Genomic DNA, 144,179 nt, shown 5'->3' with positions numbered 1-144,179 from the left:
GATTGTAATCTATCTCGCGAGATTATAAACTGTCGAAAGATTGTGAACCTCAGCTTACTGCTTACAATTTAACGTATTATTATTCGGTAGATTGTACTACACTAACTTAGTTATCATTCAAACTTCTTTGGTCAATTACAGATTAATTTTACTTTCCAACAATTTCATATAACTACCGAATAATAATACGTTAAATTGTAAGCAGTTTGTTGAGGTTCACAATCTTTCAACAGTTTATAATCTCGCGAGATAGATTACAATCTAACGGTGTTTACAATTTTGCGGTGACATATAGACTAAATATACGTGTTTGGAAATCTGCTGAACTTTTTAAAACTAATTAATATTCTAATTTATCGGTATTCCACCCGTATCGACATCCGTCGTTCCACAACTGAGCGTGTTTTAAGGCAGTTTTTGCCACGCACCACCACTATGTGGAACTACCTGCCCACCAATGTATTTCCGAATCAATTCGACTTACTATCTTTTAAGAAAAGAGCATACTAGTTCATAAAAGGCTGGCAACGCACTTGCGAGTTCTCTGGCAATGTGAGTCGATGGGCGACGGTGTCAATTTGACGGTGAAAATTTCCTGCCCGTTTGCCTCTGTTGCATAAAAATAATGCAATTATAAATAACACACAGTTTTTCCATTTATCAAATATGACGCAAAAATAAAACAACAGTAACAATACAACAACTAACAACTAAGTGATTTGCATAACAATACACGAAATACATTATTAAAAAAAGACAATTGTTTTCCCTTTAAAAATTGTGAAAACAATTGAAAGCGTACCGTTCGCGTTAAATAAGAAAACTGGTACGGCGTGTTAGGGAAAAGTCCGGGTATCAATCCAAAGTATCCATTCGTTGATAATAATGAAAGCATTTTCTTTTCACCACTGAAATGTACAAAAGGTCAAAGCAAGACTTATAGGATATTATATTATAGGAATAATAAGGCCGGCAACGCACTTGCGGGCTCTCTGGCAATGTTTTTTTTTTTTTTATAGAATAGGGGGCAAACGGGCAGGAGGCTCCATAGGCGGCGGTATCACTTAACATCAGGTGAGCCTCCTACCGTTTGCCTCCTATTACATAAAAAAGGCAGAGCTACTGAGTTCAATCTATACGATATATCACAAAGGTAGATTGTTAATATTAACATAATATATGGAGGCTATTAAGCACTTGTTTAATGTTGCGGTCTATAACCAAACATATAGTATAATCCGACCACACGTCATCTACACAAAGGTATTTACTATTTGCTGAATTTTCTATGGCGTATTAGTTTGCGACTACGGTGTTGGGCTTATTCGCTACAACGAATAACTTTATAATATCCTTGACGTGGCCAATATCGTCCAATTCATAAAATGCAATAAGCGGTTGGGACATGGGACAGAACCCCAAGGTCCTTGCTGAACTCACAACCTGGTGTCAAGAGAAAACCCGGTAGACCGAAACTGCGTTGATGGATGGAAATGTCAATGATCTCGAAACAATAGGTGTTCGAAGTTCGACGCAAGAAGCACGAAATAGATTGCGATGGCGAAATATATTTGAGGAGGCTAAGGCCTACAAGGGGCTATGTACCCATTGATGATGATGATGATGATGCGGGTTGTTCCCACGAGAATGTAAGTGCGTGCTCCTATTTCACCATGCCTACTGCTGATAGAGAACAAATCTTTGTTAATTTTTTTTATTATTAATTAACTATTCATTACTTAAGATATCGAACATGGTGAAATTTTGCGGCTCCTTACAAACATTTTATAAAACAAAAAACTTGGCGATTTAAAAGAGTGGCGGAGTGTTTATTGCCAGTTCTACTCGTCCATTCTACGCCCTTGATTTGAGAACTGGCAGTAAATGTAAAATTAGAAGCATTTAATATGTATTTCGTTTTTGACGTTCATAAGTGTACATTGTGTTACCTAAATGAATAAATGATTTAGATTTTTTGAATTAGTTTATTAGCGTATTATTAATAATATAGAATGGGTCTTATTTCGATCATAGTAAGTCACCCTCTTTAGAAGAAGAAGATTAAATTAACGGGAATATTTTTTGTATGTGTTGTAGTAGTGAGGAAGGAAAGTGTTGCGCTTCCTCAGACTTAGACTATCTTGAAGGTCACAGTAGCTAAAATCGAGAAGTTGTCCAAAGAGATCGGAATAACTTTGTAAACGCGTTTGTTAGCAAAAATTATACAAAGATTGCTTCGCAAAGGTGCTACCAGAGTAATGAAACTGATTCTATAATCTTACCAAATTCTGAATAAAGGGACAACTTTGAAATTCAATTATATTAATGCTGAATGATTACCTCTTATCGGTGTACCATTTCTCAACCTCTCCCTCGTGGATAAAGTACATGCAGGCAAATATATCACCTTCCTTAACAATGAATTTTCCTTTAAATAAGTAATAAAAGTAAGTTAATTTATTTTGTATTTCACTTGATTTTGTATACATTAAACGAAGGTATTAGACAATAAAAGCAACAAGAACCTTGGTCACAGATTACTTCATCTGTTTTATTATCGACAAGTAGCCGTGGTGTACTCTGCACCAATGGACATGATTTTCTTTCTATGTGCGCATTTAACATTCGCTAGAACGGTGAAGGAAAACCTCGCGAGAAAACCGGCTTGCTTTAGACCCAAAAAGTCGATAACACACGCCGTTAGGCACGGGAGGCTGATCACCTACTTGCCTATCAAATTGTAGCCCCACTGATTTTTTTAAATTTTTATGTAAAGAAATATACAACTGTAATAGAACAAGTGCACAACAACATTTTAATAAATTAAACTAGTTCCCAAATCTACGTAGTACTGAAATTATTAAATACTAACCTAAAAAGGCTTAGGGTAGAAAACAATTATGATACATTATTTCAATACATTACAAAACCTTACCAGGAAATATAACCACTCTCTGTAGCTTTGTTACGAGTTGCCGTCGAAAATATTCAGGGAGGTCACGGAAAAGGGGCGGAGCTTCGAGGTGATGCATGTAGAGGGCGCTTAACAGGTCTTCTCGAAGGCATTGCGGCGCCTGATGCGCTAATTCCGGCAGCCAATTACCTTGTAAAAAGATCAAATTGTATATTTTAATACTTTATTTTATGAGAGTAAAATCTACATCCTGTATATTTTTCATAATATCCACTAGATTGGCACTGATGAGTTCTTGCGTTAGACATACTATTTAAAGTTGTTTATTGAGTGTATTGAAGATAACATTAAGTTATACGATAAAAAAAAAAATTCCAAACCATAACTTTTTGTTTACTTCGGCCCCCACTGTGAAAAAGAATTACGCTACCGAAAAGTGACTCTATATTACAAGTTTTGGCGCAAATAGGGATTCTGAAAAGGTATTACACATGGCCATGAGTCGCTCTAATATCTACCTGTTATCTACCTGGACTATTCATAATATCTGTTTGTTGTGTTCAATGTTTTGTAAAATTTTTAGCTATTCACAAAAGCTTGAGTTTTAAATATGCATATCCTTGATGAAGGAGAAAAAACAGAATGCTTAATCTGGACTTCGAAGAGTTTTGGCCAAAAATATCTCAATGCCTAACTTCAAGCACAATTGTGTGATTCAAATTAAATATAAATTGTTACTAGTAATTGTGTATTTAGTTCGCGATGTCTATAATAATATTAAATCTCCATAGGTACATTCAAGAAGGAATGTTACAGTCGAGACTTCAAAAGCATTATTTTCCTTCCTTGTTTTATTTATACATAATATTCATTCCTTTGTAGTTCGTTTTATAAGCATATAATAATAATAACAGTTTGTGTAAATATGTACATTACAATCACACAAAACAGGAGAGACAGATAATGTACTTCTTTACAAAGGTAAAATTAAATAAATTTATCGATAGAATAATGTTGTTTATTAATATTATATTTACTCAGACAGGTCTGCACGGAAACAGACAGATCATTCCACAATCGAATGGCAGTATTGTTGAAGGGAGGAATTGAAAAAGTTGTTCCTATGTGAAGGTAACTGGAGTGACTCCTTAGCAGAGGAACGTAGTTATGGATTGCGACCAAGAACATTGAAGTTATCCTATATATAGGGGGGAAAAGTATGAAATACAGGAGGGTAAGGGCTTTATCCCAGTAATAACTATATTATATTTGTTAATATATTCAGTTTAAGAGATATATTTCATTTCAATAAAAATATACAATATATATGTACCCAGTATTTGTATGTCATACGATTAAGTTTACAGCGGGTACTAAAAATTTGTTCTAACCTTCAAAAAGCAGCGTTCATAACACAAATGATTGTATTCAGAATTTTAAGTAATTTTCACTGGAAATAGTTTTGATTAATACAATTAATGAATATTGTATGATTATACATACCTCTCTGTCTTTGCCATAACTGCTTGGTATACTTCTTCACGGAGTCAAGTAGTACTGGACATAATCCGCTATGTTCCAGATATAATATTAAACTTTGCACGTCATAATCATAGGTGTACAGTTCACGTAATTTCGTAAACACAGCGCTTATGGCACAACTCAGTATCCAAATCTCCATCGGGTGAATTATAAAGTATAAAAAGATTTTGTAATATGTTTCATTCAGTGTTAAAGGTACCACCTACAATTGAGATTATGTTAAGTCATATAACAGAGGCAGTGTTGGTTTTGTGGTACTTTTTCGTCATTGTTCAGAGAACGCGCGCATTACTATTTATTCTATACTTCAATTTATAAGGCGTATGATTATATATAATACTAGCAGACCGGCCAAGCGTTGCTGTGGCTAAGGTTTTTGTTATATCACATAGTGGTAAACTATTCAAAATAAACGGCAGGAGAACACCAGTCATGGGGACCACCACGCTTTATTGGTGGTTATGCCATTAAATTGTAGCTTATGTGAAACGTTGGTACTTTCAACACAGCGCCATCTGAGAGAATTGTGACTATCAAATAATAAACGAATATTTTGCAATAAAATAATATTGCGGGTATAAATTGAGATGTACGCTATCCTATCTTATAAGTTAGATCAAACCGCACACGGTGTGCAAAATTGATTGAAATCGGTTCGGTAGTTTAGGAGTCCATAGCGGACAACAACGTGACACGTAATTTATATATATTAAGATTAGAGATATATTGTGATAAGCAGGGTTGGTTTTGTAGTACTTTTTCCTCTTTGTATAGTTTAAAGAATGCTCGCATTCCTATTTATTCTATACTTCAATATTTAAAATCAAAATTTCTAATCGATAAATTAAGGCAGTTTCTGCCGCGCACCACTACTATGTGAAACCACCTCAGGTGCCTACTGAAGTATTTTGACATAGGGTCCTTCTAGAAAAGAGCGTACCAATTCTTAAAAGGCCGGCAATGCCCTCTGGCGGTGAGTGTCCATTTATAATAAAAAATAAAGCCAAATAATCTTGCCTATTCAATACTATATTTAGGTGTTTCTTTTCTGATTTTCTGTTATGTGATGGCTCGCGAGTAAATACTCACAAGATCGATTTCCGTATGTGAATAAATCACAAGAATATATGTTATAGCAACAATATAGTCATCCATCCAACTTTTGGGTACAATTAAACCAAATTTCAGTTTGCCATCGACAAGGAAGTTCTTCGTAAGACGAGGGCAACCTAAATGATTTTCGTTAATTATTAAAAAAAAATAACGAAAATAAAAAAAAACTAACTAATTCTTAAAACGCCGGCCACGCACTTGCGAGCCTTTTGATACTGTGTCCATGGGGGCGTTGTCATGGGTGTCACCTGATTTTAAGTTATCACTAGCCTCCTACCCGTTTGCCTCCAGTTATATTAAAAAGGTAACCTCTTTGAACATCTTTCCGGGTTTCAGAATGATGAGTTTTACAACATTTTAATTAGTTAGCACATTTATGCTATTAACATTATAGTCTAGCTTTAATGGGCTAAAGCATCTTTGCTTAATATCAAAGTCAAATAATTTATTTTAATTAGGCCTATTTAAAAGGCATTTTTGAGAGTCAACATTCCAAGTTAAAAATATAAAAAAAGATGACCTTCCAAAATATAGTTTCATATGGAGAAGAATGGGCAAGAAACTCCATACTTACACTTAATAGTTTTTACAATATTTTGTATACATTGATTTGATAATTATATGTGAAGACCTACCTAGGATAAAAAAAAACTACTATTCTAAAAATTCATAAATTATTATGTGCAACAATAGATTTTCTTTTAAAAAAAATAACACAACTCAAACGTCAAACCTAAATTCTTAAAAAAAAATGAAAGCAAATATAAACCTTTATGACTAGATTAGCAACCCGTTTATTTTGTCTAGTAGATCAGAAGCATGTGCTGGTGGTTTATATTGCTTCTTCAAAATGCCTTTTGTACTGCGCGATCCCTAGGCGATATTAGCGCAACGAATTGCTTACAAAAGTGTCGAATTACTAATATAAAATACATAGTATAACCAGCTTTCTCGGAATTATTATTACTGTTAGTAAATAACAGCCGAGGGGAATTCAAAGGTACTAGCTACAACCCGTTGGTTAAAACTCTATCCAAAACTGCAATAGACATTTTCCACTGAAATATGATTACACATAACTCTTATTTAACAAAAGAACGTGACAAATATTCTTTTGTACTGTCTAACCTCCTTTTCTATCCTGTGGATTTACCCATTCATCATAATCTATGGTTGCCTTTATGTATCGAGGAAGTTTCTCTACGCGTAGGGGAAACTTTTCATCTGGAAGATTTTTAGAAATATAAATTGTTTGTTGGCTTCACAATGTATGTAGTGATAAACGCAGATGGAGATTATGGCTTAAAATTCTGGCGAAACAGTGTTTCTAGTTGGTATTAATTAAAAGTTTAACTTGGGATATCTAAATGACCCACATATAACACACAATAATTCGTATTAATGAAGATGAGTTTCATCATCGAATGTCAGAATCAAATGGCAGAATACGAAATTCCATCCGTACCACCGCGACGTCCTTCGCTCTAAAACTGAGCGTTTTTTATGGCATCTTTTGCCGTGCACCACCAATATGTGGAACCTGCTGCCCACTGGCGATTTCCATATCTGACTTAGAGTGTCCATGGGCGGTATTCCTTAACATCAGGTGTTGTCCAGCCCGTTTGCCACTTGTGCTATATAAAATATCAGTTCATAGATCTAAATGGTATGAAACAATTCAGTCTTAGTATATTAATTTTAAAGAAATATATGAAAGCAACATGAAAACATACGTTGACAAGCCACGTAAATCCAACCACAAGTCATGCCGTGAATGGTTAAAAAAACGATCGCAAACTTTAATAAAACTGGCGCTATTTGACTCTGAAATATGAATTTCATTTTAAACGAGAAATTTCACAAAGATCTAGTATTAAACAAGATTCCCGTACCATATAATGAAAATATGACTTAGGGTCCTTCAACAAAAGAGCGTTTCAATTCTTAAAAGGCCGGCAACGCACTCGCGAGTGCTGTGGAATTAAAATGGGCGGCGGTATCATTTAACTGGTGTAAAAGCTTAAATCGTATACATCATGTTAAAAACCGTTAAAAAAAGTAAAAACTCATAAATTAATTGAATTAAATTTTCGATTTATCATAACATAATATATTATCTAAGTTGTAATGCTTTTTGGACAGTAAAAGGTATAATAGTAATTTTGTTCAATAACACTTCAATTACAAATCACAATTTTCAAGGCATCTTACGTAAATAGTTTTTGTTCTGCCATTATAATATATTACTTTAGTTGTTTATTTAATTAATAGTGCAAAACATGTTTTAGCAACGGAACTATTTAAAATCCTGGGCGATACGTAGTAAACGGGATATTACGTACAGAATTTAACTTTTTTTTTAACTTAAAAATTACAACAAATTATGTTTATCATAGTCTATAGGCGACAGTAAACACTTCTTAGTGACCGATAAAACAGTGAAACATAATAATAACAGCGACCTCAGACCTCAATAGCCAATTAGTATCGAATAATTGTATGACCGAATAAAATTCTATCGAAAAAAATTTTTTTATGTTAGGCTACGATTTTTTCAGCCCGCCTGATATTACCTTAAATCCTTTACAGAAATGATGATGGTAGTAATAAAACAATCTGAGCCTCAATAATCTTGCAAGGCGGTAGTTCCATTGTCCAGTTAAGTGGGTTAATATAGGTATGGTTAAGGACAGAATATCCAGGTAATATCCACAGTGTTTAAACATATGCCATTTTTGGATTCTCTCAACGCATTTATTGTTTAGGACGAGTAGTTCAAACTAAAACAAATTTTATTATGAACGCAACAAATATTTGGTTAAATTCAAACTCAAAATAACTTTATTCATATAGATAACCAAGTACACTTCGAACGTCAGCAGAAAAGATGTTAAATTGATTCTAAATTTACATTTACTACCAGTTCGCAAGTCAAGGGCGTAGAGCGGGCAAGAAGAACTGGCAAGATGGTGTATTTGTCACCGTAAAATTGTAAACACCGTTAGATTGTAATCTATCTCGCGAGATTATAAACTGTCGAAAGATTGTGAACCTCAACGAACTGCTTACAATTTAACGTATTATTATTCGGTAGTTATATGAAATTGTTGGAAAATAAATTAATCTGTAATTGACCAAAGAAGTTTGAATGATAACTAAGTTAGTGTAGTACAATCTACCGAATAATAATACGTTAAATTGTAAGCAGTAAGCTGAGGTTCACAATCTTTCGACAGTTTATAATCTCGCGAGATAGATTACAATCTAACGGTGTTTACAATTTTACGTTAACATATTCATTATAAACGTGACGTTTATGACCAGAGACAATTTATTCTTCCAACGAAATCATTAATCCAAGTATTAGCCAGTCAATAGCTGTTAATAGTCAATATTCTTATGTATAATACAAAAGGCATTTTCTAATTTAAAATGCCTTCCAATGAATCTGAGTACACGCAAATGTATACATTTAATGCGTATCTATATTATTCTAACAAGAGAAATTAATAAGTTAAATATTGATACACTTATTTGACCCTGTGTGGAAGATTCTCCTCCTAAGATGCTTAAAATTAAATGTTGTTTCTATGAGACTACTATACAGTGGGGTGACTATTACCAATTCGTCATGATCGGCTAAGAAACAAAACATACATATACATTGAACTATCGTAATCATCTTTCCTTTTTCATCACAGTGTAAACACAATATGACAGAAAGAGACGGTACAATACTTTAGCCAAGACTACGAGAAGAGAGATTAGGTTGACTGAAGTTAGATACGCATTACTTACCGTATAAAATTCAGTAATCAAATACGCTATGTGAAGTAAATCCAAAATAAATAGAACCCAATATATATTTAGTTCGTATTCGTCTGGTACAGCTTTCGCTAGTAATACTATAAAAACTGTGATGAAAGGGCAAAAAAACCAGCACAGGTAAAGCCAGCGTGCGTACCATGTTCCTGCTTTTGCTCGAATGGGAGTATTCATCCACTAAAAAAAGATTTATGAATAAATATGCCTATAATTATAAAAATAATCTGTCTAATCACGTGTGTGAAAAGTGCCATCTTAACACCCTACTTAATGCGATGGGAGAGATATAATTTATTTTCTGTATATTAGAACATTATATTGTATATGTCGCTTCAAACATATTGATGGTGAGTACTTAGCGCCTATCCACCAACACCGCTTACGGCTGTAGCTACGGACCAGCCTCGCGATTTTGTAACTCACTTTTCGAACTCGCACAACTTTTTTCGCAGCGGCGGTCGCGCTCAAATCAGTCGTGAAGCAGTCATTTTACGATTTGGCATTCTGATAAGGAGGGAGCTTGTAGTTTATTGCTTGGCGCCGCCGAAATCCGCTGTGCGAGTTCGAAAAGTGAGTTACAGAATCGCAAGGCAGTATATATATACATCTGCAGTATCTAGGGCAGACGCAAAAGCTTTACTCGTGCGAGGTGTGGGAGTATTTAATCCCGAAATACTGTATTATAGTATATGATCCCACAAAAAGTGAACATAATATAATAACGGTTTATACATATGTTGCATTAAAGGTTGAGAAATTTAATGTGATATTAAATAAAGTCAGAAGTGGACAGCGTATAAAGATAAGCTATGATCAAATGATTAAATAAAAAAAAATCAGTGGCGCTACAACCTCTTAAGGCCTCAGATTTCTGAATCTTTTTCATAATCATTTTTAAATCTAATAGGCAAGTAGGTGATCAGCTTCCAGTGCCTGACACACGCCGTCGACTTTTTGGGTCTAAGACATGTCGGTTTCCTCACGATGTTTTCCTTCACCGTTCGAGCAAATGTTAAATGTTAAATGCGCACATAGTATGCGCAGCCGGGGATCGAACCTACGACCTCAGGTATGAGAGTCGCATGCTGAAGCCACTAGACCAACACTGCTCTCAAGATCAAACGTTTAGAGGTAGTAATAACAACTTTACTGGCATTTTTATAGTTTTGCGCCCGCGGAGTATAAACGATAGAGTATTGTAAGGATTTTCTGGTACTGTATTCTTCAATGGCATGAAATCGTGCTTCATCGAAGGGTTGTGTTTCATCCGCTCCCTTGTCTAAAATGTAAAAAAGTCTTAAACAATTTTCTTTAAATTCTAAAACTGAGTTTTAAGAAATTAAAATGTTTCCATTTTAACATTTTTCTAACCTCGTCTTAAAGTGGCTCTTAGCCATGACCTGTAAAGCTTATTAAATAAAAGTTATTTCAGTACAACTTAGAGATTCTATTTCAAGTAAGAGTATTCTCTATAAAAAGGGGTTCATTCATGAATCTTTTAGCTAGTAGAGATCTATTTGGTGCTGATTACGTCAAAAGTCAAAGCCAAAAATCATTTATTCATACAATGTACACTTATGAACGTCAAAAAAGAAAAAAATGCTTCTAATTTTACATTTACTGCCAGTTTTCAAATCAAGGGTGTAGAACGGAATAGAAAAACTGGCAATAAACTCTCCGCCACTCTTTTTAATCGCCAAGTTTTTTTTACACAACGTTTGTAAGGATCAACCATTACACCATGTTCCACATGACATCTTAAGTAATAAATAATAATAGGTAATAGACGATTGCTAGCCTAATTACCTCGTCTTCAACAACATCCTGGAAATCCTTTATAGAGATTTGCAACAGGTCCGCGTAGCCATCAGCATACGCTGTTATACGGACGGGCCTTGGTTTAGTACCATCCAATTGGCCAAATATGGATCCCTAAAGCAAATTAAAGTTGTGTTATTTATCTATTAAAGTTCACCATATCATAATATATAATCTTTCTAAAATACCTGAAAATTATAGTTAACATAAATGTTACAACACAACAAATGGTACAAGTCAAATTGGTTAGAAAATACTTCAGTGAGCAGATGTTTCCACATAGAAGTGGTGCGCGGCAAAAACTGCCTTAAGAAACGCTCAGTTGTGGAACGACGGAGGTCGGAGATGCATATGACCCTATGGTATTTTATATTCTGCCTTAACGTCCGATGACGAAACTCAGCTAAAATTAATTCCAACAACTCTTCTGAACACTCTCCGTGGTTACAGTATAGTAAAAATCGAAATTTATGCAAATCAAAGAAGTGCTAAGTTAAAGCAAAGTAAGATACCTTGGTTAACTTGGCCAATTCCTCATCATTCTGCTTAATAAGAATACTTCCTCTGTGCACTATGTATATCCAGGGACTTAAATCCATCTCCCGCACTATTATTTCCCCAGGTAGGAAGAACCACTGAGCTGCTGCACTCACAAGTTGTCTTTGAAGACTCTCGCCGCCATGCAGCAAAGTGTCGGTGGCTTCAATTGTTCTAATAATAAATAAATAAAAAAACTTGAGAGGTGTCAAGGGACACCCGGATGGAACGAAGTTCCTTTCGATTAATTTATATTTTAAATGGTATCATAACAGTATGATAGATTTTCTCGACATCAATATTATATTTCATCGTCTATTAAAGTTTTAAGAGACCAGGAATCTAGAAGAGGAAGAAGTATGATGTCCTTGTGCTACGCTAGGATTAAATAGTAAAATAACCTAAATATAAAATTAAGTGGCACAATTAATAAGCATATTTCGTATTTCGTGGTTCAGATATTTTAATTCAGTCTCATCTGGTTCATCTCCTTGTATAAGGTGTTCTCGTTGTTATATTAGTTCACTAAGTTTTGAATTCGCAGAATTACAATGAATATTTTTTAAAGGTATTGTATTTTGCAAGGAAACTAAGGACCCCGCATTTATTGTACAGGGATTCTGGTGTACGTTCACTACGACTAATTTAGTTAAGAGATTCCAAAAATAATTTAAATTTCTTGTCCCTACGAAAAGAAGAAAAAAAAGCCAACATCACGAGGTGTTGGTCACCCATCCAAGTACTGACATCGCCCGGCGTTGCTTAACTTTGGTGATCGGACGAGAACCGGTGTATTACAATTGCAAATAGCAAAAAAGTGTCGTGACAACTTTTCGTAAGATTTTTTTCCGTCTAGCCCCCTTTCACTACGCGCGATATGGAACTTCGTTCCAATAATGCAGTGACGGTTACTCCAATATTATTGGCGTCAGATTTCATCAATCTTGCCTTTCACCCCGTATTATCTTTCTTATGACACTATCTGGTCAATATATCCTTGAAGTCTTGTTGTATGTACAAAAAATATAACCAATTTTAAAACAAATGGTGACTTTCACCAGTATAATACTCGAAATAGAACTAATCTTAGCGCACGACCAACCAGGTTCCAGAAGATAAACCACTCCTTATATGGAAATTGTATTGGTTTTTACAACAAACTCCCAAGCGAAATTAGAGAAATATCACTGAATAAATTCAAAACTCTTGTTAAATGTAAATTAATCAATAAAGCTTTTTTCAAATTTGACGATTATTAAAATCGTCCTAATGACAGAATCAATTTAACATCTTTTCTGTTGACGTTCATAAGTGTACTTGGTTACCTATGGTAGGGGAGCCCACGATGCTAAATGGGGATTTACTCGAGCGTCGTAGAGACCTATTGGGATGCAAAGCTTAGATAAAAAGAAGAAAAAAATGTTATATGATAAATTCCTTTTCATCGGTGGGGGAAGCGGCTATAGATAGTTAAATATGTAAAAAAAAACTGTTGCATGGACATCCTCGAGCGCGTCAGATATTGATAGCATCAATGCCCGACGTATTTTTAATAATGTACGTATGTTAATCTGATCGTTTGCATGAGGCGGGTGGTTGTATTTAAGGGTTGAAAATTAAAAAAAAAAAAAATTTATCGAGCGCGTCAGATTTTCTAAGGGAGTGTTAAGTGCACCAAAAAAAAGCTCTCATTCACTAATCTGACGATTTCGATGGGACGCAAACCCACAGCCATTTTCTTAATTTGCAAAAAAAAATCGCAATTTTGAAATACTCAAGCGCGTCAGATTAAGATATATGTGGTTCATCTTTATGTTCTAAACGTACTGTTTCATAATCTGACGATTATCTAGAGGGATTCGCCTGATCTGACAAAAAAAAAATAGAAAAACGGTTCACCTAAAGGGCCATCCCTGCAACTTCCCGCTAATTCCATTCCTGGGCGCTTAAAATTGATATTTTGAGCTCGCTGAGTTCAAAGAAATAACATTTCTATGCATTTGAGCTCTCCCAGCTCGAAAGTCTGATAGAAGTTTCATAGAACACTATTTTTGAAATTTTCAAACCGCAATAACTTTTGAATGGATCAAGCAATTTTCACGCGGTTGGCGGCATTCGACGCAGTTTTATCATCCTCATAAGTAATTTTGCAATTTTAATTGATCGAACCACAAATTTCGGAGTAATCCCGAAAAAATACTTTTTCGGGTTTCTTTCGTGTACGATATCTCTCGAACGAATCAACCGCTTTTGACCAGCTTGGTGGCGATCGACGTGGTTTTTCAAGCTCAAAGGCGGATTAGTTTTTGAAGTTGATCGATAAAGAAACCACTTTAAAAAAAAATATTTCTTATTTTTTTAAGATTTTTCAAAATTTCTCAAAATCTATCGGTCCGAATCGGTTCAAATTCACAGGAAATGTAATTTTGAGGGAAATATTTAGAACGCCGTTTAGTAGATTCCGATTGGTTTAAGGAAATGTAGGCATCACGCAGCTGCACGCATTTAACTTTATCGACGAATTTTTGTTATTTCGGCTTGCGGAAATCGTCAGATTATATATTTTTCATTATTCTTGAATTATTTCCTTCAAAATAAAAAAAAAATTAGCTACGCTCGAGAATGTCGAGATGACGTTTTTTTTTTACAACTTTGTTGCCCTCCCCTTTTTTTCCGTCACTCTCAAATTGTCAGATTAGTGGAATATACACTTTTTAGGATGTAATTAACTCACCCTACCTTAATCTGACGCGCTCGGGAATTTCTGATGGTCAATTTTTTTTTACTAAACTGATCCTGTCTCCTTCACGTGCGGCCTTATATATGGGCCTCATATTTTGTGGAGGTACTTAACCGGGTACAAGGTATCCCCCTATATATTAATCTGCCGCGCTTTAGTAAATCCCGAAATCCCCTCTTGGGCTCCCCTACCACTATATGAATAAAATTATTTTGACTTTGAGTTGAGTTATCCGGAATCAAACTCATGAAAGATATGCGTCGAGTGTGTAGTAAAAACTGTTGTTCTATATTAGTATTAATAATGGTGTATTTAAATTTATTATATACCTTTTAAAAAAATAATAGTTCAGTTCTTGTCTAAAAACAACACCAATGCGTTCATTCATAAGACTTTGCATATTCATTCCTTTTGTTCTGAAACAAATAATAAATATGTATACAAAAATAATTAAGTAAAATTTAAGACGTATTCACTGACTCACTCAATACACGTCCTAAGCGAGAAAGCGTTTTCCAATTTTCTTTATATATTACTTTTATTTTCTACTATTTTGCTAACTATATGTATAAATTTTCATGTATAAAATATTCCAACGTCAAATCTTTGCTGCTCTATGGCTGCGAAACGTGGAAGGTCACCAAAGACATCTCGCACCGACTCCAAGTCTTCCTCAACCGCTGTCTACACCGTATCCTGGGCATCTATTGGCCCGAAAAGATCTCTAACGAGCAATATTGGGAGCGCTGTCAAGCAGCAGCAGATCAAGTAAGGCAAATGGAAATGAATAGGCTATACACTCCGAAGGGATCCTAATCATATTCCCAAGCGTGGCCATCCCAGGCAAACGAGGAGCCGTACAGTTGCAGATGAGGCAAAGAGAGCTGGAAAGACTTGGAGCGAGGTGAAATAAGGGGCTCAAGAACGCGATGGACTCACTATGGACGCCCTCTGCCCCATTTAGGGGTTTCAGGATATTAAGTCAAGTAAGTTATTGCGACATATATTATTATTATTATTTCATTACTATTCTAGTTTACTAATCTATTATTACCTAAACCACCAATATCGAAAGTGAGTGAGCGCTTTTTCGATTAACTTCTTGTCTACACGCTCTGCCTGCAAGAATCTTCTCAACTGACTCACTCCATGTTGGAAAATTGTATTACCACGGAAGTTTAACACCAACAATGTAAGCGAATAACACATTACATACCTGAAATAATTATGATATACTTTATACATTTTTACAAGCCGCAGCCCACGAAGTTTCATATATGCGTTTGATTTTTTTTATTGATATAAGCTTGCCAACGGCACACTGATACATTGGTAAAAGAAGCAAAATATAGAATTTTTAATGTGTCAAACACTTATAGGCAAACATGAAATACACAAAAAAATATGGATGGACCTAGCTCGTTTATCAGAAAGCTCAATCTGGACATCGGTGAGCTTTGACCAAAACTCGTTGTTCGGAAAGACGGGACAAATGGAATGATGGGATGCCTGGCGTCTCTACACGAAATTTAAATTTTGATAAAAAATTTGGGGCAATCAACTTGATTGTTTAATATCTAAAGCCCCCAGTCACAATGGCCTGTGATGGGCCACGCTTTGCAATGCACAATTGTAGGCCACGATCACTTGGTGTTCACACAATGGCGCATGGCTCATTGCTGCCTGGCAAACCATATTAATCGGTCGGCTTACGAGCTTAAAAAAGTAGGTGGGGAAGATTGACAGACAAATGCTCAAGAAAGAGAGAGATAGTGTCAGTTGGAGGAGGCTTATAACAATTTTATGTGTGTATCTTTTGTAAATATGGAATTTTTCGAGGAATAAATGAGGCTTAATTATTAATACACGCAAATTCTAAGTCGCGCTACAAGTAAATGGGTTTTATACAGAACTTCATAGTGCCTTATTATAAAATTCTTAGAAACTATGGAGAGAACCGACCCTATTCTTTGGATCCAACTATCGACAAAGAGATAATTATGTATTCATATACTGCAGAACTATTTAATTTTAAGCACTAGATGGTGCAACTTCGTGTAAATGAGTAAAGAATGTTTTAATTTAGCGTCAGCTTACAACATTTAGGGTCTGTTTCACAATGTATGGATAGAGTACCAAATAGCTATGCAACACATAAATTATTTGCAAGTTAAATAATTGTGCTATTTGACATTTCATCGTACTTATAACTTATGGACTTTATGTGACGAATAGCGCTATCTGACAGTCGTGAAACGCAACAATAGTGTTTATCCTACCAATAAGTAATAAATAGCTAATTTGCAACTTATGTAGAACTTATCCGTACATTGTCAAACAGACCCTTATTCTAGATAACATAGAATATAGTTAATATTTCACATATAACACACATGAGATTAAAAATAACATACTATAAACCTTAAACAATATTGAATATTGTTTTATTACCCTCGTCTCTTGATAGAACCTTTTTTATCGAATTTAGGCTGGTATTATGGTTCGTTTATAAATAAGACCAACAATCGATTACTCAACACAAACTATACAAACAATTGATTTGTTATCACAAACTATACGAATAATCGAATGTCTACACAAACTATACGAACAATCAAATATCTACACCAACAATAGGAACAAACGAATGTCTACGCAAACTATACGAACAATCGAACAGTTAACTCTAAATTAGCTACTAATAATTATAAATGATGTTTTGATGGTCTTAGCTCATTTAATTTTTATTGTGTCAGAATTAAAGAACTTTTCGTCTATGATGACGGATACGTCGAAATGATACTAAACTTAAGTTACAAGTTTACCTTAAGAAGGGATAGAGTTCCACAATAATTTGGTGCTTTAGTATGCAATTAAATGGTGGACATATACAATTATACATATATCGTAATCTTAATGTGGAAAATATGTTTTATAATACATATAATCCTAATTTTGCTTCAAAGACACTACTAACATCTAGTAAAATACAAGATTACTTAGAAAGCAGAGCAAACATTTTCTTAGAAATTAAGCTATTTAAGCAATTACCAGAACATTATTCCAAGAATACATAAAGTAATTCCCACACCGAGATATTCGCGGTCTATATGAAACTTTCCAAGGTTAAATCTCATGAGACCACTCTGTGCCAGATTAAAGCTCTGCGCAAGCACCTTTAAAATAAATTTTAACTTCGTTTAATTTAGGAATATGTAGTCTATTTAAGCAGTGTGTGAAGCCACAAGCTTCAGCGTTTGACTCTCATCCCTGAGGTCGTAGGTTCGATCCCTGACTGTACACCAGTGAATTATTGTCTATGTGCGCATCTAACGCTCGCTCGTATGCGGAAGCATCGCGAGTAAACCGGCAAATCTCAAACGTGTCTCTTGAAGCCTGAAGGCCTCCCACAGAGACCTAGTGGTCTATGAATTAAAAATGGCCAAAGATTGCATCCGTTCAATCTGAGATCTGCCTTGCGATTCTGTAACTCACTTTTCGAATTCGCACAGCGGTTTTCGCAGCGGCGGTCGCGCTCAGTCGTGAAGCAGTCATTTTACGATTTGGCATTCTGATAAGGAAGGAGCTTGTAGTTTTTTGTTTGAAAAAGTGAGTTACAGAATCGCAAGGCAGGTTATGGGCTTGCAGCGCCACCGGATTATTATTAAATTAGGACTTTTGTTATCTTCCTCGATTTTTGAGGCTATTGTAATTTGATCTAAGCTATATTGTTTTTTTACTAGTTTAATGTATTTTCCCATATATAACCATGGTAAATGCGGTAGTTTCACGCCACATTTATAACATATTCTATTACGAGTCAAAGCTCTTTACGATTCCTCAATAGTGACCCGCGATTTCACTCACGTAAGTTCAGTTGCCTTTGATAAATTGACTATTGAACACAAAAAAAAAAATTTAAGTAAGACCAACGCTATATTGCTGTCAAAAAAACAAAGAGATCATCAATAAAACAGAAAAACTAAAAATGTATCAGTCAAAACATCAATCTCGCCATTCATTTGTTAAAATGGTAAAGACGCAGGTGACAGCTAAACGTAATGTTATCGATGGTTAAGTATGATTGAAAATTTGACAGTTAGAAGTTTTGAAGTTGATGTGTTTATTTAGAGTTCCTATTAGCTTATCGTGCCGATATTCACAATGCCAACCAAGACGATCGAATCTTTCCCGACAAAGCCGTAATGCAATCAATGGCTGGACCGATTTTGAGGAGTGTTTAAGTGGGTTCGTGAATAGTTCAGATTGTTTACAATTAGATATTTTGTTTGTTTTTTTAAGTTTGAAATTTTATATTTAAGACGTCTCGTTCAGCTGATAAATACCCTTTATTCAGAATGTTCGTCAATAGCTCACAAAGCTTGCTCCTATTTTTTTTTATGGCTCTGGCACGGTTTGTGCATTAGCCAGCGTCAAGTATATAAGATTTTTATAATTCGTGCTTGTCTTAAAAATTCGGCCGTGTCCTCCATGTACGGTTTAAGCACTCGCCCGGTACCACACAAACCTCCCAAAGGCCGAGAACAAATTTAAATTAAATTAAAACTTGCCCTCGAACCGGGAATCGAACCCGGTACCCCTCACCTAGCTGCCACTTAATAAGACCGCTAGGCTATGAGCCCCCTTGCTCCTATTATGTTCTCATCTGTGCACATGCTGAATAATATATAAAAATAAGTCTTACAATTTTTAACTGATGCATAGTTGGATACTTGTCCAATGACAGATAGTTAGGAAGCCAACAGTGGTCACGGCGAGTCATATTCAATATATATCCTGTATCATCCCATTCGAAACATATACATCTACTTACAAAGTAATTACTGGTACCAAGTATCACCAGTACTGTCATTATCTGCATCTTTAAAATCTGAAATATGAATGAGTCTTTTATTTAAAAAAGATATATTTTCAAATTGTCCACACTCCTTCATTAAACCATTACAATGGTTGAAAACTGTGAAGTAGATTTGATCCCAAGTTGCAACCAATGGACTTTCTGCTTAAGGTATGCTTTAGACCCAAGAAAGTCGACAGTATGTTGCCGGCACAGAAGGTTGACCACCTACTTGTCTATGAGAAAAAAACATATGATGACAAAACAGATACACAAATCCGATTCTTAGACCCAAAAGGTGGTAGCGCCCCTGGGTTATGTTCATTAATGAATTTAAGGTTCTATGAAAAAGTTCAAGCTAAAGTATAAAACGTGAAATCATTTTGCAACTTTTATTTATACTAGAAAACTTATGCACGCGATCCTATATTAAAAAAACATCCCTATACAACAATAAAATGATTATTAAAAAAATCAGTGACATTACAACATTTTTATGTCTGGGCCTCAGATTTCTGTAACTGTTTCATGATCATTTGTCAATCTAATAGCCAAGTAGGTGATCAGCCTTCTGTGCCTGATACACGCCGTCGACTTTTTGGGTCAAGGCAAGCCGGTTTCCTCACCATGTTTTCCTTCACCGTTCGAGCGAATGTTAAATGCGCACATAGAAAGAAAGTCCATTGGTGCACAACCGGGGATCGAACCTACGACCTCATGGATGAGAGTCGCACACTGAAGCCCCTTGGCCAACACTGCTCATTTGTGTTTACAAAAGTGAAAAAATATTCATTTTTAATTGCACATAATTGTAAAATGATTATTAAATTGATTTCAAATACTGACCATATAAAAAGTGATGTTTCTATTAGGCAAGTCCGCCAAATAGTTAAAATAGCCCATGATAATGTAAGAATGGGCAAACTTCGATACTGTATTAATTAAAACCGCGTCATTTTTCCCAATATTTGCAGAAATGATTGTTTTGACAGGCACACAGCCGACAACGTCAAGAAGGAATCCCCTACTTAAGTAATGCTTCCAACGTTCTTTAGGATCGGTAATTAATAAGCCCTTTTGGTTATAAAATGCTAGCTGGAAGGAGAAAATTCAGTAATTTCTTTTCATATAAGATTATTCGGTACGTCGCAAAGATTCGTATCGGGTCTCATAGCAAAGACACTCTTTACAATCTTTTCTATGGAGTTTATGAGCACGTTTAATTTAGCTTTAAGATAGGTACGATAGGACGATATCTCAGCTTAAAATGATGTGCTATTGCGGTCAAACGCTAGTCCAATTCTCGTTAAAAAGGCGGCGGCTCTAATTAGTCGGAGACCTATAGACGAAAAGACGTTGCATGAAAACTGTTTAATCTTAATCAAACTATTTTTGGACTATTAATAAGTACAAAAATATTTTTTGTGGAAACTCCTTTAGTATCGTTGTGACCTACAAGTCGATGAAACGAAAAAGCGACAGTAAAAAGAGACAGACACAGAAATTCATAAGATTTAACGTGGGAGAAAATGAGATAGGAAGCATTATACAGTGTATAAACGTTATATAAGTGTGTATTTGATCATTTTCTGAATTAAAAACAAACATAGATGTGTAAAAAATTAAATAAAAGATTAATTTAATTCTATTATAAATTCAGATGAAATTTATCAATTTTATATACATATTATAAAACTTTTTAATCATTTAGTTTAAATCCAAATTAATAATTGATATTAAACATAAAAAAAATCTTTCGTTCATTATCATGAAACCAAATTTTTTTCACTTCTACCACGTGTGAATTACACATATGTTTTTTAAAATTATTATTTATTAGCGATAAAGCCACCCGTTGCACCATGATTTTCGTTACTTTAAAATATATGGTTAATATTATTGTTTATTCGTGTGCAAAAAGTATTTAATTATAATATAAATCATAAATATAAATATATATGAATAAATAAACGTAATACAAAAAATGCAAAGTAACTCACAAATAACTTAATCAAAATATCTGCATAGCCAATACAATCGCAAACATGACCTATTATAATCAATGGAGGCCTTGTACAAGCACCAACTCCTCCTAAAAATTGAAATAAATAGCCCTATTAATTTTCAATCATGACAAAACAAAAAATAAATAAATATACAACTTAGATTTTATACATTATTTCTTTATTGTTATCCTTTATACTAGCTACCTGCAGTACGGTCGATCGGAACCCAGACCAGAGATAAATCATGGTCCTAAAAATGTACGTAATAAAATTGCATGTTGCTTGAATTACACGTAATTCATATCTTTATAAATACCTTCTTGAAACATATGAAGTACGGGTTAATTTTTCGTCAAACTATCACATTAAGAAATTTCGTAGAAGAGGCTGGGCGTTAATGTCTTTAAATATTTTTGTAATATTGGCGATAAATTAATACTCATTTGAAGTTTAAAATTCGTGTAACACTTACATAAAGTGGTGAACACTTTGTTTGAATAAATAAAAAAAAAAAATAATGGATCATCTATCAAGGAATAAAATAAAAATATAGATTTTTTGGCTTGGTGAGACTTCCGAATAGAACTAAAGGATCGATGAAACAGATATATTACAGAACTTACGTCTCACTATATTATAGGCTGATTTATAAATAAATAAAAATTATACACCTTGTAATGAGGCAGAAACAATTGAAATCACAGCAACAATGACACGAAATACCATCCAAGTTTGTATAAATCTGTAAAAAGTTTATGAATATTTAAATTCCTTATTAATAAATATTCAGCGTGCGACTCTCATACCGGAGGTCGTAGGTTCGATCCCCGGCTGTGCACCAATGGACTTTCTATGTGCGCATTTAACATTTGCTCGAACGGTGAAGGAAAACATCGTGAGGAACCCGACATGTCTTAGACTCAAAAAGTCGACGGCGTGTGTCAGGCACTGGAGGCTGATCTACTTGCCTATTAGATTTAAAAATGATCATGAAACAAATTCAGAAATCTAAGGCCAAGACCTAAAGAGGTTGTAGCGCCACTAATTTGATTATTATTAATAAAGATTATATTAACAAATAGCTATAGCTAATAGATAAAAATATTATCAACAAATAGAACTTTTTATATATACGTAAATTAACAATAGTCTTCATTCTTTATGCCACATTTACACTCAGATAGGTAACTGTCGGGCTGCCTCGGGCACGGAAGTGTGCAGCGTGAGCATGTAAATAAGTTACCAGCCCTGCCACTGAGAGCAGAGATAGCAGAGACATTGCAGCAAGGAGTATTTAGGAACACTTCTGGCAGTAACAGGAGCAGTAGCTAGTGATGTATTAAACTTAATAAATAAATGTTGTATTTATTGCGCAAAATTCGCTTCCACGAATCGATAAATCATTCTTACATTTCGTATAATGAATTATTTAAAATAGTTCCTGTCAATGTCAAAATATAAAAATGTAATTTCAAAATACCTCGATTCCGGATCAAACCAAATGTGTGTATTCTTTAATTTTATCTTCCATAGAGAACATCGTTTTAATGAAGTGACAGAACATTGATCTAGCAATTTCTTGCGATACTATAAAAAAATTAAAAACTTTATGATTTGAAAAAAATTTTTTTTGCTAATACAATATTTAGGAAATATTACGTGTCTCTCCAGTAATTCGTGAAAACCATAAAATCGGCCTTTTAGATTTTATGGTATTCACTCGATTTCAATTTCGATGAAACTAGGACTGTAAGTTGGAAGACGATCTTTTAATTTTATAGAAATTCGTTGACAGACAAACAAATATACTCAAATGTATCCAATATCTTACATGCTGGTCAATCTCAATCAAATTGTTTGAAGTCGTTTAAAGTTTACAAATAGCGCCGATACTAGGATATCAACAAAATTCTGTCCAATTTAACGAATGTTCTGTGCATTAAACATTGTTGAAACTAATATGTATTTATTAGATATTATATAATGTGTTTATTCGAATTTTAAGTCTGTTTTATTGGTATACCAGGGTCGTATCAGTCTTAGTTCTGTTCGAATTGGAATCGTTCTTAGTTTAACATTAAATAAAATTATTACTTCTTTGTACTTCTTGACATAATCTTCAACCATTTGATCATACTTCGACATATATCTATCAATACAAAACTCAAAATGATCGTGCTCATTAGGATAGTTTTTCAAAATGTGAAAAAAGTCGATCACTTTTAAGTAGAGAATCTGAAAACGAGAATTATGAATTATTAATATTTTTGTATACAAAAACCTACGGCAGTTTACAAAAAGCGCTACAACCTATAAGATCTGAGCTTCAGATTTATGTATCTGTTCTGTGATCATTTATATTAATACAAGTAGGTGATCAGCCGTCTGCCACACACTGTCGACTTTTTGGGACTATGTTTCAGAAATAATTCTAAAGCGGTAAATCGGACTCGTAAGTCAAGAGTGCATTGAATTTTGGCATACAAGAGTCATAGTTCAAGGTAAGTGCCATACAGCACCGGGACGCCATGGCGACGTGGCCAGTAACGTTACCATGGCTACGTTTGGTGTCTCTGCATCGCCAGACTGAGTCGCCAAATCGCGTCGCCAATGCATTCAGTTCTGTCTCGACTCAAAAATCAAAAATAAATTATAAAAAAAATATCAATAAAATAATAATTCCCGATGTTTTCCTTCACTGAAAAGCGTGTGTAAACACAAATATTAATTAAACATAGTACTTCGCATTCTGTAGTTGTTCTCAATGTCCTAAGCGATGGTTTCCCCAAAAATACCGCACAAGACGACACAAAATCGCCGGGACTGTATTCTTTCTTGAACACTTCCCCTTGAAGATCGTGATATTCCGACGTCATGTAACCCTAGTATTTATATATTAAACGTAAATAAATAAATTAATATACAGTCAAAACCGATTACAACGACATCTTTTAGAACAACATACCGGTTATATACCAAAATCTTACTTAACAACAACGTCATCGGCTGTTACGACTATCGGTTTTTACGACCAAATATGAGTAGTCCCTTCGATGTCGTTATAACAGATTTACACTGTAATACCTTAAACATATAAAAACTAGGCAACAGGCCTAATCCCTAACAAGCGATGTCTACCAGGCAACTAAATGGAGAAAATTAAACACCTACAAAAGGTAAAGTACAAGAAGTGAATAAATAATTAGCAAAAAAATTAATTATTTGACTGATTTATGACTGTATTTTATTATTGATTAGATAAAAAATACACATACAATCATAGATATAGTTGTTAAAGATTGATTTCTCAACTGAATATATCTTATTATACTATAATCAATGTTAAAGTAATTTACCTGAACAAGCCATGTAACAGTTTTAGTTTGTACGCCAAATACGGAAATGGTGCAATTCTTTGGGAGTAAAAGAAATTTTGCTTTATAAGCCAGCTCCTTTATAAACGCTGGCTCAGCATACGCAAATGCAGGTGCCGCCTTAATTAACTTCTCAGCAACCTCACCGTGTAATTTCCAATAAATATCGTACGGTTCATTCTTCAACAAATTAGGATGCAACACGTCCATGCCATTAAAATACTTCCAATGGCATATCAAATACTGATTCAGTCGTATGAGCAAGCCCGGGTGTATTTTATAATGTCGGTAATGATTCTTAATACTACTAACGAAGTATTGATAGTTCACTAACTCCCGATATCTCAAATAGAACATCGCTACCGTATTAGTTTTGCTATAAATAACAATCAAAAATACCAAGTAACTAATAATTACTATAACGTATATATCTATCAAAGATCCAGGGAGATACTCGTAAAATATGAACTCCAATAACCAAGCCAAAAATATAATAAAGGCATTCGGCAACTCAATATCGCATTCAAGTTTGGGGACAGTTGTGTTGCACTTCAAAAATAATTCTCCGAAAAAATATGCCGTGTTCAATTTTGGATTCTTCCGATCGAAAACGTATAAAATATAACTCGTTATATATGCGAAGGAGCTCACAATTAGGGCCATTTTATAATTCACATCGAATAATGGGTCCTTCTTTAAATCCCATTTAGAAAATAGAACATATATCTTAATTAGTCGATTAAACTGCAGAGGGTTATATAGCTGGTGAAATCCGCTTACAGACGCAAATGTTTCAATCCAAATAGTAGAAAGCACATCAAGCATAAACTTTATTGTTTTGCATCGAGAAAATATAATAATTGTGTAATCGTCCCCGATATTCTCTTGTCCATCTATCGCAGTTAACAACATCACGCAAATATCGCAAATGTAAACAACATCAGTCCAGAACTGAAATAAACCGAACCACACAGGAGGGTTCTTCGTCGATAGATAAGGGGGATAGAGAATTAAAACCATGAAAACCGTGCCAACAACAATGCGATGCCACAATAAAACGAAGTCCGATTGGGGAACAAAAATCCACGGAAATTTTGTGGAAACGAATGAAGACTTTGTTTGAATTTGCTCGTCACTCGACAGAACAAGCTGGCCGATGTATTTCGGACAATGATAAACTGTTTCTTCGGCTGTAAGCTGGCACCGAAAACCTTCTTTATCGTATAATATTTTGCAGTTACGGTAAGCTTCGGAAATTTCGCTCCAGCGTTTTTTCACCCACGCTATACCCTCGTCTTCTGATCTGTCTAAGCCTCTAACATGTTGTTTACAAGTGTACAAGGTTCGCGCATGTTTTATTCTATCTTTAGCCAGTTGCAAAATGAGACGCCGATCGAGGGGATGTTTGTGGAGGGAATTCAAAATGTCAGCCCGTGTGATATATAATACATCGCAATATGTTACGCATTGTACAATTACTTTCCTTTTCGGTGGGACCAAATAAAAACTTATATCACCCAACAAAGTACCGCTAGTCAATGTTATTAAAGGCGTCACGCCATCATCCAAAGAAATAAGTTGTATCTTTCCAGATTTAAGGTAGTAAAGATGGTTGTAACAATTAGGGCCTGCAAAAAACTTTTCTCCCGGCAACTTGTAGTCCATACGGATTACCTCACAAAGCCAGCGTTTATAGGAATCCGACGTCCTTCGCAATGTAGGACTATGGTGGAACACCGGCCAAACTAAATCTTGGCGTATTTCGAGTCGTAAATATCTTGGTAATTCAGATATTACTTCAGGCACGCTGGTAATGCCACTCCTCTTCTTCCACATTAAGGAATAGAAATCCTTGACGTCCTGGTGAGCCTTCGGGGATATATTTCGCCTTCTGGTCTCGTCAATAATTCTTTCTACTTTGGGATAATATGAGCCCATACGTCGAAGGCTTAACATAGACTCTGATACCATTTTCGGGATAACGATAAATGTTAATAAAAAATAGCCTAGTAACATCAAGACATCCATAAAAATATACTCCTTGATGGTTGAGGGTTTGGTCTCATCCAGTTGGTTGTTGATGAAGAAACTGTATATAAATGATCCTCCGTATATGTATGTGGAATATGATTCATCCGTTTCATTCAACTGTAACAAAATAGTTAAAGGGAAAACGTCCATAACTTATTTTTTTTGCTTTGGCAAAAAATTACTTGTACAATCTTTAAATGGCAGTGTTATATTTTTGTATACCATAATTGTCAGGTAATTTAAAATAAATAGCTTGTAACATATGTAGATATAGTGTATGTGAACTTTAATAACTAAACTTTTTCATTAAGTGTAGTTTGCTTTGTGCTATTCTAACCGTAGTTCGTGGGTTGAATACCCCGCTACACACCAGTAATTTTTTTTTAACATACAATGAATTAAGCTATAAGTGTTACGAGTCGTATTTGTAATGTTAAAAAATTTACAATGAATTTAACTTCTTTTTTCACGTTCGTAAGTGTACTTGTTTACCTATATGAGTAAGATATTTTGAGTTTGAGTTTAAAAGTAATACTTCTAAATTAAATACTGTACGATAATTTTCGTGTCTTTTGTGCTCGCACTTTACCCACGTGACTAAATCCGCTAAATGACGATGTCCATATCAATGAAGTGACGATATTTCTCAGACATATATAGGTATTTTATATAAGTTATTCGTTCGTTTAGTATGAAACGTACCCACGCTTCGCGATGTTATTCATGATAAAATGTCGCGTTATCGATTACAATGGCTATTGGAATTTACATATTGCATACTAAAGCTTGAGTTGGCTGTATTTTGAATGAAATTGGCAAACATTAACATAAAAATATATGACTTGCGTCCAGTATAGAAGGTCAACCAGTAGTTGTTTTAAAACTATGATTATATAGTGGGCTCATTGCAGGGATACGGATTTTTATCTTAAATAGTGTGTGACAAAGATTGCATATGTGTAGGGATCCTTAATTCATTCTCTCATTCTAAACTCAACAAATACGTTGGTAGAAAGTTTCATACTGTATAATTATTTGATTTTAATTGTACCTTTTTATATACAAACTTCCTCCAATCATAGAGAAATTCATTACATCTTGGGCAATTTCCAACCATAGTCAATAGAATAAAAAAACACGTTATGCAGTTAACACTTATACCGAACATTAACGTGTAACCAATAATAATCTGCCAGAGTTCATGAGAACTTAATAAAGAAAACGATTCCGCTATTCTGTATATTCTGCAAATTCAATTTCAAAAGTTATAAAATTTAAATTAGAAGCATGACTATCTCTTATGTAAGTTATAATTATAAAATCTAGATAGACATTTAAAAAAAAAATAGGATTTGAACGTAATACAAGTTTAAAGATATCATATGAAAGTTGTCTTTACACGAAGCTTTTAACTGTATTCGAAATGTTTGAAAGGGTTTTGTATATTGTAGAGCAGTGTTGGCCTCATCCAGGGCCGCGCCGCCCATGTGTGCGAAGTGTGCGGTGCACACAGGCGCTAAGACAATAAGGGCGCCGCCACCGAAATTATTTATGTTACACTACAATATTCTTACGTACGTTTGAAGTGTCATTTTACGCTTTGGGTTTTAGTTTACGTTAATTACTCAGAGCTTATTAGCGAATCAAAAGAAAGGCCGCTGCGCCGTGTTTTTTGAGTGTGTTTGTCTTATGATTTCAATTATATGCCGACATACCTTAATAAAATCCAAAATGAACTAATACTCGGGAACCAAATTCAACATTTTATTTTAAATTTATGTCGAATTAATAAATATTTTTCAATAATACTGGATTGTACTCCTGACGTTTCACACGAAGAGCAAATTAGTATGATAATAAGGTTTGTCAATTTTAACATGGAAACTATAAAGTTGGAAATAAGAGAGTATTTCCTTGCTTTCTGTCCAATTATAGATGCAACTGGCGCTGGAGTAACGTCATTTATAATAGAAAACCTAAATTAATTTGGACATAAACAATTTAAGGGGACAAGGCTATGATAGTGGCTCAAATTTGCGCGGTAAGAATATTGCTGGATTTAAATCCCAGCGTTTTTTACCTACTGTGCGCTAGCCATAGTTTAATTTAGGGTCGATTCGACCAAACAAGAGTAAATCTTAATCTTAGAATAAATCGTCAGTTAATCGAGAGTAAATCAATTTTACGTTTTACCATCTACAAATTTTAGGAATAGTGGGCCTATTCGAGAATAGCTACTATACCGCCGTTTCGCACGGAATAACAGCTATTCCTAGAATAATTTAATGGCGTCAGTCAGTCCAATCAGCTGATTTCTGTCATTTCCCAAATATGTATTCTGTGTTTTAATTTCAAGTCAACGCAACGCACTTAATTAATAGTCTGGCATTGTATAATGAAACGTTTAAACAATTTATTATTTATTTATTTATTTTTAGATTTTTTTATTTTCTATAATATTAGAATGAAATTCAACTAGGCTCAACAGAAGTTCCTTTTTAGACGAAAGCCTCAAACAAACAACAAATAAAAACTTTTTGTTGTCGTTTGACACCTGTTAAAAGCTACTTTTTCACACTATAATACGGCAAAAGCGAGTTGACATGATGTATGCTCTTACACTGTCCCGTTGTAGAACAACATTTATTTGCCTAGTTTTATTTTCGTTCACCATTCTCTTGCTATTCGCGTATTGTTATTCCTAGCGCAATTATACTATGGATTACGTGGACAAACGACTATGGATTTACTCGAGATTAAAATCATGGAATAGCTTATTCTTGGTATAGTTACTCGTGTATAAATTGAAGTTTGGTCGAATCGACCCTTAATAGTAAACGACGCTGCCAACCTCAATCATCACACGATTTTTTAATATTGTGCAAGAATTATATAATTAGTTTTCGTATGTACTAAAAGATGGGATTTATTAAAAATATCTCATAAATTTGACCTTAAAAACAGTTACATATAACATCATAAATAAAGTATGTAACAATTTAATTCGCGTTTTTGGTATTTTTCACGACATTTAGCAAGCGGACGGACCTACTTAAGAAAATATTATTTAAGTAATTATATTAAACTAAAGAACATGTTTCTTTCGGTCAAAATAACAAAAAATAAAAAATACATTGAAACTTGAAGATTCGTAAAAATAGGCCGAAAACCTTAAACTAGGCTCAAAGGCCGGCAACACACCCATTAAAAATGTCTATGGGCTGCGATGACTGCCCGTTTTGGCAGTCCCGCAGGCTTGTTTGTTCCCCTATAAAAAAATAGGAGGCGCTTCATGGGTTTCGCACACAGGCGCTGCCGGGGGTCGGCGCGGCTCTGGCCTCATCTTGACCATGCACCAATGGACTTTCTTTCTATATACACATTTAACATTCGCTCGAACGGTGAAGGAGAACATCGTGAGGAAACCGGCTTGCCTTAGATCCAATAAGTCGACGGCGTGTGTCAGGCACAGGAGGCTGATCACCTACTTGCCTATTAGATTAACAAATGATCAAGAAACAGATAAATAAATCTGAGGCCCAAACCTAAAAAAAGTAGTAGCGCCACTGTGTATTTTAAGCCAATCCAAAATAAGTGCATAATTAAAACACTTAAGGAATGTATTAAAATTGCATTTGCTGACAAGCCAAAAGTTTGCCTACATTTGGAATATATCATTTGTATTTTATGCTAAGCTAACACTATTAAAAGTCGGCGTCCACATTATAGCATAAATATCGGAGGCAACAAACGGATTGCTAAAGCCATTTTCGTCGTGCTAAATCATCTAAAAGAAGAAATAATAGAAGATAAATGACGGACGATGCGGGTCGAGTCCATTCCATTTGGCGTCACCGGCACGAATCGCGAATATTCTCATAAAAAATGCCCATAATTTGCTCGTTTTTAAAGTCATGTAAAAATTATTAACATTAAACTTAATTAATAGTTTCTCTCTCGACATAAGCCTCATGTCATCTCCGAAGGTTTGGTTCCAAAGCCAAAAAGCAATTGAAAAGTTCTTACATGACAAATTCCGAAAAGGAATAAACATTAGGTCGAAATTCAACAGGTGCACAGGGTACATCTTGAATTAGACTAAAGAATGGTATAAGAGATATCACATCTAATAGTATCAGTACTCCCGATTTTGGCAAATATTCTCGCTTCACTGCTTCATCTCTTATTTGCCTAGAAATGGAAAACATTTGGGTGTATTAATTATTAATTATAATATATTTTCACATCTATTCAAAAAGAGAGAAATTTTAACTGCCCACGGGTAAAAATTGGTTCAAATGAGGATTATGGGTATTGTTAATCAATGTTTCAATCACTTAAGATAATTATTATGAACATTATATGCTGTCAAAAAACTTCCACGTGGGCCAAACGCGGTTACCAAATTTAAAAAAGTGAAACACATACTTTCTTTTGTTTTTTGTTGAAATTCAAATTACTTAAGATAAAAGTTATATGGTGATTAAAAATTAAACGTAATTCTAAATCATGAGTTGAAATTCATTTTCTTTATTTAAGGATTGCAAAATGTCAATGGGCGAAACTATTTTAAACTCTAGTTTAGTTTAATTCCTTCCTTCAAAAAAATCAACTATTTCATAAGTTTTTAGTGTACCAAAAGCCTAAATATTATTTAGACTTATTAAATCAACATCGCAACAGGCAATGAGCTCCAAAAATAATCTTCTAAGAAAATATAAACGGTGTTTACTAACCTGTGGAGAATATGAAGCAAAGTATCAATACTATATATAGGATCACATAGATATAAATAAGCAAATTTTATTAGGCTTAAACTTGTATCATATTCCATAGTGTCCCAACAATAAACAATTGGATATGCAGCTTGTATCGGACCCTGAAATTAACTGCTTAGAAGAAATCTTTCGAATTTGCATAATTTAACTTCCTATTTGTGACAGAGTTTGGTATTATAGGGAAAGGAGGCCTCGTTATAAATCTACAATTAAGCCCATCACCATGCTTCTATAAGGCTGTTATCCTAGTAATAATCGGTAACCATAGAAACTAACCCACTAGTTTTAGTCTACCTAATAGTCCATTTAAATGTTACATGGGCTGAACATTTGATAGAGGACGCAATTATATTTATGGGACATGTAGGGGGGGAGGTCAATACAAGCTTAAACCCAAGTTTGTGGCGTTGGCGCCCTTGTCCCCCGGCCGCCATTTTGGAAAAAGGGGTTAAAACACGTTTTTAGCTATATCTCCTACACTATCCATCGTACAAAAAATTTGTTGAAACATATTTTGTAGCAAATTGCTTTGCCTACAATTATGTTTATGTAACTTTTTATCATAAATCCAAAATTAAAAAAGTTATAAGTAAAAAAGTGAAAAATTGTTGGAATTGAACAAAAAAATTTTAAAATTTGTTCAAAATAAACAAGAGATCACATAAATAAAATAACAATGTTGTTATGACCGGTTTGTGATGAGCATTTCCGAACCTAGTTAACTTTGTAGCGCTGTAACAGCGTTTCCAATTGCGTCCTCTATCAAATGTTCAGTTTGGCCCTCAAATTGTAACATTTCAATGGACTATAAGTGTTATTATGTTTTCGAATTAGAAGAACACATAGAATATCATTTAGGATTTAACATAGATTAGAACTTCTTGTGCTATATACCAACCGCTATGAATGCACAAACGCGTTTATTTTAGTTAAATTATGCAATTTATCCCTACATTGTAAGCGAATTGATAATTTCCTAGATCGAATTATTTCGAGTTATATTATATTATCTACAAGTCGATTTGGCCACGGCAAATATTACACAGCAGAATCTATAAATCACTATTTAGTGCACACACTTTCGACTCCATAAATAAATCAGTGGCGCTACAACCTGTTTGGTCTTGGCCTCAGATTTTTGAATCTGATTCATGATCATTTTTAAATCTAATAGGCAAGTAGGTGATCAGTCTCCATTTACGCACATAGAAATAAAATCCATTGGTGCACAGTTGGGGATCGAACCTACGACCTCAAGTATGAGAGTCGCATGCTGAAGCCACTAGGCCAACACTGCTTTGGGGAATACAGTATATAATATACTCGAAGCGGTGAGGCGTTTCTTTGACTGTGATTGTCTAGATAAAATATTTAAGAAATGTTTAAAGAACTTTATTCCTCATTGCAATTTTTTATGAGAATTTTTAATACGACGGAGCACTTCACCATCAGACAGCCAACTAAGCTCATTCTGATGTGTATCTTTAAGAAATGTCTTAATACCTTAGTGAAAGTCTTGTTTTATATCGGACGGGATTACACCACTAATGATCTACAGTGGAACATAACCTAGCTTATGAACAGACTAAGGAGATTAAAATAGATATAATAAAGTAAATGGACATAAAACAGGAATAAAAAAAATGTATTTTAAGTAAATCGGTTGGTCTAGCAAAGAAGGGGGTGAGTTTTGAAGAGTAAAAAAACGGTTTTTCTGGATTTCCAGCTTAACTAAAAGTCCTATGGAAAAAAGTAAAATGGCAAACTTGTAGGTAATAAAAAGATCTAAAACTTATGTATTTACACTTTTTTCACATAACCTCAAAATTTATGTGAAAAATTCAAAAAAGCACAACAAAAAGTTTTTGGTTTTTTATTTTTATCTTTTACACATTTTTTTTTGCAAAAATTGCAAATCGAAATATACTGCTATAATCAACAAACAAACAAACAAATAAGTTAATAAAATTAATATTAAATAAGACATCTACAATATTTTGAGAAAGTTGTAGAATCTTCTTTAAGTTATATGCGTAAGATTAAACTTATTTATACAATGTATACCTGAGTGACCTACGAATTTTTTTTTCGTATTTCATAGAAAAGAGGGGAAGGGTCTAGGCCTTACTGCGTCGTTAAATTTACACTTCTATTAGTAATTGTGTAATAGGTGGTTCTATATTAACAAATAAATTATTCAGATAGACAATCTGACTCTAAACAACTACTTTCTGAAATTCAGATTTTTGAGCCCAGCTTTTTGAGTCCACATTTTAAAAGAATCGGAATGCTTACTCACCAATATTGTTTTTAAGATAACAACAACTAGAACTATGGCCTTAAATGTTGGATTAAACGGTAGAAATAATAAATTGCTCCATTGTATGTTTTGTTCGCCCTCCAAATCATCCTCATCATCTTCGTAGTAATGTGTTGGGATAGATGTCATTACAAGCTATATAAATGACGATATATATTATATACTATATTTATTGAAGAAATGTTTATAGATCTTTAGATTGTTGTTTATTTAGCTCTATCGTAGATTCTATAATGTCATAATGACTGGCTACAATAAATACTTTTTTGGCAACTATTTTTAAAATATTTTTTTTTTAGGGTGGGCCACACAGCCGAATGAGCAATGGCAGATGGACAAATATCGAGGTGGAAAGGGCTACCAGGGGAAATAAAAAGAGGTCGCTCTCTTGCACGGTGCGCTTACTGACGTGCTTGAAGAAGTTGGTGGGTAATATTAGAAGAAAAATGCTCAAGATAGAGAGGAATGGAGCCAGTTAGAGGAGGATTATACATAGGAGGTCCTTGAAAAAATAATACTTTTATATAACAATTTTAAGTGAGTGTATCTTTTGTAATCATGGATGAAGTTTTCAAAGAATATATGAGGCTTAATTATTATTATTTTTACTATGGAAAAATGTGTGCTGTAGATTATTTATGTACTGAAGAAGTATATCATTCTAACTCACTTTTCGTTTAAAGCTGAGAATATATTTATAAATAAATGGAACACATATTGTTATTTAACGTTATGTTTTATATAGAACTGGACAGACGTATGGACACAAACCTACCTGATGTTAAATGAGATGGGCCATTGTAGGGCACGCCTGTTTAGAATGAACCCATATTAACCCATGTAATTATCCAATATATAAAATTCTCGTGTCGCGGGGTTTGTGGCTAAACTCCTCCGAAACGGCTAGACCGATTCTCATGAAATTTTTTGTGCATATTGGGTATGTCTGAGAATCGGACAACATCTATTTTTCATCCCCCTAAATGTTAAGGGTAGTCCACCCCTAATTTTTTTTTTAATTTTTAGATAAATTTTAATTTTTTTATGATACAGCATTAAAAAATACACACAACCCTACATTTTCACCCCTCTATCACCAACCCTTATTTTTATTTGTTAATTAAAATCTTATGACTTGAACTCTGAGGTTTATATAGAGAAAAAGGTAGGCTAAGTAAAATCTCATTAAGGAGAAACGAAGTTCGTGGGGGCAGCTAGTAATAATATAATATTCAAATATAAGCTTAGTAAAGATTATATATAAAGATATCGGAAGCGGCCGGTAAACCATTTTTTTAGGAACAAGAGCGAGGACATAGGGCTCTTTTAAATGCTATTCTGGCCATACAGATTCCCATCGGAAGAGCTTTATCATCTCAACATATAAATATTTGTTTAATGTAATTTATTATTAAGTTTGTTATGGAAGAGCTGGGAACCTTGACACACGTATTTTTTTCACTTAAAAGGGTATAATGAATTGTTGTCAAATGAATAAACACCTTATGTCGTGGTACAACACCTTATGGTACCGTAAGTCAGTGAGTAACTAATTGGGCAATTCATTACGTAAATGTATTGCTCAAATTTAGAAAACTTTTAAATCTTTCTCATAAATCTGATTCTCAAGGAAACGAACAAAATATACGTCGTAAGGTTTCGAATAAATAAAGCAAGAATTTGACCAAGAATAAAGGTGAAACAATTAAAGGAAATTTCAAAGAAATTATAGACTAAATGAAAAGCAAAACAGGAAAAACGTTAATTAAGTCCCCTTTTATCTAATAGAAAATAGCCTTTGTCTCCTTTCGTCCTTTAGACATGGGCTTTAAGAAAGATGAAATTTAAATTGAATTCCTTGGTTATGACGAGAAGGTCTGGAACAACTTCACATCACCTGCTGAGAAATGTACCGTATTTCCTTGTATCTCTTTCACTGTTTACAAAAATGTAATATTTGTATTCGAGATAAAACATACACAGATAATATTTATAGGAAGAAAATAATTATATCAAAACAAATTAAGTAAAATTACGAATACTAATGGTTTATGTTGGCGCCTGGTAGATAGTACTAATGACCCCAGAGCTGGTGATTTTCGTGTTCAACGTAAGCGTACAGCGAGGAAATGTTGTCATCGTTAAAGGTACACACCAACCAAATTTGTTTTAATTTCATTTTTATTAGTTAATAAAATTGTAAATACTGTATATTAAATTGTTATGTTTAGATCTTATTAAAATTAACGATTTACGATATATAAGTTTATTTTCAATATTTAAAATACAAATATATAGTAGTTTTTATTAAGTAAAACAATATTATTTTCGTCACTATAACAGTTGCTTGATGCTCCAACGGTAGCTGCCCTGCGATTCTGTAACTCACTTTTCGAACTCATTTCACGATTTGGTATTCTGATAAGGAGGGAGCTTATTGTTTATCAGAATACCAAATCGTAAAATAACTGCTTCACGACATTTGAGCGCGACTGCCGCTGTGCGAGTTCGAAAAGTGAGTTACAGAATCGCAAGGCTACATTTCTGCATTATTTTAAACGATTTACACCATCCAATGGCCCCTGGCCACCATACAAACCAGGCTAGTTGCAACTTAGCCATTAAACATTTGTTTTATGTCCTAAAATATTTCATACAAGCCCAGCAGTCAAAAGGGTATTAAAAAAACCGTCTACATTACTGCGCATACTAGGGGTCGAAATTTAAATGTTTTTAGTACTTTATTCTCATTAGCATATAAATGACAATTTTTTTCATGAAAATAGCACACCCCCATCGGACAGCAGCTTTAATTTTGTATTTTTAACCATTAGAGCTCATTTTAATACCCTTTTTAATGTATTAAAAACAGTAACTTTACGAATGTAATCCATTAAATAATTGCACACCCTCATAGTTTACCGATACAAATAATTCGTGCGTAGCTTCGGCAAGATAATCAAACCCGCTCGACGAGCTGTGCGTGTGGTATGTTTGATTTATTTAAATGATAAGCTATGGAAAGAGTTGTTAAAGGATAGCAAACAACAAAAAATAGACCTTACCGCTAACAAGCTTTCTTTCAGGCTAGTATGAAAAATAAAAAAACAAACACCAACTTAGGGTAAATAAAGTGCATAAAAAATTAACAAAGCAACAAAGTTACATGTGACACTAGAAATACTAACTAAAACTAAACTAAAATAAAATAAAAATGTGTGATATCTGAAATTTAATATTATATTATATTATCTATTGTAAGATCCACATATTTCTCCCATGTCAACATCTCAAATAAAATTAATGAATATGGCCGTAACAATAACTATATGTTTGAATTTTTAAAACCAAAACAAGCATTTACGGCGAACATAAATGGCCATTTAATTAAAGTAATGCGTAAGTTGACTTTTGATAGTGGGTCAACGAAATTGGATCGCCTTTTAATCTCGACGCCACTCATCTCTTGTTACACTAGCATAAGTAATTGCGTGAATAATTCAATCAAGTAAAAGGATTAAATATTATATTACCTTGTTTTCTGTTTTGTGTTGTGTAATTGTTACAAAAATTGTATTGTACTTTTGGTAAATGTTCCGTATCGCGGCACCAGCGATTTTGAGGCTGGTTTTTTTTACAGTCGCGTTATTATCTGTAAACATCATAACTAGTATTGTTATGATGATGCATGAAAAAAAAAATATATATATATAATAAATATGCCGTGATACGGAATATTTACCGTATTATTATTTAATAAGCCTTCTGTTTCTAGCCTGTTGTTGTACTTTTTTACTATTGTAATATACAATTAAAAGTAAGTGTAATTAATTATTGTATAATTCTCTCAGTTATGTGTTGTAATGTTCTTAATGAGAAATAAATATATTTACCGTAGTAATGCATGTTATATCCAAGACAGAATTTGTGTATTTCAAATCATAAGTAGCAAGACTTATGACTACAAATGTAACATACTCTTTATTTTGTGCATAAATGAATAACAGGGTTTTACATTATATTAATAAATTATATTTAATCTGAGTCCATAAACATCAAATATGAATCTTACACTATAGTTTAACATAATATAATATATTAGTTTAACGTAATAACGTTAGAAATTCTGAACATAAATAGGCTAAAGATTTATAAATCTACGTAGCAACATTATACTTAAAACTTTTTTCATTATCATGGCCTAATAAATTCTATCATTCACGAGATCACCACATTTTACCTTTATTTTATTTCATTATTTGATTTTTTAGGACCCAAAGTTGGATTAGTTACGAAATACTTCAATTCAAATACTGGTAGTGCGTAGCAAAACACGCTTTTAGTCAGATAAACCAAACATTCAACTAAAACTAAGCAGAAAACAACACAATATAGAAGGATAGATTTCTCAGAGAAATACAGCACATATATGGACAATAAATAAAATAACGTTTTCATTTATCGGTCTAATATCTCGAGTGTAACAAACGAGCCAGCGTATTTACTCATCCAATAGCAATGCTATAGCCTGAATGAGCATCGGATCATTTTGTTTAATGTAACGGTTCCAATGGGGCACTATTTATACGACTCATCACAGAAAACAATTGAGGATTAAATATCTATACTGTTTGTATCGTAAAGGAATTACTTTTTATAGTTTAATAAATCAGTGGCGCTACAACCTTTATAGGTCTGAGCATTAGTTAATCTAATAGGCAAGTAGTCAGCCTCCTGTGCCTGACGCACGCTGTCGACTTTTTGAGTCTAAGGCAAGCCGGTTTCCTCACGATGTTTTGCTTCAACGTTCGAGCGAATGTTAAATGCGCACATAGAAAGTCCATCGGTGCACAGCTGAGGATTGAACCTACGACCTCAGAGATGAGAGTCGCTCGCAGGAGCCACTAGGTCAACACTGCTCACTTTTTATAGTTAGTATAGCAATATGCAGACGTTTTTGGAAACAAAAAACGACCAAACCACTTCATGCAGAACGACTATAATAAGCTACCCAAAAACGCTTTCTTCGTGCGACGCTTTTTCTACTTCTGATGCCCATTCATCTTTAGCACAACAATTTTACGATCGATTTAAACCTAGATACACTAATAATCTTAAACAACCGTTTCTCAACCTGGTTTTTGGATGAAACGGAAAATAATCTTATTGCAAAAATACTTTAATTATAAAATGTAAGTGTAATGTTTTAAATTATTTTATCAAGCACCTTGATCGTGTCAAATGGAACAGACCAGCTGCCAACGATACAGGGAATCTTAGTGTTAGGGGGCTAATGAGTAGTGCACTATCTTTTTAACTAAAGATCCTTTTTTATTATGTATTATAAAGTTTTTCTTTCTTTCTTAGTTACAATTGAATCTTAATCAACTAGTGTATTAAAAGCTCCAGTTTTCTCTTCCTTATACGGCCTTGCATTTATTTAAATACTCGAAATGATGAAATCTTATTCAAACCTCTATTATATCTCGAGTAATTGACTATACCACGGATGGATATATTATGATTGATTATTGGATTCGATTGCATATGTATTTTTTATAGCTTTTATTATAGTATTTATGTATAAATTCGTATTGCTGAACAAATGTACGCAATTAACAATACTTTTATTAGATATAAGATTTAGGTAGGTACGTATTATTTAATTAACCAGATTTGAAAATGCATAATACACCCCACATTCATCCTAAAACGTTTTGTACCCGTACAAGCGTATCTAATGTAAAAATCGTTCAATCATTGGAAAATAGTAAAAATCACATTTTCCTGGAAAAAATCCGTCCAATCAGCAGGTGCCATTATGTCAAAGTAATAGAGGAGGTAGGAGGTAAGGAGCTTGTATTTTAATAGCAAAGTTGTATAACTGGTTAGGGAATTTCCTTGTGTCTTGTAGAAAATGAGACTGTTTCAAGAAAAATACATTTATTTCTAGCGCTAAAATTTCTCTGACTGAATCTATTTAGTGACTTGATTTAAAGACATACAATTGAATAATAATTGTTATTTCTAAATATAAGGGAATAGCTAGCTTTATAATAACTAGATTTCGACACTTATTTCACAGAAGCATTCTGTGAATTATCAGGTACCCACATTTTCTCTAAGATTGTTCGGCACGAAGGTAGACTTTTATATTTGATTAAACTCGCTTGTATAAATCATCTTTTGAGTCCGTCTTTTCCCGACGTAGCAATAAAAGGAGGATAATTTAAAGGAGGGACACTATATGGAACCAGCTGCCCACTGAAGTATTTCCGAATCAATTCGACTTAGGGTCCTTCAAGAAAAGAGCGTACCAATTCTTAAAAGGCCGGCAGCGCGCTTGCGAGCCCTCTGGTAGTGCGAGTGTCCATGGCCAGCGGTATCACTTAACATTAGATGAGCCTCCTGCCCGTTTGCCTCCTGTAACAATAAAAGGGCTTGATTTTACAGATTTAGTAGAAAACATTTTAAAAACCCTAAAATAAACACGTTCAGTTCAGTTCGGTGTTTTTGTTAAAAAAACATACCATTCCTTTTTATCGTTTGAATTTTAATATTTCAGTAGTATCATATATCATGTCTTAAACAGGTTAAATCTCTGAACCTAATAGAATACATAATAGATTCACTCATCGGAAATAGCGTGATTTCACGCCTGATTGGCGCCGAGTTATGGAAGATTTGCGATGTGTTCCCGACGCCTGTGATGAAATTGACATTCAAGAGCTATTAAGTGCGGAATAATTTTATTTTAGTGCTCAAGTGTCAATGATTCCAGTCTCGCTCTAATTGAATTTTTCGTAGCATAGGAACGGCTGGCGCTACGGCGTAGAAGCGTGGTACAACTACGCTTAGTTTTTATTAGTAGTTATCAAGTGAAGTCAAGTCAAAATCATTTATTCGGGTAACACAATGTACGCTTATGAACGTCAAAAAAGAAATATACATTAAATGCTTCTAATTTCACATTTACTGCCAGTTCTCAAATCAAGGGCGTAGAACGGAAGATAAGAACTGGCAATAAACTGTTAGTCAATTACACTTAATAGCAATATGCAAACTTTTTGGAATTTTTTTTTATAAGCAATCCAAAAAACACGCACTTTCTTCGCCCAATGCATTTTCTCCTTTCGAGGCCCCTTGGTTGGGGGTAAGGCACTTTATTTGACCTAAATCCTGTTATTGTGTATAATAAAGTTTTTTCTTTCTTTCTTAGTTGTATGAAGTCCTGTTTTGTTGTTAAGTTTAAGTAAGTGTTTAGTTAAGTGACGCTAGTTAAGTAGGTACACTACAGGCCGCATGCACGAGTGTTTATCGCTATTATGGACACACACAAACACCAACATAACATTCTTGAAAGCACCGTTTTCCAAGTCACACAAAATACGCTGAAAATCTACGTTCGTAAATGTCCACCTTGGCATAATGACGCCATAAATTGTAAGCAGCCGAGCATTTTATACAATATTATTCCGGCACAATCCTTCACATTTGAATACGCCGTGGACATAAATACGCTCTTCGATTGTAATGTTACAGGCTATAATAAATCAGTCCGTTGTCCGCTATTTCTCCGATCCTTGGATCAGGGCATTTTATAGGCGATGTCGTGTTTTGCTTATATTATGGTGTATTGAATTATTACCGTTTAAGCTCCCGTCCCTAAGATGACAGAATTTACGGACGTGGATGTACTTTAATTTAATAATAATAAAAAGGGTGCGTGTACTTATGTACGCGCGTAAGAAGTTATACTTCTTTGACATTATTAAAAATAGTTTTTGATTGCATGCAAATAATTAATTACAATTATATAATCTCAGACTGGAAAAGGAGTCATTATAGTCAATATAGTTCAGTTTACATTTGAAAAATAAAATAAATAAATATTTATTATTATTCTCTTACATTATGTGTAACATAAATTCTATTATTATTCGAATGTTGTTTTTAAATTAAGTCCAACGCCGTAGCATCTTCCGTGGGCAACTTCATTCTGTTAATTTTGTGTCACGGTGCGCGCGCATCGTAAAATTTCACTCATCAATTTTTCATAACGCGCCTAAAGAAGTATAACTTCAATAATAATAATAAAAACTTAATTTATGACAAAAGGGTACGAGTATATTTTTGGTATTCAATGACAATGTCACATATGAATGAATCGACCTTTTTAATTATAAAGTTACAACTTACAATCATTTGTCAGCTTTTAATATTTATTTAATTTAATTCTGAACATCTATTAACTTCTTACATAACAATCATTTGTCAGCTTTTAATATTAATTTAATTTAACTCTAAACATTTTTTATGAAACATATTCTTAAGAATCTTGCTACAAGTGCGCATGTGCAATAGTTACTCATTTAACTCGTTCGGTTGTTTACGAATTGTTGCGAATTGACTCGAACAACTGCCCGAAGTGGGATGGTCGGGTCGGAGTAGGGAATAGATTATAAAAGAGGTTGGAACTCATGCGCACGGCCAATTCCAGTGTTCAAGTTTGAAGTTATACATTACGTAAAATCAGTGAAGTGAATTATAGTGAATCAAGTCATCATAGGAGTGTGTGTGAACTAGCCCTTACACATTTTTATTATAATAGCTGTGCTCTGTGGTTCCACTCGCGTTAATTCAGTCGTACGAACTTCTATAGCCTAAAACTTTTCTCAGTAAAAAGACTATGCAAAAAGGTGGAATTGTGGACTTTCTTGTTGATATTGATGTGTTCTATAAAACTGTAGTACATCAATTTATTCTATTTTCCGTAGTGTCCGTAGCGTAAGCGATTTAGTAATTTTTATTAGTCTTTTTCACCTCACCTTGGATTTCAAGTCACCTTGGGTTACACTATCGTAACTTAACAACAAACAAGCAAACAAACAATGAAATCTTTCCTTTTTATAATATAAATAAAGATATTAGATATATATATGTTAATAAGACCGTGACACCTCTTTGATGTTTGGTTCTAATATACTAATTGCGTCAAGATATATTATCTCTACACTTTAATCACATGTCAGGTTTGGAAACCGAACGCTTACCTACAGCGAAATAAGAGTAGTATAATTAACTTCTAGCATTATAACAAATTCCTGATACAGCCTTAAAGCTCGAACTATCGAATAAAATAGGCGCGGGTCACGATTTCAATTTCACGTTAAATATTTCGCAAACAGTACTTTGTTGGAGTGGAGATTAATCTGAAATACATAATTCTGATACGGTCTGATAACAATCGTATTAAAGTGATTATCGGATTTAATTACATTGGGAATCGAGGATTGAAATTGAATTTATGTGCAGTTTAATAATTGTATGCAACGCTCTTGAATACTTTTGATAATAATATTGAAGGAATAAAATGTATCTACGACTTATAGACAAAAATTACTTGTACATATTATCCCTTATTCGACTTAGGGGATAAGACTTCAAGAAAATAGTTTACCAATTCTTAAAAGGCTGGCGACGCACTCGTGAACCCTCTGGCATAATGTCCATTTCACTCAACATCGGGTGAGTCTCCTGCCCGTTTGCACTCTGCTCTATGAGAATATAATATATATATATATATATATATTGCATAATATCTTAGAGTAAATTAAATACTAATCGACTGATTCAAAAATGAAACGGACAGCGTTTAAAGGTGAACTTATTTAGTTATTTAATCTTACGACTGTAAGCGTGATTAAGTTTTATGATTAAAAGTTAGGTGATCCCTCAAAATCCTTAGCCCAAAGATTTTAAGTTAACAAAGACTCCATTTAACTTGGATCCTAATGTAACAAGTTATTTGCCGCAACGTGGTCGTTCTCAAATCTGTCTTAAGTGTATAATTACAAGTTGCACTGGCTGTTACAGTGATTGTACGCGCGAAGGGACGACCGCAAGGGTCACTCCGTTCACTTTAATTACATCTAGTATGTTCACATTGTGGTCGATGCTTTTGATAAATTCCCTAAATTTTTTTTATTTCATACAAATAGTATTAAGTTATAAATATAAACTTTTTAGGTTTTGGCCTCAGACTTCTGTATATTTTAAGTGATCATTTGTACTGACACTGCTAAGAGACTGTTAGACTGCTAAGAGCCGAGTAGGTGAAACACGCCATCGACTTTTTGGGTCTAAGGCAAGCCGGTTTTCTCACGAGGTTTTCCTTAACCGTTCGAGCGAATGTTAAATGCGCACATAGAAAGAAAGTCCATTGTTGCACAGCTGGGGATCGAACCTACGACCTCAGGGATGAGAGTCGCACGCTGATGCCACTAGGCCAACACTCCCCTGCAATAGTATATAGTAATAGATACCTGCTGAAAAAGATTGCGTAGGATCTAATAGTTAATACAGACCGGTCAGTATCTAAAACTCAAATAACATTTGACAGTTGCAGATGTCATATATCAGCTGTCAGTTGCCATTGATTTTGATGTCAGGGGAAAATAATCTATTAATAGTATGAGAGCTGCATTTCAGTGAATTTTAAATTTCTTGTTTGTATTATGTTTAACCAAAATAATTTTGACAGGATCAAATTCTGTTACAGTAACGAAACTTTCGATAACAAAAACGTGTGAACAAAGTTAACGTCTCCACTTTATAATTAGAATTACCTTTGAAGTTAAAACAAATAAGTGGTAACTAATTGCGAATATATCGAAGTGCCGAGAGACTAGGGACACTTTGGTAGTTGTCAACGCTAACTTGATTAAGTCACGTGATCATGACTGCATTAATAGCAGTATAGTTAATATATACTGTATACATAAAAAGATAAATATAGAGATTTATTTATTTATAAAAGCTTGCCAACACTGATAATCTGGTTCAAGAAGAATAAAATATTTAACATAAAATACACGAAAAGATAAAAATACACAATCTGGTGTATTAAGAGGGTAAAGGAAATTTAAATTTAGTTAAAAGGTTCGGGGGATCAATCACGATTCTCCAATGACAACATTTTAAACTGCGCTAGCCTGGTTTCAAATGTTGGCAATTTTTTTTTCGAGACGCCACTGGAGAAAAGTAGATAATAATATACTTCTTGTTTAAAAAAAACTGTGTTACTCTACATAGATAAAAAATCAATTCAATTAACATTTCCTGCAAGGGTTTTATATCATATAATCCCTACAAAACAAACAATAAAAGTAAAGTCTCACATTTTACATAACAAGAAAATATAACCAGGGAAACGTTCGACCGTGAAAAGAGCACAATTTTCCCGCATTCGCCACTAAAGAACACTACCTCTGTTACGCTTGGATTTCACTGAATTTCAACTAAGAGGAAAATTCCAGGAAAATTTGTAGATGCAATATGTCACTTAAGAATAAGAAAATGTCCGCTATTATTGAAGGCTTCTTTTGTGTTTGAAATAATACTTCAGAATAGCAGGTCTTATTTTATTCTATGAAAGACTTATTGTGTTTTAAGAATTTTCTTGTAGACGGATTTGTTAACTAAGAATTTGTATTTGAGACAAGGTCTAGAATTATTTTAGATGAGATGAGATTTGGAGATTTATTAATATGAATAACAACCGTGATTTTAACTCCTTCATTTGTTTTTTATAGAATTCTTTAATCATTGATCTAGCATTTTAAAGATACTTTAAGATACAAATATATAGCTTTAGCATTATTATAAATATCAAATTATGTACTAATTTAAAAGGCTAGAAAGGGCTTCTAAATATTAATTCCATTAAGTAGAGAAAATGAATTTTGTTTAATATTTTCACCTCGAACAATCTCTAAACTTAGATTGACTTCTTTATAAAGTTTGTAAACTTTCAAATTAACGTTGGACGATAGACTTAGTCGGTCTTAGACAGAAGTGTGAAAACAACTATAAAGTTTAATATTATAGGTTTAAATTTGTCATAGATTATGTCTCACCCACTAATACTATATTCATTAAAGTGAACGAGACCTCAACTAAGCGGATAAATAAAGAATAATGTTTTTTGGAAATCTATGTTATTCTTGTTGTGGTCCTGCATTGCTTGATTATATGATGATAAAAAAAAGCTTCTATTATATATTATATTAAATCCTAATCTCAGTGTTCAAATTTGAATAACTACAGCTTTAAATATGACTTGAAAGATATGGCATTTGACTTCATAGTCATCTTAGATTAAATATTTAAGTTTAATTTTAGTGGGAGTGCCATGCTGTTGCCTTCGGGCTTCAGCCAAATGGGCAGGCACGACCGGGGCAGTACCACTGTCTCTTAGAAAACCGGCGTGAAGTGATGCAATAGGTTCGCCCTATTGTACTCGCGTTTCGTGCGGTGAGAGAGACTCCCGGAGCCCATCCCCCCCCCCCCCATATGAAATATGAAGGCGCAGAAAAAAGAGAATCTACCCCAGGGGGGTACCACACGCGCTCGCGGTGGAGAATCCCCCTCTGGGCGTCCAACACCGGGACACTCAGCACCCGGTGGTGGACGCACAGGCTGCCCTTCGTATTCTGGGGGGGGCAACTCTGCGCTCAAAAACAAAAACAGTTATCGTTCTCGGGGCAAACGGAGCAATTCAACAAAGGCACCCCCGTCCACGCTCGCCGTGGACTTCACAAATGTTAGGGGGCTCAATTCCAACATCAACGCAGTCCACTACCATTTAGAGACTGCGAAGCCGGCCTTGCTCTTTCTTACCGAGACTCAGATATCCCCCCCGGCTGATACTTCCTACCTCTCCTACCCGGGGTACAAATTGGAACATTCATTTGTGCCGCGGGCTGGAGTTTGCGTGTACGTCAGAGAGGATATCTGTTCTCGTCGCCTCGGGACGCTTGAAGGAAGGGACCTATCTAACCTCTGGCTGCGCGTAGACTGCGATGACCATCCGCGATTCTACGCATGCCTGTATAGGTCCCATAGCGGAAATACCGAAACTGACCGACTCATTGAGCACATCCAAATGGCTACAGATTCCCTGCTCGAAAGGGTTCCTACCGCTGAAATCGTGATACTTGGCGATTTTAACGCCCACCATGCCGATTGGCTCGGCTCTGAAACCACCGATCACGCGGGAAGATCCTTTCACGACTTTGCTTTAGCCTACGACCTGACACAAATGGTCCCTGCGATTACGCGAATACCAGATGTGGATGGTCATAAACCCTCTTTGTTGGACCTTCTGCTGACTTCACATCCGGAGAACTATCAAGTCTCTGTTGACCCGCCATTAGGTTCATCAGATCATTGTGTGGTCCGGAGTACTGTGCCTTCTACGCGCCCTTCACGGCCCCGCTTTATGGGTTGTCGCCGTATTTGGCACTATAAGTCAGCAGATTGGGATGGGATGCGGTCTTTCTTTGCGTCCTTCCCTTGGGGGCCTATGTGCTTTTCGCCGGAAGCTCCAGATTCCGTCGCCACCTCTGTCACCGAAGTGGTTCTGCAGGGCATGGAACTCTTTATTCCATTTTCTGCGGTGCCGATCGGTGGCAAGTCTCAGCCCTGGTTTAAACGTTCTTGCAAGGCGGCCTCGCGTCGAAAGCGAGAATGCTTTAAGGCATGGGCGGAAGCGGCGAAATCTCGTGATGCCAATACCAGCGAACTTAAAACAGCATATAACTCAGCCTCCAGGTCCTTCAAACGGGAAATCACTAAGGCAAAGTCAGAGCACATTGCCGGATTTGGCGAGAGATTGGCCCAACTCCCTTCAGGGACACGTGCCTTCTGGTCTCTCGCCAAAGCTGTCCAAGGGAATTTCTGTCAGCCCGCCATTCCGCCACTGCACAGGGAGGATGACTCTCTAGCCCATACTGCGAAGGAGAAGGCCGACCTTTTGGGCTGTCTCTTCGCGTCCAACTCGACTTTGGATGACCGAGGGAGATCACCACCGACCATTTCGCGGTGTGATTCTTCGATGCCGGAAATCACATTCCAGCAACGTGCTGTCCGCAAAGCACTTTCTTCCTTGGACATTCATAAGTCGAGCGGGCCGGATGGTATCCCCCCAATTGTGCTGCGTACTTGTGCTCCTGAGTTGGCTCCGGTCTTAACGCGCCTTTTCCGGTACCTGTACTCGCTCGGCACTGTCCCGAAGTGCTGGAAGACCGCTTCGATACATCCGATCCCAAAAAAAGGCGATCGCTCTGATCCGTCCAACTATCGCCCAATAGCTATAACCTCCTTGTTCTCCAAAATAATGGAAACCATTATTAATAGCCAGCTCTTGAGGTATCTAGAGGGCCACCAGTTGATTAGCGATTCTCAGTACGGCTTTCGTCGTGGTCGCTCAGCTGGTGACCTCCTTGTATACCTTACCCATAGGTGGGCAGAGCCAATTGAGTCCAAGGGGGAGGCGCTGGCGGTAAGTTTGGACATAGCGAAAGCCTTCGATCGGGTGTGGCATAGAGCACTGCTCTCGAAGCTTCCAGCCTATGGGCTTCCCGAGAAATTATGCGATTGGATCTCCAGCTTTCTGGCCGATCGGAGCATCAAGGTCGTCATCGACGGAGCATGTTCCGACCTTAAACCCGTAAACGCTGGGGTCCCACAAGGCTGTGTTCTATCCCCGACCCTATTTCTTCTGCATATCAATGATATGTTGCAACTTAGCAACATTCATTGCTATGCGGATGACAGCACTGGGGATACTCTTTACACTGGCCGGGCAGGTATTTCTCGGGCAGTTGTTGATGAGTACCGGAACAAACTTGTGTCTGAAGTCGAAACTCTACTACGTGGAGTCTCAGACTGGGGCAGACAAAACCTAGTCCAATTTAACCCCAAGAAGACACAAGTTTGCGCGTTTTCCGCTAAAAAAAAATACCCTTTGTCGCTACTCCTCTTTTCGAAAACACTCTTCTTAAAGCCACAGCCAGCATTGGAATACTTGGCGTTGACATATCGAACGACGTTCAGTTTCGCGGTCACTTGGAGGGAAAGGCTAAATTAGCCTCCAAAAAGCTTGGTGTGCTCAGCAAGGCGAGGCGGTACTTCACTCCGGGCCACCGCATGCAACTATATAAAGCGCAAATTCGGCCCCACATGGAGTACTGCTCTCACCTCTGGGCGGGGGCTCCCCAGTACCAGCTCCTTCCACTTGACCGTATACAACGCAGAGCGGTTCGAATCGTCGACGACCAATCCCTCTCCGATCGGCTTGATCCTTTGGCGTTGCGTAGAGATGTGGGGTCACTCTGTATCTTCTACCGCATTTACCATGGAGAGTGTTCAGAGGAGTTGTTCGGATTAATACCTGCAGCTGAGTTTCATCATCGGACGTCGAGGCAGAATACGAAATTCCACCCGTATCACCTCGACGTCCGCCGTTCCACAACTGAGCGTTTTTCAAGGCAGTTTTTGCCGCGCACCACCACTATGTGGAACCAGCTGCCCACTGAAGTATTTCCGAACCAATTCGACTTAGGGTCCTTCAAGAAAAGAGCGTACCAATTCTTAAAAGGCCGGCAACGCACTCGCGAGCCCTCTGGCATTGAGAGTGTCCATGGGCGGCGGTATCACTTTACATCAGGTGAGCCTCCTGCCCGTTTGCCCCCCGTTCTATAAAAAAAAAAAAAAAAAATTTAAGCAGCAACATTTCTATATTAAGTTAAATTAAGAGTTGGCCCCCGGGGGCCCCACGATAGAGACTTCGAAAAAAAAATGTATTAAATTCCAAATAGTAAACACTAGTAATTGATATAATTTTATATGTTTGTTAAATACTAAAAGAACCTCATTGGTTTCACAATAAATTATTTATTGAAAATTTCGACTGTTTTTCAATCAATAATTTACTTTTCAATTAATTTGGAAAATCATTTGGGTCCAGCGGGCCTCCACTCCGTTGTTGCTCCGAGGCCTCCAGACCTCTAAATCCTGCCCTGCCTGTCCACATGGTATCCCTAACTTTCTTACTAACTGATCTAATTGAAATTATCGCGATTCATGTGTCCTTTTTTCATTGTCCTTATCTGCATATGTTTTAATTACTATGTTTTGTTCCATTCTTTATGAAATTGTATATCTTTTGTAGTTAAGCACAAAGGGATAAGGCCACCAGTTACCCTGCTTTTAATTTAATTATTTTAATTGTGTAATGTTTGTGTTTTGTAAATAAATAAATAAATATTACTAGAAAATATCGCATAATTTGTTGGATGTTATTTAATCGTTGACATTTGACCTGTATTCTATCCGTAAAGTTTGCATAACATAAATCTATGTAAGTGCTTTTACTCGTATTCCAATAAGGAATGTAGGAAATTCAAGAACATATGAATGATAATTCTTATCCCTGTATGGTGGATATTAAAATGTCCCCTATCTCATTTGAATTTCTATTGTTTAACGGTATCTCCACCTGTGGGCTTTGTCTTTACTGCCACTAAGATCGTAAAATGTATGAATTCACAAATTCAGGCCTAGCTTTATAGTCACTAATATAAATTATTACTGTTATAAACAGATTCATTTTTATATTACCCAAAGACATTTTATGATTATATAACTGTATTTAAAGTTGTATATTATCTGTATGCGTGAGGCGAGGTACGCCTTCATAAAATAATTACAATGAATTTGTTTTTACAATATTAAAAGTATTTTAACAAATTTAAATACATGTCAATATTACGTACGAGAAGGAAAATATCGCGAGAGAACTGGCATACCTTAGACCCGACTAAAGACGGCGTGTGTGGCACTAATCACCTACTTGCCTTTTAAGAGAAATATATGATCATGAAACAGATACAGAAATCTGAGGTCCAGACCTTGTTGTGTGGTTGTACCCAGAAGTCCAAAATATTGTTTAATTCGCAGAGAGTTAGTGTATTTAATGAAATTAAGTACAATGTCTTGTTCGGAAAACAAATTCAAAAGTGTATATGCCCCATGCCCCATAGGTTCATCAATCTCTCAATTCAAATCAAATCAAAATCATTTAATAATTTAGGTAACACAAAGTACACTTATGAACATCAAAAAGAAATACATATTAAATGCTTCTTTTACATTTATTGCCAATTCCAAAATCAAAAGCGTAGAACGGAAAAGAACTGGCAATAAACTCTCCGCCACTCTTTATAATCGCCAAGGTTTTTGTTTCACACAATGTTTGAAAGGAGCTGCAACCTACACCATGTTCCACATGACATCTTTAGTAATTAATAGTTAAGATGCTTACTTCGCATTAACACTGAATACCTATTGGAATGTTCTTCTTATATAAACTAGGGACAATTCAACATTTAAAAAGATCAAGTCCAAAGCCTTATTATCTATCTCTGTATGGTTTTGCGAAGAAGTGAAACATAAGAGCGACAATGGGGAACAATTCAAACAGGCTCAGGTGCCAATCCGTTGCCTTGTTAGCGTAACTATACTCGGGGGTGCATTATTTGCTTAAAGGTCCACCAGCTTTCAACATAAATTGTATCAGACAAAATTATATTTAAAAAACTTATATACTTTTAGGGAAAACATTTTATTTCTATCTTGCATTCACTAGCGAGCTAAAGAGGCATAAATTGTGTCTATAAAAGGCACCAAATACAGCTGTCTGGAGTTGTTACTTCTGCTGGACGTCTTAACTGGGTAGATACAGTTAGTTTTAAATAAGGTCTAATGTCAGTAAGGTCTAATAAGGTATCTTAGATTATTACCTTATTTAAAACTTTCATTAAATAGGTTATTTCCTTATTTATTAACACACACAGTCCAGTAAGATACTTGGATGGGGGGGTACGGGACTCAGTTTTATCTTAGTTTCATTGATACATATTTTTTTAACGTTTTGTACCTACCATAACGTAATTAGTAACATTTCATAGAAATAGCAACACTGTGTGCATTAATCACTAAGCCACGGAGTCAGTTGTTCATGTGAATCTTCTCCTCGCCAAATTTTGATCTTCTAGTTTTATTTATTTTTTGCTTTATTCGTAAAACGATGTCGCTATGAAAAGTTTCATAATAATTAAAACTTCGTATTAATATTTATTTAAATGAATAAAAAACAAATTGTTTTATTTAGAATATTAAAAGAAACATTAAGAATATTTTTAATTTTTCAATCCGTATTCCTCGCAAAGCTTAGAAACGTGGTGCGCTGCGATTGCGGTGCGACGCGACATGGTCGCAACATCATCACTTGTCGCCAGTCGCACGCTGTACGCTTGCAGACGATTTGTGCCAGCTAACATTCGACCAATTACTCTGAAAATCGAGCTTTTCTTTAGTATCAGAGTCCATATACACAAATATTATTTAAAGATTTATGTTGCCGCCTGGTAGACCCCAGAGCAGTTGCTTTCCTCGTTCAAAGAACTAGCATCACAATACAGCGAGGAAATACTGCCATGGGGACCAAACTTTTTAAATCTGTTTTAATTTTCTGTTTATTAATTTTTATTATTATTACTATGTAGGTTAAGAACTAACTGTATATTTGTGTATTGGAAATATAATAAGAGATATCAATATATAGATATATATCAATAATAAGTTGATTTTAAAATATTTTTTTGTTCGAAAATATATAAATCGCCGAAGTCTTCTTGCGTTTTAACAGGCTTTCACCGTGCTGCGTATAATGGAATGGGAAACATTTAAAATGTTTTAATGCACAGCTTTTTAAGCGCACTAACATTATTATTAAGCACACTGAATATCTCAATACTTTTAGGAAATTTCAATCCTTTGATATTAGCTAAAAATATCCAGAAAGTGATTTGGTGTGTGAATGTAATAATTATAACTAAAACAATATATCTACCTATTAGCTATGACGTTCAAGTACACTGCATTCAATACAATATAAAAACACAAAATGTATTCAAGCTATGGAGAGATGGTCTTTAGTTAAAGCAGCAGTTAAACTGACTTGAAAATGGATAATAGGGTTTCTTAATTTATTACAAATTGCAGTCTGTATGCAATTTACAGCGAGCGAAAACAGTTATGAGGTGAATTTGCTGAAACATGCCAATTTCACAAACCAAATGCTTTGCCAAATTTAAAAACTGTTTCGTATGGAAATTGGCAATTTTAAATGCTGATGGACGAAAATCTAAATTCTGTCAGCATTTTAGTGTACCTTTTTATGTCTGTTTGGTTCAGTGCTTTCCAAGTTGAATATTACCATTTTGCGAACAAGGAAAATTTTATTTCAATTTTGTTTTTTAATTTTTACTTCTTTAAATTGTTTATTAGTAAATAAAACAATCAAATATACAGAATTTACAATTTTCTTAACGTACATATATAATAAAAATTAATAAAAAGAAAAGTAACACATTTAAAAAGTTTGGTCCCTGTGGCAGTACCTTTAACGCTGGCAGCATTTCCTCGCTCTATTGCGATATTTTATTTTAATTGAATAACCACGTGGTTAAAAGATAAAGAAGATAAAGGGACAATATAACTAAAGTACTCCTTTGTCTCTTTCTGTCAAATTGTGATTGCGCTGTGATAAAAAAAGACGACGGTGTAGCCGTAGTAACTGAGAAAATATGCTATAAATAGGTAATATTATAGCAAGTTGTAATAACCTATATTAATTAAAAATTTAATAAAATATAAATTCTATTTACCGAACAGTACAAGGCGGCTTAATCTCAGGCATAAGAAAGTCTATCTCATAATAGACGACCTGCATCGCCGGACCATTTTCATCTCTCAAAACTAAATTCTTGGCACACGACTCGCCAGCTCTCACATTCACACACTTGGCTGAGAAATTCAATTACACTCAGTTACAGAATTTTTATAAAATAAGCAAATATCATTTGATGTTGAATTGAATTTCAGTTACCAGACTTTTAGAATAGGCTTTTCTCGAACCTTCTAAGTTGTATTAAATCGAAAACATTGTATGGTGGAAATTTACTAACTTAAGATGGTAGAAAATGTTCGTTTCTAGACTGTGAATGGCTTTAATTTACTACAAACGGGATAGTTTTTGTTAAATCGAAACGTTTATTTAAATTCTTGCTACCGTAAGGGGTAGCAAGAATTTAAATAAACTATTCGGAATGAAACCTAAGTACTAAATAAAACTAAATTTTTCATTGTTTATACTTTCAATGAATCAATAAAAAGTTTTATAAAACATATTTTAAGATACATTTTAATTTATATAGTTGTAAGTTTCCTATAAATTGCTTGAAGCCTGTATATTTTTCTATATGGATCTTATATCTCTCAACTCATCTGACAAAAAGATCAGAAAATATATGGGCTATCGAAATTTGTTTCGTTTTTAATTCAATAAAAAATTCATACTAATCTAAATTACTACCAGAAAAACGGCAAAGCGATAACTCCTTAAAAAGTATCTTAACCATGTATCTTATAAGATACATGACATTTTGACGACTCATTGGTCTAGTGGTTAGTACCCCTGACTGCGAAACCATGGGTCCCAGGTTCGATCCCCGGCTGAGACGAACATCGATGTGATGAGCATTTGGTGTTGTGCTTAGGTCTTGAGTGTTTAAATATGTATTTATATGTCTGTCTATCTATAATATGTATGTATATCCGTTGCCTAGTACCCATAACACAAGCTTCACCAGCTTAGCATGGGATTAGGTCAATTGGTGTGAATTGTCTTTAAAAAAAATAATAATAATAGGATACATACCTACGATTTCATAAAGGATTACAACTCCTATGTCTTGTAAACTTTTATGCCATTTCAGAACCATTTCGAGAGGACCGGAAAATATCCTTGGGCCTTGTTTATAAAGTTCCTGTAAGTAATAATGGTAGATCCGATATCTAAAAGATATAAAGACAAAGTACGTTTCTATCAGAAACAAAATATTCAGTTAGTTATCTAGTTCCAGCAACAAAAAGATCGTGGAAGTTATCACAAGAATTTTTAAACTTATACGAGTACGTTAGTTCGTATTAGAACTTTGGTTCGCCTTAATATATTTTTTTTTTAGTAGCTACATACCAACATATATGCTTTGCTATCCCATAGACACTGTTCGCTATTCCGAAATAAAACCTGAGTTCTAAATAAAACAATGTTTTTATAGTTTTAAATATTTCGCAGAGTTCAAGAAATTAATAAAACGAAAATTACTCCAATCGCTCCTGTTGTCAACGAGTTTTGAGCTTATCAACCTATTTTACGATACATTTTTATTTATATATATGTATATTTTCTATAATCTTATATCTCCCTCTGATCTTCTAAAATATCAGAAATAATAGGCTACTGTCCACAATATAATAATTGTTTCGTTTTTGATTCATACAAATATAAATCACAACAAGAAAAACAGCAAAGCGATAACAGCTTGAAAAATATCTTAACCATTATCGATTTTTTAATACCACATAACTCTTTTATTAGAGTATTTTAGTGAATACATTTATAATAACTAAATTTTCAGCTGCCAACAAACCTAATATATATGAAGTAACATATAAAAAATAGGTAAAGGTTTAGCAAGATATCTTAGTTGACAAACAGAGCGCTACGAGATCAGATGTTTAGAGAGATTGGATTACCTGAACGCTATTGGGTTTCACTAGAAGGAGTCTTTGCAATAATTAGTGGATGCAATAAATGAGTAATAGGAATGCTAACGAATAACAATTATATATATTTGTGTAATACCAGATTACACAATAAATATAATGACTGGACCACCCAGTTAGGAACGACCTATTTTGAGCAGAAAGTTCTTCCTTGAAGTCTCTATTAATTAACGTAATCTTATTGTAGTATGCAATTTGGTAGTACATAATTAATTGCAAGTATTATGTACTCGTACATATGATGTTATTGCGTTCTAACGCTGGAACAATTTCATTGTTATCTACATTATTTTTGACTTATCCCGTTTTTAATAAAATCTTTCATTTAAATTGTTTAATATTACAATTTAGTTTTGCAATATATTGATAATCCCTTTATCCCCAAATAAATAATGATACGCTCATGAAATTTGTACAGTTGCGGGAAACGGGAAAACAATGGACGCGACGTTAGTCCTAATTACAGGCCTCTAATTACGAAAATTAATTGGAATGCATTTGAAACAATTACAATATATACATTTATATTACATAATTATTTGTTAAAAGCTTATGTAATCTTGTAAAGTAAGAAGACGAATTTGTTCACAACCATTGCTATCATAGACACGATACGTCATCAGTTTCTCATTTTAAGACCATTATGTTTAAACGTTGTAAAACTAATAATAATATTAGCGTCACGAAGATGTGCAGCGTTTTAAGAAAAGGGAGATAGCGATTGAGATCGATTGAGAGAGAGTAGAGAAAGGCAAATTACGTTATAGAAATTCTATTTTTAAATATAAAATTTCGTAAAGAGAATTTATGAAATATTAGTATTTTATATTTACGCAACATAATATATTGAAATCTCAAATGACAAATTGTAAATTAAAATGCCACGTATTCAAACGTTTTAATAATTACAATTAAATTTATAATTTGTATTAGTTTTCGACACTTTATAATTTAATGACATTTAAATTCCTAACATATTCCTTTTTCCCTCCCTCTAAGTCTCGGAAATCTAAAGTTTTAGATTTGTAAAACTATTATATGAACAAGACGTAAAAATTAGTTTCACTCCTGACATGTGTACTTTGTACGCACGCACTTTTTTTGTTATAAGTGGCCTTTTTGCGCGGCTTTAAATTAATTAATTTATCTGAATCTTTTATTTCTTTAAATACTTACCAATAATTGTTATGAATGGGTCCAAGCTTTGCTTTGCTCATTTTAATTTATCAGACACAATTGTAACTGAAACCATTCACTAACAGTATAAGCAGCTTACCTTTTCAAAAATCAATGCTATTCTTGTTTTGATAAATATTTCAGTTGTAGATAAATTATTCAACTGATTATAATAATGAGAAAATATAATTTCCTATAGACTATTCAGGTATTCAGATACTTGAGAATTTCAGACTCTATTGTGAAAACAATGATCGATAATCGACGTTAAAGACAAAACGGCACTCGACCGGATATTGCATCGGAGCTGACTGACTCCAATGAAGTCCCTTTATTTGAAGTGAAGTACTTTCAACAAAGGAAAATGCATAGACTTTCTGTATTACTCAGGTCAAAGATTAACAATTAATGAACAAATCTAAGGCCGCGCTTAACCATTGAACTATAATTTAAGTGGATTTCAACAACCTCTATAATGCAAAATATTTAAGTTATATTATTATCACCATTATTACATCGTTATTGAAAAATCGCCTGCACCTTAAGAACACCCCACATATACACCCTCACGTACATACAGAGTACGTATGTTTACACTGTCACACAACACTGCCGAATTAGGTATTACTTAGTTTAATTGCATTGAATATTTTTTGTTTGAATAGTTTTTTTCCTTCTAGAATATTGAACCTTTTTGTTTATATTAAGTATTCCGTCTTGGCTAAATATTTAGTATAATAGCCTTTATTAAATATAATATATGTTAGGTGTAGGATTACGATATAAATAAATTACTCTTCCCATTAAATCAGCGGCGCTACCAACTTTTCAGATCTGGGCCTCATTATTGTATCTGTTTCCTGATCATTTGTCAATCTAATTGGTAAGTAAGTGCTTCACCGTTCAAGCGAATGTTAAAGGCGCACATAGAAATAAAGTCCATAGGCGTTCAGCCGGGGATCGAACCTACGGCCTCACGGATGGGAGCCGCACACTGAAGCCACTAGGCCAACACTGCTGCACCTCATAGATTTTCATTAGATCACATAAATTGTTATTACATTTTCGTGGAACGTTCTAGGATATTCAAATTTAATTTGCTTATTGCTGTATAGCATTCACTAGCATTAGAATGGTCTACTCATTATAACAAGATTAAATTGTACCCAGAGTATTCCAATTATGTCTATACGGATTTCAATGCATGATTAATTAGCGACTAATTTAAGGCATATAAAACATTTTTAGCTTCATAAGTAAACGTTAACTGTAACTGATTGACTCTGAGTAGATGGGTGTAGTACACGTACAACGTAAAGATTTAATTAAGATTTCAATGTGCCCTCATTAAATTTAAATTATGGCGCATAAAGCGTAATTGAAACAGATTTCACGCAAGTTAAGCAGCTAATTAGGTTGCCTACGTGAAAGGTCTTAGAATTAACACACCTGTTATATTGGCTATTAAATAAAGATAAATGTATGAAATAGTTCATAAGGTGCAATATTTTTTGTTGACTGATTTAATAAAGTAGCTTTATGAGTCTGGTTCGTACGATACTCAGTTCTGGAAAAATGGAAAAACATATTGTTCTATGTGATTTTAAATGAAAATATAGAACTAAAAATCGACATGTGCTAGGCATAGACTTTTTTTTCTGCGGTTATTACTTATTTGCAATCAGCCCTAAGGCTATGAGCAAATTTTTTCTGTGGTGCTGTCATGTGGAGTGACTTCCCATTGGAAGCATCTACTCAACTTCTGTCTAGAGCTACAGGCATAGACTGCACTTTTTTATATAATGCAAATGAGCCTACGTGACGCCCAAAAAGGGCAGTCATTGCAGCCGATGGACACCTGTTTTAAGTGGGTGCGTTGCCGGCCTTTGAGCGAGGAGTACACTCTAACTGTGAATATTAGGAGGTTGTCATCTATCAGGGAAGTAGGTGGGGTACCTGGAAGGTAGGTACTGGAAGTCGATTTCCCAGTTCGCTAGTTATCAAAAGAAACTGTATCTGTATCCTTGTGAAACGGACTGTGAAAGACTTCCAGCATCAAGGTGATGTTGGTGAGGGATCAACCCAAAAACAATTCAGAACACTCACCGTATTACACTTTATAGAATACGCATAGAGAGGTAATGTCTCTACGTAGAGAGAGAGAATCAAGCCGATTAGTAATACATTGGAGATTGACAATTAGACAAGCCTTTCGCTGAATTTGTTCAAAAGGTATTTGTGAGACTTTTTTCCTATATAAAACGAGTCTTACGGCCTGGCCACGGGGATCGGCGGTGCGAACTGCGATGCGGGAGGCGAGGCGACCATTCGCGCGGGGCCGTTTGCAGGCCACGGACCAGTTACGTTTGCCGCCGCGACCAGTAAGGAAGTTCGACAGCGAAATGTCTTTATCGAAATCATCTCGATATTGTTTGGAAAGTAATAGCTTTTGGTGCAAGATCTAATATTTGGAGAAATTGTGGAGAATTCCACAAGAAGTATGAGAAATTCAGAATATATCCAGAATTATTTTTTTGAGTATACCAGAATGAGTATTGAAACCTTCAATTATATTCTTATGAATATTCAACCAGAATTGGAGAAAAAAGTTAATGCAAATAGAATTTTAAGTGCCACTGAAAAATTGTTTTTGAGATTAAGGTATATTAAATTAATGCTGTGGATGGCCAGACTTCCAAATAGCTGGTCTAGCCAGTATTTCAGTAAGAAAAAACTCTGTATTCATTTTTCGCCGCGACCGCGACTAAACTTATTTATTCCCTTCTCTATTCGCCGCGACTGCCGCTCGACTCCGTGGCTTGCACCGTACTGATTCATGCATTTGTTTCGCTCGCCCGTCGCGACGTCAGTCGCCCGCGCGATTCGCTCGCTACATTTCGCAGGTCGCATCGCTGGTCGCCGTTGCGCGTGGCTTGATTAGTACATTGCTATGAGTTTATTTCAGTCGCTAGACGCATCGCGGTTCGCACCGCGCGAATAATCGCGTCGGCGAATGTCCCGTGGCCAGGCTGTTAATTTCTACGAGCGCTAATTTTTTTATTAACATTTGACAGCTATTTTCACACAAATAACGACAAATAACTCCTAAGGCATATTAAAACCAAGTTAGTTGTCCAATGTGGAACATAAAAAAAAAAAATGTGAAATATACAGATGCACAAATGTATATGTATATATATCTTCCTTCGTATTTATGGAAATAAATTTTAAAATAAAATCGGCTGGACCGATTTTCATGGTCATTTGTTGTATTTGTCTCCGTCTCCAAAGGCAACCATTAAAGTACCTATTGGAAAATTGGCGGAAGAAAAACGCAATACAAAATGTTCATGGGTAGTCTGTGTAACAAAATTTCTCGTCAAATTGAAGTATAATAATTAAAATATAAACGAATTTAAAATAAAGGTTTCGAATCGACAAGATATATCCACAATATTCGTACTGGCGCATTTAGATTTTATTAATGTAGTATAATGTCAGTAAAGAAAAACAATAATAATTGATAGTTATTGGTTGTTAAATATTTGTATAAAATATTTTCTGTATACAAAAACTCAATTAAAATTTTAACGTTGAGTATTGTAAATTGAACTATTCACTACTAAGTGAACTCAATATGTATTTTGTTTCCATTGTATTATTTTCATAAAATCATAAATAAACTAATCTGTAACACGACATTTAGTCAACGAATGTCGTGTTTGCCGGGCCAACTAGTCTTTAAATATATATAATTCTACTGTACGTGTGTATGTCACTGAACTCCTCTTAAACGGCTGGACCGATTTGAATGAATTTTTTGTATGCATTAGGGTTTCGCCCTGGATGGCTTACATTCACAAATCAGCATCATCAGCGTTTAATATCGTAATAGCTTGAAATATCATTCAGGGCAACGTCCGTCAGGTCCGCTAGTATTGTGTAAAAAACATACTTACAATAAATAAGGTTTTAATTAATCTTGATATTACCTTTTGTAACTCAAAGCGAGAATTACTTTGAACTTGAATTTGCGTCGAACTTGCTGAGGACGTGGAAGGCTCTGGCGCTTTAGTGTTGACTATAATGTAATTCAAAATTAAAGTTAGAGTTACGGTTTTGCCTTTCCCTTCAAACAACTGTAACGATCATTTTTATATAGTCTATGATAAAATCTAGTCACATTAAATCTCAGAAATTATAATTACATGTTATTAAGAAGGAATAACATAACGAAATTATTTGATAATATGGCTATTCCATTGTGCCTCTATGACCATGAGTCACTTAAAATACTTCTTACAAAATACCTATCTATGTATTTAAAAATAGTTATTAGTTTGACCTGCACCTTTTGTTGGAATTGTATAGTTTTGAATATAAGATAAATCCATATAGTAAAGTATCTAAATGTCCAGAAAATACAAGTATAGCTCAAATATATTATAACTAAGGCCACCGTGTAAGTTACAAAAATACTCGTATAGTAGTATTTGTGATGTTGGTATCCGCCGCATTTCTGGATAGGTATAATATACAAAGATAAATTAATTCAATCATAATAGTTTTTTTTCTGTTGAGAGTTTAAAATAGGTTTAATTTAGTTAAATTACTGTATGAGATACCTTCAGTAACCTTCCACACAAGCAGATCACACCTTGATATTAATTAAGTTAAAATTTCAAAATATAAGTTTTAATCATAGTAATAAAAATGTGGAGAACGAAAGGTGCTTCTCTTCCTAGTTCCTGCGATCTAAAGGATTACTCCAATCTCTGACTGGACCAAAGGCCCTAGTAGGTAGAGATTGTAGACATAGTGTTTTAGTAAAAATAAACAAATGTTTCAAAAAACTCAGTTATTAGTAACAAATATTTCTCATAATATTCTGCAGACACGGTAAAAGGTCGTAACTTATTCCCTTCACTTAAAAAAGTTGAGTAATGAGCTCGTTAGGTATGTGTTAAGAGGATTAAAAGATTAAGTGCAAATGTGTTGCCATTTTTCGATTTTAATATAGAAAAACTCGCAATTTTACACGAGAAGACTTTTATTTCTTTGCTAAATTTTATCGAAGTAGGCTCGATTCATCGACTTAAGGACCCATCTGGTAGCTAAACTCCAAAAAAGTACATTGTTTCTTCCATATTTTAGTTTTCATTATCAATTTTTAATTATTATTTTACTAAATATTACAAATACTCTATTTAAAATTAATTAGCTTTTCTCCTATGATTGATGTAATAATTTCGTCATATAATATATAAATTTATTACTTTTTGTATGTGCACTAATCACTTAATAATTTAAAAAAAAATTAAACCACCTTTAAAAACCTGCCAACTCTACTAAGTACCTAACTTTATTATACGTCATGTCCCCCTTCAGCAATGCGAAGTCAAAATCTGTTCATTAGTTTGTAGTATATACCATTTTTTATGCATTATCTAAGATGGATCATGCCAGATTTAAATCAGAAAGCAATATCCCGATATGACATTTATTTCACGAGAATTTTGTGGACAAACATACATTTACGAAATGTTAAACTTGAAAGCCTAAATACATACTCAAATATGACCTAATTGCAACAATACACACATTACAAACATTCATGACTGATAATTTCCTCATTGAAGTCGGTTTAAAATAACTTTTGAGTACAAGAGGGTTTTGTTTCAAGTTCAGTTCAACAGCTTCAAGAGTATTCAAAGATTTAACATAATTACTGTTTAACAGACAGGTTCTAAAATTTGAACCAATTGAGAAATAAAGTTTATTTACGGTTAAATAAACGAAAAAAGGTTTTATTCGGAAAAAATCTGTATAATGTTATTTGAAATTTTATTTGCTTATTAACGATACTAGATGAAAATACATTGATATCAAATATTTGTATTTAATGATACGATGTGATGAGAAAGACAGAGTAACTCAAGTATGTCAAAAATGTATTGGTTTTTATATAAGGGAGTTATAGTTAGTCAACACTGGTTAAAAAAAAATTAAAAAAAAAAAAGCTTTTAGAAGGTTTTTAATTTTTACTCATTATTTTTTTGTACCTCGGAAGATTCTGATCGCCTAACATAGGAATGTTGTAATGTTTAGTGAATCAAGTTTTATAATAAGAACAATGTAATTATCTTACCAATATTAATTTTATGCTGGGGTAGGCTTTCTTTGGGAAATATGTTTTCCTTCTGTTGAGGCCTGGGTTGATACTTAGCCAACTCTGGATAACGCGTCCCTATAATTAATATTTTGAAATACCCTCAATTTTAAACGAAAAAGTCTTAATATAATTTTACATACCAGACTTGTGAAGAGGTTTATCTATCTTTTGCGCGCCGATAAAACTGCGATTTTGATATTCACCAAATGCATTTACTGGTATATTTGTCGAATGCAATTGCATTTCTTTTGATGTTCCTAAAATAATATAAAACGATTACAATTTTCATTAAAAAATTATATGTGAGTGAAACTTAAGTAGTAAAGTGATTAAATTTTTTGAGTGCCTTTATAGTGTGTAACATTATTTAGACCAAAAGTTTTGACAACAATTATACATTATGAATTAATAAGACATTTGCCGTTTTTTTATAATCAAACAATCTAAATGTACCAGTTTCTTTTCAAATAAACGAATAATAATTATTACTATTTAAATAATATTATATGACAAATGAGTGTACGGCAGGTTCCATTGCCGGCAATGAGGATACAGCCTTCTTAAGGTTGCTTAAAAAAATCAATGAATGATTCATACTTTTCGGGAGTTTACACTTATTTTTGGAATTATTTAACACTTTGTTTCATAAATATCAATTACAAACTTAGGCTTCTATTGTAGAACGTTATTCGTTAAATGTAGTTTCAGGACATTTGAAACAATTATTCTGTATATGTATAAAGTTTGTATGACTGAAAATTTAGCGTTTCTTGCTAGATTTTTTTTGCCCGCTCTCTTGCCTCATTCACTTTCATGACATTCACCATGCAAGCTCGTAGGTTATGGGGAATTATAACTTCCCTTCTCTAGTACGTCTTGGATTTGGTCCACGTATGTACGATAAGGCCTATCCAACCCATTTCACCATTTTAAAAAAATATTATAAGTATAATTTCTGGTAGTACATAGAGGCCTGCTTTAAAAATATTTATCTTTGCACTAAAATAATCGCAGCTTGGGCATCTTGGGCAAATTTTATAATTAATATAAAACATTCTTAGTTAATGTTAATTAATAATCAAAAGTTATTTTCAAAAAAGGTAAACTTTTACATAACATAAATTTTTTTAGAGTATGTATTTTTATGTATAAATCTTTAGTAAATAAATAAATAACAATATAGACAAATTATTTCATTTTATACCCGAGGTAATATTAGTACCGCTGTTGTTAGCATAAGACGCTAGATATCTGGGATCTATTCCAGAAATAACACCTGGATTTTGATTCATCTGAAACGAAAAGTATATAAAATAAATTTGCCATATTATGGCCTATGGCATGACACGTTTATCCTTCGTATCACTAAGTAGCGTACAGTCTTTTTCAATAGGGTGGATAACACAAAATGAACGGCAATTTCCAAACGCTAATGTTAGCTTAAGTCTCGAAAGTGAATTAACCCTAAGACACTAATATCGACACAATATCGCTTACCTACCTAAGGAGATACTGAATATACCTACGTACATATACCTTCTCTATTATTTGTGGGCTAAGAATACGAATACATTATTTACATACACTTACGGCACAGAAAAGCACTCGAAAATCTGTTAATATATATTTGCGTTTATATCTTTTAAAGTAGTTTTAAATATGTATTTCTCAGTATAACACGGTTATTGACTTATAAGTAGTAAATTTTAATTTTCGACAACATTTGCTAGTATTACTCACATTAAATGCACAGTTCCCTGGACTGTCCATAGTTTGCATATGATTGCCTCCAGTGTACTGATATCCGGGAATTGGTTGATTCCTATTTAAACACCAACACTAGTAAACAGCTGAACAACAATTTATGCAATATATTTCGTATTGTGTTGCGCGGTAAGCTACTTAAGCTCCGTACTAATTAACAAATATCAGGTACGTTTACGTTGTTGTCCTATAGTTTGTTTCTTTTAAAGATCTACTTTAAGACCGAGGCCAGAACATTAGTTGCTTTAATCATTACTAAATCTGATTGATTATATATTATACTAAAATACCTAAAATGGGCTTTGTAAAAACGTTGTTTGTCTCTCTCTGTTTTATGTAATGTTTTCGTTTCTTTATATTAATTGTATTTCTATTTAACTGTTTAGTTTATTAGGCTGGTACCAAGGGTTACCAAGAGTTACTGGCTTTTTGGTGTTATCTGTACTTTTAGTTTAAAAAAAATCCTTAAAAATATAGAACCGACTTCAAATGCACTCAAAACCTTTAAATAACTTAGATTATTTTGAATTGAATGGTCTCTTGAACTATGACGAGATTTATATGAATTTAACAATAAAAATTATTATTTACAGGGTATGGAATCAATTAAGTCTATTTTTGGCTGTAATTACTCAAAGATTCATTTGTAAAGATACAGTAGAGATAAATTTAATAAATAAAGTAATGTTATCATAGTGGTTAAGGGTACGATTCTCAAAATGTATTATATGCGTTTGAAGCCCATATGGATTCAGTGGAGCCCAACCATCTATCACTAATTTATATTTTTAGTACACAGTTTACATACACCAATAAAAAAGAAAAACATCCTAAGTAAGACTTGGCCTGTAACTCAAAAATCAAACAAACAAATCACAAAGTAGCTGGTCCATAAAGAAATCAACGAAGCAAATACTTCGCCTATTAGAAGATAACAATGTTTTTTTAACAATAATTATCTACTTCATTAAACATCACAAAACTTAACATTTTAATTGTGCATTTATTAATAATTGCAGAAATATAAAATTATACTCACTTAAAACAACCTAAGCTGTACATCATATTGAAAAATACACAAAACACTCAAATAAATCTCAAGTTTGTTTCCTGTGGCACCTTTAATGCTGGCAGCATTTTATAGCTATATTACGATACCTATACGTTGAGGAAAAGACCAGGGTCACTGGTACTTTCTACCAGGTGTAAACTTAAGTTTTATACCAACCAGACAGACGTTTGGCCGGATCCCACCTGATGTTAAGTGGAGTTAGGAGTTGCAACCAATTGGAGGGTACGCCCGTCTAGATGTTGCCTATTTAGCAAAACCTTGAATTAACCCATATCTATAATTGGCAACCTACGGCCCATGAGTCTCTACTTCAAAGGGTACGCAATCAAAGTAATGGTCTTGGATCATTCTATTAGTCTTAAATAAGACAATTATTTACAATTTATTTTTACACATTTAAAAACACAATCGAGTTATTAGGTAATCTCCCGCGAGATAGGATCTACCTCAATGCGAAGCTACTTACATAGTAATATTATTTCCTGCACTAGTTGGTGAAAACTCAATCATTTGATTTCCCGTGAGATGCTCTGAAACGGAGATTTCAAGCGTCTATATTGGCATCGTAGATATATTTATACATTTCGTGTGAACATGAAACACAATTTTTGCACTAACTATTGGAAATTTCCTCCTCTTTCAGAATCTTTTTTTGAAATTTCTTAAATATTAATAGTTTATGAAATATTGGCAAAAAACGAAATGCCATTTTTTTTATCTTAAATTGTTTATAACTTTTGCAATTTTTTATGTGCTAATACACGCTTTTGGCACATTTTTCTAGGCGTCATTCCGGATCCAATGAGCTATCGCGCATAATTTTAAGAGCAGTAACCCTATTTTGTACCATTTTAACCTTGTCGACTAGACTAATTAGTCGTCGACGATTCGAATCGCTCTTCGTTGAATACGGGCAAGTGAAAGGAGCTGGTACTGGGGAGATCCCGCCCAGAGGTGAGAACAGTATTCGATGTGGGGCCGAATTTGCGCTTTATAGATTTACAAGCGGTGGCCCGCAGTGTGTCTTGCAGAGCACACCAAGTTTCTTAGAGGCTAACTTAAGTGCGTTGCCGGACTTCCGGAAAAGGCCGGCAACGCACTTGCGAGCCTTCTGGCAATGTGAGTGTCCATGGGCGGCAGTATCACTTAGCATCAGTTGAGCCCCGTGCCCGTTTGCCTCCTGTTACATAAAAAAAAATAACAGTTTTAAGATTGCTGAAAAAAATTAGTTTAGCATTCTTTTTTACGAATAAGGTGTATAAATACGATCACAACGAGCTTCTTGATAATATAGTCTATAAAAATATTATCATTGTATTGATTTCATTCTTAATTTATCTACATAATATTTTGTATAGGTACATAATACATATCGACGTAGGAATGCATATTTGCTGTAAGTAGACATATTGCAATTGTTCACCAGAGCCAAAAAACTAAATTAATTTCGGAAAAAAATTAATAGTGTCGAACCTATCCATGATATTGCTACCATTTTTGAAACATATATTTATTTAACTGCCAGTCACCATTTGCAATGTAAACTTTTTATCCAAAGTTACTATAAGTACGTGTTTGGCTAGTTACAGCAAACAGTTTTTTAAATCACAAATCTTTAAAACGCTGTAACTAAGGAAGAAAAATGTACGCGCGGAAATATTATCAATTTACAGGCGGTAAATATGCTGTATGCAGTACATTTATGTATTTGAGTACTTTCAATTGCAATTCAAGATGTAAGATTAGTTTATAATTATGATTAGATCTAGAAATGCAGTGGGTCATTTGGTAATGTAATGTTTGCTTGAAATAAAATGTCGTAAATGGTTAAAAAAAAACTGCTGTAAGTAAACGAATGTAAAAATCACACGCCGCAGAAATGCTGTAAGTAGCGTTAAGTTTTTAAATGGGAAGAAGTAAGTATTTGTAAAGAAAAAAATGCAGTTTTTCTTTTGCTGTAAGTACAAATTGTCTAAAATGACTGGATTTTGGTCTACATACAGCATTTAATCTTGCTAAAAAAAATATAAGTACGGGCGTTTTCAACGGCGTATGTAATTTTTTTTTCATCGTAGAGGCACAGGACCCGGAACATTCGATGCGGTTTTTTCCAATTTGATTCCAATGGCAGTAAAAAGTCACTTTAGGTATTTTGTCTACTTACAGCAAATATGCTTTCCTACGTCGATATAATATATTATAATTATAACTTTAATATAAAATTGATGTAACCTGGCTGGTTTGGATTTATTTTTCTCTCTCTTGTTATGTAGCGATCCATTTTTATAACAGTTGAATTTCTGTAGTTGTGAAAATTAGTAACAAAAATATGTTAGTATTTTTCAAAGGCAAGACTGTTATTTTTACTTCTACATCTCAAATCGTTTTTGGCGCCAATCGCTATCATCTACAGACTACAAATCACCTTTTGATATAGGTATACCATAGATTATGATTAGTACCGACCGAGTACTCGACCAAGTGCGACCATGAGCTGGCCTATAAAAAGCTGCAATATTTTGCTGATAAACCTACGTCACCTAGTTAGGTAACGTTGATACGTTCACGTTGACATTTCTCAAAAATTATGTGTGAAAAGAAAATGAGAAAAAGCACAAAAATATATGCCAAGAAACGTTAAGAAATGTAAATATTAATACATATTATATTAGGTCATTAATAAATATTAACTATTGTGTTAAATACACATTTAAATGTATTTTACATTCATAGTTAAAATTACCTGAACGTCAATAAAAAAGTTTCACTTCGAAAATTAAGGTTTTTTTTGTCTATATTTAGGAATATTTGAAGTTAGTTCTAGGGAGAATAATTATTTTAATATATACCGACCTAAGCTCCCATCGACAATTATACGATTACATTTTAGTTCTTAAAGGCTATATCGAAATGTTTTTATTATTTTTTCTTATGCTTTATAATATATAATACAAGTTTTGTTATTACAAGTCATAAAGTGTTATAATAATTCTCGTAATATGTAAAATATATTTTTTTATTCATATGACATTTACTAATAAGTCATTTGTGATCATCTATGATTCATCAGTATTCTGTGCATCTGTACTTTAGTGTAAAGTGTAAACTGTAAACAGAGTTTTCCTTCGTAATTCTTATCAGTTTTTCTGATTTAAGTACACTTATTTCATATTTATTTACAGTTTTTTATATCGGGATACCCAGGAGAAAAATTTAATAAACACATTTCATTGTTAATGGTACATACATAAAATATGGAGCTGCAAGATACTTACTATAATAAATCTGAATACGTTGAAACTGTAAGTAAAAAAAATATAACTAGTTCATAATGTAGTATAAAATTAATTTTGTAGTTGCAATTGTTCCAGTTAATTATACATGATCCTTTTACAGGCATCTGGAAACAAAGTAAGTCGTCAAACTGTTCTTTGTGGCTCACAAAATATTGTCCTACATGGAAAAGTTATTGTACAAAGCGATGCAATAATACGTGGTGATTTAGCAAACGTAAAAACTGGAAGATTTTGTATTATTAGTAAGGGCTCTGTTCTTCGGCCACCATTTAAGAAATTCAGTAAAGGGTTAGTACTAAAATATTACTTCGGACTGTATGAATCAAAGTCTTAATGCTGTATTTCTGTATGTACCGTTTATAAAGTATTGTTTACATAGCAGCAGCTAGAAAAGAGACAGGTCATACACTTATTTGTCTAAACCACACCTTGCTACAATAATTTGTACTGTAACTTATTATAAATTTGTTTCATTGGTACTTTGATGTTTTTATTTACAAAAAATTACAATTGTTTAATTAGTTTAAAAAATTTTATATACCATATTTTATTTCAGAGTAGCTTTCTTCCCTTTACAAATGGGTGACCATGTTTTTGTTGGTGAAAATACAGTTGTCAATGCTGCTGTTGTTGGTTCTTATGTCTACATCGGTAAAAATGTGGTTATAGTAAGTAAATTTTATTATTATTTTTGATTATCCTTTAGGTTTTCATTTGTAATTTCACTATTTAAAACCATACTATATGTATTATGTTAGAAAGAAAACATTTTATTTTTAGGGAGTTTGGACACAAACAACAATGTGATATAACTATGTTTTAAATTTTAATTATAAATTATTTAATAATTTAATAAAATTACATTTTCCAGGGTCGGAGATGTGTTCTAAAAGACTGTTGCATGATTGAAGACAACTCTGTATTGCCTGCTGAAACTGTAGTACCATCATTTGCAAGATATTCTGGTAGTCCAGCAAGATTATTAACTTCTTTACCTGAAGCTACACCAGATTTTATGACAGAGTTTACTAAGAGCTACTATCAGCACTTTTTACCTACAGCAACAGTATAATAATAAACTTTTTAATACAGTTGCTCAAAAAGTGGCGTATTGCAGGGACGTATAGCGTTCGGGATGTGGGTTATTACACACTCGTGCTTTTTTTTTACCTTTTCCGAACTAGTGCGTTTTCTTTCCCAACTGTCAAAATAATGTCTATTAAAAAGAAAAAACCAACCACGAAGTTTTTACTTTTATGATTCATGCAAATATTTCTAAAAAGAAGCTACTGCTTTGTTTCAATATAAGATTTAATGATTTGATTCAATGAGTTAGGTTAGATTTCATTTCATCTCCTTAAATTTCATTTCATATCAATAAAAAATTGTACTGAAGACTTGGCTGTATGGGTATAGTTCCCTTTGCCTACCCAGAATGGGTGAAGAAAAAAAAAATCTGCTTATATTCTTTTACGGTTGGCGCCATTTTCCAAAAATGTTCTTTGCGCGTTTAGTTGTTTGTTATATTATATATTAAATATACATGAAAAATCATACGAAATAAATAATAGTTTGTCTCAAACAGTAAATAAATATGCAACCTAAAACTTCTCCAGTTAGTATAAAAAACTGTACCAATGTATATGTGAACAATAATTTGTATAAGAAATAAATGATTAGTGAGTTGAGTTTATTGTTTTTTTATTATTTTATTAAATTGCATAATTTTTTCGCAACTGTATTAAAAATAGTCGTTCAGTACACGTGCGGAACCGTCATTGCAACTTGTTCCGACTGTCAACCCTCACCTTCGGCTGCGCCTCGGCTCGGGTAGACATTTGTCGAAACTCTTTGCAATGACAGGCTTTCCGCACTTGTAATGAAATATACTATTTTCAAAGCCTCTTATTTATTTATGTAACATGAAAAATAAAATATTATGATTTGGGTCTTAACCCAGAATTTCATATTTGTAACTATATTTGTTTCTTTCATTATGCATTAAAATCCTAAAACGACATAATATTTATATGCCTGCTGTGATAACACAAAAAATTTAAGTCTAAGCAGGGGGTTTCGGGTTTTAAGTCTTGAAACGCCAACAATTTAAAATAAGTCTTAAAATTGGGCCATCACTGATATCTAATCATTGCAAGATGCATCAGTTATTACTATAAACTTGAAACTGAGATCAAACAGCATCAGTCTCCCTAATTTTTTTTTCTCTTATGCCATTTTTATTATGATCCAAGACTTGGGCATATTTTTTTTCTATAATTTTTTTTTACGAAATCTCGGCTAAAATTATTACAAGCGATTCAGCAATTTTTCCAACTAGAATTATGCTATTGTTTAATCTGTATTATTTATAAATTGTCAATGTCAAAAGTGACAGCTCCGAACATAAATAAAGTGGCATTTGGCAATGTCGTTGACCCATCAAGAACAAAAAAATTGATTGCGAATGCGATTCAGATTTTGGTTTGTTGTGTTTAATAATGTTTCAGTTTTTAATTTTTTTCTGAAGATCATAAAAAAACTACGTCCAGACCACATGCCCGTTATCGCATTAGCTTTAATTTATTTAAAAATATATACAGGTCAGGTACCTGGGAGCAGGGAAATTAAAAAAAATGGCATACCATTACTCCGACTTAAGTATGCCAGCAGAAATGAATGGTAAGTCTGAAATTGCAGAATTATTTGCTTTCTCTTATAAGTAGTAATGTTCGTCTATCACTTAAGTATTAGATTCTAATGTTAATTATTGCAATATGCCTAAAAAACCTCTTTCGCCTTCATGGTATTTTTCTTCAAAAAGTGTTAGTAAACAAAACGATTGCTTACAAACCTTTTAACCGACACTTTGTAATGGTTTTAAATTTATACCATATGTAATATATTTAATAAATCATTAATATAAGACATTAGTAACTTTACTAAAATAGTAAAAAAAATATTTAGGGGAAAAAAGGCAGTAAGCCTTAATCATTCTCCTTAATCTTATATTTTATAGTATTATTTCACATGTATCATAGCTAATATTATTGCAAATTTATCACAGAACAATATATTGCGGAGTATAAACCTTACATGGTTCAAAACCCAGACGCTGAATATGAAGTCAGGTCCACAGTACTTGATGATAGAGGAGAAGGAAGCATATCAGCTGTAACATTTGATAAATTTGAAGAGTTAATTTGGGTGGGAAACACAAGAGTAAGTTTATTATACTATTAAAATTATTTAGGCGGTTCAAATAAAATTTTTATTAACATCCAACTTTGAAACTAAATAAGAGATTAATTTATAGATTTGTGGCTCAATACAATTCTATGCAGCACCATTATCTTATAAAATAAAACATTAGGTTGCAGTAATATGTCATGATATCATTATAAAAGAACAATAAATCAATATATGTAATAGCTTTGTATATGTATTAACTTATTTAATTTATATGTGGTTTAAGAACACAGCAATAATTGCCCTAATATAGAAGGAACATAAGCCCGATTACCTATTATACCTATAATATACCTGTAACTAAAAAGAAATCACTGAAACAGATACATAAATATATACTGCCTATTGATTTTAAACTTAAATCATCAGTTAAATGATAATATGCAAGATATAATGCCTATTGATCCATTTGTCTTTCCAGGGACATATTACTTCATACCATGGCCCACAAATGAGTAGATACACAGCTTTTAGGGTTCACATGACGGAAGAAATACGTGATATCATCACCCTTGATCAAGGACTATTTATTTTGTCAAAAACACAATTGAGGCATCAAATTCGAAGAGGTCTTGTGAAGCATACACACACGTAAGTTAAAACAATAAACAGTTTTGCTTTATTCAGTTTTGTTTTTTTATTATCAAAGCTTATTATGGTATGAGCCTCACAGCATCGTGTCAAAATACCATACTATGTTTAATATTTGTAGTTTATAAATCTATTCCTGAAACAAACATTGAATACTTATTTTAATTATATAAATGTGAAAAGTTTTTTGGGTTTATTCGTTTATTGTGCTGTACGGCACTGCTGGCTTAAAATTGATAAATCTTGGAAATATTTATTATAGAATAAAATATAATAAATTATTATGTTGCTAGCATATACATCTTGGATTATATGGAAGCTAGTCTAATCAAATTGCATAAACAACTTTGCCCTTTGTGATACAGCTGTTAGATGGCAAAGCTATATGTGTCCTTTTTCTATTAAAACTATAACATTCAGTATTATAGACATTTTTTATATTTAAAATATCCAATTATTATAGATCAGAAAATTTGAAAGAGATGCAATGCCTTTTTCAATCGAGTCCAACAAATATTTTGATGGGCGGCCATCAGGACACAATTATTGATTTTGATGTCACAAATATGAAGGAATCTATTATTGTAAGTTACTTTATTTATTAAATTCTCACATTAAAGTTGTTTATAACACTGATTTTACCAACAATTTTATCATTGTTTTGATTTCAAATACCAAAGTTTTGTATATTTATAACATTTATATAAAACTAATGTGAGTTATTGGGTGAATGTTTATTATACAAGTAAATTATTTCGCCCAAAAATAAATAGCTATTTGTTATTCTTTGAAATGTGGCATAATGCGTTGATAGGATTTAAATTATAACCATAATTAATCAATAACATGAATCTTGCCATTCTTAATTTTAGTTATAATTTATTGTCAAATTATTCTAAAACTGTTAATATATGTAAATAACAGCATTATTATACACAACTTTAGTTGACTTGTGCATACAATGTAGCATATCTTTCTGCCATAAATGGGCTGTTAGTGTAAAAAATAAAGTTTCATTGGTAGTAATTCATATAAAACATCCCTCTTAAATTGTTATACAATACTTTGTACAACACTCAAGTGGCATGTGTGGAGACACAAAATGGTCACAGAATAGTCGAATGAATTTAATTCCGTCGTAGACTGATATAGATTGGAATATAATATATCTGTATTTGTGTAATTAAGTATGATAATTAACACGTAAAAAAACAACGTGTGGCACCCGGGGACTGCCGCGGTAAAGCTTTTGCATAGAATTTTTTTATTTATGTAGTATTTTTTTTCTTTGATATTAATTCAGTCTAACACTCTACCAGACTCAGACTAACCACACGTATATAGTGTGTCTCACTCTAACGCTACGTCACCGATCTCGTCAGAGAGATGTGAATACGCTGTATGCGTTCTGTCCCACTCTAACGCATCTGCGCTACGTCACCGATCACACCAGACCGATGTGAGATGCAGTATGCGTTCTGTCCCGCTCTAACGCGTATTGTCCGCACCTATATTACGTCTTGAATTTCTTGATTCGGTCGCCGCGCACAAAGCCTGCAATAAAATCTATGCAATAGCTTAAAACTATGAATGTTTAGTTTGATTTTATATCTGTTCTATAATGGTTAAAAATGTTAATATGACGGTTTTACATAACAATAAAACCGATATTATGTGCCGAGAAGGAAAACATACAGCATTGTATAATGAAGAAGCAATGTATACTTAGCCATGAAGTGCGATACATACCGAGTGAAATAGTTCCGCTTGGATAGAATAGATGGCGCTGTAATCGCCTCAACTTCATACTTATCTTAACCAGCTAGGACGGTGTCATTTCCACAGTCATAGAGTCTTCACCAGGAAGAGCTTCCTACAATGCTGTATGTTTTCCTTCTCGGCACATAATATCGGTTTTATTGTTATGTAAAACCGTCATATTGATGTGCCTCCGGAAAACATACAGCATTGTATAATGAAGACGTGTTTGTTATCTGCTGGTGGATGTATATAGTACAATATAAAACACAACGCTATGATGATTATGAAGAATTAAGGTCCCGGCTTTAGCTAAAGCCGTTATTGTTTATATAACTATTTTATTTACTTGCCATTATTCTTAATCAAAGCATAAGTATTTAGCAATTATTATTCTTAGTTACGGTATAAATATAACTACAGTTACTAGTAACTATATACTCATCTGATTTAGATGTACAATTAACATAATAATATAAACTTCCTATCATAACAACAAGGTATTTCTATAATTACGATGGTGCAAATGTATTAAAGAAAGAGTAATGAGTTTTCTCTACGAGAGTCTATCTCGCGGCAGTAATGATTAAAGAATCTATGTATTTGAAGATTTCCAATTACCCCGTGTAATAAAAAATTTCATCTATTGGTTGATTTTCGACCTAATTATTTTGCTGTTAATGGATAAAAAAAATATTGTTTAGATTTTTTACTTGAGATCTTGTTGTACCTGTTACTCAAAGCAATTTTTTTTTTTTTTTTTTTTTAAAGACAGCTCACACCAATTGACCCAGTCCCATGCCAAGCTGGTGAAGCCCGCGTTATGGGTACCAGGCAACGGACACACACACATATTACAGAAAGATAGACACACAATTACATATTTAAACACCCAAGACCCAAGCACAACACCAAATGCTCATCACATCAATGCCCGTCCCAGCCGGGAACCGAACCCGGGACCCATGGATTCGCAGTCAGGGCACCAACCACTAGACCAATGAGTCGTCAGGACTAACTGAAGTCTCACTAAAGTGATAGGGCATATGTTTTATCGTGGTGTTTAGAAAGTTTCCATGTTGACTGGCGTCTTGAGTGTCTGTCTTAGATTCGAATACCGGTGTTAAATAAATGTTACCACCATCTTCCACGAATTGCTCGTCAGTAATTTCTAATAAAGTGAAACCTGCGGCCCAATGCTAAATGCAATACTGTGGCTGTTCTGCGAGCCGTATCGAATAAAGTGTCCCTAGGAGGGTTGGAAGAAAGCCAGTCTAGTACTATTCGCGGGTCCCACGTGACGGATGATTTCACGACTTTTGGTTTAGCTATTCCTAATACTCTGAGGATGTGTTTAATAATAAAATTTGAAAATGTTTGTTGTTCTACATGGGGACCGCAAAAAGTTAAAATTGCCGATTTGCGAACAAGGATGGTTGATAGGATAAATTCCTGTTTTGGCTTTCTGTACTGTCTAAGTGTTTGTTTTGTAATATTATGTATGTTAGCTGTAAGATTACTTATAATTAAATAAATAAATAAATAAATTTTCTTTTAGAAAAAGTGATATTAAATTTTTTGCAATATCGGCTGTTTGAGGGGATTTTGGGTTCACTTGAGAGTTGTCACACCATGACAGCCCTCTTTTGATTGCGGGTAAATAAGTGGACAGGTGGAGTGACCAACTCTTCAAAAGTAAATCTTTTTCCAGTGTGGACCAGTCTTTTATTTGGGCACCCCACCCCCAATTTCCCAAACTTTTAGGGTCAATGCTTGTATTTGTGGAGGAGACAGTGCAATTGTCGTATCTAGGAGTGTCTGCGATAGGTATTGAATTTCGTGGGGGTGATCTAGAGACCTGGATTTCAGGTCCTGCAGCCAGAAACCTTGCGGCCAATCTGAAGCCACTATCAGATAGGTTCCCGTCGCCCGGTTTAGGTGTGCTAAAACTCAGGGTAACAGACTTGGAGGGGGAAACACCCATGCTAGAGGAGGAAGGTGCCACTACGCAGCCTTTTTCCCCTTTATAATCTGTCTGCTATGATCACCCTGGTAGGTAATGTACCGACAGAGTTATGTTGAATTTGTCCGTCAGGTGCAATAGTTTGAAGGTTAGTGTAAGTAACCCTATCGATTTCGTTCCTCCTTCTGTTTGAATGTATGCAATCAGAGTTTTATTTGTCCGATTGTATTAACACGTGTGTGCTTTGTAATATTTTTACATTTATTTTTATTGCGGCTATCACTGCATATAAGTCCTTTTTGTTGCAGTGCCACGTTTTCTATTGGTATGACCATTTTCCTGAAAAGGTTTACGTCTAGATGTGAACCCCCCCCCAACCCCAATCCGAGGCGTCCGTCGCTAGGAAGTGGGTTGCAGGTTCTTTGTGTATAGGCGTCGTCTGATGAGTAGCTCCGAGCCACCACATCAGTTCCTGCCCCTGAGGCAGCAGTTGACCTCGACGGGGTCGGATCTTGTTGAATTGTCGCAGAAAGATCTGTACCTGGCGACAGTGAAGCCTCCCGCGGGGCACGATTTTAGTTTGAAAGTTTGCGAAGTTTACTTGCCCTAGCAAAGCTTTGTAACTCGCGAATACAACGCATAACTATGGTTTTTGCGCTGTATTTTTACCTTGGGTAGCGACATCACATTGACCATAGTATTCCAGCGAATTCCAAGGTATTCTAAATTTTGGGTTGGTACCAATACGGATTTTTTGGTAATTGATTTTCCAACCTAGGTGTTCCAAGTGTCTCACGGCCTCCGCGGCCTGAGAATCTAACTTGGCGGGTGTTCCAAGTGTCTCACGGCCTCCGCGGCCTGAGAATTTAACTTGGAGTGGTCTTGGTTGACCAGAAGGTAGTCGTCTAGGAAGACTAGCACTCGACATCCCTTCGCACGTAAGGTCTCCGCGACCCAACATGATACTGCAGATAAAAGGTGTGGTACTGACGCTAGCCCAAAAGGAAGGCAAGTCATGTTTTCGTATACCTGCCCTTTTTAGCTGAGCCTTAAGAAAGGTCGGTGTGATCTCGCTGCCGGTAGATGGAAATAGGCTTGTGATAAATCTATTTATCATCCAGTCCCCTAGTTGAAGAAAGTCTGGGACTAAGCCGTGGGTGATCAACCGAAAATGTTTTGTCTTTACGAATCGGTTTAGTTCTCGCAAATCTACAACAGAACGCATCGTGCCGTTGCTTTTCCTGCGAAGAACCATTTTGGATATAAAACTGGGGGTTTTGTTGAGAACTGTTTGTAGGATACCTTGCTTGATTCAGGAGTTCTATGATTATCTGCGATGTCGTAGGTGACGGTTCGGTTGCGTATTGACTTACTATTCGATTTATTGGCATTAACAAAGCGGTTTCTTGTACAGAGGTATGCGGAATCCTTGAATTATGTTGGATAGTAATTTTTTTCCGTCATTGTTAGATAACGGGTAGTTTTAAAGTTGTTTATGACTATCGATTTTCCTGTTAAACGTTCGCATCGTTTCTTGTTTTAGGTGGGTATTACGAAAATTATTTTTTCCATTTTGTGCCTGGTGTCTGTATTTGGATGTAGACGCTTACGATTCTTTGTATCTAGGTTTAAAAAGCTCTTACTCTTGAAGGTTGCGGCGGAGATAACCAGAATTGCGGCCCACCGAGGGATTGTATTAGGAACGCGAGCTTACTTTTGTCAAATAAAAATTCCTCGCTAGGAGGTATATTACTAAGCGCAGTTTGAATAAGAATAATTTTATAAGAATAATTTTTATTTTCTCCCAAAAACAATAAGATAACAATTGAATTGAAAAGGTATTGGGAGACTGGTTTCCAAACTAGGCAAGAATACTTTTGTCCGAAATCTTACTTATTAATCTTTTACGCCTAGTTTCTATACATTCCGCTCGTTTTCCGCATACAATTTGCAGGGTTTGTTCATGCAATTTGTAAGAAGGTGATTCATTACCAACAATATACGATATTTTTGTGAAAAGATTTAATCGCGGGTTTTAATTCCGTTGGGTTATTACGAGTCCAGTTTATGATTTTTTGTAATCCAGATTGTAATAATTCCCTTTGACATAGGAGTTTTAAAAGCTTAATATATTATTATATTATTATATTTTATCATCAATATTTGTGACCAAGCCCAGAGATTTCGATTTTCGGGTCGACGGATTAATAAAAAATGGCTATAGTAGTTGGTCGGTCAGTGGGTACCCTCGTCATTGGACGCACTGGCGTTGACATTTTGTACATAATATCGTTGATGCATTATAAAATTTGTGAGGAAACTCACCTGATTATATAACGCGTCGATCATGGGATCGACCGTTACCTGTGCTACTCGTTTCCTTTTCTTTCGTGGCGGTCCCTCGCGCTCCGAGTCGCTATCAGACGCGCTGCTGGTGCACGTGGAGTCCTCTTTGTCTTGTTCGCGACCTTGCTCGACACTTTTTTAGACTACTTGCCTGATCGGCCCCGGCGGCGGCCTTATCGGCATCGTGAGTCCATTACGCAATTGTGATGTATAATAATGCGTTTTGCTAATAATTAACACTAAGAAAGACTATAAGGTTTTAAGTCGTTATTGAGTTGTTTCGGTTTCGACCGCACGCGGCGAAAGTACACAACGCTATGACTGTGGAAATGACACCGTCCTAGCTGGTTAAGATAAGTATGAAGTTGAGGCGATTACAGCGCCATCTATTCTATCCAAGCGGAACTATTTCACTCGGTATGTATCGCACTTCATGGCTAAGTATACATTGCTTCTTCATTATACAATGCTGTATGTTTTCCGGAGGCACATCAATATTATGGTTTTTAAATTCAGTCCCAGTTATACAGACCTAACACTAATAAATTACCACAAACAAAATTTTCTTAATTATAGCCGATAACTGAAGATGGCTGTGCGGTGTTACGAAGTGGGGGTGGTTCGCTAGTTGCGTGTGGGAGTGCGAATGGGACCGTCTCGATGCGTGATATTAGAAGTCCGGTGGTGTCCGAACACACGTTCAAAGCGCACAGTGCCTGCCTGTCTGACTTAGACATGCAGGGCAACTTGCTTATCACATCTGGATTCGCACAAACGTAAGTTTTAATATGTTTATTAAGTTTAAAGACTTTAATTCTCAAAAAGACATATGTCACTTACATGAGAATACTCTAGATTAACATAACATTGTAGTCGTTCTTAAAATAATCACAATAAAATATAGCCGTACATGCAATAAACTTAAAAATAAAAGTAACCGAAGAAATATGAATTAAAAGTAATTATAAGAAATGAATTTAAAAGTAATTTTGTCTAACATATTCACTTAGCTTCGATTTGAATGAATTGATAGAAGTAATATTTTTCATATCTGTGGGTAGTTTATGATACAGCTCTGCGTATTTATTGTTTTCACAATTCGTATAAGGACCTTATATGTTACGCTCGTTTTGGAAAGTCCATGTCAGAGATCATACCTTTTAGATGAATTTAGAAACCCCGTCATAAAGCTGCTTTTATTTTTAAATATTGACTAGAATACTAGTTAGATACAAATTAATTTAATAAAATGTTTACAGAAGCACAATGGCCGTAGCCGAACAGTACGTTTTAGTGTGGGACGTACGTCAGTTAAAAGCCGGTGGGGCGTGGTCACTTCCGGTCGCATCTCCGCCTTTATTACTCCACTTCCTGCCATCGGTTTCCGGTCGAGCGCTCGCAATGGCCAGTGCTGGACATGTGGCATTGCTCAATGTTAACAATAAAAGTGAATCCGGAAAGCAATCTGTTTTTCAAGTAAGATTTTTATCACGCAGAGTCAAATTATACCTAATTTATCTATGGTTAACGTGAATTTATTAATCAACGTGTCCTGAAATCCTGGTCAGTGGACAGATAACCAACCCACCTATATTTTCAGGCGCTTCTTATATTATAACAGAATAAACACATATTTCTTCTTAATTAATATTAATATGTTATAATTAACGGAATAAACACATATTTAGCTGGTTATATTCTTCTATATTATAGTGGCAGCCTGTGTATTTATATTTATAACATTTATCCACATGCTTTGGGTTTCTACATTTGAAACACGTGTTTTCATTATACAAGTGCAAATTTTATATGTGCGTCTGAATTATAATCAGAAGTGATTTAAATTGAGTATTTAAATCAATACTAATAAATATTAGAAAATAATAATAAATATAAATATAATATTAATAAATATTTATTAATTTAATTTTTCAAATGTAAACTGAACTTTATAGACTATAATGACTCCTTCTCCAGTCTTTGATTATTTAATTGTAATTAATTATTTGCATGCAATCAAAAACTATTTTTAATAATGCCAAAGAAGTATAACTTCTTACGCGCGTACATAAGTACACGCACCCTTTTTTGTTCATAGATAGTGTAACTATTGCTTTAAAGTAAAGAACCCAGCGAAATCGAAGTGAATACTTTGTGACTTGGATGCCCATATCCTAATCGCCTGGAAATGCCATTTCAGGTTGACACCCAAGGCTCTCTATGCACTGTCATGGACGTATCCAGTACCAGCCAAGCATTCGTCTTCGGAGATCAATCGGGACACGTGCATCTGTTCTCTTCTAAGCATAATAATGAACCTGTGTTCAATAACTTCTCAAGGTGAGTCTTAGGTAAAATTTTTCAAAATCTGAGACATTTTTAATATAAATTAAAAATACTTTTAGCTTGTGACGTCATTGGAATGAAATTTATGAATAATTGATTCTTATTTTTAAGTATGTTTAGGAAATAATTGTTAATAATTTGTTATTGTAAATGTTTTTCTATCAAAAATCACAAAGCAAATTAATTTGAAGAATTCAATTGTCTTTAAAAAAAATTAACATTCTTAAATTTGTTATAAAATTATGAAAAAAATAATCATTAACTGTTAAGAAATTTATTTGTTTTTTTTCTTACACAGATAAAAAAAATATACCTACACCATTAAAATATTCATTATATGAAATATAGCCCCGGAATTTAGCTCTTATTTTCAATTCTTGGTCTATAGTCTTTATAGTTTTAATATAAGGTCTATTTTCCAATACCATCAAACAAAAAAATACGATTTTTTCACCAGAGAAACAACATTTGCGACCCCAGTTCGTTTGCCGTACGTGGGTTTCAGTGAGACGTTCAGTTTCTCGTCAATACCTCTTCCGCCTCTCGCAAGTGGCTCCAAGTGGTTCCACGACCTGCCCGAAGAGTTCCTCAAAAAGGTTTCCAGGTAAATAGCAATTTTAATTTATAAACGCACCATTCGGAGGAGGCCTTGGTCGAGGGTAATAGTAGACTAAAAATGTTTTTTGCTTTGAGCGCGGCGACCGAATCAAGAAATTCCGTAACGATATAAACCTAACACACGATGACGTAATATAAGTGCGGCCAATACGCGTTAGAGTGGGACAGAATGACTCTGACGAGATCGCTGACGTAGCGTAAGCGCGGCCGGTGCAAAGAAAAGACTTAATAAAGAGAAAAAAAACTGCATAAATAAAAAATAAATAAATAATTAAAGTTGATAAAAAATGCTATGCATTAGCTTTACCGCGGCAGTTTGAAGTTGGGTAGCAACTGATTTGTTTAAACATAAGCTTGCAACTAAGATAATATAGAGGTAGTTGTTCATGGTTGCGACGCTGGATTAACAAAAAACCTTGGCTTATTGAAGAGTTCGTAAATCTAAGTGACTCTTATGTTATCGGACATTGTTGGAAACGAGAATGTTAAATTACAATTTGAGTGTGATAAAATCTAAAGGGCTTAACTAATGTTAGGTTACATAACTCGCTTTTATAGTTTTTTTCAAATAAAATGCTTTTATGATTATGAAACTATACAGATTAGTTCGTTGATAATGTATATTAACTACATTTTTTGTAATATCGAATCATTAACAAATTGTTAGCTAGAATTTATGCTTATTACTGTTATTTTTTATCTTTTAAGTTTTAGATATTATTAATTTTTAGTTATTATTATTCTTTTTTTTTGTTTTGTTTTTTTTTTTTGTGGTTGTTTGTTTAATTATTTTTCTTTGATAGATTTCTTATGTTCTAATGTAATGGATGTGTGTGTGTTAAATTTGTGATATCATATTTTCTTGTTTTTTTAGGTATACACATTGTTTTAGAATGTATAAATAAATAAATAAATTCTAAACGGTTGTAACGAACTCCTGTCTTTTTGTGATAGACAAATCCGAATAGCGCAACATTTGAATAGAACTTCTTTATACGGACACTTTACTTAGTAACTTGTAGCAGGGGTGTGAGCGAGACGCATATATGTTTATCAACTTATTGTTGTCCTTTTCCATTCCGCTGGAGGGTTATATTGTGCCCCATTTAAAATCTCAGATTACCAAAGAGTTAGGCCCTTGAATTACGATAGGCAATTTACTCGTAATGTTCAGGGGTTTTTTTTTAATTTAATTAACAATACTCTACTCCCCTGCCATTGTGTCCAGGGACTTTTTCTATCTCTAAAACTTGATACATTATATTAATTACAATAATCTACTTCACAAATGGTGTGTTACGCGTCTCGCGAAATACCCCCGGCTATATCGGTAATATTTTTATTTACAATGTTCATGGGCGTATTCCTCGCGAGACCAGGGCAGGCAGACGAATGCAGGAAGCTGAAAATACCCGCGAAGTGAGATTCAGAAACGAGACACACGCGCACGTCAAAATCCAATTAATTTTTAACGTACGAAAATCAGCTTAGCGCCTTGTTTCTTGTTTCCCTAACATTTCTTAACATAATCTGTGGTCGTGGCAATTTTTTTTATCTTTGTTAATACAGTAGAACCTCGATAACGTAAACCTCGGTAACATAAAAACCTCTGTTACTTCAAAAAATACTATGTTCCCTTCCCATCAGAGCCCAAAACCTCTATAACTTAAAATACGCAACCTCTATAACGTAAATAAATAATCTCTGTATAGGCCCTCAGTAACTAAAAGAAATGTTTCCAAAACCTCTATAACATAAAATTGTTTGTGAATGAGTCATTTTATAAGAGTGTCAAAACAAATGGTTTCGGTATTTATTGCTTGCACGTGTTTACTAATGTATTGTTAACGTAAACAATACATTACCTATTGTTTGCTTTATCTAAATTCTTCAAAGCTTTGCGGCGGTTAGCTTTGTGACAACGACTTACTTGCATCATAAGTTAATGTGTTAATGTATTCTCCTCTCTATTTGTCATTGAAAATCAAATCGATTTAGAAACAGTGAATTTTTTAAAACAAAAGAAAATCACAGATTTTTTTAAGTAGACTAAACCTTTAGTTGTTGTTTTATTTTTATGTAATGTAAGTAATGTGAATAAATATGATTACATATTTAATTTTCCATCCTTCTGATGCATTCAAGTAAAAATGGGAGGAAGGGTACATAGAAACATGTACATACCTCTATATTAACCTTTACCTGACATAGAACCTTGATAACTTAAAACCTCTATAACATAAAATATTTTGTGTTTCCCTTGGACTTTATCTTATCGAGGTTCTACTGTATTTAGACGTTATTTAAGCAATTCTTTGTATTTTTTTCAGGAAACCTCGACCAATCGACCCAGAAATTCTTAAGACCATGAAAATGAAAGGACCCATCGGGTATGCTCCCAATCCTGGTACGAGGAGACGTAATGAGGTAAAAAATAGTTAGGGCATTGGGCCGTTCAAGTATTACGTAAGCAGATTTACTGCAATTTATCCCCCCCCCCTCTTGTCAGCAAAAGTAAGCCCTGAAAAAATACATATTTTGTAGGAATCCTCAAAAATGCTTTTCGTTTTCAAGCTGGGTAAAAAAAAAATCTAAGAAATATAATTACTTTATGTATGAACAATTTTTCGTTTCAGTATCCATACATAGATGACAATCTGGATGATATCAAACAACCAAAACCAATAGACGATTCGACGCTGTCTATAAGGCCAATTCCAAGTTCATATCAGAAGGTAATATACACATTACACAGATTTTCTCTTAAAAGTCTTAAAACTAGTTTTTACCTTTGTTTATTTGGTCTACGGGAGCGTTCAAGTATTACGTAACGAATTGGGGGGGGGGGGGGGGATTCATTTTGTAAAACGTTACGATAAGGGGCGGGGATTAAATTACGCGTTATTGTTAATATTAGGTATAAAGAATCACTGGGTGGTCACGAAACTTTTTACTATTGGGTACAGATAAACGTTACGGCCCGTTACATGGGGGGGTTGGGGGGTCAATAATTTGAACGCTCCTTACACAATTTTTTTTTTGGTTAGTATTTCATTTTTCTTTGCCCTTACTAGGGTTAGAGAGATCTCTTGTTAGGAATAAGGCAGCCCGTTGCCTCTCTTGCCAATTAGATTGACAAATGATCATGATACAGATACAAAAAAGGTTGTAGCCCCACTGTTAAAAAAATGCAACAGTGGTAATTGATAAAAATCTTTTTCCAGGTCGAAGTAAGGTATAATAAAAATGAGCCGAATGCAATTTTGGACAACATAAATAGAACAGGTCTACCGGGAATCGAAGCTACGTTGCCCAATTCTTACTGTAATTCGATGATTCAGGTAAAATATATCACCATAGTTAATACTCTTACCACGCCTTAATAGTGGCCATTATTATCATTTTATTATAATAATTAAATGCTTTATCATGAGATGATGAGGCATAGTTGCAGGTGCGTTCTAACAACGTGCTAACTAACTTTTTGTAAAAATCTTGGCGATTTGACTCGACCTTGGGAATTTTTGTTACTGCCGTTCATATTTTTTTTATATAAAAGGTGGTTTAGGAGGCGCACTTGATGTAAAGTGATACTGGCCCCCCCATGAACAATCGGCAAACACTTAATACCTAAAAACATTATTTTTATTTTGAATATATTGTTTTTGCGAGCGCATTTAATAAATAAAATTTTGAAGTGCCAGCGTCTATTATATCATCGATGAACGCCGGCTGTACGCATTAAAAAAAAAACAAACCATAAATAATTGTCCCGTTACGCTCATTGTCCCATTTCGCTCATTGTACGCTTGCGCCGTATCTATTTCTCTTCTACTATGTGACTGTACCTACGCGGTGTCAGTCACAGAAGACTTATTGAATATACAAAATATGATTAAGATACATAACATTATTTGGGTCGTATTTTTTACATAGGACCCTTAATAGCCTATCAAGTACGCTAAGCAACAGGGGAGTGTCGATTCTCCCCTTTCCTAAAAAGGGATTGTATTTACTGCTGGTTGGTCTGGTAGGCTTGGCGTCTCCCGCCCGTATTGGAACACTTAAACTTAAATCAATTTTCCCGCTTTGCATATATCAGCGTTCAAGACAACGCTCACATGACATTTTTTTTTAATTTTTTTATTGGACAATTCACACCAATTTACCTAGTCCCATGCTAAGCTGGCGAAGCTTGTGTTATGGGTACTAGGCAACGGATATACATACATATTATAGATAGATAGACATATAAATATATATTTAAACACCCAAGACCTAAGCACCACACCAAATGCTCATTACATCGATGTTTATCTCAGCCGGGGATCGAACCCGGGACCCATGGATTCGCAGTCAGTGGTACTAACCACTAGACCAATGAGCCGTCTGTTCTGGTCATTGTTATAAGGTTTTGATATTTTTCCAGGTCCTGTACAACATGCCACCTCTGAAGTCGACCCTGATAGCTCACACGTGTGCGAAGGAGTTTTGTCTCACTTGCGAATTAGGTGTGTTGTTTAGTTTATTTTTGATTTGCGTAGCCATTTATAAACGCTGTCGGGTATTGGGAATTGACCTATCCCAGAGACGTACTTGAACGCCAGTTTTGTATTTTACTGGGCATATTTTTGTTTGTTTGTTTATCGACGAATTTGGTTGAGTTTTATTGCTTACGATTTGCTCGCTTTACGATAAGGAAAATGCCCATTTGCGTCTACAGTTTGTTTTATCTAATACATAATATTTTGTGTATAGTATAAGGAATATTCTAATATTCATTCAATGATATGTAGATGTATATGTATTCAACGTAATGTATTGAACTATTGACATGTATAGCCAAATAATTTGTTGCAAAGATTAGAAATATACCATAAATAGAAAACATGTTTTTTATTTCGAGTAATTTGACCCCGAATACCTGAAATACTGCAAAACCCACGTTTTTGGCATTAGCATTTGGGCATCGTCCTTCGAGTGGTTGTGGTATTTGGACTTATGGTTTACCAGACCTTTCTAGTGCCATCGTTTCCAGGTTTCCTATTCAGGACGCTCGACACCTCTGGAGGGGCGCCGTGTCAAGCGACTAACTTCTTAAGGGCGTTTCGTACCGTGCCTGAAGCTGCCGCGCTCGGACTGATATTGCCCGATCAGGGGATTGATAGAAAGATTGATCTCGTTGCCCTTATTCAGGTAATCGCATGGGGCTGTAAATAACGCTTGAGCCTTACCTACAACTGAGGTTCTTTCTTCACCAATACCAAGGGAAATTTACATCCTTAATGTCAAATTGCACGCCTCATTAGCGGAGCGGAGGCAGTGCTCTACTCTCGACATGTCAAAAAAGCCAGTCTTTCAAAACTTGAATGACTTTTTTCTCACTAATATAACACTTACAGGATAATATGAGTGAAATCGAGTTAAATAATCTATCAAGCACATATGGTATTTTTTATGAACAATTATTTTGTTTAACATAGTAAATAATAACATTAAAATCAATCATTCTTGGACGTCCGTCAGTCTGTGTTTATGGATCTATGTATGTGGCAGAGAAATTGGTTATAAAATTTATCGTACCAGAATCCTTTTTTTCTTATTATATAAAGTTATACCCTGGGCTGATTCCTAGTTAATATTAGCGTTCTAAGTACTGTCGTTTAATTATAATTTGTAAAAATCTAAAATACGACTATTTGTTTTAAAAAACTTGAGTTTTTGTTTTAGAATTTTTTTTAAATGTGAATGACCGCTATGAGGCGTGCACTTTTGGATTTTCCAAACTTTTTCACCTCTTGTCCAGCAAATCGTCAGTATATTGTATTTTCTTAATGTGAGACTGTATTTGTTTCGATAAATTAAAAAAGGTCTAAACGCATGTTAATTTTTTGGTTGAGGTTAACACATTTTGGAGGTAAGTAATGCAATGAAAATAATCTAAAGTAATGGCTTAATACAAAAGTCGTATAGGATAACTTCACAATATTTTATTCTAGAGCTGGAATAGATTTATTCTCCACCAAATCCATTATGAGCTTTTGGAGACTCGCAAAAAGGAGAAAGAGCTGGCGCTCCTCTCAGAAAATATCCCACATAAGGCAGTCCGATTAAAAAACCACATAAAAAAACCAATAAATGGTCAAGTTGAGGGCTACAAATACACTGAACTCGAGTTTCTCAATCTTGGTCCTTCGGAGACGGAACACGAACTACAAAATTGTATAGACGAAAGTTGGAAACATAATGGGGTAGATAAAGGTAATCTCAATGAACGTATACTAATTTAAATTAAGATATATATTATATATGTACGGGTGGATTGTAATCCTACTGAGCTGGTTTTAAGGCAGTTTTTGCCGCGCACCATCACTATTTGGAACTGGGCCACTGTAGTATTTCCGAACCACTTCAAGAAAATATTCTTAAACGATCGGCAACGCATTCGCGAACCTCCAGAGGGTTGAGAGTGTCCATTTTATCACCTAACATCAGATGAGCCTCTTACCCGTTTGCCCTCTGTTAATCTAATATATAAAATTCTCGTGTCACAATGTTCGTTCCCATACTCCTCCGAAACGGCTCGACCGATTCTTATGAATATTTTTAAGCATATTCAGTAATTCTGAGAAACGGCTACTATCTGCCCTTCAACCCCCTAAGTGATAAGGGGGTTGAAGTTGTCCATCCCAATTTTTTTTTATGATACGGTATACAAAAATACATACAACCCCTAATTTTCACCCCTTTACGATCAACCCCTATTTTATTATTGTAGATAGTTATTTTTATTGAACTAAAAAAAATGTTTCCTATATACATGGCAAAACAAACGTTTGCCGGGTCAGCTAGTAAGTTTATAAAAATTAAATTTGAAGTTTGGTTTCAAGAAAGTTTGATCTTAAGTTTATTTTTTTTAATATAGCAATGATGAATCACACGGAGAAACTTCAAAGTAATATAGACAAAGAGTTATCCAATGAGCACAGTGAGAGAGAGGAGTCTGAAATCTCAGAATTATTTGCGATTGCCCGACAGCAGTTGAATAGGTGTCTTAAGTGTAATAAGGAAGTAAGTATTTTTCATTTCCTATTAGATTTTCAGAAGATAAAAATTTTTCTACTACAGTGTTTTCGCTTGTTTTGATATATTCCTATTGTATCGTCTACACTTTTTTATTTTCTCGAGAATCGTCTAAACAGGATTACAATTCATTTGCAAGTTCTGTCTACCATTAAAAATGCATTTTTTTTAAATAATCCCATCTTATACGATGATAATAATTTTCTTTATTTGTATTTTGTCGTGTTTGAATTTCTAATTATTTTTCTTTACTCGTATTTTCTCGTGTTTAAATATCTAATTATTTTTCTTTATTTGTATTTTTCGTGTTTGAATTTCTGATTATATTATTTATTCGTATTTTCTCGTGTTTAAATTTCTAATTACTTTTCTTTATTTGTACCTTCTTGTGTTTATATTTCTAATTTACTTTTCTTTATTCATACCTTGTCGTGTTTGCATTTCTAATTATTTTTCTTCATATTTACCGGTCTCGACAAAATAAACTTTATCGATTGGTTTTGGCCTCAGATTTTTGCTCTTTACGTTCATGATCAGGCTTTTGTTACCTAACGATAGGTCAAGTTACCTCACGATATTTTCTGTCATCGCACGTAATAATTGCGCACATATTTGAAAACACTCGACCAGACACACACACCCTATTTAAACCTGGCGTTTAGTACTACCAGCCTATTGCACTTCGAGTTAGAAACCCTACTACTACACTACTGAGGCTAAACCTCACTATATTATTAAATCATTTCAGGAAGAACGCGAATCAGTGGTGCTGGCTTGTGCCCTCCAATATGCAACGAGAGACACCGAGCGCACGTGCGGGTTTTTGGAGCTCGTACGCGCGTCGCTATGTGCACGTCGTTCTACGCCCGCCTGGTGCGAGCGATGCGCGAAGTTTACGCCCACCACACAGCGCGGGCGGCTGGTTAGGCGAGTAATTATTAATTAAAATAAATACAATTAAATCTTTACTTTAATATTTGTCATAACAATAATTCTATTGTTTGTAGATAGATTAATTTGTGGATAATAAATAACTTGTAAAGCTTAGGTTTCCTAGAAAAGCGGTGCCGTTATCTAACGGTCGTAATGTAGCGTTGGGTGACGTCCCCCATACGTTGTGTATAAATAACATCGGAGTAGGTTTCCTAGAGAACGTTGAGTGTCACCGTAACGTCAAATAGGGGTGCTGTCATTTGCATGACGGCCGTCATAGCGGTGATAAACATTAGTTCAACGTTTTTCGCGTGTAGCGGTGCCCTATTTAATTAATACAATGAGTAGAAACGTGACTTGGACGAGCGAAAATGATGCTTTTTTTGCATTATGTTAAAAAGTAAAGACGGCCGTTATTAACAACCGTAAAATGATGGCCGTTAGTTAACGGCACCGCTTTTCTAGGAAAAGTAAACTTAATCGATATTAAGTACTCTAGTCTCTGTCTGGCTAACGGTGTTTACGCTGCGAGGAAAAGAGATAGACGAGTACTTAAAAATGTTTGCTTGTTACAGTTAAAATAAATGCATCGTTAATTTCTTAGGTTACCTCCAATATTGGCGATCAACTGTGGAGCAGTGACAGCCGAAGAGAAATTGTTCTGGGCGAAAGGGACTACTAAAGAAACGGTAATTTTATGTACAGGTAATAAATAATAATTGCAGTTTCAAGCCAGTTCTATATAAGCGCTTTACTAGAGAATTGACCATACAAAATGTTTCTTCTTTATGGGTTTGAAGACCATAGAAGTCCTTAGACTTCTATAATATATCCCTTATAGTACGAGATCCCGCTGCAGGATTGGTGCGCTCATCGACTATTTGTTTAAAACCAAATTTTTATGTTTATTTATAATTAAGAGAATATATATTTACTAGGGTGCCTATCAAAATTTGGCCGCCATTATTTTTAATTAAATTATTTTTAATTGATTTTTGGTAAAAAATTTCGTTCATTTATTATTTAAATAAAATAACGTCTACATCACGGTAATTAATATGAAGATTCTAAAAAATCACGGGTGCCGTTGCGCACATGGCCGCACCTCTTTGGCAGCCAGGTGTAAACAGGTATGATTTCGATAAATTTATACGTTTATAACCTATTTTTATTAATTATATGTCAAATTGAAGCTATTTTTTTTCTATTAATTATCATATAAAGTTGCTTAATTAAATCTGGCCGCAAATAAGGGCTACTGGCTGTTAAAGATAATAAATATTTAAGGTAGAGTGAAAGAGAGTTAGCGCGTAACATCATTTGTCAGACGAGGACAGCGTCGAACGTTATAGAGATTACGTTACGTTAATAGAGACGACTTATAAAAAATATGTAATTTTTTTCAAAATGACAAATTTAAAAATTGCAACAAAAAATTAATATTGATTTGATATATCGACGGTCTACTTAGCAATTTATTGAACATTTTGATGAAGCAATAATCATAAGCATAATAATGATATTAAATGGTTTTTTAAAATGATAATACATTTTGAAGTCATTGTTTTTTTCGTACAAATAAAAGATTCTCTAAAATGGAGTTAGATAATTTGCTAATTAGAACGTCGATATTTAATATTAATTTAAAAAATAAAAAAATAAAACCAAGGTGACTTAAGTAAAATAATTTTTTATTGCGAAAGTATTATTTAAAAAATTTATTAGATTTTATTCAAGTAATTAATTGTCTGTTACATATTAATTAAACATTTAAGCAAATTAAAAACTTAAAAAATTAATCTTATAACTCTTATATTTCCGTAACTCTTATTTAAAAATCTGAATCATCGGAGCTTTCTGTTGTACTATCATCGGAGCTATCACTTTTTGACGCATGCGCAATGGCTTAAAAGCGTCGCACAGCCGACAATCGCTGTCCTCGTCTGACAAATGATGTTACGCGCTAACTCTCTGGCCCTTCTCCCATTACGATACTTGTAGGGTACGATACTCGAGTATAATACTAGTTGGATACATGTTCGCTACGCGACGCTCGCATATTATGCTACTGAAAAATTACTAAATTCATCATTTGTGCGAACTTGTTTTTTGTAGACGGACGTTATGTCGAGCGACTCCAGTGACGAAGAAGCTCTTGCAGTTTTTCTGTTTTATAGAAATAGAAGACGTCAACGCAAGAGTAGAAAATACTGGATTCATCCATATATTGAAAGAAACATAAATTGTAGAGTTTTTGTAGCCGCACAAGAACTACAACATGATGATAAGAAATTTTTATCTTTCTACCGAATGTCTAAAGAGACCTACTTGCATCTTGTTAGATTATTAAAACCAGCTATACATCAACGAAATACTAAATTTAGAGAATGTGTCAGTGCGGAAGAAAGGATTCTGATAACCCTAAGGTAAATAATACTTCATTGTGACATATATAGGTAATTAAATGTTTATTAAATTTTAATATGTAAGTACTTTATAATTATTACTTATTCTTCATCTTCCTGTGATAATAACATAGGTATTGATTCATAATAAAGACTGGCAGTATTTGATTGTACTACATTCAGACTTTCGTTTATGGTAATTGGCGTACTTATTACCTCGGCAGCACTCATCGGTGAAGGAGTAGAATAAAGTGTGATGGGACTATTCATATTTTCACTACTTTGGTCCATTATATCGTCTATCAATGCAAGCACTCTTCTCTTAAACAGTCTTCTTTGACTATCAGTCATTTTGTTCACGTCCGATAGTAAACTCAGTAAGAACATTTTGTTTGAATTTTCAGTACTGTCACAGTTTTCTAGAATTTTAGATTGTTTAAATTTAAAATAAGCTGAAATGTCTTGCTCGGCTTGAGTTTCTTCCAGCTTCTTCCGTTTTTTTTTATTATTTGTTGATGGTGGTGGTAATTGCTGTTGCGAGATTGGTTGAGTGCTTGTACTAGTAGAAGGAAGAGATGATTGCTGTTGCGAGATTGGTTGAGTATTTGTACTAGTAGAAGGAAGAGATGATTGCTGTTGCGAGATTGGTTGAGTGTTTGTACTAGTAGAAGGAAGAGATGATTGCTGTTGCGAGATTGGTTGAGTGCTTGTAGGTACATTTTCTGTGAACTGTGTTTGTTCACATAGTTCAAGATCAGGTGTCTGTGGGTCTATCGTCTCTTTCAAATTTCCTGATGGTTTTCCTGCTGTTTTTATGAAGGGTACAGTAAATTGCATATAGTCTGCTAAGTAGTATGGTTTTTTTTGTGCAGTACCTGCTCCACTTTTGGCCGGTTTCAAGTGGCGAACAAAAACACTACGTAGATTTTTCCACTTTTCTTTAGCTTCTGATCCTGAAAATAACCTTAATATTAATTGTTTTTCAGATATTTGGGGTCAGGTTGTACGTTTGTAAGCCTAGGATTGTATTTTGCAAGAGGAGATAATACAATTTGCAAGGTCATAGCTGAAATGACAGTTATAATATGGGATATATTAAATGGAGACTATATGCCATTACCAGATGTGCAACATTGGAAAGACATTGCTGCTCGTTTTGATCGCCTCTGGAATTTACCCAACTGCTTAGGGGCATGTGATGGTAAACACATCAGAATAGAAAAATTACCTGATTCAGGATCAAGTAATTTTAATTACAAATCCTACCATTCGATAGTATTAATGGCATGTTGTGATTCCGATGGATTATTTACTGTTATCGAGACTGGCTATGCGGGTAGGAACAGCGACGGTGGAATTTTCAGTGCTTCCAGGATCAAACGTTGGATAGAACATGGACGTCTTAATATTCCTTTACCTTCCAAACTTCCTAATGACCAATCTAACTATGAATTTCCATACTATTTTATTGGGGATGAGGCATTTCCCCTTCTATCTTACTTGATGAGACCATATCCCCAAAGAACCTTGAATGACTTGAGAAGGGTATTTAACTACAGACTAAGCCGAGGGAGGAATACAATTGAATGTGCTTTTGGGATGATGGCTGAAAAATTTCAAGTATTAAGTACTGCTATAAGATGTCATACAATAGAAAAAGTATCAAATATAATAAAAGCAGTGTGTATTTTACACAACTATGTTCGAAAACGTGAGGGTATTCTATATAGTCCAAGGGAGTTTATACAAAACAGATCGGTCACTATTCCCGTTACAACGACAATACAACCTCATAATATAGAAATAACGGCAAATATGTCACCACATAATCAACGAAATTATTTAGCAAACTACTTTATATCTGAGCAAGGTTCATTGCCTTGGCAATACCAATCCTGTTTGCAGAATACAATGTAACATTGATAATAATAAACTATGTATGTGTACAAAAAAAACCAACCTGTTATTTGAAATTTGTTCCCAATTTCTGCCCAAGTCTTGTCTATTATATTTTTTCGCATGTATTCAGGTAGTTTATAGTTATATAAACAAGCATGTTTTTCAATTTCTTGTACAAACTTAATATTTGTTTCTTCCTCCGCCGCCATCTTGCCGAAACCCGCGAGACGCGACGCACAAGCGACCAACACGGCGGGTATCGCGAGACTAGTCGCGAACGCGTAGAATACCAGTATCGTAATGTGAGAGTGTCCATATAAATGTATGTGAGATACTTCGCGGCGACTAGTCTCCGAGACTAGAGTCGCGCGGGCGTATCGTAATGGGAGAAGGGCCTCTTTCACTCTACCTTAAATATTTATTATCTTTAACAGCCAGTAGCTCTTATTTGCGGCCAGATTTAATGAAGCAACTATATTTACTAGGAAATATATATTCTCTTAATTATAAATAAACATAAAAATTTGGTTTTAAACAAATAGTCGATGAGCGCAGCAATCCTGCAGCGGGATCTTAGACCATTATATTCTAAAACATATCTCAAGTCACAATCTCGTCTTGAGCGTTGTCAAATGTTTCCAACACAGACAGAAATAATTGTTCCTGAAATTAGATTTAAGTGTGATTGACGTTCTGCTACGACTAATACGAAAATCATCTTAAAGTGTATTTTCACTGTCTCTTTTCATCGCGGCGTACACCATATGATAGAAAGAGACAAACATTTTAATAATTGTTCCTGAAATTAGATTTATGTGTGATTGACGTTCTGCTACGTATAATACGAAAACTAACGAACATTAATCTTAAAGTGTATTTTAACTGTCTCATTTCATCGCGGCGTACACCATATGATAGAAAGAGACAACCACTTTCATAATTGTTCTAGAAACAAGATTTAAGTCTGAATAATACGAAAATCTAACGAACTTTAATCTTTTAAGTTTATTTAACTTTCTCTTTTAATCGCGGTGTACACCATATGATAGAAAGAGACAAACACTTTAATAACTGTTCCTGAAATTAGATTTATGTGTGATTGACGTTCTGCTACGAATAATACGAAAATCTAACAAACTTTAATCTTTAAGTTTATTTAACTGTCTCTTTTCATCGCGGCGTACACCATATGAGAGAAAGAGACAAAGAGTTTAATAAACAATACCAATGATTTATTTTATGGTTTAAAGAGAAAATGCATAAATTATGTTTGGCCAATTGCAGCCTGAATCCATAAAACGCAACGGGAATGTCAAGCCATGTAGGTATGGGCTGCACTGCGCAAGACCTGGCTGCAGATTTAAGCATCCAGATAGGTGAGTACTTTTTGAAGTTATACTTCTTGAGGCGCGTTATGAAAAATTTATGAGAGTGAAATTTTACGATGCCCGCGCACCGTGACACAAAATTAACAGAATGAAGTTGCCCACGGAAGATGCTACGGCATTGAACATAATTTAAAAATAACATTCGAATAATAATAGAATTTATGTTACACTTAAAGTAAGAGAATAATAATAAATATTTATTTATTTAATTTTTCAAATGTAAACTGAACTTTATTGACTATTATGACTCATTTTCCGGTTTTTGATTATTTAATTGTAATTAATTATTTGCATGCAATCAAAAACTATTTTTAATAATGCCAAAGAAGAATAACTTCTTAAAGCCGATTTACATTATCTTAGTGTTTAGGAGAGTGCTTTAGTACAACTTGAAAGGCAAGTTCTTTAGCGTAGCGTTTACTAAAGCAAGTAGCGTTTACATGTTTCAACTAACGTACTATCCTAAAGCACTCTCCTAAACACTAAGATAATGTAAATCGGCCTTTACGCACTTAAAAGGTACACGCACCCTTTTTTTTTAAAATGGTCCAACCATTTTAACCGACTTAAGAAAATGATTTTATGAATCCGACGTGCACTGTGTTTGTGTACGACACGACGTGCACCACCACTTCTAATTGTACTTAAGCTGCGAAAGATCATACAGGAAACAATTTTTACAAGAAGTTTATTTAGATTTTTGCTTACCGGCCCAGTAATTCATTAAATTTTTGTTTAATACTTTTTCGGCGATTAGGTGTTTGTTTTAAAAGGAATTACATACGGTACCCTAAAGAAGATCGCTGACATCGCGGCACGTGTATGGTCAACGTGCCGGCTTCAAGGAATTACTCTGCTGACACAGTGTTTACCGCGATTTAACATTTTAATTAAATAAAATATGTTTGCCACTCCGTATATATCTAGCATCGATAACGGATGTAATTTTGTAATTTAATTATAAGTTTAAATATAATAAATACCTAGCTAACTATTGGTTTTTTTTGGGAGTCCGGGCTGACGAAATCGTAATTGGCGCAGTCGGTAGGATACTTTCGGGGCTACTACGATCGTTATAAAGAAGATTTCCGGGGTCTAGATTCGACACCGCGCGCGGTCGTTCTAGCTGTCGCTCTTAAGCGTTCACCGAAGTATCAAAGAACATTTGGAAGCAGCCGGGGCGTACTCAAACTTCAGTACAACGCAAAGAAAACCAGGGAAGTCGACGAGTTATGTGAGTACATTGAATTATTTTTCCATCAGTGTTGCTTTCTCCTCGTCACAATTTTCCGTCCTACGAAAAATAGTCCTGTGTCCTCCAGGCATAAAATTCGTAGGGATAGCTTAGTAGACTTGAATCGTCAATTAGGTATAGACTCGAATCGTCAATTAAGTGAAGGCTCGAATTGCCCTTCAGTAGATTTAAATAATTTTCCTGAGAGCTCGAATTGCCCTCAAAGTTTAGACAGTAGGTTGAATTTAAGTTTTAGTAATTTAAAATATAAAATGGATCCTGATACAGTATATAAGGCTCTCCGCCCAGTTCCTGAATTTGACGGTAACCCACATATTCTCCCTAGATTTATTAGAATATGTGATCAGATCGTAATTCAATGCGTAAAGGACGAGTTAGGATATGAGTTATCGAATTTATGTGTTATAAATGGCATTTTAAATAAAATTACTGGTTCCGCAGCTCGTACAATAAATTCAAATGGTATTCCTGAAAATTGGTTAGGAATTAGAAATACTTTAATTAATAATTTTTCTGACCAAAGGGACGAGACCGCTCTATACAATGACTTAGCATTAGCGACACAGTGTAATGAGACTCCACAGGAATTCTATGACAAATGCCAAAACCTTTTTAGCACTATAATGTCTTATGTATCGTTGCACGAGACATTAGAGACAACTATAGAAGCTAAGAGAATTTTATATCGAAAATTAACTTTACAAGCGTTTGTAAGAGGTTTAAAAGATCCTCTCGGGTCCAGAATCAGGTGTATGAGACCTGAAACAATTGAGAAGGCTTTGGAATTTGTCCAGGATGAACTTAATGTTATGTACTTGCAGCAGCGAAATAATTTAGCAACAGATCTGAAGAAACCATTATTACCATTAACACCACACAACTCACACCAACAATTTACACAGCCTAAATTTCCTCCTATGAATAATAATTTTAATTCTCCTAAATTTTTACCCGGACCTAGTTGGCATAAACCTAATTTTAATCCCCAATTTAATAGTCATCAGCGCATGCCTATGCAACCAACGCGTACTCAGCAAATTTTCCGAGCACCATTGCCTAATAATAACAGTGGTTTTAGAATACCTAACAGGAACCCTCCACAGAATAATTCTGGCCCTAAGCCTATGAGTGGAGTGAGTCATTTTGTGACAAAACCTTTACCACCTAGAATTACCGGTCATGATTGGCAAAAATTCGGCAATCCTCCTCCATCTAATTACTTTAAGTTTAGAGAAGTTAATTTTAATGAATTTAATGATTATAATGATTATGAATACGACAATGATTATGGTGACTATAATTATTGTAATACTGACTATGACTATAATGACTATTATGGACAATACTCTTATTGTGACTCAGATAATTATCAGCACTATGAACAACAAGATTTACCACCAATAGAGGATATTCGCTATAATAATAACATGCCTAGTACTAGTAAAGACATTGAACCGAGACATTCCAAAGGTAGGAAACGTCAGGATTTTCAACAGAGCCATCGAAAATCCCCACCAGAATAGAATTAAATATACAATCAAAAAAAGAATTGCCTTATATCAAAATTAACAATCCACCTTTAAAACTTCTTATTGATACAGGAGCAAACCAATCATTCATAAGTCCTGAAGCAGTAGATAAATATTTCAGTAATATTCCAAAAATGTACGATCCTTTTGAAGTTACTAATTCTAGATTAACAAGTGTTCATGAACACTCAATATCAATTCCTAGTTTTCCTGAATTTAATGATACTAAAAATATAAAATTATTTATCTATAAATTTCATAATTATTTTGATGGTTTGATAGGATTAGATTTATTAGAAAACTGTAGAATCGATTTTAAAGACGATATACTAATCACTGACAATGCAAAAATCCCTCTATTGCGTTATAAATGTAAAAAATACACAGAACAAATAATACCAGCGAAATCATCTCGTTTAGTTGGTATACCGATACATCATGACGATGGTGACGTGTTTATACCAGAACAAATAATAAGTAATTGCATTATTCACGAATGCATTACTAATGTGACTGATCGGACTGGTATAGTAGAAGTTGAAAACATGACAGACGAAGACATTGTATTTCCAATAGACAGACCTTTACAACTTGACTTATTTAACTTTGAAAGTTCTTATACTGAACTAGACTCAGACAGGGTAAACCAAGTTTTAGATAGACTTAGAACTGACCATTTAAATAGTGAGGAACGAGTTAATTTAGAAACCCTATGTAAGCGCTACGCTGACATATTTTACATTGAAGGTGAACCATTAACCTTCACTAATAAAATCAAACACAGTATTAGAACTCATGATGAAAACCCAGTCTATACTAAAAGTTACCGATATCCTTTTGTACATCGTCAGGAAGTTAGGGAACAGATAAGTAAAATGCTCGAACAAGGTATAATACGACCTTCTGACTCTGCTTGGAGCTCACCCATTTGGGTAGTCCCAAAGAAAGCTGATGCATCTGGTAGACAAAAATGGCGACTTGTAGTGGACTTTAGGAAGTTAAACGACAAGACTATTGACGATAAATACCCTATTCCAAACATCACTGACGTTTTAGACAAATTAGGTAGGTGTCAGTATTTTACGACTCTTGACCTTGCATCTGGCTTTTACCAAGTCGAGATGAATCCTGAAGACATACCGAAGACAGCATTTAACGTAGAACACGGTCATTTTGAATTTCTACGCATGCCAATGGGACTCAAAAATTCACCTTCGACATTTCAGCGTGTAATGGACAACATCCTTAAGGGTTTACAAAATGAGATATGTTTAGTGTACCTTGATGACATCATAGTTTTTAGCACATCTTTGCAGGAGCATATAATTAATTTAGAAAAAGTATTTAACAGACTGAGAGAGTCCAATTTTAAGATCCAGATGGACAAATCTGAATTTTTAAAACTTGAAACTGCTTACCTTGGTCATATAATTAGTAATGAAGGTATTAAACCGAACCCCGATAAAATTAGAGCCATAAAAAATTATCCTTTACCTAAAACAACAAAGGAAATTAAACAATTTTTAGGACTATTAGGTTATTATAGGAAGTTCATACCTGACTTTGCACGACTAACGAAACCGATGACTAAATGTCTTAAAAAGACTAACAAAATAACTTTAGACTCTGACTATATCAAATGTTTTGAGAAATGCAAAACCTTACTTACTAACGATCCTATTTTACAATATCCCGACTTTAATAAAGAGTTCATTCTGACAACAGACGCCTCCAACGTAGCTTTAGGAGCAGTACTTTCACAAGGCACAGTAGGCTCTGACAAACCGATCTGTTATGCTTCTAGAACATTGAGTGACAGTGAATTGAATTACAGTACTATCGAAAAAGAACTTTTGGCAATAGTTTGGGCAACTAAGTATTTTAGACCCTATTTGTTTGGTAGGAAATTCAAAATTATTACAGACCATAAACCACTCCAGTGGATTATGAATTTGAAGGAACCGAACTCGAGACTGACGCGATGGCGACTTAAATTGAGTGAGTTTGACTATACAGTGATTTACAAAAAAGGAAAATACAATACCAACGCTGACGCTTTATCCCGTGTACAAATTAATAATGAGGAAATAGAATCACTCCTTAAAGAATGTGGTATAGATGTGTCAGTAAGACCAGAACCACCAGGATCTACTACGGTAACAGCACACACATCCGCTGAAAATCCTATCCTCGAAATACCCATCTCAGATGAACCACTTAACAAATTCCATAGACAGGTTTGTTTGACTATAGTAGGTGACATTAAAAGAAGACCGAATGTTACTAAACCTTTTGATACCCATACGCGTACACATATTCAAGTTTCAGAGTCTTCATTAGAACAAGACGTCATAAATGCAATAAAAGAATTTGTCAATCCTAAAATAAAGACTGCTATTAAAATAACTCCACCATTAGGTATGTATTCGATAATCCCAATCTTACAAAATAACTTTAAATGTAACTCTATGCATCTGGTTTTAGTAAAAACCGAGTTAGAAGATGTTAAGGAGTATTTACGGCAGCAAGAAATAATTAAACACTATCATGAAGGTAAAACTAACCATAGAGGTATCAATGAATGTTATTTAGCCTTATCACGTCGTTATTACTGGCCTAAAATGAGGGAAGAAATCACTAAATACATAAATGAATGTACAATTTGCGGACAAACTAAATATGACAGAAATCCAATTAGACCACAGTTTAACATAGTACCACCTGCAACAAAGCCTTTTGAGATAGTTCATATGGACCTATTCACAGCGCAAGCTGAAAAATATCTTACCTTTGTAGATTCTTTTTCAAAATACGGCCAAGCATATCACTTACGAGATGGTACAGCTATAAGTATCATTCAAGGTCTATTACATTTCAGTACTCATCATGGACTACCTTTGACTATTGTGACAGATAACGGGACTGAGTTCACTAATCAACTTTTCGCAGAATTTGTTAGACTTCATAAAATTAATCATCATAGAACACTAGCTCATTCGCCTAATGACAACGGAATTATTGAAAGATTCCATTTTTCCTTACTAGAACACCTTCGTATCCTTTGCCTGAAAAATAAAGATGAACCCACAATAAATCAAATACCTTATGCAATCCTAGCTTATAACAGTTCAGTACATAGTTTCACCAAATGTAGACCACACGATATCATAAGAGGTCATTTTGATCCTAGAGACCCTTTAGATCTTAATTTAGCTGAACACCTTATGCAACAATATATTATAACTCATAGAGACCAAATGAAGACAGTATATGAAATGATTAGCGAAGCTACAACTATTGACCGTACGAATTTAATGACTAATAGAAATAAAAATCGTGAGCCAGAAACTGAATATGTACCCGATCAGCAGGTTTTTATTAAGAACCCCTTAGCAAGTAGACAAAAGTTAGCACCACGATACACTCACGACACAGTTCTTGCAGATCTACCCATACACATTTACACTTCAAAGAAAAAGGGACCTGTTGCTAAATCTCGCTTGAAACGTGTACCAAAGTCATCAAAATTGTTACAGGTACCGACTAATACTGAAAATGACAATGACGAAGGCAGCAGAGTTAAAACTTGACTTAATTTTTAGCTATTATTACTGAAAATACAGATGATTTATATTTAGAGCTAATCAGGATAGAGAATATTTTAGGATTTATACGTGCAGCGAGCACGCATCATAGTATGATAAGCATAGATAACTTAGAATACATGATAGGTAGATTAAGAGAAATATATAGTAATAATGAAATCTTAGATATTGATTTGAGAGAATATTATAATCTTATAAAACCAGGTAGTTATTTCATAGGTAAGAGAATTGTTATAATTTTTAAAATTCCTATAATATCTAAAGATAGTTACGACCTATTTAGGCTTGCCATTGTTCCTAATAAATTCCAACAGACCTTTATACCTATACATCCTTTCATAGCAACCAATGGGAAATATTTCATGTATTTGCAAACCGAATGCCCGAAAGTCGGCGAATACCTTCTCTGTGAGAAAAGCACAAATTATTACCAGCCACAAGAACACGCAGATTGTATCCAGACTATTATCATTCATCAATCTTTAGATAAATCATGTAGCCCCACTGAAGTCTCCATTACAAGACAAGCTATGGAACAACTGGATGATCGACACTATACTATTGTCTTCCCAAAGCCTACGAATGTCGAACTTCAATGTGAACGGCAGGAATATGTATCCTTATCTGGCAGCTACTTAGCAACAATTCCCCATGAATGTTCATTACGAACAGATACCTTTAAGATAACCAATAGCGAAGATGAAGTCAAGGGACAGCCGCTGAAGATCACCGAGATACGAAGTAATTTCACTGAAGTTCAAAATAACGAGATTCCACATATAACTCTAAATTCTTTAAATCTCGATAACTTACATCATCTGGAAAACAGAATTATGCTACAGAATCCCATACGTCTTGCCCACTTTGATTCTTCACTGTACCATACAACGTTGCCCCTCTATGCACTTGTATCTGGTATAGTTATAATTTTCCTTGCCTATATTCTTCGACGATACCTGCGAAAGAACCCTACTACACCAGAAGAAGAACCAAGAAGCAACCCTATGTATGCTGTTCCTGATTCTGAAAAACCTGGAGTACCAGCAACATTTTCCCTCAAAGTGCTCAAATAGTTGCTGTTCTGAGGGTGGAGGAATTACATACGGTACCCTAAAGAAGATCGCTGACATCGCGGCACGTGTATGGTCAACGTGCCGGCTTCAAGGAATTACTCTGCTGACACAGTGTTTACCGCGATTTAACATTTTAATTAAATAAAATATGTTTGCCACTCCGTATATATCTAGCATCGATAACGGATGTAATTTTGTAATTTAATTATAAGTTTAAATATAATAAATACCTAGCTAACTATTGGTTTTTTTTGGGAGTCCGGGCTGACGAAATCGTAATTAGAATAATAATAAATATTTATTTATTTAATTTTTCAAATGTAAACTGAACTTTATTGACTATTATGACTCATTTTCCGGTTTTTGATTATTTAATTGTAATTAATTATTTGCATGCAATCAAAAACTATTTTTAATAATGCCAAAGAAGAATAACTTCTTAAAGCCGATTTACATTATCTTAGTGTTTAGGAGAGTGCTTTAGTACAACTTGAAAGGCAAGTTCTTTAGCGTAGCGTTTACTAAAGCAAGTAGCGTTTACATGTTTCAACTAACGTACTATCCTAAAGCACTCTCCTAAACACTAAGATAATGTAAATCGGCCTTTACGCACTTAAAAGGTACACGCACCCTTTTTTTTTAAAATGGTCCAACCATTTTAACCGACTTAAGAAAATGATTTTATGAATCCGACGTGCACTGTGTTTGTGTACGACACGACGTGCACCACCACTTCTAATTGTACTTAAGCTGCGAAAGATCATACAGGAAACAATTTTTACAAGAAGTTTATTTAGATTTTTGCTTACCGGCCCAGTAATTCATTAAATTTTTGTTTAATACTTTTTCGGCGATTAGGTGTTTGTTTTAAAAGGAATTTTAGAAAGCCATATTTGCCCACTACTTTGTATATTTTTCAGTTCTCTATAGACTCTTTTACAGCACAAAATTATGAAAACATGTTTTGAATTGAGCAATTTTTTTTTGTTACTCTGATCTTCTAACATGGCCTTCCATTTTAGTTTTAAGATATCTATTTTTAAGTGGAGTTCGTTGGCGAAGTAATTAATTAATTTATACTTGAAAAAAGTATAGTCTTGATTTAGTAAGCAAGTGCCTAGTAGTAGATCATAATATTTTACGCTTGGAACGACGGACGTCGACGGGTGGAATTTTGTATTCTGTCTCGATGCCCGATGATGAAACTCAGCTGCAGGTATTAATCCGAACAAACAAACTAACTGATGATTTTCTATACTACTTTTCGTTGTATAACATACATTCATTATACAATTTTTGAGTTTAAATGAAATACAGTGTAAACTCTATATAATGTCCCTCAATTTAACGACGAACTCCCTAAAGCGTCGAAATCAATTGGCTTTGGTTGGTTTAGCTTGTCTTCCATACAATGATACTACATAGCATTACACCCATTCTCAATAACAACAACAATTAAATAATAAAAAGTACTTTGTTGCCGAAATTAGTTAAAACTGAGCTGTATGTTGTTTTGTCGTTTTAGCGAGAAATAAACTCGACTGTCGGTACACGTTATACGTACCGAACGTTCCAAGAAATCCGTATTTTTTTACAAATTGCGCATGCTTGCATGTGCTTTATCACGAAGAAGCCTCAATATCGCAAGATAAGAATTAAATAAGTAAGAATATAGAACCGAACTACTGGTACAGTACAAAAATAACAGACAACGCAATAGCCTTCAAATACGTGTTGTTTTTATGTATATACTAACACTAGTCTGAAAAGAAAGATTTTTCTTCTCTTCATTTAACGACAACTCTCTATAACGACATAAAATACAAAGTCCCTTCAGTGTCGTTATATAGAGTTTATACTGTATATTCCAGGCCGAGCCCGTCCCAGAGTAATCCAGTGAAGAGTGACTCGCAAGATGTGAGCTGTGTGATTCCACACCAGCTGCATATTCGTCTCCAGTCCGATGGGGACATCACTATTAGTGATAAGGTATGGTTCTTTTCGACGTTATTACGGTTCGTAGAGCAATACACGTCTAACAATTCAGTCAATGTGTGCTTGCCAGCTGTTCGGAAAGTAACCGAACACCTTGTAAAATAGCATAAGTACATATAGTTAGATCGCCGCCTGCGCGCGACGATTTTCTATATACATCAGTGTATCTTCAACCATCTCCGCGATCACTCATTAAATTAGTTTTTAAGAGCAAAGCAATCTTTTATTTAAATATCATTAAAGTGTTTTGGCAGCAGCCCGAACATTTTTGGTCCTTCGAGCCTCCGTACAGGCGGGACCTGGAACGCGAGTTTTCGTGAAAGTTTCGTGTGTACGAAGTGCTAGCACCATTACATTAAATCATCAAGTGCGGTGAGCTGAAACAGCTCCCACACAGCATACATCACAGCATACATCAGTTCTGGTTCGGCAAGCTAGCAGGCTTGCTACCAGGGATAACATCAGCATCAGCATTCGTGAGGTGGCCAGGCAGGCTAACCACACAACAGCATCATTACCTGTGAGCGAGCCAGGCAGGCTTGCTACGCAGCAGCATACAGCAGCAGCATACAGCATCGACAGCACCGCGCGGGTTCGAGCAACAGCACAACAGTAACAGCATATCAAGTGAGATCTTTCCATATTACTGCTTAATCCAGTATGTATCTCGATAGTCTTATTGAAAAACAAAAAACAACCTTTGAGGCTCTCGAGTCGTTACAAAGAAATATTAAAAAAGACCCCGCGGAAAGAAAGTCGCAACCGGACTATGCTAGGCGTAAGTTAGCTAATCTGGAAGACCTGTGGTCTGACTTTCAACAAAATCACATACAGTTGTGTACCTACGATGAAATCAAACAGCATCCGTACATTATCAATTCCGAATATCAATTGGCAACAACTTTGTATGAATCTACAAAGGAATTAATCAAGCAGATACAAGCAAGAGGTTCTGTCCAACAGCCTATATTAGAAAAGGCATCTATTTCTGGTGTAAGGGATCGGGCAGCCTCTCCACTGTCAGCTAATAAGCCAGCAGCAACCATTGTGACTCCAGACGCAGCAGCACAGCATAATCAAGGTTATCAGCCTAGTCAACAGCAAACATCGTCTACATATGAATCAGTACAGCAAGCAGAACCCCCGAAATCCAACGGAAAACTTCGGGAGCTCCTTAGAAAGCAGATATCAAACTTCAAAGCATTCGAGAGAACAGTCAGCAACATAGATTTAAGTAGCATGTCCGAAAAATGGGAGTTTGAATATACCCTAAAATCAATACAGCAGCGCTGGTCAACTATAGACTCTCTTCACTGGGAGGTCGACATGTACCAAGAAGGTGAGGATGAGGTATATCAAAGCATATTTTCTAAGCATGAACGAACATACAACGAGTACATCAAATCAATCAACAGCAAATTATGGTCCGTTGCACATCGCGAGTATTCTACGCCCAAAATGGATATTCCAGTTTTTACGGGTAACTACCAGCACTGGACCTCATTCAAGGACCTTTTCCTAGAAACAATCGACCGCAACCCGTCCTTATCAAATGCACAAAAAATGCAGTTTTTGAAGAGCAAGGTAAAAGGTGAAGCTGAAAATTTACTTCGTCACCTACAAATCAGTTCCGAAAACTACTCTATATGTTGGGAAATTCTAAATAACAGATATAATAATCAAAGATTAATATTCACATCACACATGAATATTCTGTTCAGTCTCCCAACCATGCAGCAGCAGTCATTGATCCAGATCAAGAGGATGCATGACACAGCAGTCGAGGTACTTAATGCTATAAAGAACCTAGGTGTCAACATAAGCACCTGGGACCCCATCATAGTTCATATCTTATCACAAAAACTCGACACAGAGACCCATGCAGATTACATTGAATCAGTTAAAAATCCCCGGGAATTGCCTATTTTACGAGAGTTTATCGACTTCTTAGAATTGAAATTCACTACCATAGAATCGTCTCGTAGAAAACAAGACTTTTCGACTCAAAAGACAAATCAAGGGACTCAACAAACTTATTATCAAAATCGAAAACAGCATTTTGAACACCAACCATCAAACAAAACTTTCCCATCGCGTCCCATCATGAAAGCGCTTCACGTATCTACGGGTATCATATGTCCATTATGTTCCCAGGCACACGGTATATTCCAATGCAATAATTTCTTGCAATTGCCGTGCGAATTGAAACTTAAAACCGTGCAAAAGTTACAACTCTGTGCAAACTGTTTGTATTCTCATAAAAATAATAAATGTTATTCAATAAAACGATGTCGTACGTGTAATGAAAATCATAACAGCCTGTTACATGACGCCTTTAACAAGCAAAAACCAACCATATCAACCGCAAGTACTTCGAAGTCTCACGTTCAACCAAATAGCAACGCAGCAACTACGCCCCATGCAGCCGTGGGAAAGGCAACCGAAGTTCTCTTAGCGACCGCAGAAGTCAAAATCACGGCAATCGATGGTTCACAGCAAATAATGAGGGTCCTGATTGACCAAGGATCCCAGATATCATTAATTTCGGAAAAGGCTGCTCAATCATTAGGTTTACAACGGCAAAAATTCAACGGCTCTATCTATGGAGTCGGTCAAAAGCAGAATAATTGCAAAGGCATGCTCACTATCAAGTGCGCGTCTGTCAACGATGATTACTCATTCGAAACCGAAGTTTTAATTATAAACAACTTAATCAAAAGCTTGCCGAATCACAGCTTCGATAGACCGTTTCTTCCGTATTTAGATAACATAATATTAGCGGACCCTAATTATAATATGAGCAGACCAATCGATCTACTATTCGGAGCGGATGTCTACGCATCTATAATCTTAAACGGGATAGTCAAGGGCGAACATCAATCACAACCAATAGCACAACAAACGCGCCTTGGCTGGATTCTCTGCGGAAACATGCCCCAATCATTTCACTGCAACGTTGTACTCAGCAACTTCGAAGACCTGAAACAATTTTGGGAGATCGAGGGTATAACGGAGGAGTATTCAATGTCCACAGATGATCAACATTGTATTGACTTTTACAAGCAAACAACAAAAAGACTCGAAGACGGACGGTACCAGGTCAGGTTACCAATGACAGAAAATTTTGAAGAGAAACTAGGAGAGTCTAAACACATAGCAATAGCTCAATATCGAAACATCGAAAAGAAACTAGCAAAGGATCCTAATTTGGCAACAAGTTACAAACAATTTATGCAGGAATATCTAGACTTAGGTCATATGACACCTTGTATATACATATATAACAAAAGGGCTTCCCCGGAATGTTATCTCCCGCACCACGGCGTGCAGCGTGCTGACGCGAGCAAATTCCTACGCTATGTTTACAGTGGGTTAGCAAAGACGTCGTCTGGGTTCAGTCTTAATGATTTAATGTACAAAGGTCCGAATTTACAAAAAGACTTGCAATCACTAATTTTATCATGGAGACAATATAAAGTCGGCTTCGTCGCCGACATAGAAAAAATGTTTCGGAAAATCTTGATATATGAAACCGATCAAAATCTTCAAAAAATAGTATGGAGGAACTCACTAGAGGAACCTATCTATTTAACGCCGCACGAGCTACAAAATGCAAGTCGGTTGATCATTATCAATGAGCAAAGATCCGCATTCGCAAGCGATATAGAGCATTATCGCGAACATAAACGTGTGCAAAGTAAAAGCAAATTATTACCTTCGACACCGCACCTGGACAAGTCAGGAATCCTTAGAGTTGGCGGAAGATTATCAAAAGCAAACATAGATCCTGAGATGAAGCATCCAGCAATCATACCCCACGAAGGGCGTCTCACGACCTTACTGATAGCAGAAGCACATGAACTAACTTATCATGGTGGGCCAAGACTTACTGTGACATGTTTAAGAAAGAAGTACTGGATCATAAGAGGATACAGTGCCACCAAAAAATATTTGAGATCATGCGTAATGGCGTCTGAAAGCAAGCAAGAACAAAACAGGAAAAAAGCATCAAGCAAGCAAACTAATGAATCATGTAAAGGTCAGTCATCAGCCGGAAAGAAGACACGACCAGTTAAGAAGAAATTCGACTTTATATCAATGGCGATAGCGCTTCTTTCATTCATGAGCATTATGTCTACGTCTAGATCGGAGTATAATATTACTGAGATGAGCGCCAGCCAATCGTTGTATTTCGACCCCATAACAAAGATGCAACTTATCAGAGACAAATGGACCTTAGTTGTGTACCACGATATGGCCCCGTACTGGCAAGGTGAACTAGCATACAAAAAATTATCAAATCACTTGGACAAACTATGTACTAACATCGAGAATAATCAACAATGCCATATGATTTTACTACAAATGAATCACGACTACTCAGAATTACAATATAACAATCAACTTTTATTGACACAGCATTTTACCGAGCACTCCAGACAGCGTCGCGGTCTTATCAACGGCGTAGGCTACCTTGCGAACACATTGTTTGGTGTGCTAGATCAGCATTTTGCAGATAAATACACTGAGGACATTGAACTGATTAGAAATAATCAACAACACTTAGTAAATCTATGGCGTAACCAAACTTCTATAGTAGAGTCAGAATTTAACTTGTTAAAAAGAACAGAAGCATCGATGGAAAGGCAGTATAACATTATAAATAGTCGGTTAAACTCTCTCGATAAGGCAACAAACGATTTAAATAAGCAAATACAGAGCATGTCGGAAGTCGAGGATTTTATTATGTCAGCAATGTCGGCTATGAACTTACTTCAGAATCTAAAAAGCATTCAAAATACCCTCTTGGACACCATCACTGACGTATATCAAGGCCAACTGAACGCCCACCTGTTGACTCCCAAGCAACTACAGAGTGAACTGAATGTGATATCAGGACAGTTATCAAAGGATTTAAGCATACCGATCGACAACATACAAATTGACTTATACAAAATATACAAACTTTTAAAAATAAAAACGAGAATCACTACACAATACCTTATCTTTGAAATACAATTTCCTCTAGTGAGCAGGGACATATACCAGCTGTATCAGATAATACCCATACCACATCAATTTGGCAAATTAATGACTGAAATAGTCGCCTTATCACAATACGTATCATTAAATCTAAACAAGGACGCCTACATCATATTATCAATCGACGAGTTACAAGGATGCATATTACACGAGGGACATTACTTGTGTGAATTAAAGAGCCCAATTTATCATCTAAGCACTGACGAGAAGTTTTGTGTTTTTAATCACATCAATGACAGTTGCAAAGTAGCTACCACAACCTGCCGCAACCAGTGGATAAAACTAAACAATCCTCTGCAGTATCTGTACTTCAGTTGCGATACATACAATTTGCGGATCATATGTGACAATACAGTACACAGTCGCGAAATAAAGAAATCTGGAATAATAACTCTGCATGATAAGTGTCAAATTAAAGGCAAGGATTTCACATTACTGGCAAGCGGGCAACAATTCAATACTATACAAACGGCACCGAACATCCTTACACCAGATGTTCCAGAAATCAACCACATTATCAATATAACAATGCCTTACTTCAAAGAAGACGATACAGATATCGATAAACTGAACAGCTCTATAGATAGCTTGGAATCCCAAATAAAGAGCATGAAGAGCAACATGGATGAAATGCCTGAGCTGTCGAGCCACGACATACATCAATACTCCATCATCTACAGCCTGGTCGCCGCGTGCGCGTGCGCGGCGCTCGTCGTCGCCTGGAGGAGGTGTCGGCGTCGGCGGCGTCTGGTGCTCTCACTGGGCGCGCAACGCAGTGACATTAGTGAAATAAAATCAGTGGTTCACAATCAAAGTGAAAGTGTTAGTGCGCGAACGGCATTCTCGATAATCGAAGATAGTGTCGTGTAACATAAACACTCATTTTTTTTATCAGTAAATTTTTTTTTTCTCATTATTGTGTATAATTTTAAGCATTTTGGTTTTTTTCTCCCGCCCGGGAGCATGTTCGGAAAGTAACCGAACACCTTGTAAAATAGCATAAGTACATATAGTTAGATCGCCGCCTGCGCGCGACGATTTTCTATATACATCAGTGTATCTTCAACCATCTCCGCGATCACTCATTAAATTAGTTTTTAAGAGCAAAGCAATCTTTTATTTAAATATCATTAAAGTGTTTTGGCAGCAGCCCGAACACCAGCAAAATTACGTTATTTTCACAGCATCTAGACAAAATGTTCACTGTGAGGAACGGAATTTTTTTGGCCCTAAATTATTTTCAAAATAAAATGAAAAAAATCAGTCAGTTTTTTAATCAATAATTTATTGTGAAACCAAGTAGATTCTTTCAGTATTTAGCAAAATATAGAAATAGAAATACAGATCAATGCTTTCTATAAATATTTAATATTGTCGCCCGTATTTATTCCCGAGGTTTTTTTTAAACGTTGTGTAAAAAAAAACCGGCGATTAAAAAGAGTGGCGGAGAGATGATCGCCAGTTCTTCTCTTCCGTTCTACGCCCTTGATTTGAGAACTGGCACTAAATGTAAAATTAGAAGCATTAATATGTATTTCTTTACTGACAAGTCATAAGTGTACAATGTGTTACCTATATGATTAAATGATTTTTAAATATTGAGGTTTAAAATCTGCAGAATTTTCTAAATTTTATCTGCAAAAACCAACATGCGACTATAACCAACCACGACGATAACCAACGAGTTAAGGCACCTCTTAGAGTAATAAAAATATGAATAAAAAAACCGTAATTTTTAGTCCGGTCAATTAAACATTCGAATGTGTATAAATTCACAACAAGATCAGTAAAATTGTTAAAAATATAATTATAAATAAAATTGTTAAGTTCTCCATCATTCCAATGTATGGAAAAAATTGTTTGCTCGAGGTCAAAAAAATGAGTTCGGGATTTTCAGCAAAACGTCTTAAAAGGACATCATGATTTCTCCTTTCAGGCGGAACAGGTAGACAAGCACAAAAAGAAGCCAAAATCCGAAGCGGAATATGCGCTGACAGCGGCCGTTGTGTGCGTCGAAGACAGTCCCAGGAACCTCGTGGCGTATATCAGGATCGCTGATAAGGAAGACGCGCATTGGTACCTTTATAATGATTTGGGGTTAGTGCATACTGAACGGATTGATAATAATTGCAATTGAAACTGCAGGCTTACCCTTCAAAAGTGCAGGAAGGTTATTGTTCTAGTTATAGAGGTAATTAGAAATCTGTAGTAGTCTGCTGCTAGCTTAGCTTCTTGAACCTGACATAAAATATTGTTATTGATTTCATTCATTAATTTTCGCTGATGTATTGCCGAACCGATTCGACTTGTCTTTCAAGAAAAGAGCGTACGATTTTTAAAAGGCCAACAACACGCTCGCGAGCCCTCTGTCATTGAGAGTGTTCATTAAATAAAATTTGACTTAGCGCCCTTCAAGAAAAGAGCGTAAAAAATTTTTAAAGGCTGGCAACGCACTCGCTAAGCCTTTGGCATTGTGTTTTCATATCTCTTGCCATCTGGTGAGCCTCCCGCTCGTTTGCGCCCTGTACTAAAAGAATTACTTATGTAATAACATATTTCTTATTTTTTCTCATAAAAGTATAATTTTAAATTAGTTTTCATATCTTGACCACACTCTTACGTCATTACAGTTGGTATATTCTTGATAATATGAAAACATTAAATATAATTAAGTCATACAAAACCCATTAACATTTCAGGATTGTGTCTGTGAATGAAGAGGAGGTCTCCCAATTCAGTCCTTGGTGGAAATCACCTTGCGTACTCTTTTACACTAGTCCCAGAGCACTGCACGCTAAAGATGTCGCTAGTGTCTCCTAGCGTAGCTGTTACGGTCCGTTTGCTTATTGGTAAGTTCTATTAACTGTTCACTTGCTTATTGGTAAGTTCTCTTAACAGTTAATTTAATTATTGGTAAGTTCTATTAACTGTTCACTTGCTTATTGGTAAGTTCTCTTAACTGTTCACTTGCTTATTGGTAAGTTCTCTTAACTGTTCACTTGCTTATCTGTAAGTTCTCTTAACTGTTCATTTGCTTATCTGTAAGTTCTCTTAACTGTTCACTTGCTTATTGGTAAGTTCTCTTAGCTGTTCACTTGCTTATTGGTAAGTTCTCTTAACTGTTCACTTGCTTATTGGTAAGTTCTCTTAACTGTTCACTTGCTTATCTGTAAGTTCTCTTAACTGTTCATTTGCTTATTGGTTAGTTCTCTTAACTGTTCACTTACTTCTTGGTAAGTTCTCTTACTGTTCATTTGCGTATTGGTAAGTTCTCTTAACTGTTCATTTGCTCATTCATAAGTTCTCTTAACTGTTAATTTGCTTATTGGTAAGTTCTCTTAACTGTTAATTTGCTTATTGGTAAGTTCTCTTAACTGTTCACTTGCTTATTGGTAAGTTCTCTTAGCTGTTCATTTGCTTATTGGTAAGTTCTCTTAACTGTTCACTTGCTTATCGGTAAGATCTCTTAACTGTTCATTTGCTTATTGGTTAGTTCTCTTAACTGTTCACTTGCTTATTGGTAAGTTCTCTTAGCTGTTCATTTGCTTATTGGTAAGTTCTCTTAACTGTTCATTTGCTTATCGGTAAGATCTCTTAACTGTTCATTTGCTTATTGGTAAGTTCTCTTAACTGTTCACTTGCTTATCTGTAAGTTCTCTTAACTGTTCATTTGCTTATTGGTTAGTTCTCTTAACTGTTCACTTACTTCTTGGTAAGTTCTCTTACTGTTCATTTGCGTATTGGTAAGTTCTCTTAACTGTTCATTTGCTCATTCATAAGTTCTCTTAACAGTTAATTTAATTATTGGTAAGTTCTATTAACTGTTCACTTGCTTATCGGTAAGATCTCTTAACTGTTCATTTGCTTATTGGTTAGTTCTCTTAACTGTTCACTTACTTCTTGGTAAGTTCTCTTACTGTTCATTTGCGTATTGGTAAGTTCTCTTAACTGTTCATTTGCTCATTCATAAGTTCTCTTAACTGTTAATTTGCTTATTGGTAAGTTCTCTTAACTGTTCACTTGCTTATCTGTAAGTTCTCTTAACTGTTCATTTGCTTATTGGTTAGTTCTCTTAACTGTTCACTTACTTCTTGGTAAGTTCTCTTACTGTTCATTTGCGTATTGGTAAGTTCTCTTAACTGTTCATTTGCTCATTCATAAGTTCTCTTAACTGTTAATTTGCTTATTGGTAAGTTCTCTTAACTGTTAATTTGCTTATTGGTAAGTTCTCTTAACTGTTCACTTGCTTATTGGTAAGTTCTCTTAGCTGTTCACTTGCTTATCGGTAAGTTCTCTTAACTGTTCACTTGCTTATCGGTAAGATCTCTTAACTGTTCATTTGCTTATTGGTAAGTTCTCTTAGCTGTTAATTTGCTTATTGGTAAGTTCTCTTAACTGTTCACTTGCTTATTGGTAAGTTCTCTTAGCTGTTCATTTGCTTATTGGTAAGTTCTCTTAACTGTTCACTTGCTTATCGGTAAGATCTCTTAACTGTTCATTTGCTTATTGGTAAGTTCTCTTAACTGTTCACTTGCTTATCGGTAAGTTCTCTTAACTGTTCACTTGCTTATCGGTAAGATCTCTTAACTGTTCATTTGCTTATTGGTTAGTTCTCTTAACTGTTCACTTGCTTATTGGTAAGTTCTCTTAACTGTTCACTTGCTTATCGGTAAGTTCTCTTAACTGTTCATTTGCTTATTGGTTAGTTCTCTTAACTGTTCACTTGCTTATCGGTAAGTTCTCTTAACTGTTCATTTGCTTATTGGTAAGTTCTCTTAACTGTTCACTTGCTTATCGGTAAGTTCTCTTAACTGTTCATTTGCTTATTGGTTAGTTCTCTTAACTGTTCACTTGCTTATCGGTAAGTTCTCTTACTGTTCATTTGCGTATTGGTAAGTTCTCTTCACTGTTCATTTGCATATGTAAGTCCTATTTTCACGGAGTAAATTTTACCGGTCGAGTACTTCTGTTTAAAATAAATACCATACCATTTAAAAAGTAAAAGAATTATATTTCACCTAGGAAGGTATTATTTAAAAAAATAATACACGAATAAGAATAATGTTTATTCATAAAAAGGTTTAAAAATGAATGGCAAAATAAGTGCAATATTCGAGTATTTTTTTAAATTTATCTCTTGAACTCTGAGAAAAATAATGGAAAAACCTTAACACCAGTTTTATTTAAGCGAAACGAAGTTCGCAGGAGCAGCTAGTAATAATATAAATTGTTTTTTTTAGCAACGGTCCACACGAGGAAGACGTTAAATTTATGCGATGATTTCCAATACTTTTTACATTCAATTCAAAACTGTATTTTATCGAAGAATATTTTAACGATTAAACGGTTTTTATATCCAATTCCGCGAGAACATATTTTTAAATCGTAATTGTAAAATATCGTTATTGATAGAAAACCTCAAACATACGGCTCGTGGGATTAACGACTCGTAATTTGGATATAAAAACCCTAAATGCCTTAACGAAATTGAATTGTCATGCCTTGGGTTCGTATATACCACGTAAGTACAACAGTATTTAATCGTTGGTCCGAATCGGTATTTTTAATACACTCCAATATTTTATAAGTAGGTTAAGTAGCGTAGATATTTTTTTAGGTGCAAAGTTCCATAGTAGGCACAATTATAGAAAAGCTAGCTTACATTTCTTTATAATGTACTTAAAGGCCGATTTACTGATGAAAATTAATCTAAAATGGCGTAAGAAATTACGTAAAATGTGTTAAAAAATTACCAAGAATTACTATAAAAATCCTTATAAAAATAGACTGCATCATATATTTCTGTTTTTTTTTTTCATTTTCCAATATTTTTGTTATACACGTTACGTTATGATATTTTGCAAAAAAAACACACATCGAATGAATCATTTTATTAATATTAAAATAGTTGTTGAAGTGAAACTTCTTTAGGCGCATGAGGGTAAACTTTTTTACGGATACGTCACGAACATGTGCAGCGTTTTTGTCGAAGAAAAGGGAAAGAGCGATTGAGACCGATTTAGAGAGAGTGAGAAGGGCGAATTACGTAATAGAAATTCTATTTTTAAAATAAAAATTTTGTAAAGAGAATTTATGAAAAATGGGTATTAAAGACTTTTATTTAGAAGAAGAATTTTATTATCGAAAAAATAAATTTATTATTTGTATTAATTTTCGACACTTAATATTTTAATGACAATTAAATTCCTAACATATCTTCCTTTTTCCCTCCCTCTAAGTCTCGGAAATCTAAAGTTTTAGATGAACAAGACTTAAAAATTATTTTGCCAAAGAAGTTTCACTTCTGACATATGTACTTTGTACGCGCGCACTTTTTTTTAAATTAGTCCTTTTTATAAATACCGTTGTACCGTTATACCCCTAAAAATGGTTACATGGTTACAAATCATGTTTTACAATAGCTATTTAACAAATACGTGTTACTAAAGATAAGATATCGTAACATGGAGGTATTCTAAAACCCCAAACACACAAAGATTGTCATCAATTTGTGTGTCGCTTTACATAAATTTTACTTTTCGTCTTCCGGTATAGTCGCTACTCCGTAATGTCGCCATTTTAGATTCCTTTCATATAGAAGTGACTATAAAAACCTAATAATAATTTGTTTTTTTTTTCTATCACATTGTGTTCACACAGAGATATGAAGACTGTAATAAATATTTTTTTAATAATTGAAAGAAAAATTGTGTTCCGCAATGCTCGTTTGGCCCAATGCAATGGTTCATTTTTAAGTCAAAACAAAAAAAAAGTTTTAATTAGCGAACAAGCTATGAAATTTTTAGTTCTAAGTTGTATATATGTTGATACATCTTTATATAAATATGTGTGTTTGTAATTAGGGAGCGTTCAAGTATTACGTAACAAATTTGGAGGGGGGGGGGTCCTTTTGTAAAACGTTACGATGCAAGGCGGGGATTGAATTACGCGTTATTGTTAATATTATTTGCGATTTTCCAGTACCTTACACCACATAATGGTAATTTTTAGGTATAAAGAGTCACTGGGTGGTCACGAAACGTTTTACTATAAAATGTTACGGCGCGTTACATGGGGGGGGGGTCAATAATCTCCAAAAATTGCGTTACGTAATACTTGAACGCTCCCTTGAAACTCTTCCTAAATGTCTGGACCGGTTTGATGACATTTTTGTATTTGTGTTAGTTTTTTTAAATACGTGTACAGGACGTGTGTTAGGTTCGCTAGAATTGTATATTTTGGTCCATAGTTTGTCTTTTACTGAAAAGGCGTTAATTTATATTTTTTTAATTGCTGCACTGAAGTTTGCAGTCACGGTGACTCGACGAAAGAGTTATAAAAGAGAAGTTTGAATCTGGTTTAAATATTTATAGTTAAGTGAATCGGTCTTATAATTCTTCCAAAATAACGCTAAAACAGAGAACTAGAAAGAGGATGATATATTTCTAATTATTTTTATACATAGAAGTGCAGCTGTCGAATCCTTTTCTTCTTTTTTTGACCTCAGTTCTATATCTAGTCGGAATTGTAATGTTACATTTATCTACTACAGTAGAACCTCTATAAGTCGAACATCAAGGGAGACGCCAAAAAATTCGAGTTATAGAGTTTTCAACTTATGGAGGATTTCTTCTTCTTTATTCTTATAAATTTTGCAAAGCAAGCAAACACGTGTTTCCATGAGTCATAAATTTATTATTGTATACTCCTAAAATGTTTTCTAAGAAACAATAGTGTACTCACATTGTCGGCAAGTTCTTAAAGTCGGTAACTTATTTTTGTTCGAACAATAGATATAATAAATTCCAAATGATCAAGTTGTAAAGGTTGTAAAATAAAACGTTCCTATGTTCGAGATACAGAGGTCAAATTTAAATTTTCGAGTTATAGAGTGAAAATATGTACCAAAATGGCTTGGAGGGACTCGGTGATTATTTCGATTAACAGAGGGTCAAGATTTCAAGTAATGGAGGTTTTGGTGTTTTAAGGGAAGGGAACAAAACATTTTTTCGAGATTTGGAGGTTTTTGACTTATCGAGGTTCGACTTAACGAGGTTCTACTGAAAATACTTCTACAAAGCGCTATCGAAAACGAAGAAATTGTAATAAGATTACGAAAACCTTTATATAACAGCGGTGCCGTTATCTAACGGCCGTAATGTAACGTTGGGTGACGTCACCCATACGTTGTCTATAAATAACAAACGTCGAGTGTCACCGTAACGTCAAATAGCGGTGCTGTCATTTTCATGACGGCCGTCATAGCGGTGATAAACAGTAGTTCAACGTTTTTCGCGTGTAGCGGTGCGCATATTTAATTAATACAATGACTTGGACGAGCGAAAATGATGAACAATTAATTGATTTGAGTTTAAAATCATGGCATTGTACAATATCAAATCCAAAGAGTACAGACATGCTCAGATGAAACAAAATTTGTGGAACGAAATTGGAATAATGCTTCAAAAATACGGTCGCACTACTTTCTAGGAAACCACAGCTTGGCCACCGCAAAGACGGCCGTTATTAACAACCGTAAAATGACGGCCGTTAGTTAACGGCACCACTTTTCTAGGAAACCGTAGATTAAGTCTCATCTATATTTGACGTCGCTAGGTTTGCTTGGGACGGCAAAACTTTCCTTGCTACAGTTTAAACTAATTCTCGTACCAACTCGATATAATTCAAAGTCGTAAAGAGAAATAAACTAAGAAATCCATATATTTTTAAATTTCGAATGCGGTCTGTTCACGGTGACCGACTAGATATAGAACTCGTAAACTGAATTGCATCAAATGAAGTTCAATAAACAATAGAAGTTCTAGTAACGGAATTAGATATTCAAGAGATCGCCAGAGTGCGATTATAAAAATGAATGTAATGAATAATCAGGCTGGTTGACGTTATAAGAGGGATTTTGCCAATTGCAGTTATTCAATAATTTTTCAGAGTACTCCTCGTTGGTCTGTGACTAAGAGTTAAAAAGAGAAAGAGTAAGAGAGAAAAATTGTTAATTTGGTGCAATTCAGATTTACAATTCAAAATAATATTTTGAATACTGACATAATAAACATTCCATTCTGGATATTGGAATTTTTTTCGATAGAAGTTATAGATCGGAATGCATTTATTACAGCAAGTGGTTTCTTTGGGGGATGAATATCCAGTAAAACTAATAATCTTAAATAGAGTCTTTCAAATCTTATAAAACATGCACTAAATATATTAGCGTGTTTGTAAGGTCCATTTTTGACAATGGAAAGATATTGTTACCATAGTAACAAACACGTTACTATGTTAAGCATGTAAAAACAAGAATGTCTATTGTCTCAAAGTAATGTCGGATTTATTTTTGCTAAAAAATTTCCTTGAAAATGTAAATTTTTATAATGCATTCCGAAATCTTCCCTCTTCTTTTTAAATTGTGATATTTTTCGATTGAGCGAATACTTGAATCAGTATTTATAGTTTAATATATTTTTTTAGTTTAAAATGGTGGCTGGAATAAAACGCTGTAAAATATTTGTGTTTCATTTAATATCTCACAATTATTACAAGTACCCATAAACAACGAGCATGCATGGTGAAGGAAAATGGATGAAGCGAGAGAGGTATGTCAGGTAGAAAGTGGAGATATGTGGTCTCTGCTTAAGCCCTTCGGGGAAAAGCCGTAATTATTAAATTATTACAATCCCAGTTCAGTCTATGTGTTTAAATTTTATTTTCATCAGGTTCACCTGTTTGGGACTAATGCTAAATTGTTTTTAGTTAACGCGAGTATTACAGATTAACATACAACTTTAAACAGATATAAACTTGTCTCCACCACGATTTCCTATAAAGCACTCGAAACATAAAGTAATAATTTAAAACGACGTAAATTCTGTACTGTTAGAAATTACCGCATTAACCATTGGATATGAAGTAAAGTTTGGATAAAGATCTTGAAAAAAATTAAACTCTATAAGACTGCTTCTTAAATCTAACATTGTAATATTTCATTCCAATTCGACCTTTCTGCTCTTCTTCATGTTCAACTCTGTTTTATGGTGGTCATCCAACATTTTGGACTGCTCATATCTGTTAGTTGCCAACTTTTTGATGTCCTCATACACAGTGGGGTAGCAGGCAACGTAACTTTCGAAATCCTCTCTGTCCAATCTAAACAGTTCACAATTCGTTACAGCCACAGCGGAGGCGGTTCGCAGTCTGTGACTCATTACTAGCGCGATTTCTCCAAAGAAATCGCCGTCTTCCAAATGACACACTTCCTTACCTGACTCGCAATATATTGCTACAGTACCTTTGTGAATAAAGTATAGGCAATCTCCTGAAAAGTATAATAATATTATTTTATGTAAACAGTTTGTCAAAGACAATGTTGAGAAATTTAAAAATTTAACAATGGATTTCATGTTAATTTAGGATTTTCGGATATTTTACTCCTAAATTAAAACCTTAGTTTGTATAGAAATCACTTATTCTCAAAGTAGAAAAAGTGACCGTCTAACTAGTATTTTTTTCATATAATATGTAAATTTATACGTAACATATTCAGACTACCACTAGATACTACTAAATAAAGTCGTTTTTACGTAAGTATACGAAGTGAAAGCAGAGCCGTGTTGGCCTAGTGGTTTCAGTTTGCGGCTTTCATCTCTGAGGTCGTAGGTTCGATCCCCGGCTGTGCACCAATGGACTTTCTAAGTGCGTATTTAACATTTGCTCGGACGGTGAAGTAAAACATAGTGAGGAAACCGATTTGCCTTAGACCCAAAAAGTCGTGTGTCAGGCACAGAAGGCTGTTAATCCATTATGTGATTTTGTGCAACACGTTTATTTATTCAAATTGACACGAGTGGTAATATAGGTTAATGAATAACAAACAAAAGTCTAACATTCATATGAAACTGACCTATAGTTTTGATCTTCATGATAATATCACCAGCAATAAACATAACAATTCTAAGTTTACTCCCGATTTGAAACAGCAGTGATCCAGGTAGCTGCTTCAGGAATGCCACATCTCGTACTAGTTGTCTCCCTGTGTGCATGATTATGTCTTCACGGAGTTGACCAGACACACAGGACATCATACGATATTCCTAAAAAACATATGAGGGAATCAATATATTATAGACTATTTATTTCGTAATAACTCTAACAATTTTATAGTCCCTAGTGTTTTGTCTCGTTTTGTCAAATTGAATAAACGCTGTGATGAAGAGAGATGATTGTTATTTGTTATATGGTGTAATTAAGCCGATTAAATTTCAATGAATGTTTACTCTCTTCAGAGCAGTATCGTAGGGGCTAGACGACCGACCCTCATGTCGTATATCAATACTTGTATGTATGTATATTACGCACGTTTAAAACGGTGTATGTAATCTATTTTTATTTGTGTAACAGGGCAAAAGGCTCATCTAATGTTAATTGATACCGCCGACCGTGTACACTCACATTGTCAGAGGGCTCGCCAGTTGCCGGAATTTAAAGATTTTGTCGCTCTTTTCTTGAAGGACCCTAAGTCGAATTGGTTCGGAAATCCGGTAGGCAGCTGGACATAGTGGTGGTTTGCGGCAAAAAGGCTCCTCACTCACAGAAAACGATTTTACTATTAGTCTGTAGAGAAAAATGATCAAAAATCAAGAATATTATCGCCTCTGCATTTTCATTATCTTTCACGGATTTTATTCCACGTCCAATTTTAACGTTATTCTTAGAAAAAACGTATAACGTCTTGTTCGTGATATCCACTCAAGATGTATCCACCCACTCTGTAACTTTCAGCGATAACGATATCGACGTTATGGTATAAAGGTTCAACCTTGGGATCAGGCGGAATAACTCATCAGTATCGCTATTGTAACTTAGGGCTCTGATGTAAGGGATTGGAACCAAATTTCCTTAAAGAATGTCAATACAGTTTCAAAGTATCAATTTAAACTCAACTTACTGCGAAGAAATGTGACTGAAATCCAATCGCGTAAAACCTGAGGACTTTGTTTTTAATTCTCGTTGGAAATTTCTTCTGATCCAAGTACATTTCGACTTGCTTCGCCATCATGAAGTATTGGGCTCGGGCTGATTCCGTCCCGAATAATGTAATAAGATATTTAAATCCGCAATGTAATAGTAATACCTACAACATGTTTGGTTTAGGCTTAAAACGACCGCTACAACGCTAATGTTCATATAAACCTAATAATTAATTTCGATTTATAATGAGTGTTAGTTGATGGCGCCTTTTAATTATGGATCTATCAAGTGTTAGGGTGCGTCCACATCTGGCGAATGCGCCGCGAATGTGCAGCTCGCCAGCCGTTTGCGAGATGCGCGCGTGCAGTCACGGCAACGGTTATGTGCGCCTCTTTAGCGCAACTCATGCAAGGCTCGTATAAGGGGTGCCATTCCCCGTTTTCCATTCCGTTTGCTGGCGTGGGCGGAAGGAAGACGCCGCCGCGCCCGCGCGCTGATCGCGTACGGCGCACGAACAAAAATGCACGCGCGCAGCTCGCAAACTGCTTGCGAGCTGCCCATTCGCGGCGCATTCGCCAGATGTGGACGCACCCTTACAGTTTAATTATCCAATTAATTCATTTCTGATCGCGCTTTACGCTTATGATTTAAATATTTATACTTCTTTTCTTACATTAAATAATTTTAACATAACTTATATTCTTTACTGCAATGTAATTTTAATACAAAACGACAAAGGATTCCTCATATAAACCGTCGTCAATGGGTTTGGTTTGCAACTGCGTTGCCGGCTTTTAGGTAGTAAAAGTAGGGACGTAGAGTACTGGTACTACGTTCTTCTCTTGAAGGTTCCCAGCTTGTAACGGTTAGGAAATACCTGGATAGGATAGGCTGCTGGTTCCATAACGTGTAGTACAAAGTGCTCTTAACGTCAGACATAAAGGTATAAATTGCGTCATTAGTTTCAGATACAAACAAATGTATAAATATTGATTAGTAATAAATACCTGAGAAATGAACCATGCAACAATGAGAAACGTTTTAACACACCCTTCTTTCTCAAGGATGTCTATATTTGCGTTTCCCCTCAGCATACCAACTGTAAATTACATTTTCAATTCGATTTTAAATGTAAATATATCGGAAAATAAACTACCTTGGTTCGCGGATGATTGCATATATAACCTCACATATAAGTAGCTGAGGTGTTTAGATGACGCGAAATCATACAAAGTTCAACGCCTGGGCATGATTTTCTTATGTACGCGTATAGCAGTTGTGTATGAGTTTTATTTGAATTGCTTTTTTGTGTGCTATTATGCCCGAAAAACAGTATTTAAATCAATATTCCTGTTTTTCGGGTGTTTCTCTATTTTTATATATAATAGGAGGCAAACGGGGACGGGGGTCATCTGATGTTAAGCGATACCACCGCCCATGGACAGTCACATTGCCAGAAGGCTCGCAGTTTGTTTCTGACCTTTTAAGAATTGGTACTCTCTTTTCTTGAAGGACCCTAAGGCGAATCGAAATACTTCAGTGGGCAGCTGGTTTCACGTAGTGGTGGCAGTAATAAGATGCGTGGCAAAAAATGCCTTTTATAACGGTCTTTGTTCCTCTCTAGTTGTGGAACGACAGACGTCGAGGTAATACAGGTAAAATATCGTACTTTGCCTCGACGTCCGATGATGAAACTCAGCTGCCGCTATTAATCCCAACAACTCTGAACACTCCCCATTATAAATACGGTAGAAGATGCCAAGAGAATCCACACCTCTACGCAACGCCATCTCTCTCTCTCTCTCTTTGTTTCCTATTTTTTGCAATTGCAATCTTAATTTCGAATTGTATACATGACTCTTTTAACTTCATAATATATAACAAACCTGCTCTATCCATTGAATAGACGAATCTGGTTGTTAATTCTTTATTCCACAGATTTCCCATCGTAATCCAGGAACAATTTTTGGGTGTTTCTGGGGTATAAGAGTCCTCGTACATATATTCAACAGCAAATTGCAAATACATATTCCAGATTATATATATTACTATAAGCAGGGTAATTTCTATCGCCGTGTCCCATGCTAGCTTTAAGAAAAATTGTTTTTTATTATAATTTTTGCGTTTGCTTAAATGCAGACAAGTAATGTCTGCATTTAAGTCGTGGCCGAATCATAAAATCGTTTCACGAAATGAACGGTTTCGTTTGTCTGTATGTTTCTCACTCATGTGAGAGACTAGGTCTGAGGATTCGAAGCAAGAATCTGACACAGAGGTGTTGGAGGTGCCACATACACATGTGGTGTGGCACCTCCAACACATATGTAATTATTAAGGTTTATAATATGAAGACCTATTTGTTTGTAATGGCTGAGTTCAAAAGTGACTAGTTTTATTAAAGATTAAAGATGATGTAGGAAGATATTTTCGTGATTTGTTTTAATTTAAAAGTTGTCCAAGTGAATATGTAGTTATATAAAATTATTACTGTAATTTTTTTTATAAATAAATTAATTTGTGGCGTAACCACAATACATTTATAATAATAATACATTAATTAAACTAACTACTATATAAATACAATAATATAATATATAAATACTTTACATACTAATTACACAAATATAAACATGCATAATAACACATAACATAACATACATCCAACAAACATATAATTTCCATATAGCCGCATCGTCGGGTCCCCGAGCATTGTCGGATCGTCCTTGTGTCGTGTCGCACCGAGTGAGCGCGCACGAAGTCCCGCTACTTGTGAGAACAAAGGAAGCCTCGAATGATCGCCGGCGCAGTGACGCGCGCGCCCGCTGTCCTCAGTCCGTCTCGCACGCTCACGGCAGACACACGCTTGCTTTACTTCGCTTACGCTTTTGTTAATTATCTTTTCTGTTATATTTATTTTTGCTTACGCTTGATGTAAATTATATTAATTTAGTTTGATGAATAAATAGTGGTAGAAGTGTCAGGACAGTTTAATTGTGTTTCCTAAATACACACGAACACCTACATTTCCTACATTGGTGACCCCGAATCAAGAACATATCACGGAGCAACATTACGTACGCAACTTAAACCGTAAGCTAGTGAATATCAGTTTTTTAAAATGCCTAAAAACCACGAACAAAGTGATGAAAGCAGTTCGCATTCCAAAGAAAGGACATTTATGCCTTCCGACATTTGTCGTGTCGGGGTACGACTTCCGCCTTTCTGGCCGGAAGAACCGGCAGTCTGGTTTGCACAAATTGAAGGGAGTTTTGCGCTCTCAGGTGTCAAAGATGACGACACCAAATATAATTACGTTAGTGCACAGCTTGAACACCGTTACGCGGCTGAGGTGAAGGACATTCTAATTCATCCTCCGGCAAGTGGAAAATATGAAAAGCTCAAAAGCGAGCTTATCAAAAGGTTATCAGCGTCGCGTGAGAAGGAATTAACCCAATTGCTGATGCATGAAGAGTTAGGAGACAGGCGACCATCCGCGTTTCTTCGGCATCTACAGCATCTAGCAGGCCCGAGCATACCGGATGATTTTATAAAGACTGTGTGGACTAGCCGCTTACCGGGCAATATACAAATCGTCGTGGCATCGCAGCCAGAGTCATCACTATCAGCATTAGCAGATCTGGCTGATAAAGTGCACGACCTTGTACCACCCGCGCCACAAGTGGCCGCCACGGATGCAGTCCCAAATTCAATCATTGAGAAACTGTCAAGAGAGATTGCAGAACTTAGTCGCCAAGTGCAGGCCCTCTCAGCAAGAGATTCGAGATCCAGGTCGAGGAGTACAAGTCAACGGGGAAGAAGCAACACGCGTTCCCAGTCAAGTTATAGGAAGTTCCCTACCTGTATTTTCCACCACAGATATGGTGACAAGGCACGAAGATGCATGAAACCTTGTGATTTTAAATCAGGGTCGGGAAATGCCAAAGGCAGTCATCAGTAGCGACACATGATTGCCGTAGCCCTACTTCTGGTCGCTTATTCATAACAGACAGAAGGACAAAAACGCAGTTTTTAGTTGACACTGGGAGTGACATCTGCGTTTTCCCACGCTCCGCCCTGAAACAGAGGCGACCACGCACAACCGAACTCAACGTTTACGCAGCGAACGGAACACCAGTCGCCATATACGGTGTCCAACAAATGGAACTCGACTTAGGTCTTCGGCGTGCATTTTCCTGGCAGTTCATAATAGCTGACGTTACAAAGGCTATTATCGGAGTCGATTTTTTATCGTACTATGACTTAATCGTAGACTGTCGTAACAAACGCCTGATCGACAACAAGACCAGCCTCTCAGCAAACGCAAATCCAGTTCCTGCATCTGATGCCATAACTTCAGTCAAAACGATAACAGGCGAGTCCAAGTACTTGAACCTTCTTCGAGATTTTCCAGAAATCACTCGACCAGCAAGTACACATCGGGTCATACGTCACAATACGGTTCATCACATAAGAACAACCGCCGGACCGCCCGTATATTGCACACCAAGAAGACTTGCCCCAGACAAACTGAAGATTGCAAAACAGGAATTCGAAGAAATGCTGAGAATAGGGACAGCACGACCGTCAGAGAGCCCATGGTCATCGCCCCTTCACCTTGCCGCAAAAAAGGACAACGGATGGCGACCATGCGGCGATTACAGGATGTTAAACGCACGGACGATTCCCGATCGATATCCTATCCGGCACATCCAGGACTTCACCCAGAACATAGCTGGCTGCCGAATCTTCTCAAAAATCGATTTAATCAAGGCGTATAATCAAATTCCAGTAAATCCCGAGGATATTCCGAAAACGGCCATAACCACGCCCTTCGGAATGTACGAGTTTCCTTATATGACTTTTGGCCTAAGAAACGCAGGTCAAACGTTTCAAAGATTTGTTGATGAAATGACTCACAACCTGAACTTTTGCTACACATATTTAGACGATTTTCTGATATCCTCCCCCGACGAGGAGACACATTACCGTCACTTACGCCTCCTTTTCGAGCGATTGAAGGAGTACGGTATGGTCATAAACACATCCAAGTGTGTTTTTGGGGCACAAGAGGTAACGTTCCTCGGCTGTAGCGTATCTAGCAAAGGTATCAGACCACTAGATACCAAAGTCAAAGTGATTAAGGACTACCCCACCCCGAAAACTGTTCGTGAGTTAAGGAGATTTTTGGGGATGATTAATTTCTACCGTCGTTTTATCAAAAACGCTGCCTCGTTCCAGACGCCATTGCATAGCTTACTTACTGGATCCATAAAAGGCAATCACCCAATAAACGTCACCGGAGAAGCACTCCAGGCATTCGAAGACTGCAAGAAGAGTCTATGCCAAGCAGCTCTCCTAGCGCACCCAGACATGGACGCCAAACTAGCGTTGGTCACAGATGCATCCGACGTCGCAATCGGCGGTGTTATACAGCAGCAGAAAGACGGGGAATGGCAACCCCTCGCTTTCTTTAGCCGTAAATTGAGTCCATCACAAAAGAAATACTCGCCGTATGACAGAGAACTACTTGCGATTTACGAATCAATAAAACATTTCCGACACCTGGTGGAAGCAAGACACTTCACAGTATTTACAGACCACAAGCCAATCTGCTTCGCATTTCAAAGTCACAAAGAAAAGTGTTCACCACGCCAGTTTCGGCATTTAGATTATATAGCTCAATTCACAACTGACATCAAACACATATCAGGAAAGGATAATGTAGTTGCCGATACTCTCTCAAGAATAGAGGAAATAGTACAACCTGTAGAAACAAAGAACTTGGCCATTTCACAGGGTAAAGACCCAGAACTAAGGCAACTCCTAGAAAGTGGAACCTCGCTTAAACTTGTCAAAGTAACTGTACCTGGAACAAAACTGGAACTTTACTGTGACGACAGCATGCCAAACCCACGACCTTACGTACCAAAAGAGTTCAGAAGACAAGTCTTCGACAGCCTGCACTCACTTAGCCATCCTGGCGCTAAAGCTTCTGCAAAACTAGTAGCTCAGCGTTACGTATGGCCAGGAGTAAACAAAGATTGTCGCGATTGGATCAAGCTCTGTCACCCATGTCAACGTTCAAAGGTCACTAGGCATGTAACTCCACAGATGGGCAACTTCAAGCTACCAAACGGTAGATTTACCTACGTACATATTGATCTCATCGGACCACTACCTCTCTCGGATGGCTACCGTTATTGTCTAACCGCCGTAGATAGATTCACTAGATGGCCCGAGGCAATCCCCTTGCAAGATATTACCGCTGAAACAGTCGCCAAAGCTCTCGTTTGCAACTGGATATCACGTTACGGTTGCCCTACTGAAGTAGTGACAGATCGCGGGAAGCAATTTGAGTCTGCACTGCTGAAACAGTTATCAGAACTTGCCGGATTTCAACGCAACAGAACCACTGCGTATCATCCTGCAAGCAACGGAATGGTGGAACGGATGCACAGACAACTTAAGGCAGCCATAATATGCCATGGAAGTCTTAAATGGACGGAAAGCTTACCTCTAGTACTACTAGGAATGAGAAGCGCCTTCAAAGAGGACATACAAGCATCACCCGCTGAACTCCTCTACGGCGAACCCCTCAGACTTCCCGGAGAGTTTCTGCAACCAACCGACCAGCATACGACCAGTGACCTCATCGAATACTCAGCACGACTGCGTTCTATTATGAACAATATCCGCCCTCAGCCAGCCGCAAGACACAGCAAACGTAACATCTTCGTGTACCGAGATTTACCTTCTGCTACTCACGTTTACGTCCGAGATGACACCGTGAGAGGATCCCTTCAGCCGGCATACACTGGGCCATACTTAGTCCTGCAACGAGACACTAAAGTCTTTAAGCTACTTGTTAAAGGAAAAGAACAGACAGTATCGATAGAGAGGTTAAAACCAGCCTATTTATTTACACCAGATACTCGTTCAGAGACTCGTTCGTTTGAAGATGAAATTCCAAACCCTGTAAGCATAGATAAAGAAGTAAGAATTACTCGCTCAGGAAGAAGAGTGAGATTCCCTGACTATTATCGCCCATCCTAGGATGGTCTCAAGGGGGGAGTCATGTGGCGTAACCACAATACATTTATAATAATAATACATTAATTAAACTAACTACTATATAAATACAATAATATAATATATAAATACTTTACATACTAATTACACAAATATAAACATGCATAATAACACATAACATAACATACATCCAACAAACATATAATTTCCATATAGCCGCATCGTCGGGTCCCCGAGCATTGTCGGATCGTCCTTGTGTCGTGTCGCACCGAGTGAGCGCGCACGAAGTCCCGCTACTTGTGAGAACAAAGGAAGCCTCGAATGATCGCCGGCGCAGTGACGCGCGCGCCCGCTGTCCTCAGTCCGTCTCGCACGCTCACGGCAGACACACGCTTGCTTTACTTCGCTTACGCTTTTGTTAATTATCTTTTCTGTTATATTTATTTTTGCTTACGCTTGATGTAAATTATATTAATTTAGTTTGATGAATAAATAGTGGTAGAAGTGTCAGGACAGTTTAATTGTGTTTCCTAAATACACACGAACACCTACATTTCCTACAAATTAATTAATCTATAGACGAAAAATATGGCACAGAGCGCCCCACGCGTTTTCACAATAATACCAGTATTTTTTGTTCATTACCATTTTCAGCCTAATTTAGGCTGAAAATGGTAATGGGAATTATTTTTCACTTTTTAGTTCGATGTGCTTTAAAAGCGTGTTTTTTAGTTTTTTTTAACTATTATTTATTTTTATTTTTTAGTTAAATTTTTTTTTTCGGATTATTGCATTGTCATCGATCTTTGACAGGTGCGCAAAATTTGAATAAATTCTGTCCGTTGAAAGTGGGTCAAAATCGAGTCCGAAGGAGTCGGTTACATACATACATACAGGTGAAGCTAATATAAATCGTGTAATAAAATAAGGATCTTTTGGACTGATATCAATTTAACTACTTTTTTATGTTAAAGCAGGCAAACGGAAAGTAGGCTCACCTAATGTTAAACGTTTCTTCCGCCCATAGACACTTACACCGCCAGAAGGAAGGCAAGGGCGCTGCCGCCCTTTTAAGAATTTCTACGCTCTTTACTGAAGGACCCTAAGTCGAATTGGTTCGGAAATACTTCAGTGGGCAGCTGGTTTCACATAGCGATTGTGCGCAAAAAATGCCTTAAGAAACGCTCAGTTGTGGAACGACGGACGTCGAGGTGATACGGATGGTATTTTGTGCCTTGACGTCCGATGATGAAACACTGCAGGTATTAGTCCGAACTACTCCTATAGTACAACAAAGGCTATATTTATATCAAAAATATTGAGTATACTAAATAAATGATAATAGTACCTTTAGTTTAAAGGCATCTCTCAAATTGTTCACATGATAAAAGAGTTTAAGAATCCGTATTATCTTCAACGATGTTAACAGTAGCTCAAAATAAACACTTTCATAGCCAAACAACTTGAGAAAGACATTTGATACAGAGCTGATGTCTGGTATGAACCAAGTAGTGAAATATTTGGGAACAATACATTTCATATCTAGTATCACTTCAGGACAGGTATCTCCAACAATGTAGCCCGTAAAGAAGTTCGTCATTTTACATAATAGGTAAGTTATATCGAGACATAGTAAGGAGTAGCCTTCTAGAGCCTGAAAAAAGATATCTGTCAGGTGCATAAATGTGTGTTTTACGATGAGACGGCGAGCGAGCCTACGAAACAGGCATTAAATACAGCTACCGCAGCCGATGGATACTCATATTCCTAGGAGATACGCTGCCGGCTTTTAATAAAGATATACGCTCTTTTGTTAGTTGAAATAACGTTACCAATAGGACATATTTCTTTATATGATAAGAGGGCAAGCCTACGCCGTACAACACAGCCATACAAGGCAGGTACCGCAGATCATGGATACTCATGTGTAGGTGCTCTTACGGTCTATCAGGAGGTATGCTCTTTTTTAAATAGTGGGAGATCAAACGGTCAAAAGATCTCTGGGAGTCGATTCTACAGCTTGCTATTCGCAAATTAATGCCTAGAGACTGGAAGATTGCCAGTCATCGAGGTGGTGCGCATCTTTTGTGGAGGTGTAAGGAAGGCCGTGAAAATATTTCTGTTGCGTCGGAAATCAACCCTCGGATGTCGGGAGTGGGTCCCCAATTTCATTAAGTGCAATTTAGTATTATTAATGTCACTTTATGTAATAAATTACATATTGAATTAGTTCCTAAATTGGCTTTTATTTAATAAGCACATATATAAAAAATCTGTGTCGGGCACTTTTTAGGTCTGGGCCTCAGATTTCATGATCATTTGTTAATCTTATAGGCAAGTTGGTGATCAGCCTCCTGTGTCCTCCAGACACGCCGTCAACGTTTTAGGTCTAAGTCAAGCCGGTTTTCTCACGATGTTTTCTTCACCGTTCTAGTGAATGTTAAAGGCGCACATAGAAATAAATTCCATTGGTGCACAGCCGGGGATCGAACCTACGACCTCAGGGATGAGGGCCAACACTGCTCAATGCAATAACTATATAACAAAAACTCTTTTCAAATTAAATAAAACTAACGTATTCACGTGGATCCGGTCGAGAGAAATGGATAGTGAGTAGTATATCGGATACCATAATCAAAGACACAATAAAAGCCTCCATATATAATCTAAATTTACTCAACGGATGAATGGTCCAGGGATATTCTTTAAATTGAAGATATTTTACAGCACAAAGTGCAGAATATGACCTGCAAATCGAAAAATTAAATCTTAATATATATAAATTACGCGTCACGTTGTTTGTCCGCTATGGACACCTAAACTACTTAACCGATTTCAATCAAATTTGCACACCGTGTGCAGTTTGATCTAACTTAAAAGATAGGATAGCTTATGCATACAGTGTAAACTCTTTATAACGAATTTCAAGGGACCGAGCATTTCGAGGATTCGAGGTTTCGTTATAGGGAGAGAAGAATTAATGTATGTGTATTAGGTTACGTTGTAAAGAGTTGACACTGTATACGTATATATATATATATATCTAGTGGAAATAACTTAGTTATTTTAACGTAAATAAGTTTGAAAAGCTTTTTCTTACATAAATTTGCATAAGAATTTTTCGATCTCTTCAACAATAATACTAAATAGCGTTATATTTTAGTCAATGCCTCAGGAAACTACTATCTATTGGTGAAAACCGTTCCGTATTTTGCGAGTAGGTATGTCGCGTACATACAGACGCAGCCAGGGGACTGATTTTAAATAAATGTTTTGGATTTATTTATATCTAACGTTATCATAAAAATAAATCTTACTTGTACATCCGTCTAGACCTAGTATCACTTATATTTACAGTCATAAGATCCACTAAAACCCGTTTAAAACGACCACATATTATTTCATGGCTGGTGACTTTGTCTTTCGGTAAACAGCAGTTGTGTCCATGGAAGTAGCCGTATGAGTTCTCTGGCTTTTCATTTGCCTTCTCCAAAGGGGTCGCTGCGGACAGTCTTGGTGTCCACATTTTTGTTAACAATATTTAAACATACAACCTATTGACAGAAATATGACAGCAAAATATAGATAATGTTTCATGGAGATAGTGTAAAATAGAATAAATTCATTATGTTACAAGAAAGCGCTACAGCAGAAGGAGAAGAGGGCGCCCCAAGAAAAGGTAGATAGAAGAAGAAGAAGCGGTAGCAGGAAGCGAATAGAGAAAGAAAGCCATAGACTGAGTCAGTTGGAAAATGCTGGAGGAGGCCATTACCCGTGAAGGGGTTCCGATCGACGGTGCTGAAGGAAGCTAAGATATATGATAATGTATACAATGTAAAAAATCTACGCTGTATATATAGGTCTACCAGAGCTAAAAATTAGCGATTTTCATATGGCAACAAAAAAAAAATTCAGTTATCAACTGAAATTTCGAGGAATTGTTTTTGTTTTGGCTTCAAATTTCCTTTAAAAAGTGGTGAAAATGTCGAAGAAACCTCTTCGATCGCAAGCAAGAAGTATTGTTTTCAATGTTTATCAAAGAATACTTGATCAACAAGGTGCAGGACATGCACAATCATCGATATTGAGCTATGTGCAAGTGTTGACTGGTTAGTAGGAATGATACGTCTTGATACTTTGGTTTATTGGATTTTCGTGTGTATTATATTATGTAATTATATAAACTTTGGTTTATTTCAGGGGTTTCTAATACTATCATAAGACGAATTGTTGCCGAGGGCAGATCTAACAGAGGCGTATTTAGTACGCCCGGTAAAAAGAGGAAAGGTGGTTTTGATTTAGAATTGAAAAAAAAACTAAATATCAGATAGATGAGATTTTTAAATCACACGGCCACGAAGTCTTCGGCCATATCATTGTACGTTATAATAATAATAATAATAATAAAGCATATTTATTCAAGACTTACAATTTGTTTTGTTTACAACCTAATTTGAGTTAGTATATTTCTTAAACTATGTTAGTATAAGTTATTGAAGCCTTGACCCCATCCGGGTATATGCCTCCTCCATCCCATTCCAAACCTGTCTATCCCTTGCTTTCTCTAGCCAGTTTGTGCCTGCCACTTTGGCAATGTCATCCATCCATCTCATTTTTGGTCTGCCCCGATGTCTGTTCCCTGGGGGGCCTCTCCATTTTGTAATTTTGAGAGTCCATCTTTGGTCTGGGACCCTGGCTACATGTCCTGCCCATCGCCATTTCATTTTTAGAGCATGTTTGAGAACGTCTGTAACATTCGTCCTTTCCCTAATGGTTTTGTTGTTAACTTTATGTAACCTCCTTAGCCTTAGCATGCTCCTTTCCATGGCGTGTTGTGTAGAAAGCAATCTGTTTCTGGCCTTATTAGTGTACACCCATGTTTGGCTACCATAGGTGAGGCAAGGCAAAATGCAGACATCCATTACCATCTTTTTTAGCTCTAAATTATAAGATCCTTTTAAAATTTCTTTGTGTGACCAAAACTTGTTCCATGAGCTTCTAATTCTTCTTTCAATTTCTTGTTCATTGCTGTTGCTGTTGAAGGAAATTTGTTTCCCTAGATAGACATATTCCTTTACATATTGGATCTGGTGCCCATCTATTTGTATAGGTCTCTGCAGACTGTTTGTTAGAGCCTTAGTTTTACTGGCGTTCATGTGCAAGCCAACCTTTTTGCTTTCGTTGTTCAAAGATTGCATCATTTGCTGAAGTTCTGAAGCCGAGTTGGCAAAAAGTGCAATATCGTCTGCAAATCTTATGTGGCTTAGTCGTCTATTGCCCATCCATATACCATTCGATTTCCAGTCAAATTTTTGAAATATCGTTTCCAGAACTGCTATAAAAAGTTTAGGAGAGAGTGGATCCCCTTGCCTCACACCTCTTTCTATATTAATTTCTTCCCCTTTGTTTTCCAATCGTATTAAACTTATACTGTTTGAGTAGATGTTTTGGATCACTTTTGTATAGCAGTAGTTTATATTGCAAGATGTTAATGCTTCTCAAATGGAGGAGTGAGTGATGCTATCAAATGCCTTAAGATAGTCCACAAACCCTATATATAGAGGATACTTAAATTCTTTACATTTTTCTAAAAGTTGTTCGATTGTATGGATGTGGTCTATTGTTGAAAACTTGGAGCGAAAGCCGGCTTGTTCTACTGGCTGCAAGAGGTCAATTTTGTCTGCTATTCTGCTTAACAACAGTGATGAGAAAAGTTTGTAGATGCTGGATAACAAACTGATCGGCCTATAGTTACTGATATCTCTTGGATCTCCTTTTTTATACAGCAGGACAATTTCAGACTTGCACCATTGATACGGGACAGTTCCAGAAATAAATACCATATTAAACAGTCTAGTCAAGAATGTGAAAAGCAGTGGAGCTCCCACATTTAAGGCTTCGTTACTGATATTGTCTGGGCCAGGACTTTTTTCTGATTTTAATTTTATGATGTGCTTTAATACTTCTTTTTCTGAGATTTCGTCAATTTTAGGTTCCTTTTCAAGCTCGTTAATCATAGTCTCTGTTAAGTTGTTACTGTCCGGCATGTTTTTGTAAAGCTCTCTATAGTAGGCTGTTGCGCATTTAATTATTTCTTGTCGTGATTTGGTTTCTTTTTGTTTTTGGCTGAGGTTTTGAATCCAGTTTTTATGTGTGCTCAGTTCTTTGTAGGCCCGTTTAGCACTTCTAAATTTTGTCAAGTTTTTCTCTATAATTGTCTTTCTGTAATTCTGATAGTCTTCTCTGATCGCCTTGTTAGTTTTCTTATAAAGAGATTTTAGTTCTTCTTTTAATTCTTTAGTTTTATTTTTAGTAGACTTTAATTCCGTTCGTTGGGATATCAAATCTAGTGTTTCTTTTTTAAAGTATTTTATGTTCTCTTTTGCTGTTTTCCATTTTTGTGTTTAGACTAGAGATGATGATTTTTTCAAGATTGTCATAGTAAGTCTGGATATCTTGTGTTTTTTCTAGTGTTTCACTTTGTTTGGACAAGTTAGTTTCTAGTGCTTTTAAATAATTAGTTTTTTCGCTTTTAGTTTTTAATGATTTTGAAGTTAGTTTAAAGTTTTTTCGACTCAGTTTTGGTGTACCTAGATCGAAGGACGCTCGCAAAAGTCTGTGGTCGGAAGGAAAGTTAATCTTATTTAATACTTCGAGATTTGAAATGTTTTTTGAATTGTTGTACATTATGAAGTCTACTTCATTTTTTGTCGTTTCGTCGGGAGAATTCCAGGTCCACCTACGGCTAGGCTTTTTCTTGAAAAAGGTATTCAATATTAAGAGTTTATGCTCGTAAGCATATTGAATTAATCGTTCGCCTCTTTCGTTTCGGTTGCCGTAACCGTGTTGTCCCATTATTAACCCTAGATCACTAACCTTCGTCAAAACGACGACGCGGACTCAAAAAAAGTGGTTTAAATTTCGAGTGCGTAGTCTTACGCATTCCAAATTTCGGCTAATCTCAGTCGACCCATAACTCGCGCGAGCTACGAGTGTGTTTTTTGTATAAGGACCCTGTGTACGCCGTTCTAGCCACCATGACTCGTCGAATCGACGATGGTTAGTATTAACGTTATTCTTGCAGTTATTTTTCAATCTTTTGTGGTGGTATAATTAATACGCTGTTTTGTAAACTTTGCACTGAATATATTTTTATTTTAGATACGATCCGTCAGCTGTTATTAGATGATTAAAGTGACGAAGAAAACTGCTCTGAGAGTGAGAAAGAAGACCACCTTGAGGCTGATCCGGCTTATAAAACAGATGGTGAGGAAGAGATTTTTTCTGTGACAGAACAATCACCTTTAACTGAACACATCCACGCAAGTACACCTTCATCAATTGAAGACCCGTTATCAGTTAAACCGAGTTCACGAAGCCGAACAGCCTCAAGAAATATTGTTCATATTAGACCTGGGCCCACGCGTAATTGTAAAAACGAACTTGATCCGCCTTCTTGCTTCTTATTTTTTGTAACTGATAGTATGATGCGTTAAATACAAACGTAAAAGCCACCCAGAGAAAGACAGATTCCAATGAAGTAAGATCCACACATGCAAAAAAGATTACGAATTCCGACACTTCAAACGGGGCTGCTGGAACCCAATAACAGCGATATTGAATATGCCATGAACCAGTAGTTCTATTTCCACACATGAAAATGATCAAAGAGAAGATGCAGTTAGTCTTCCTATCACTAAAAAAAGAAAAAAAAAATGCAATTTGCCCCTCCGTAAGGCGAAGAATGACAAAGAGTTGTTGCACCAAGTGCAACAAAACCTTGTGTGGTGAACACAAACTTGACATTTGTCACAAATGTATTAATTAATAGTTTTTTTCTAAAACGTTTCTTTCTTTTGTTGATTTAATTACTTAATTTTAATATTTTAATATTTTTTTTTTTGTAAGTTTATAAGATTTAAGCATGAATGAAACCATAAATTTTCAAATGAGTAATAACTCTAGTCTCAATTAAAATACTTTAAATGTAATTAAATTGTGATTTTTGTAAATAAAAAACTTATAAACATGTTAACAAATGATTATTGTATTAAATAAATAAAACATATATAAATATTTTATTCCATTAACCCTTAGAAGCCTCCCTTTTGTACGGCGTAGCCGAAACGACGAAGGTTAGTAATAAGTGTTGTAAAATAAGGTTAGTGATCTAGGGTTAAACATTCATGTTCTTGACGGTGTCCAATCTTTGAATTAAAGTCACCCATAACTATTAATTTTTCATCTGCTAAGTCGTGAGCTTTTGCTAGATCTGCATAGAACTTGTCGATATCATCGTTGTTCGCGTTCGCTGTCGGGGCATAGACTTGTATTAGTGATAAAGCTTTATTGTCAATTTTCATTTGAAGTAGGGCTACTCTTTCTGAAATGCCATTAAAGTTGACTATATTCTGTTTTAGATTTTTTTTTATTAAAAAGCCCACTCCATGAAGGCCTTTTGTTTCGCCTATAAAGCAAAATATGTGGTTCTCATGCTCTTCGATGCCAATCCCCATTCTTCTTACTTCGGCAAGTCCTACGATATCATGTTCTACTTTTTCTAGTGCCAGTATCAGTTCGAGAAACCTTGTTGTTGTAGCTAAAGATTTCACATTGTATGTACATATTTTTAATGAGTTTTGTTTTCTGGTTGTTCCTTTTGATGGAGGGTGGTGGTCTCTTAAAGTCCCACGGGGACCAGCCGGGTTGGGACTTGTTGTAATTGGTGTGTTAGTTTTAATTGTTTCAGTATTTAGTAGATCATTGTAGATCATTGTACGTTATACCCCATAGAATTAATCTGGGGAATAATGAAACAAAAACTTGCGGGTAAAACTTCGTTACTATACCTGCAAGTAACATAAAAATTTTAACAGAGAAGAGATTTAAGAAGCTTACACTCAAGTAGGGATCGATGAATGGCGAAAATCTTGTGAAAATCTAATAAAAATTGAAAATCAGTTCATAGAACAAGATCAGTTAATTGAGATGCAGGAGGATAGGTTTATCTTAAATACTGCGTCTTCCTCTGCATATGAAGACTTTTTTATGGATGTGCAGTATTTGGAACCATTTTCAAGTTCTAATAGCCTATAATTAATTAATAAACTCATGAACAGAATAATTGGAGTTTTCATCTAAATTTCAAACCCCAAATTCGCCACAGTAAATTTTTAAAAAATTATCCTTGATCATTGGATAAATTTGTATATTTGCATGTATCACATACAATCAGCCGCTTTTAGGGAAAAAAAGTATCAAAACGTTTTACTCCAATTTCCCCAGTATTGCTAGCGTCAATTTCTTTTTTCTTTTTTTGCCATCAGATCCTAGTAGACCTATAATAATTATTTTGTCATGATTGGAAATTAAACAGGCTTTATTATTATTGTTATTACAAAAATGTGTTAACGAAGTTTTGAAATTTCTCAAAATACATTTTATTTTTGATACTCCATACCATAAAAGAATATAAAACTGTATTTGTGAAAAAAATAAGACTATTGCGTTATTATTTCTTTCTAATGCTGTCCTGTATGATTTATGGAAATCTACCTCAATAGGTTATGGGTTACAACTATTTACCCATAATAAAAATCTTTAAACTGAGTAACAATGAAGTGTGAAGGTCTAAACATGAATTTGAGTAGTTCTGGGTAGTTTCTTTCACTATTAAATGGAAAGGTAATGTAATAGAGATATAATAGGAGAGTTTATTGCCAGTACTTCTCTCCCGTTCTACGCCCTTGATTTGAGATCTGGCATTAAATGTAAAATTAGAAGCATTAATATGTGTTTCTTTACTGACATGTCATAAGTGTACATTATGTTACCTATGTGATTAAATGATTTTTTTACTTTTTAATAATATTTTTTTTTGTTAACGATAAATAAAACTGTATAAATAAAAGAATTTAATATTCTTCGTTATAATAATTCCCATTCTAAAACATTTTTCTCTGCCTTCCATAACTCAGCACATCTCTTCGAACAAAACACAGCACTTAATGTAATGTCTTCCATTTTATCAATTAATATTATTTTTCTGAAAAAAAAAAGCAATAAAAACGAAGGTTAGATTATAAATCGGTTTCTATTAATGATAATTAATATGCAAAGCTTATCGAAAAGTGAACTTACTGCGTACAAAATTCCAAGAAAACAAATTCAAATACAGGTTTTTTACAAATGACATTTTCACATCTGGAAACTGGTCCATTGCAGAGCTCGCTTTTTATGAAATTTGGTAAATAGCAATAATATTCCTCAATAAGATCCGATGGCACATATATTCTTTGTGCCCCAACGTTTCCTATTAACCTTGTTTTGTAATTTCCATTAATATCGCTTTGTGAAATATTAATTCCCTCTAAATATTCTTCTAGAAAACTCACACCTTCATTTGTTTTATTTCTATTAAAATAACTCAAGGATTGATTGTTGATTGAGTTTACTGTTCTACATATTAGTTGGTAGAACTTTCTCTTGCTTAGTTCAAATAGACTTGGTGGAGCGGGGCTTTTCGTAATAATCTGATAGGGGCCGGGAACAGGAATAACTGCTGCTTTGCCTTTCAATATCTTAATACGACCGGGTGTCTTGTCGTCATTTGTATGTAGACAGCTGTAAAAATATGTTATTTAATTAAAATAATATTCAGTGAAACATATTAGGTAGATTTTTTAGTAGGCTTAGGGACTGTTTCACGATGTACGGATAAGTTCCAAATTAGCTATTTATTACTTATTGGTAGGATAAACAGTAAACACTATTGTTGCGGTACACGACTGTCAGATAGCGCTATTCGTCACATACGAGTAAAGTCCATCATAAGTTATGAGTCCGATGAAGTGTCAAATAGCACAATTTATATTCCAAATAATTCATGTGTTGCATAGCTATTTGGTCCTTTATCCATACATTGTGAAACAGACCCTTAGTACGGTGCCTTTCAAATTTATTTTAACAAAAATAAACTCTGGGCATAACTATAAACAATTGAGAAAATCGTTGAGCATGACTGACCCGAGCTGTAACGCAAGTTCAGCTCTGTACATCAAGAGCAAACAACGTATATGACGAGAGAACGTTGAGGTATTTGCTACCACGGCTAATAAATGGACAACGCAGTCGGTTATCAGATAGCCTAACGTTAACCAACATAAAAAGTAAGTTGAAAAACTACTTTTATATTCATTTTTCACGCTCCTATACAAAACTGCTATGGCTACATTTATACAAACCACAGCGGTTTTCTAATTAACATATTATGATTTTATTAAATTATTATGTAAAATAAATAAATAAAAAGAAAACTATAAACAAGTATTGTATCTCGTAGTCTAGTATTGGCAGCAGTGTTGGCCTAGTGGCTTCAGCTTGCGACATACCTGAGGTCGTAGGTTCGATCCTCGGCTGTGCACCAATAGACTTTCTTTCTATGTGCGCATTTAACATTCGATCGAACGGTGAAGGAAAACACCGTGAGGAAACCGGCTTGCCCTAGACCCAAAAAGTCGACGGCGTGTCTCAGGCACTGTAGGCTGATCACCTACTTGCCTATTAGATTTAAAAATTATCACGAAACAGATTCAGAAATCTGAGGCCAAGACCTAAAGAGGTTGTAGCGCCACTGATTTTTAAATTTATACATACACGAAAAAACATCTCTACACAAATGCGCTCATGAAAAAAATTGAACCGACTTTAAAATGCACTAAAATCTATTCATTAAACCATCGGCTTATAAGCGACTAATCACGACGCCAGGAGGGACTTTGAATTTTTATAGCATTTCAGTTAATATCCTAAAAACTATCAATCTAAGCTCAAAACCCTTCCTGCAAGCGAAATATTATGACAATTCAAATATACCCAGTCAACGGACATAGGAGTTTTTATTGTACATAAAAAAATATCGAATTTTTTAACTTCATACAGAATACATTACCCAATATTCAGACTTCTTGTTTGTTGTTCCCTGAACATGTGGTACCAAAGAGAGTACGGTAATGTTTTCAGGTCAGTATTTCTCCAGAACCTAAATTCGCAATGATGGTAGTTGAAAACCGGTCTTTGTGGTAGCCACTTCAATTTGTTATCTGTAATTAAAATATATTAATAAATTTTTCCTATAAACTTTTAGAACTTCGTTAATCGTGTTCTGATATAATTAGATTAAGTCCGGTTTTTAATGTATTATTCCAATATCGTGATGTCTATTTTAAGATTTCTTGTAATGTTCGCTAATATGATTATCCACACTTGTAAAAAAGTTTTCTTATATTTTAAACTCTGCTTTCCAAGCTTTCCAAGTTAAATAAATAAACACCATTTCTACATCTTATATACAAGTACAAACAGTATAGTAAGAATATTGTAAATACTGTATTTGTGTGTTGAAAATAAATCTATATAGTATTGTCTTTGATTGACATAACCTTTACACATTTAAAGAAAAAACTTTTTAACCGGATTAAAGTTATGTATTATTATAAATTTACAATTATTTAACATAATTTTAAATTTATCCGACGTTGTATAATTGTAAATTTATAATAATACATAACTTTAATCCGGTTAAAAAGTTTTTTTTTTTTAAATAAATCTATAATTAAAAGAATTAGTGATTTCCAACAGAATGCAAAGCTATTTTGCTTAGCAAAAGCCCAGAACAATAGCAAATTTCGTAATTTCTGCGTAACTTACGTAAATGGGGCGAATCAATGAGGAAACATTAAATAAGATTTATGCCCAGTTTGTTAGCTCCAGTAAACATCGCAACTGTCTAACGTTTTACGAGCACTAAAAACATTTCAATGTGGTTTTACAAGGAGATTTTATGAATTTTGCATTCTATTGCTTTCGGAACACAATTCTTTTATTTATTTTTTATTTTTATTTTTCATCTATCACGAGATAATTTAAACTAAAATACATTAGATTTAAACAACTTTATCATATTCTAAACAGATAAAAAAAGTATAGGTGTGTTTTGACGGAATAATTTCTGGTGTTGATTTTTTGAAAATGCTACATTATATCTATTTTTTATTTATTTATTTTTCGTTTATTTATACTTTATTACCTTAATCAAAAACATACATGTAACAAAAATAAAAAAAATCAGGTTACACAAGTTATAAGGCAACTTTATATCTATTTAAATATTTTACTAAACTGATTATTTATCCTTCTTTCAGAAAGGTAAAAGCTTGCCATAAAATAGGATTTATTTTTGGACAGTTTAAAAGCTTTTTCGTAAGCATTCATTGTATTTCAAACACACGAAGAAACTATTATACATTAAGAACCTATAATTCTTATCTACTGATGAATCTGAAATAAACAATGTAATTACTGTTTAAAAAAATATTAGACTAAATTAAAAATTTTCGTTAAGTCTTTTGGAAGAATTTCCTTATTTAAAAACGTAATAACTTGGTCATAGCGATTATCGCGTAGCACAAAATTATTTTTTCCAAGTTCAACGTGGAACTATGTAATTTTTATTCTCTGGAAAACTGATTATCCCTTAAGAAACTTGCTTTAAAACTAAAATATGTATCGAATATTTTTTTCTTAACTCAGTATTCCTTCACTAACTATTAAGTAAGTGATGTTTAATTGGAAGTGTTTTAATAACAAAGGTACCGCGATGCGCCTTCAAGAAATGAGCCTAACACATCTTTAAAGACCGGCAACACACTTGCAATGAGCACTTAATTTTATTGAAACAAAACAGAAAAGACTTATAATAAACGTTTACCACAAACCGAAAGATATCGAAGCGAGCGCAACTCAGCCAGCCGCAGAGGTATATGCTCCAACTCATTTTCGTCTAATATCAGAAATTTAAGATTCCTCGCCTCAGCTATCTCATCTGGGATAAATCTTAATCGATTCCCGCTAATATCCAGGCACTTAAGGCTACATAACTTCGATATCTCCCGCGGTAACTCGGTAATATCGTTACCGCTCAAGTACAAGCTCTCTAGGTTGCTGAGTTTGCAAATATCGCTGGGAATGCGCGAAATCAGATTCTCCTTAAGATATATATCGATGACGTCCGTTTCATCTCCTTGCAGTTTCTGAAGTGGGAATTCTGTGAAACCCCTGTAGTTCCAATGTAGGACGGTTGGTACTTGAGCACTCATTGTGGAATGCATCACATCACTTTGGGGTATATCTGTTCCCGCACGAGTTGCGTTTGTTCCCGATCGTACGAGACTGCGATATGTGAGGTAATCAAGAATTATTTTTAAATCTATGGCAAGGCCTTTTCAAATTTAGAATTAGCTGTCATATTGTTCAGTGCTTTCACTGGTAATTTGCATCTATAAAATTGTAGTATGTAATTGATAAAGTATCAATAATAATTTCTTGTTATGTAACATAATATGTTCCGCGTTTGCTGTAAAAATTACTTCGTTTGCTAAGTAGTACGTTTGTGTTTTATATAGATGAATTAAAAAAAATAAAAAACAGAGTTTTATCTAAATTCTAAACGAAATTGCGGACGACTTTTATGATGTGATTTCACGTCGGCCTTTACTTTAGTTATCATAAGTACTTATATTTATTGATAAGTTTTACTTATTGTTTTTATTTAAAAAAAAAGGGGGCAAACGGGCACGAGGTTCGCCTGATGTTAAGATGATACCGCCACCCATAACTAACATTGCCATAGGGCTCGCAAGTGTGTTTCTGGCCTTTTAAAAATTGGTACAGTCTTTTATTGAAAGACCCTAAGTCGAATTCAAAAATAAGTTGGTGGTGCGCGGCAAAAACTGACTTAAAAAAACGCTCAGTTGTGAAACCACGGACGTCGATACGGGGAATAATAATTATTTATTTAATTAGTAAATAATCGTTTATTGTATGAAAAACGAATCCAATACAATAGTAACGTATTGAAGACAAGAATTTGGCGCGTGTCCAAGCGGGACGGGTCGAGGACATTTCGCCACCATTTGTAAACAATGAAAATCTGTGCATCTTTGTTGTTTACTCTCACACTGATTTAAACAGGTGAAGATAAAAAAGTATAAAGCTGGTATTGGCCTGACGACATCGTAAAAGTTTCTGAGGAGATACAGTAAGATAATAAGAAGAGAATGGAGTAAGAAAAGAACAGATCCAAATGAGAAGTTCTGGAGGAGAAACTACTTCTACTCACGAAGTAGAAATACCAATAACTAACATATTAGTGTTTAGAGG

The 144,179-nt window shown here is 35.0% G+C and overlaps 8 protein-coding genes and 3 long non-coding RNA genes across 12 annotated transcripts in view; 4 read left to right on the top strand and 7 right to left on the bottom strand.

Annotated features, from left to right (window-relative positions):
* LOC125054194 (putative cyclic nucleotide-gated ion channel 9) overlaps positions 1-7,394 on the bottom strand; it is a 7,615-nt gene extending 221 nt beyond the window's left edge. The window contains exons 1-7 of the mRNA XM_047655947.1: positions 7,303-7,394; positions 6,698-6,793; positions 5,546-5,685; positions 4,418-4,658; positions 2,936-3,103; positions 2,341-2,428; positions 803-908 (exon numbers count right to left, since the gene is read on the bottom strand). Coding sequence (XP_047511903.1) covers positions 803-908; positions 2,341-2,428; positions 2,936-3,103; positions 4,418-4,658; positions 5,546-5,685; positions 6,698-6,793; positions 7,303-7,336 — 873 coding nt within the window. The 5' untranslated portion in view covers positions 7,337-7,394. The remainder of the gene's footprint in view (positions 1-802; positions 909-2,340; positions 2,429-2,935; positions 3,104-4,417; positions 4,659-5,545; positions 5,686-6,697; positions 6,794-7,302) is intronic.
* Positions 7,395-10,511: 3,117 nt separating this feature from the next.
* On the bottom strand, positions 10,512-17,646 carry LOC125054091 (potassium/sodium hyperpolarization-activated cyclic nucleotide-gated channel 1-like). Its single transcript, XM_047655765.1, has 6 exons — positions 17,541-17,646; positions 15,544-15,705; positions 14,819-14,905; positions 11,725-11,923; positions 11,201-11,326; positions 10,512-10,673 (listed from the first exon to the last, which is right to left on the bottom strand). The coding sequence occupies exons 1-6, from the start codon at positions 17,624-17,626 to the stop codon at positions 10,512-10,514; spliced, it is 822 nt and encodes a 273-aa protein (XP_047511721.1). The 5' UTR covers positions 17,627-17,646.
* Positions 17,647-51,822: 34,176 nt separating this feature from the next.
* LOC125054090 lies at positions 51,823-63,661 on the bottom strand. The gene is made up of 7 exons (XM_047655764.1): positions 63,658-63,661; positions 62,882-62,998; positions 62,718-62,816; positions 60,562-60,650; positions 54,483-54,591; positions 53,431-53,569; positions 51,823-52,054 (listed from the first exon to the last, which is right to left on the bottom strand). Exons 1-7 carry the CDS (start codon positions 63,659-63,661, stop codon positions 51,901-51,903), a joined length of 711 nt encoding a protein of 236 aa, XP_047511720.1. The 3' UTR covers positions 51,823-51,900.
* An 845-nt stretch (positions 63,662-64,506) lies between these two features.
* LOC125054195 lies at positions 64,507-67,936 on the bottom strand. Its single transcript, XR_007117676.1, has 3 exons — positions 67,810-67,936; positions 66,044-66,107; positions 64,507-64,563 (listed from the first exon to the last, which is right to left on the bottom strand). It is a non-coding gene; the product is annotated as an uncharacterized LOC125054195 (long non-coding RNA).
* Positions 67,937-68,655: 719 nt separating this feature from the next.
* LOC125054238 (dynactin subunit 5) lies at positions 68,656-70,854 on the top strand. Its single transcript, XM_047656005.1, has 5 exons — positions 68,656-68,879; positions 68,974-69,161; positions 69,430-69,541; positions 69,745-69,954; positions 70,766-70,854. The coding sequence occupies exons 1-4, from the start codon at positions 68,832-68,834 to the stop codon at positions 69,943-69,945; spliced, it is 549 nt and encodes a 182-aa protein (XP_047511961.1). The 5' UTR covers positions 68,656-68,831; the 3' UTR covers positions 69,946-69,954; positions 70,766-70,854.
* A 429-nt stretch (positions 70,855-71,283) lies between these two features.
* Positions 71,284-115,727, top strand: LOC125054236 (PAN2-PAN3 deadenylation complex catalytic subunit PAN2). The gene is made up of 23 exons (XM_047656003.1): positions 71,284-71,354; positions 71,474-71,552; positions 71,938-72,092; positions 72,541-72,710; positions 73,174-73,294; positions 79,354-79,553; positions 80,037-80,253; positions 80,978-81,117; positions 81,581-81,727; positions 84,072-84,168; positions 84,378-84,476; positions 84,966-85,082; positions 86,171-86,252; positions 86,780-86,937; positions 87,741-88,002; positions 88,667-88,812; positions 89,573-89,751; positions 90,362-90,446; positions 95,346-95,437; positions 104,783-104,900; positions 111,886-112,046; positions 112,649-112,798; positions 115,190-115,727. The coding sequence occupies exons 2-22, from the start codon at positions 71,507-71,509 to the stop codon at positions 112,767-112,769; spliced, it is 2,913 nt and encodes a 970-aa protein (XP_047511959.1). The 5' UTR covers positions 71,284-71,354; positions 71,474-71,506; the 3' UTR covers positions 112,770-112,798; positions 115,190-115,727.
* LOC125054237 (protein ALP1-like) lies at positions 91,838-94,121 on the top strand. Its single transcript, XM_047656004.1, has 2 exons — positions 91,838-92,183; positions 93,149-94,121. Exons 1-2 carry the CDS (start codon positions 91,882-91,884, stop codon positions 94,077-94,079), a joined length of 1,233 nt encoding a protein of 410 aa, XP_047511960.1. The 5' UTR covers positions 91,838-91,881; the 3' UTR covers positions 94,080-94,121.
* Positions 115,728-119,869: 4,142 nt separating the features above from the next.
* On the bottom strand, positions 119,870-131,701 carry LOC125054003 (potassium/sodium hyperpolarization-activated cyclic nucleotide-gated channel 3-like). The gene is made up of 7 exons (XM_047655649.1): positions 131,536-131,701; positions 130,309-130,614; positions 123,818-124,019; positions 122,939-123,030; positions 121,909-122,094; positions 120,865-121,054; positions 119,870-120,279 (listed from the first exon to the last, which is right to left on the bottom strand). Exons 1-7 carry the CDS (start codon positions 131,617-131,619, stop codon positions 119,948-119,950), a joined length of 1,392 nt encoding a protein of 463 aa, XP_047511605.1. The 5' UTR covers positions 131,620-131,701; the 3' UTR covers positions 119,870-119,947.
* Positions 131,702-132,838: 1,137 nt separating this feature from the next.
* LOC125054189 lies at positions 132,839-133,249 on the top strand. The gene is made up of 2 exons (XR_007117674.1): positions 132,839-133,069; positions 133,161-133,249. It is a non-coding gene; the product is annotated as an uncharacterized LOC125054189 (long non-coding RNA).
* A 1,293-nt stretch (positions 133,250-134,542) lies between these two features.
* LOC125054139 lies at positions 134,543-137,712 on the bottom strand. The gene is made up of 2 exons (XR_007117665.1): positions 137,143-137,712; positions 134,543-135,823 (listed from the first exon to the last, which is right to left on the bottom strand). It is a non-coding gene; the product is annotated as an uncharacterized LOC125054139 (long non-coding RNA).
* A 1,149-nt stretch (positions 137,713-138,861) lies between these two features.
* On the bottom strand, positions 138,862-143,310 carry LOC125053998 (leucine-rich repeat and IQ domain-containing protein 4-like). Of its 2 annotated transcripts, none has more exons than XR_007117646.1 (4): positions 142,736-143,189; positions 140,911-141,061; positions 139,101-139,583; positions 138,862-139,005 (listed from the first exon to the last, which is right to left on the bottom strand). XR_007117646.1 is itself a non-coding variant. In XM_047655644.1 (4 exons), the coding sequence occupies exons 1-4, from the start codon at positions 143,126-143,128 to the stop codon at positions 138,888-138,890; spliced, it is 1,152 nt and encodes a 383-aa protein (XP_047511600.1). In that variant the 5' UTR covers positions 143,129-143,310; the 3' UTR covers positions 138,862-138,887. The 2 variants fall into 2 exon arrangements, 1 of the variants encoding a protein (XP_047511600.1); XM_047655644.1 differs by having other exon boundaries at positions 142,729-143,310.
* Between the last annotated feature and the right edge of the window lie 869 nt (positions 143,311-144,179).

This window comes from Pieris napi, chromosome 11 (genome assembly GCF_905475465.1).
Source record: "Pieris napi chromosome 11, ilPieNapi1.2, whole genome shotgun sequence".
Taxonomy (NCBI): Eukaryota; Metazoa; Arthropoda; class Insecta; order Lepidoptera; family Pieridae; genus Pieris; species Pieris napi.
Note: the sequence above shows the minus strand (reverse complement) of the source record. Positions and strands in the feature narration are given on the sequence as shown.

Excerpts from the sequence above, each read along its gene's own strand:
- LOC125054003 (XM_047655649.1), bottom strand. The coding sequence starts at position 131,619 with ATGGAGGCTTTTATTGTGTCTTTGATTATGGTATCCGATATACTACTC. Across the intron at positions 123,031-123,817 it reads CTATTCAATGGATAGAGCAG|TTGGTATGCTGAGGGGAAAC; the intron begins GTTTGTTATATA and ends TGTAATTTACAG. Across the intron at positions 122,095-122,938 it reads TTGCATGGTTCATTTCTCAG|GTATTACTATTACATTGCGG; the intron begins GTATTTATTACT and ends AACATGTTGTAG.
- LOC125054091 (XM_047655765.1), bottom strand. The coding sequence starts at position 17,626 with ATGAGATTTAACCTTGGAAAGTTTCATATAGACCGCGAATATCTCGGT. Across the intron at positions 11,924-14,818 it reads AACTATTATTTTTTTAAAAG|AACAATTGAAGCCACCGACA; the intron begins GTATATAATAAA and ends ATTTATTATTAG. Across the intron at positions 11,327-11,724 it reads AATTGGCCAAGTTAACCAAG|GGATCCATATTTGGCCAATT; the intron begins GTATCTTACTTT and ends AATTTGCTTTAG.
- LOC125054090 (XM_047655764.1), bottom strand. Across the intron at positions 62,817-62,881 it reads TAAACCTCTTCACAAGTCTG|GGACGCGTTATCCAGAGTTG; the intron begins GTATGTAAAATT and ends TATTAATTATAG. Across the intron at positions 52,055-53,430 it reads AAGCCGCCTTGTACTGTTCG|AGTAATTGGTCGAATGTTAG; the intron begins GTAAATAGAATT and ends CTCGATTTTCAG.
- LOC125054236 (XM_047656003.1), top strand. The coding sequence starts at position 71,507 with ATGGCATACCATTACTCCGACTTAAGTATGCCAGCAGAAATGAATG. Across the intron at positions 84,169-84,377 it reads GTACGAGGAGACGTAATGAG|TATCCATACATAGATGACAA; the intron begins GTAAAAAATAGT and ends TTTTCGTTTCAG. Across the intron at positions 88,813-89,572 it reads GTCTTAAGTGTAATAAGGAA|GAAGAACGCGAATCAGTGGT; the intron begins GTAAGTATTTTT and ends AAATCATTTCAG.
- LOC125054237 (XM_047656004.1), top strand. The coding sequence starts at position 91,882 with ATGTCGAGCGACTCCAGTGACGAAGAAGCTCTTGCAGTTTTTCTGTTT. Across the intron at positions 92,184-93,148 it reads AGGATTCTGATAACCCTAAG|ATATTTGGGGTCAGGTTGTA; the intron begins GTAAATAATACT and ends ATTGTTTTTCAG.
- LOC125054238 (XM_047656005.1), top strand. The coding sequence starts at position 68,832 with ATGGAGCTGCAAGATACTTACTATAATAAATCTGAATACGTTGAAACT. Across the intron at positions 68,880-68,973 it reads AATCTGAATACGTTGAAACT|GCATCTGGAAACAAAGTAAG; the intron begins GTAAGTAAAAAA and ends ATCCTTTTACAG. Across the intron at positions 69,542-69,744 it reads TCGGTAAAAATGTGGTTATA|GGTCGGAGATGTGTTCTAAA; the intron begins GTAAGTAAATTT and ends TACATTTTCCAG.
- LOC125053998 (XM_047655644.1), bottom strand. The coding sequence starts at position 143,128 with ATGCATTCCACAATGAGTGCTCAAGTACCAACCGTCCTACATTGGAAC. Across the intron at positions 141,062-142,728 it reads TCGATATCTTTCGGTTTGTG|ATAACAAATTGAAGTGGCTA; the intron begins GTAAACGTTTAT and ends TTTTAATTACAG. Across the intron at positions 139,006-139,100 it reads TTCTTGGAATTTTGTACGCA|AAAAATAATATTAATTGATA; the intron begins GTAAGTTCACTT and ends TTTTTTTTTCAG.